The sequence below is a fragment of the Taudactylus pleione genome, unplaced genomic scaffold (assembly GCF_031769625.1).
Source record: "Taudactylus pleione unplaced genomic scaffold, aTauple2 ptg000473l, whole genome shotgun sequence".
In the NCBI taxonomy this organism is placed as follows: Eukaryota; Metazoa; Chordata; class Amphibia; order Anura; family Myobatrachidae; genus Taudactylus; species Taudactylus pleione.
This window is the reverse complement of record NW_028284875.1, coordinates 5,578,649-5,722,827: the sequence shown is the minus strand read 5'-3', so window position 1 is coordinate 5,722,827 and position 144,179 is coordinate 5,578,649. Positions and strand designations below refer to the sequence as shown.

General features: G+C 33.3%; 25 non-coding genes across 25 annotated transcripts; all 25 read right to left on the bottom strand.

The window, feature by feature from the left end:
* Positions 1-6,381: 6,381 nt before the first annotated feature.
* TRNAR-CCU (transfer RNA arginine (anticodon CCU)) lies at positions 6,382-6,454 on the bottom strand. The gene has a single exon. It is a non-coding gene; the product is annotated as a tRNA-Arg (tRNA).
* A 4,427-nt stretch (positions 6,455-10,881) lies between these two features.
* Positions 10,882-10,954, bottom strand: TRNAR-CCU (transfer RNA arginine (anticodon CCU)). The gene has a single exon. It is a non-coding gene; the product is annotated as a tRNA-Arg (tRNA).
* Positions 10,955-16,884: 5,930 nt separating this feature from the next.
* TRNAR-CCU (transfer RNA arginine (anticodon CCU)) lies at positions 16,885-16,957 on the bottom strand. The gene has a single exon. It is a non-coding gene; the product is annotated as a tRNA-Arg (tRNA).
* A 4,427-nt stretch (positions 16,958-21,384) lies between these two features.
* TRNAR-CCU (transfer RNA arginine (anticodon CCU)) lies at positions 21,385-21,457 on the bottom strand. The gene has a single exon. It is a non-coding gene; the product is annotated as a tRNA-Arg (tRNA).
* A 2,928-nt stretch (positions 21,458-24,385) lies between these two features.
* Positions 24,386-24,458, bottom strand: TRNAR-CCU (transfer RNA arginine (anticodon CCU)). Its single transcript has one exon. It is a non-coding gene; the product is annotated as a tRNA-Arg (tRNA).
* Positions 24,459-36,357: 11,899 nt separating this feature from the next.
* On the bottom strand, positions 36,358-36,430 carry TRNAR-CCU (transfer RNA arginine (anticodon CCU)). The gene has a single exon. It is a non-coding gene; the product is annotated as a tRNA-Arg (tRNA).
* A 16,393-nt stretch (positions 36,431-52,823) lies between these two features.
* Positions 52,824-52,896, bottom strand: TRNAR-CCU (transfer RNA arginine (anticodon CCU)). Its single transcript has one exon. It is a non-coding gene; the product is annotated as a tRNA-Arg (tRNA).
* Positions 52,897-55,824: 2,928 nt separating this feature from the next.
* TRNAR-CCU (transfer RNA arginine (anticodon CCU)) lies at positions 55,825-55,897 on the bottom strand. The gene has a single exon. It is a non-coding gene; the product is annotated as a tRNA-Arg (tRNA).
* A 2,928-nt stretch (positions 55,898-58,825) lies between these two features.
* On the bottom strand, positions 58,826-58,898 carry TRNAR-CCU (transfer RNA arginine (anticodon CCU)). Its single transcript has one exon. It is a non-coding gene; the product is annotated as a tRNA-Arg (tRNA).
* Positions 58,899-76,716: 17,818 nt separating this feature from the next.
* On the bottom strand, positions 76,717-76,789 carry TRNAR-CCU (transfer RNA arginine (anticodon CCU)). The gene has a single exon. It is a non-coding gene; the product is annotated as a tRNA-Arg (tRNA).
* Positions 76,790-81,192: 4,403 nt separating this feature from the next.
* On the bottom strand, positions 81,193-81,265 carry TRNAR-CCU (transfer RNA arginine (anticodon CCU)). The gene has a single exon. It is a non-coding gene; the product is annotated as a tRNA-Arg (tRNA).
* Positions 81,266-84,192: 2,927 nt separating this feature from the next.
* On the bottom strand, positions 84,193-84,265 carry TRNAR-CCU (transfer RNA arginine (anticodon CCU)). Its single transcript has one exon. It is a non-coding gene; the product is annotated as a tRNA-Arg (tRNA).
* A 4,429-nt stretch (positions 84,266-88,694) lies between these two features.
* TRNAR-CCU (transfer RNA arginine (anticodon CCU)) lies at positions 88,695-88,767 on the bottom strand. The gene has a single exon. It is a non-coding gene; the product is annotated as a tRNA-Arg (tRNA).
* Positions 88,768-104,024: 15,257 nt separating this feature from the next.
* Positions 104,025-104,117, bottom strand: TRNAI-UAU (transfer RNA isoleucine (anticodon UAU)). The gene is given in 2 exon segments: positions 104,025-104,060; positions 104,080-104,117. It is a non-coding gene; the product is annotated as a tRNA-Ile (tRNA).
* Positions 104,118-105,064: 947 nt separating this feature from the next.
* Positions 105,065-105,137, bottom strand: TRNAR-CCU (transfer RNA arginine (anticodon CCU)). Its single transcript has one exon. It is a non-coding gene; the product is annotated as a tRNA-Arg (tRNA).
* Positions 105,138-112,505: 7,368 nt separating this feature from the next.
* Positions 112,506-112,578, bottom strand: TRNAR-CCU (transfer RNA arginine (anticodon CCU)). Its single transcript has one exon. It is a non-coding gene; the product is annotated as a tRNA-Arg (tRNA).
* A 4,139-nt stretch (positions 112,579-116,717) lies between these two features.
* Positions 116,718-116,790, bottom strand: TRNAK-CUU (transfer RNA lysine (anticodon CUU)). Its single transcript has one exon. It is a non-coding gene; the product is annotated as a tRNA-Lys (tRNA).
* A 387-nt stretch (positions 116,791-117,177) lies between these two features.
* On the bottom strand, positions 117,178-117,270 carry TRNAI-UAU (transfer RNA isoleucine (anticodon UAU)). Its single transcript is given in 2 exon segments — positions 117,178-117,213; positions 117,233-117,270. It is a non-coding gene; the product is annotated as a tRNA-Ile (tRNA).
* Positions 117,271-119,737: 2,467 nt separating this feature from the next.
* On the bottom strand, positions 119,738-119,810 carry TRNAR-CCU (transfer RNA arginine (anticodon CCU)). Its single transcript has one exon. It is a non-coding gene; the product is annotated as a tRNA-Arg (tRNA).
* A 2,928-nt stretch (positions 119,811-122,738) lies between these two features.
* Positions 122,739-122,813, bottom strand: TRNAR-CCU (transfer RNA arginine (anticodon CCU)). Its single transcript has one exon. It is a non-coding gene; the product is annotated as a tRNA-Arg (tRNA).
* A 4,391-nt stretch (positions 122,814-127,204) lies between these two features.
* TRNAR-CCU (transfer RNA arginine (anticodon CCU)) lies at positions 127,205-127,277 on the bottom strand. Its single transcript has one exon. It is a non-coding gene; the product is annotated as a tRNA-Arg (tRNA).
* Positions 127,278-128,703: 1,426 nt separating this feature from the next.
* TRNAR-CCU (transfer RNA arginine (anticodon CCU)) lies at positions 128,704-128,776 on the bottom strand. Its single transcript has one exon. It is a non-coding gene; the product is annotated as a tRNA-Arg (tRNA).
* Positions 128,777-130,206: 1,430 nt separating this feature from the next.
* Positions 130,207-130,279, bottom strand: TRNAR-CCU (transfer RNA arginine (anticodon CCU)). The gene has a single exon. It is a non-coding gene; the product is annotated as a tRNA-Arg (tRNA).
* A 5,903-nt stretch (positions 130,280-136,182) lies between these two features.
* On the bottom strand, positions 136,183-136,255 carry TRNAR-CCU (transfer RNA arginine (anticodon CCU)). Its single transcript has one exon. It is a non-coding gene; the product is annotated as a tRNA-Arg (tRNA).
* A 5,921-nt stretch (positions 136,256-142,176) lies between these two features.
* On the bottom strand, positions 142,177-142,249 carry TRNAR-CCU (transfer RNA arginine (anticodon CCU)). Its single transcript has one exon. It is a non-coding gene; the product is annotated as a tRNA-Arg (tRNA).
* Between the last annotated feature and the right edge of the window lie 1,930 nt (positions 142,250-144,179).

The window sequence follows — 144,179 nt, the reverse complement described above, 5'->3', positions numbered from 1 at the left end:
TTCAAGAAACCCATCAGCAATTGCCATAGACATTGTTATTTTGTAGCCACTCTGATATTAAATTGCAATTAAAACTTAAAAGGTATGTTTTGGTATATATGGATTTCATGCAATACCATTAAGACAGTCACCTGCTTTGAAAAAAAGCATAACTTCTAAAATGAGAATGAGCAACAAAGGAACATGCATCCTAGATGGGACTTGAAGCCACTGTCCCAGGTGATAGTAAACTTATCTGGAAACTAATCCACAATGTCATTAGGATTAATGTCTGCTTTTAGATACTGGGCCATAATTTTGCAAGCTGAACAGTACCGGATTGTTAAGCAGATAAAAGTTTCTGGTGGAGCCATTTGTGCAGTATCAAGCAAGAATAAAAGGAACATCTCCAGTAATTATATGGATGAACTAAAGCCTATCACCCCAGAAAACTTGAAACCACAATCACCAGCTTAGGAGGCCAGTGCCTTATCCATTAGGCCACTGGGGCTTAGTAACATCTTTGTGTCAAACTGATTTTTTCATTAGTATAATCATTAATTTTTGCGATATAGGAAAGCCGTTTATTTGTGTTCTTTGCTTTACAAATCCAAGCATGAAATGTGATTGTACTAACCAGACCAAATAGTGTGGAACCTAATGTTACATTGCAGAAAAACAGATTGATGCAACTCTTTTACCAATAAAGAGGTAGTCTTTTGCATTCCATTTTGTTGACTAACTAAAGTAATGTTTACAGTGCATATGAACCAAAGCAGATGTGTGTACTGGTACCTTAAAAACAGTCATGTTTGTGTTTTTTTTCTGCCTTCATATCAGGATGTTCAGGTAGCAGATGATAATCATTAACTGATGACATTAGAAAAAAAATTACATTTCCTCCAGGCTTGAACTCACATCCTCGGCATTGCTCAACAGATACTGTCTTATAAGTACTGCATGCTGACCGATTGCGCCACAGGAGCACATGGTCAAAGCACATTATTTTTAATTGAGTGATTTTAGAATCGAGTTTACTAAGGAAATTAACTTTGTTTATTAATTTTAAATTATTTACTTTTAAATCCACTAAACTACTGCACCCAATACTAAAGTACATAATAAAATTAATATTCTAATCATAAGGTAATCAATTATATTGTGCATTTGTGTTATTGCCCAGTTTTATGTATCCATAGGTGTATATTGCAATGAATTCGTGCCATTTTTGTACAGTTCAATATTATCAAAATTGTAAAATAATTCCTGTTTATTTAACTTAAATAATATTTGCTATAGATATATGTAACTTTAATGTTGCATAGGGAAAATATACACTACAATACCAAAAAATGCAGTATCTAGAAATAAAAATAAGTTAAATCTCACATGTGCACTTTATTAAAAGGTAAACATTGTTTTTTTGGTCTGTAGCACCTAAATTGTCAGTAAAGTCAATGTCCAAAGAAATATAAAAAGCAAAAAATTACCCTTTTGATGATATGGATGAAAGGACTTCAAGAAACCCATCAGCAATTGCCATAGACATTGTTATTTTGTAGCCACTCTGATATTAAATTGCAATTAAAACTTAATAGGTATATTTTGGTATATATGGATTTCATGCAATACCATTAAGACAGTCATCTGCACTGAAAAAAAGCATAACTTCTAGAATGAGAATGAGCAACAAAGGAACATGCATCCTAAATGGGACTTGAAGCCACTGTCCCAGGTGACAGCAAACTTTTCAGGAAACTAACCCACAATGTCATTAGGATAAATGTCTGCTTTTAGATACTGGGCCATAATTTTGCAAGCTGTACAGTACCGGATTGTTAAGCAGATAAAAGTTTCTGGTGGAGCCATTTGTGCAGTATGAATCAAGAATAAAAGGAACATCTCCAAAATTATTTTTATGAAATAAAGCCTATCACCCCAGATTGGACTTGTACTCACAATCCCACTGGGGCTTAGTAACATCTTTGAGTATAACTGATTTTTTCATCAGTATAATCATTAATTGTTGCGATATAGGAAAGCCGTTTATTTGTGTTCTTTGCTTTACAAATCCCAGCATGAAATGTGATTGTACTATCCAGACCTAATAGTGTGGACCCTCATGTTACATTGCAGCAAAACAGATTGATGCAACTCTTTTACCAATAAAGAGGTAGTCTTTTGCATTCCATTTTGATGACTAACTAAAGTAATGTTTACAGTGCATATGAACCAAAGCAGCTGTGTGTACTGGTACTTAAAAACAGTCATGTTTGTGTTTTTTTTCTGCCTTCTTATCAGGATGTTCAGGAAGCAGATGATAATCATTAACTGATGACATTAGAAAAAATATTACATTTGCTCCAGGTGAGGCTTGAATTCACAATCTCAGAATTGTTCAACAGATACTGTCTTATAAGTACCAAGCACAGACCGATTGCGCCACAGGAGCACATGGACAAAGTACTTTATTTTTAGTTGAGTGATTTTAGCATCGAGTTGACTAAGTAAATTAACTTGGTTTATTAATTTTAAATTAGTTACTTTTTAAGTCCACTAAACTACTGCACCCAATACTAAAGTACCTAATAAAAGTAATATTCTAATCATAAGGTAATCAATTATATTGTGCATTTGTGTTATTGCCCAGTTTTATGTATCCATAGGTGTATATTGCAATGAATTCATGCCATTGTTGTACAGTTCAATATTATCCAAATTGTAAAATAATTCCTGTTTATTTATCTTAAATAATATTTGCTATAGATATATGTAACTTTAATGTTGCATATGGAAAATATACACTATAATATCACAAAATGCAGTATCTTTAAATAAAAATAAGTTAAATCTCACTTGTGCTCTATATTTAAAGGTAAACATTGTTTTTTTGGTCTGAAGCACCTAAATTGTCAGTAAAGTCAGTGTCCAAAGAAATATAAAAGGCAGAAAATTACCCTTTTGATGACATGGATGAAAGGACTTCAAGAAACCCATCAGCAATTGCAATAGAAATTGTTATTTTGTAGCCACTCTGATATTAAATTGCAATTAAAACTTAATAGGCATGTTTTGGTATATATGGATTTTCTGCAATACCATTAAGACAGTCACCTGAATTGAAAAAAAGCATAACTTCTAGAATGAGAATGAGCAACAAAGGAACATACATCCTAGATGGGACTTGAAGCCACTGTCCCAGGTGATAGTAAACTTTTCTGGAAACTATTCCACAATGTCATTAGAATAAATGTCTGCTTTTAGATACTGGGCCATAATTTTGCAAGCTGAACGGTACCAGATTGTTAAGTAGATTAAAGTTTCTGGTGGAGCCATTTCTGCAGTATGAAGCAAGAATAAAAGGAACATCTAAAACATTATTTTAATGAAATAAAGCCTATCACCCCAGATGGGACTTGAAAGCACAAACCCTGGCTTAGGAGGCCAGTGCCGTATCCATTAGGCCACTGGGGCTTTGTAACATCTTTGAGTGAAACTGATTTTTTCATTAGTATAATCATTAATTGTTGCGATATAGGAAAGTCGTTTATTTGTGTTCTTTGCTTTACAAATCCCAGCATGAAATGTGATTTTACTATCCAGACCTAATAGTGTGGACCCTCATGTTACATTGCAGCAAAACAGATTGATGCAACTCTTTTACCAATAAAGAGGTAGTCTTTTGCATTCCATTTTGATGACTAACTAAAGTAATGTTTACAGTGCATATGAACCAAAGCAGCTGTGTGTACTGGTACTTAAAAACAGTCATGTTTGTGTTTTTTTTCTGCCTTCAAATCAGGATGTTCAGGAAGCAGATGATAATCATTAACTGAAGACATTAGAAAAAAAATTACATTTGCTCCAGGTGAGGCTTGAATTCACAACCTCAGAATTGTTCAACAGATACTGTCTTATAAGTACCGCGCACAGACCGATTGCGCCACAGGAGCACATGGACAAAGTACTTTATTTTTAGTTGAGTGATTTTAGAATCGAGTTGACTTAGGAAATTAACTTGGTTTATTAATTTTATATTAGTTACTTTTTAAATCCACTAAACTACTGCACCCAATACTAAAGTACCTAATAAAAGTAATATTCTAATCATAAGGTAATCAATTATATTGTGCATTTGTGTTATTGCCCAGTTTTATGTATCCATAGGTGTATATTGCAATGAATTCATGCCATTGTTGTACAGTTCAATATTATCCAAATTGTAAAATAATTCCTGTTTATTTATCTTAAATAATATTTGCTATAGATATATGTAACTTTAATGTTGCATATGGAAAATATACACTATAATATCACAAAATGCAGTATCTTTAAATAAAAATAAGTTAAATCTCACTTGTGCTCTATATTTAAAGGTAAACATTGTTTTTTTGGTCTGAAGCACCTAAATTGTCAGTAAAGTCAGTGTCCAAAGAAATATAAAAGGCAGAAAATTACCCTTTTGATGACATGGATGAAAGGACTTCAAGAAACCCATCAGCAATTGCAATAGAAATTGTTATTTTGTAGCCACTCTGATATTAAATTGCAATTAAAACTTAATAGGCATGTTTTGGTATATATGGATTTTCTGCAATACCATTAAGACAGTCACCTGAATTGAAAAAAAGCATAACTTCTAGAATGAGAATGAGCAACAAAGGAACATACATCCTAGATGGGACTTGAAGCCACTGTCCCAGGTGATAGTAAACTTTTCTGGAAACTATTCCACAATGTCATTAGAATAAATGTCTGCTTTTAGATACTGGGCCATAATTTTGCAAGCTGAACGGTACCAGATTGTTAAGCAGATTAAAGTTTCTGGTGGAGCCATTTCTGCAGTATGAAGCAAGAATAAAAGGAACATCTAAAACATTATTTTAATGAAATAAAGCCTATCACCCCAGATGGGACTTGAAAGCACAAACCCTGGCTTAGGAGGCCAGTGCCGTATCCATTAGGCCACTGGGGCTTTGTAACATCTTTGAGTGAAACTGATTTTTTCATTAGTATAATCATTAATTGTTGCGATATAGGAAAGTCGTTTATTTGTGTTCTTTGCTTTACAAATCCCAGCATGAAATGTGATTTTACTATCCAGACCTAATAGTGTGGACCCTCATGTTACATTGCAGCAAAACAGATTGATGCAACTCTTTTACCAATAAAGAGGTAGTCTTTTGCATTCCATTTTGATGACTAACTAAAGTAATGTTTACAGTGCATATGAACCAAAGCAGCTGTGTGTACTGGTACTTAAAAACAGTCATGTTTGTGTTTTTTTTCTGCCTTCAAATCATGATGTTCAGGAAGCAGATGATAATCATTAACTGAAGACATTAGAAAAAAAATTACATTTGCTCCAGGTGAGGCTTGAATTCACAACCTCAGAATTGTTCAACAGATACTGTCTTATAAGTACCGCGCACAGACCGATTGCGCCACAGGAGCACATGGACAAAGTACTTTATTTTTAGTTGAGTGATTTTAGAATCGAGTTGACTTAGGAAATTAACTTGGTTTATTAATTTTATATTAGTTACTTTTTAAATCCACTAAACTACTGCACCCACTACTAAAGTACCTAATAAAAGTAATATTCTAATCATAAGGTAATCAATTATATTGTGCATTTGTGTTATTGCCCAGTTTTATGTATCCATAGGTGTATATTGCAATGAATTCATGCCATTGTTGTACAGTTCAATATTATCCAAATTGTAAAATAATTCCTGTTTATTTATCTTAAATAATATTTGCTATAGATATATGTAACTTTAATGTTGCATATGGAAAATATACACTATAATATCACAAAATGCAGTATCTTTAAATAAAAATAAGTTAAATCTTACTTGTGCTCTATATTTAAAGGTAAACATTGTTTTTTTGGTCTGAAGCACCTAAATTGTCAGTAAAGTCAGTGTCCAAAGAAATATAAAAGGCAGAAAATTACCCTTTTGATGACATGGATGAAAGGACTTCAAGAAACCCATCAGCAATTGCAATAGACATTGTTATTTTGTAGCCACTCTGATATTAAATTGCAATTAAAACTTAATAGGTATGTTTTGGTATATATGGATTTTCTGCAATACCATTAAGACAGTCACCTGCACTGAAAAAAAGCATAACTTCTAGAATGAGAATGAGCAACAAAGGAACATGCATCCTAGATGGGACTTGAAGCCACTGTCCCAGGTGATAGTAAACTTTTCAGAAAACTAATCCACAATGTCATTAGGATAAATGTCTGCTTTTAGATACTGGGCCATAATTTTGCAAGCTGAACAGTTCCGGATTGATAAGCAGATAAAAGTTTCTGGTGGAGCCATTTGTGCAGTATGAAGCAAGAATGAAAGGACATCTCCAAAATTATTTTAATGAAATAAAGCCTATCACCCCAGATGGGACTTGAACCCACAATCCCTGGCTTAGGAGGCCAGTGCCTTATCCATTAGGCCACTGGGGCTTAGTAACACCTTTGAGTGAAACTGATTTTTTCATTAGTATAATCATTAATTGTTGCGATATAGGAAAGCCGTTTATTTGTGTTCTTTGCTTTACAAATCCCAGCATGAAATGTGATTGTACTATCCAGACCTAATAGTGTGGACCCTCATGTTACATTGCAGCAAAACAGATTGATGCAACTCTTTTACCAATAAAGAGGTAGTCTTTTGCATTCCATTTTGTTGTCTAACTAAAGTAATGTTTACAGTGCATATGAACCAAAGCAGCTGTGTGTACTGGTACTTAAAAACAGTCATTTTTGTGTTTTTTTTCTGCCTTTATATCAGGATGTTCAGGAAGCAGATGATAATCATTAACTGATGACATTAGAAAAAAAATTACATTTGCTCCAGGTGAGGCTTGTACTCACAACCTCAGCATTGCTCAACAGATACTGCCTTATAAGTCCTGCGCACAGACTGATTGCGCCACAGGAGCACATGGTCAAAGTGCATTATTTTTAGTTGAGTGATTTTAGCATCGAGTTGACTAAGTAAATTAACTTGGTTTATTAATTTTAAATTAGTTACTTTTTAAATCCACTAAACTACTGCACCCAATACTAAAGTACCTAATAAAAGTAATATTCTAATCATAAGGTAATCAATTATATTGTGCATTTGTGTTATTGCCCAGTTTTATGTATCCATAGGTGTATATTGCAATGAATTCATGCCATTGTTGTACAGTTCAATATTATCAAAATTGTAAAATAATTCCTGTTTATTTATCTTAAATAATATTTGCTATAGATATATGTAACTTTAATGTTGCATAGGGAAAATATACACTATAATACCAAAAAATGCAGTATCTTTAAATAAAAATAAGTTAAATCTCACTTGTGCTCTATATTTAAAGGTAAACATTGTTTTTTTGGTCTGAAGCACCTAAATTGTCAGTAAAGTCAGTGTCCAAAGAAATATAAAAGGCAGAAAATTACCCTTTTGATGACATGGATGAAAGGACTTCAAGAAACCCATCAGCAATTGCAATAGAAATTGTTATTTTGTAGCCACTCTGATATTAAATTGCAATTAAAACTTAATAGGTATGTTTTGGTATATATTAATTTTCTGCAATACCATTAAGACAGTCACCTGAATTGAAAAAAAGCATAACTTCTAGAATGAGAATGAGCAACAAAGGAACATACATCCTAGATGGGACTTGAAGCCACTGTCCCAGGTGATAGTAAACTTTTCTGGAAACTATTCCACAATGTCATTAGAATAAATGTCTGCTTTTAGATACTGGGCCATAATTTAGCAAGCTGAACGGTACCAGATTGTTAAGCAGATTAAAGTTTCTGGTGGAGCCATTTCTGCAGTATGAAGCAAGAATAAAAGGAACATCTAAAACATTATTTTAATGAAATAAAGCCTATCACCCCAGATGGGACTTGAAAGCACAAACCCTGGCTTAGGAGGCCAGTGCCGTATCCATTAGGCCACTGGGGCTTTGTAACATCTTTGAGTGAAACTGATTTTTTCATTAGTATAATCATTAATTGTTGCGATATAGGAAAGTCGTTTATTTGTGTTCTTTGCTTTACAAATCCCAGCATGAAATGTGATTGTACTATCCAGACCTAATAGTGTGGACCCTCATGTTACATTGCAGCAAAACAGATTGATGCAACTCTTTTACCAATAAAGAGGTAGTCTTTTGCATTCCATTTTGATGACTAACTAAAGTAATGTTTATCGTCATATGAACCAAAGCAGCTGTGTGTACTGGTACTTAAAAACAGTCATGTTTGTGTTTTTTTTCTGCCTTCATATCAGGATGTTCAGGAAGCAGATGATAATCATTAACTGAAGACATTAGAAAAAAAATTACATTTGCTCTAGGTGAGGCTTGAATTCACAACCTCAGAATTGTTCAACAGATACTGTCTTATAAGTACCGCGCACAGACCGATTGCGCCACAGGAGCACATGGACAAAGTACTTTATTTTTAGTTGAGTGATTTTAGCATCGAGTTGACTAAGTAAATTAACTTGGTTTATTAATTTTAAATTAGTTACTTTTTAAGTCCACTAAACTACTGCACCCAATACTAAAGTACCTAATAAAAGTAATATTCTAATCATAAGGTAATCAATTATATTGTGCATTTGTGTTATTGCCCAGTTTTATGTATCCATAGGTGTATATTGCAATGAATTAATGCCATTGTTGTACAGTTCAATATTATCAAAATTGTAAAATAATTCCTGTTTATTTATCTTAAATAATATTTGCTATAGATATATGTAACTTTAATGTTGCATAGGGAAAATATACACTATAATACCAAAAAATGCAGTATCTTTAAATAAAAATAAGTTAAATCTCACTTGTGCTCTATATTTAAAGGTAAACATTGTTTTTTTGGTCTGAAGCACCTAAATTGTCAGTAAAGTCAGTGTCCAAAGAAATATAAAAGGCAGAAAATTACCCTTTTGATGACATGGATGAAAGGACTTCAAGAAACCCATCAGCAATTGCAATAGAAATTGTTATTTTGTAGCCACTCTGATATTAAATTGCAATTAAAACTTAATAGGCATGTTTTGGTATATATGGATTTTCTGCAATACCATTAAGACAGTCACCTGAATTGAAAAAAAGCATAACTTCTAGAATGAGAATGAGCAACAAAGGAACATACATCCTAGATGGGACTTGAAGCCGCTGTCCCAGGTGATAGTAAACTTTTCTGGAAACTATTCCACAATGTCATTAGAATAAATGTCTGCTTTTAGATACTGGGCCATAATTTTGCAAGCTGAACGGTACCAGATTGTTAAGTAGATTAAAGTTTCTGGTGGAGCCATTTCTGCAGTATGAAGCAAGAATAAAAGGAACATCTAAAACATTATTTTAATGAAATAAAGCCTATCACCCCAGATGGGACTTGAAAGCACAAACCCTGGCTTAGGAGGCCAGTGCCGTATCCATTAGGCCACTGGGGCTTTGTAACATCTTTGAGTGAAACTGATTTTTTCATTAGTATAATCATTAATTGTTGCGATATAGGAAAGTCGTTTATTTGTGTTCTTTGCTTTACAAATCCCAGCATGAAATGTGATTTTACTATCCAGACCTAATAGTGTGGACCCTCATGTTACATTGCAGCAAAACAGATTGATGCAACTCTTTTACCAATAAAGAGGTAGTCTTTTGCATTCCATTTTGATGACTAACTAAAGTAATGTTTACAGTGCATATGAACCAAAGCAGCTGTGTGTACTGGTACTTAAAAACAGTCATGTTTGTGTTTTTTTTCTGCCTTCATATCAGGATGTTCAGGAAGCAGATGATAATCATTAACTGAAGACATTAGAAAAAAAATTACATTTGCTCCAGGTGAGGCTTGAATTCACAACCTCAGAATTGTTCAACAGATACTGTCTTATAAGTACCGGGCACAGACCGATTGCGCCACAGGAGCACATGGACAAAGTACTTTATTTTTAGTTGAGTGATTTTAGAATCGAGTTGACTTAGGAAATTAACTTGGTTTATTAATTTTATATTAGTTACTTTTTAAATCCACTAAACTACTGCACCCAATACTAAAGTACCTAATAAAAGTAATATTCTAATCATAAGGTAATCAATTATATTGTGCATTTGTGTTATTGCCCAGTTTTATGTATCCATAGGTGTATATTTCAATGAATTCATGCCATTGTTGTACATTTCAATATTATCAAAATTGTAAAATAATTCCTGTTTATTTATCTTAAATAATATTTGCTATAGATATATGTAACTTTAATGTTGCATAGTGAAAATATACACTATAATACCAAAAAAGCAGTATCTTTAAATAAAAATAAGTTAAATCTCACATGTGCTCTATACTTAAAGGTAAACATTGTTTTTTTGGTCTGTAGCACATAAATTGTCAGTAAAGTCAGTGTCCAAAGAAATATAAAAAGCTGAAAATTACCCTTTTGATGACAAGGATGAAAGGACTTCAAGAAACCCATCAGCAATTGCCATAGAAATTGTTATTTTGTAGCCACTCTGATATTAAATTGCAATTAAAACTTAATAGGTATGTTTTGGTATATATGGATTTTCTGCAATACCATTAAGACAGTCACCTGCACTGAAAAAAAGCATAACTTCTAGAATGAGAATGAGCAACAAAGGAACATGCATCCTAGATGGGACTTGAAGCCACTGTCCCAGGTGATAGTAAACTTTTCAGAAAACTAATCCACAATGTCATTAGGATAAATGTCTGCTTTTAGAAACTGGGCCATAATTTTGCAAGCTGAACAGTTCCGGATTGATAAGCAGATAAAAGTTTCTGGTGGAGCCATTTGTGCAGTATGAAGCAAGAATGAAAGGACATCTCCAAAATTATTTTAATGAAATAAAGCCTATCACCCCAGATGGGACTTGAACCCACAATCCCTGGCTTAGGAGGCCAGTGCCTTATCCATTAGGCCACTGGGGCTTAGTAACACCTTTGAGTGAAACTGATTTTTTAATTAGTATAATCATTAATTGTTGCGATATAGGAAAGCCGTTTATTTGTGTTCTTTGCTTTACAAATCCCAGCATGAAATGTGATTGTACTATCCAGACCTAATAGTGTGGACCCTCATGTTACATTGCAGCAAAACAGATTGATGCAACTCTTTTACCAATAAAGAGGTAGTCTTTTGCATTCCATTTTGTTGACTAACTAAAGTAATGTTTACAGTGCATATGAACCAAAGCAGCTGTGTGTACTGGTACTTAAAAACAGTCATTTTTGTGTTTTTTTTCTGCCTTCATATCAGGATGTTCAGGAAGCAGATGATAATCATTAACTGATGACATTAGAAAAAAAATTACATTTGCTCCAGGTGAGGCTTGTACTCACAACTTCAGCATTGCTCAACAGATACTGCCTTATAAGTCCTGCGCACAGACTGATTGCGCCACAGGAGCACATGGTCAAAGTGCATTATTTTTAGTTGAGTGATTTTAGCATCGAGTTGACTAAGTAAATTAACTTGGTTTATTAATTTTAAATTAGTTACTTTTTAAATCCACTAAACTACTGCACCCAATACTAAAGTACCTAATAAAAGTAATATTCTAATCATAAGGTAATCAATTATATTGTGCATTTGTGTTATTGCCCAGTTTTATGTATCCATAGGTGTATATTGCAATGAATTCATGCCATTGTTGTACAGTTCAATATTATCAAAATTGTAAAATAATTCCTGTTTATTTATCTTAAATAATATTTGCTATAGATATATGTAACTTTAATGTTGCATAGGGAAAATATACACTATAATACCAAAAAATGCAGTATCTTTAAATAAAAATAAGTTAAATCTCACTTGTGCTCTATATTTAAAGGTAAACATTGTTTTTTTGGTCTGAAGCACCTAAATTGTCAGTAAAGTCAGTGTCCAAAGAAATATAAAAGGCAGAAAATTACCCTTTTGATGACATGGATGAAAGGACTTCAAGAAACCCATCAGCAATTGCAATAGAAATTGTTATTTTGTAGCCACTCTGATATTAAATTGCAATTAAAACTTAATAGGTATGTTTTGGTATATATGAATTTTCTGCAATACCATTAAGACAGTCACCTGAATTGAAAAAAAGCATAACTTCTAGAATGAGAATGAGCAACAAAGGAACATACATCCTAGATGGGACTTGAAGCCACTGTCCCAGGTGATAGTAAACTTTTCTGGAAACTATTCCACAATGTCATTAGAATAAATGTCTGCTTTTAGATACTGGGCCATAATTTAGCAAGCTGAACGGTACCAGATTGTTAAGCAGATTAAAGTTTCTGGTGGAGCCATTTCTGCAGTATGAAGCAAGAATAAAAGGAACATCTAAAACATTATTTTAATGAAATTACGCCTATCACCCCAGATGGGACATGAAAGCACAAACCCTGGCTTAGGAGGCCAGTGCCGTATCCATTAGGCCACTGGGGCTTTGTAACATCTTTGAGTGAAACTGATTTTTTCATTAGTATAATCATTAATTGTTGCGATATAGGAAAGTCGTTTATTTGTGTTCTTTGCTTTACAAATCCCAGCATGAAATGTGATTGTACTATCCAGACCTAATAGTGTGGACCCTCATGTTACATTGCAGCAAAACAGATTGATGCAACTCTTTTACCAATAAAGAGGTAGTCTTTTGCATTCCATTTTGATGACTAACTAAAGTAATGTTTACAGTGCATCTGAACCAAAGCAGCTGTGTGTACTGGTACTTAAAAACAGTCATGTTTGTGTTTTTTTTCTGCCTTCATATCAGGATGTTCAGGAAGCAGATGATAATCATTAACTGAAGACATTAGAAAAAAAATTACATTTGCTCCAGGTGAGGCTTGAATTCACAACCTCAGAATTGTTCAACAGATACTGTCTTATAAGTACCGCGCACAGACCGATTGCGCCACAGGAGCACATGGACAAAGTACTTTATTTTTAGTTGAGTGATTTTAGCATCGAGTTGACTAAGTAAATTAACTTGGTTTATTAATTTTAAATTAGTTACTTTTTAAGTCCACTAAACTACTGCACCCAATACTAAAGTACCTAATAAAAGTAATATTCTAATCATAAGGTAATCAATTATATTGTGCATTTGTGTTATTGCCCAGTTTTATGTATCCATAGGTGTATATTGCAATGAATTCATGCCATTGTTGTACAGTTCAATATTATCAAAATTGTAAAATAATTCCTGTTTATTTATCTTAAATAATATTTGCTATAGATATATGTAACTTTAATGTTGCATAGGGAAAATATACACTATAATACCAAAAAATGCAGTATCTTTAAATAAAAATAAGTTAAATCTCACTTGTGCTCTATATTTAAAGGTAAACATTGTTTTTTTGGTCTGAAGCACCTAAATTGTCAGTAAAGTCAGTGTCCAAAGAAATATAAAAGGCAGAAAATTACCCTTTTGATGACATGGATGAAAGGACTTCAAGAAACCCATCAGCAATTGCAATAGAAATTGTTATTTTGTAGCCACTCTGATATTAAATTGCAATTAAAACTTAATAGGTATGTTTTGGTATATATGAATTTTCTGCAATACCATTAAGACAGTCACCTGAATTGAAAAAAAGCATAACTTCTAGAATGAGAATGAGCAACAAAGGAACATACATCCTAGATGGGACTTGAAGCCACTGTCCCAGGTGATAGTAAACTTTTCTGGAAACTATTCCACAATGTCATTAGAATAAATGTCTGCTTTTAGATACTGGGCCATAATTTAGCAAGCTGAACGGTACCAGATTGTTAAGCAGATTAAAGTTTCTGGTGGAGCCATTTCTGCAGTATGAAGCAAGAATAAAAGGAACATCTAAAACATTATTTTAATGAAATTACGCCTATCACCCCAGATGGGACATGAAAGCACAAACCCTGGCTTAGGAGGCCAGTGCCGTATCCATTAGGCCACTGGGGCTTTGTAACATCTTTGAGTGAAACTGATTTTTTCATTAGTATAATCATTAATTGTTGCGATATAGGAAAGTCGTTTATTTGTGTTCTTTGCTTTACAAATCCCAGCATGAAATGTGATTGTACTATCCAGACCTAATAGTGTGGACCCTCATGTTACATTGCAGCAAAACAGATTGATGCAACTCTTTTACCAATAAAGAGGTAGTCTTTTGCATTCCATTTTGATGACTAACTAAAGTAATGTTTACAGTGCATCTGAACCAAAGCAGCTGTGTGTACTGGTACTTAAAAACAGTCATGTTTGTGTTTTTTTTCTGCCTTCATATCAGGATGTTCAGGAAGCAGATGATAATCATTAACTGAAGACATTAGAAAAAAAATTACATTTGCTCCAGGTGAGGCTTGAATTCACAACCTCAGAATTGTTCAACAGATACTGTCTTATAAGTACCGCGCACAGACCGATTGCGCCACAGGAGCACATGGACAAAGTACTTTATTTTTAGTTGAGTGATTTTAGCATCGAGTTGACTAAGTAAATTAACTTGGTTTATTAATTTTAAATTAGTTACTTTTTAAGTCCACTAAACTACTGCACCCAATACTAAAGTACCTAATAAAAGTAATATTCTAATCATAAGGTAATCAATTATATTGTGCATTTGTGTTATTGCCCAGTTTTATGTATCCATAGGTGTATATTGCAATGAATTCATGCCATTGTTGTACAGTTCAATATTATCAAAATTGTAAAATAATTCCTGTTTATTTATCTTAAATAATATTTGCTATAGATATATGTAACTTTAATGTTGCATAGGGAAAATATACACTATAATACCAAAAAATGCAGTATCTTTAAATAAAAATAAGTTAAATCTCACTTGTGCTCTATATTTAAAGGTAAACATTGTTTTTTTGGTCTGAAGCACCTAAATTGTCAGTAAAGTCAGTGTCCAAAGAAATATAAAAGGCAGAAAATTACCCTTTTGATGACATGGATGAAAGGACTTCAAGAAACCCATCAGCAATTGCAATAGAAATTGTTATTTTGTAGCCACTCTGATATTAAATTGCAATTAAAACTTAATAGGCATGTTTTGGTATATATGGATTTTCTGCAATACCATTAAGACAGTCACCTGAATTGAAAAAAAGCATAACTTCTAGAATGAGAATGAGCAACAAAGGAACATACATCCTAGATGGGACTTGAAGCCACTGTCCCAGGTGATAGTAAACTTTTCTGGAAACTATTCCACAATGTCATTAGAATAAATGTCTGCTTTTAGATACTGGGCCATAATTTTGCAAGCTGAACGGTACCAGATTGTTAAGCAGATTAAAGTTTCTGGTGGAGCCATTTCTGCAGTATGAAGCAAGAATAAAAGGAACATCTAAAACATTATTTTAATGAAATAAAGCCTATCACCCCAGATGGGACTTGAAAGCACAAACCCTGGCTTAGGAGGCCAGTGCCGTATCCATTAGGCCACTGGGGCTTTGTAACATCTTTGAGTGAAACTGATTTTTTCATTAGTATAATCATTAATTGTTGCGATATAGGAAAGTCGTTTATTTGTGTTCTTTGCTTTACAAATCCCAGCATGAAATGTGATTTTACTATCCAGACCTAATAGTGTGGACCCTCATGTTACATTGCAGCAAAACAGATTGATGCAACTCTTTTACCAATAAAGAGGTAGTCTTTTGCATTCCATTTTGATGACTAACTAAAGTAATGTTTACAGTGCATATGAACCAAAGCAGCTGTGTGTACTGGTACTTAAAAACATTCATGTTTGTGTTTTTTTTCTGCCTTTAAATCAGGATGTTCAGGAAGCAGATGATAATCATTAACTGAAGACATTAGAAAAAAAATTACATTTGCTCCAGGTGAGGCTTGAATTCACAACCTCAGAATTGTTCAACAGATACTGTCTTATAAGTACCGCACACAGACCGATTGCGCCACAGGAGCACATGAACAAAGTACTTTATTTTTAGTTGAGTGATTTTAGAATCGAGTTGACTTAGGAAATTAACTTGGTTTATTAATTTTATATTAGTTACTTTTTAAATCCACTAAACTACTGCACCCAATACTAAAGTACCTAATAAAAGTAATATTCTAATCATAAGGTAATCAATTATATTGTGCATTTGTGTTATTGCCCAGTTTTATGTATCCATAGGTGTATATTGCAATGAATTCATGCCATTGTTGTACAGTTCAATATTATCCAAATTGTAAAATAATTCCTGTTTATTTATCTTAAATAATATTTGCTATAGATATATGTAACTTTAATGTTGCATATGGAAAATATACACTATAATATCACAAAATGCAGTATCTTTAAATAAAAATAAGTTAAATCTCACTTGTGCTCTATATTTAAAGGTAAACATTGTTTTTTTGGTCTGAAGCACCTAAATTGTCAGTAAAGTCAGTGTCCAAAGAAATATAAAAGGCAGAAAATTACCCTTTTGATGACATTGATGAAAGGACTTCAAGAAACCCATCAGCAATTGCAATAGACATTGTTATTTTGTAGCCACTCTGATATTAAATTGCAATTAAAACTTAATAGGTATGTTTTGGTATATATGGATTTTCTGCAATACCATTAAGACAGTCACCTGCACTGAAAAAAAGCATAACTTCTAGAATGAGAATGAGCAACAAAGGAACATGCATCCTAGATGGGACTTGAAGCCACTGTCCCAGGTGATAGTAAACTTTTCAGAAAACTAATCCACAATGTCATTAGGATAAATGTCTGCTTTTAGATACTGGGCCATAATTTTGCAAGCTGAACAGTTCCGGATTGATAAGCAGATAAAAGTTTCTGGTGGAGCCATTTGTGCAGTATGAAGCAAGAATGAAAGGACATCTCCAAAATTATTTTAATGAAATAAAGCCTATCACCCCAGATGGGACTTGAACCCACAATCCCTGGCTTAGGAGGCCAGTGCCTTATCCATTAGGCCACTGGGGCTTAGTAACACCTTTGAGTGAAACTGATTTTTTCATTAGTATAATCATTAATTGTTGCGATATAGGAAAGCCGTTTATTTGTGTTCTTTGCTTTACAAATCCCAGCATGAAATGTGATTGTACTATCCAGACCTAATAGTGTGGACCCTCATGTTACATTGCAGCAAAACAGATTGATGCAACTCTTTTACCAATAAAGAGGTAGTCTTTTGCATTCCATTTTGTTGACTAACTAAAGTAATGTTTACAGTGCATATGAACCAAAGCAGCTGTGTGTACTGGTACTTAAAAACAGTCATTTTTGAGTTTTTTTTCTGCCTTCATATCAGGATGTTCAGGAAGCAGATGATAATCATTAACTGATGACATTAGAAAAAAAATTACATTTGCTCCAGGTGAGGCTTGTACTCACAACCTCAGCATTGCTCAACAGATACTGCCTTATAAGTCCTGCGCACAGACTGATTGCGCCACAGGAGCACATGGTCAAAGTGCATTATTTTTAGTTGAGTGATTTTAGCATCGAGTTGACTAAGTAAATTAACTTGGTTTATTAATTTTAAATTAGTTACTTTTTAAATCCACTAAACTACTGCACCCAATACTAAAGTACCTAATAAAAGTAATATTCTAATCATAAGGTAATCAATTATATTGTGCATTTGTGTTATTGCCCAGTTTTATGTATCCATAGGTGTATATTGCAATGAATTCATGCCATTGTTGTACAGTTCAATATTATCAAAATTGTAAAATAATTCCTGTTTATTTATCTTAAATAATATTTGCTATAGATATATGTAACTTTAATGTTGCATAGGGAAAATATACACTATAATACCAAAAAATGCAGTATCTTTAAATAAAAATAAGTTAAATCTCACTTGTGCTCTATATTTAAAGGTAAACATTGTTTTTTTGGTCTGAAGCACCTAAATTGTCAGTAAAGTCAGTGTCCAAAGAAATATAAAAGGCAGAAAATTACCCTTTTGATGACATGGATGAAAGGACTTCAAGAAACCCATCAGCAATTGCAATAGAAATTGTTATTTTGTAGCCACTCTGATATTAAATTGCAATTAAAACTTAATAGGTATGTTTTGGTATATATTAATTTTCTGCAATACCATTAAGACAGTCACCTGAATTGAAAAAAAGCATAACTTCTAGAATGAGAATGAGCAACAAAGGAACATACATCCTAGATGGGACTTGAAGCCACTGTCCCAGGTGATAGTAAACTTTTCTGGAAACTATTCCACAATGTCATTAGAATAAATGTCTGCTTTTAGATACTGGGCCATAATTTAGCAAGCTGAACGGTACCAGATTGTTAAGCAGATTAAAGTTTCTGGTGGAGCCATTTCTGCAGTATGAAGCAAGAATAAAAGGAACATCTAAAACATTATTTTAATGAAATAAAGCCTATCACCCCAGATGGGACTTGAAAGCACAAACCCTGGCTTAGGAGGCCAGTGCCGTATCCATTAGGCCACTGGGGCTTTGTAACATCTTTGAGTGAAACTGATTTTTTCATTAGTATAATCATTAATTGTTGCGATATAGGAAAGTCGTTTATTTGTGTTCTTTGCTTTACAAATCCCAGCATGAAATGTGATTGTACTATCCAGACCTAATAGTGTGGACCCTCATGTTACATTGCAGCAAAACAGATTGATGCAACTCTTTTACCAATAAAGAGGTAGTCTTTTGCATTCCATTTTGATGACTAACTAAAGTAATGTTTATCGTCATATGAACCAAAGCAGCTGTGTGTACTGGTACTTAAAAACAGTCATGTTTGTGTTTTTTTTCTGCCTTCATATCAGGATGTTCAGGAAGCAGATGATAATCATTAACTGAAGACATTAGAAAAAAAATTACATTTGCTCCAGGTGAGGCTTGAATTCACAACCTCAGAATTGTTCAACAGATACTGTCTTATAAGTACCGCGCACAGACCGATTGCGCCACAGGAGCACATGGACAAAGTACTTTATTTTTAGTTGAGTGATTTTAGCATCGAGTTGACTAAGTAAATTAACTTGGTTTATTAATTTTAAATTAGTTACTTTTTAAGTCCACTAAACTACTGCACCCAATACTAAAGTACCTAATAAAAGTAATATTCTAATCATAAGGTAATCAATTATATTGTGCATTTGTGTTATTGCCCAGTTTTATGTATCCATAGGTGTATATTGCAATGAATTAATGCCATTGTTGTACAGTTCAATATTATCAAAATTGTAAAATAATTCCTGTTTATTTATCTTAAATAATATTTGCTATAGATATATGTAACTTTAATGTTGCATAGGGAAAATATACACTATAATACCAAAAAATGCAGTATCTTTAAATAAAAATAAGTTAAATCTCACTTGTGCTCTATATTTAAAGGTAAACATTGTTTTTTTGGTCTGAAGCACCTAAATTGTCAGTAAAGTCAGTGTCCAAAGAAATATAAAAGGCAGAAAATTACCCTTTTGATGACATGGATGAAAGGACTTCAAGAAACCCATCAGCAATTGCAATAGAAATTGTTATTTTGTAGCCACTCTGATATTAAATTGCAATTAAAACTTAATAGGCATGTTTTGGTATATATGGATTTTCTGCAATACCATTAAGACAGTCACCTGAATTGAAAAAAAGCATAACTTCTAGAATGAGAATGAGCAACAAAGGAACATACATCCTAGATGGGACTTGAAGCCGCTGTCCCAGGTGATAGTAAACTTTTCTGGAAACTATTCCACAATGTCATTAGAATAAATGTCTGCTTTTAGATACTGGGCCATAATTTTGCAAGCTGAACGGTACCAGATTGTTAAGTAGATTAAAGTTTCTGGTGGAGCCATTTCTGCAGTATGAAGCAAGAATAAAAGGAACATCTAAAACATTATTTTAATGAAATAAAGCCTATCACCCCAGATGGGACTTGAAAGCACAAACCCTGGCTTAGGAGGCCAGTGCCGTATCCATTAGGCCACTGGGGCTTTGTAACATCTTTGAGTGAAACTGATTTTTTCATTAGTATAATCATTAATTGTTGCGATATAGGAAAGTCGTTTATTTGTGTTCTTTGCTTTACAAATCCCAGCATGAAATGTGATTTTACTATCCAGACCTAATAGTGTGGACCCTCATGTTACATTGCAGCAAAACAGATTGATGCAACTCTTTTACCAATAAAGAGGTAGTCTTTTGCATTCCATTTTGATGACTAACTAAAGTAATGTTTACAGTGCATATGAACCAAAGCAGCTGTGTGTACTGGTACTTAAAAACAGTCATGTTTGTGTTTTTTTTCTGCCTTCATATCAGGATGTTCAGGAAGCAGATGATAATCATTAACTGAAGACATTAGAAAAAAAATTACATTTGCTCCAGGTGAGGCTTGAATTCACAACCTCAGAATTGTTCAACAGATACTGTCTTATAAGTACCGGGCACAGACCGATTGCGCCACAGGAGCACATGGACAAATTACTTTATTTTTAGTTGAGTGATTTTAGAATCGAGTTGACTTAGGAAATTAACTTGGTTTATTAATTTTATATTAGTTACTTTTTAAATCCACTAAACTACTGCACCCAATACTAAAGTACCTAATAAAAGTAATATTCTAATCATAAGGTAATCAATTATATTGTGCATTTGTGTTATTGCCCAGTTTTATGTATCCATAGGTGTATATTTCAATGAATTCATGCCATTGTTGTACATTTCAATATTATCAAAATTGTAAAATAATTCCTGTTTATTTATCTTAAATAATATTTGCTATAGATATATGTAACTTTAATGTTGCATAGTGAAAATATACACTATAATACCAAAAAAGCAGTATCTTTAAATAAAAATAAGTTAAATCTCACATGTGCTCTATAATTAAAGGTAAACATTGTTTTTTTGGTCTGTAGCACATAAATTGTCAGTAAAGTCAGTGTCCAAAGAAATATAAAAAGCTGAAAATTACCCTTTTGATGACAAGGATGAAAGGACTTCAAGAAACCCATCAGCAATTGCCATAGAAATTGTTATTTTGTAGCCACTCTGATATTAAATTGCAATTAAAACTTAATAGGTATGTTTTGGTATATATGGATTTTCTGCAATACCATTAAGACAGTCACCTGCACTGAAAAAAAGCATAACTTCTAGAATGAGAATGAGCAACAAAGGAACATGCATCCTAGATGGGACTTGAAGCCACTGTCCCAGGTGATAGTAAACTTTTCAGAAAACTAATCCACAATGTCATTAGGATAAATGTCTGCTTTTAGATACTGGGCCATAATTTTGCAAGCTGAACAGTTCCGGATTGATAAGCAGATAAAAGTTTCTGGTGGAGCCATTTGTGCAGTATGAAGCAAGAATGAAAGGACATCTCCAAAATTATTTTAATGAAATAAAGCCTATCATCCCAGATGGGACTTGAACCCACAATCCCTGGCTTAGGAGGCCAGTGCCTTATCCATTAGGCCACTGGGGCTTAGTAACACCTTTGAGTGAAACTGATTTTTTCATTAGTATAATCATTAATTGTTGCGATATAGGAAAGCCGTTTATTTGTGTTCTTTGCTTTACAAATCCCAGCATGAAATGTGATTGTACTATCCAGACCTAATAGTGTGGACCCTCATGTTACATTGCAGCAAAACAGATTGATGCAACTCTTTTACCAATAAAGAGGTAGTCTTTTGCATTCCATTTTGTTGACTAACTAAAGTAATGTTTACAGTGCATATGAACCAAAGCAGCTGTGTGTACTGGTACTTAAAAACAGTCATTTTTGTGTTTTTTTTCTGCCTTCATATCAGGATGTTCAGGAAGCAGATGATAATCATTAACTGATGACATTAGAAAAAAAATTACATTTGCTCCAGGTGAGGCTTGTACTCACAACCTCAGCATTGCTCAACAGATACTGCCTTATAAGTCCTGCGCACAGACTGATTGCGCCACAGGAGCACATGGTCAAAGTGCATTATTTTTAGTTGAGTGATTTTAGCATCGAGTTGACTAAGTAAATTAACTTGGTTTATTAATTTTAAATTAGTTACTTTTTAAATCCACTAAACTACTGCACCCAATACTAAAGTACCTAATAAAAGTAATATTCTAATCATAAGGTAATCAATTATATTGTGCATTTGTGTTATTGCCCAGTTTTATGTATCCATAGGTGTATATTGCAATGAATTCATGCCATTGTTGTACAGTTCAATATTATCAAAATTGTAAAATAATTCCTGTTTATTTATCTTAAATAATATTTGCTATAGATATATGTAACTTTAATGTTGCATAGGGAAAATATACACTATAATACCAAAAAATGCAGTATCTTTAAATAAAAATAAGTTAAATCTCACTTGTGCTCTATATTTAAAGGTAAACATTGTTTTTTTGGTCTGAAGCACCTAAATTGTCAGTAAAGTCAGTGTCCAAAGAAATATAAAAGGCAGAAAATTACCCTTTTGATGACATGGATGAAAGGACTTCAAGAAACCCATCAGCAATTGCAATAGAAATTGTTATTTTGTAGCCACTCTGATATTAAATTGCAATTAAAACTTAATAGGTATGTTTTGGTATATATGAATTTTCTGCAATACCATTAAGACAGTCACCTGAATTGAAAAAAAGCATAACTTCTAGAATGAGAATGAGCAACAAAGGAACATACATCCTAGATGGGACTTGAAGCCACTGTCCCAGGTGATAGTAAACTTTTCTGGAAACTATTCCACAATGTCATTAGAATAAATGTCTGCTTTTAGATACTGGGCCATAATTTAGCAAGCTGAACGGTACCAGATTGTTAAGCAGATTAAAGTTTCTGGTGGAGCCATTTCTGCAGTATGAAGCAAGAATAAAAGGAACATCTAAAACATTATTTTAATGAAATTACGCCTATCACCCCAGATGGGACTTGAAAGCACAAACCCTGGCTTAGGAGGCCAGTGCCGTATCCATTAGGCCACTGGGGCTTTGTAACATCTTTGAGTGAAACTGATTTTTTCATTAGTATAATCATTAATTGTTGCGATATAGGAAAGTCGTTTATTTGTGTTCTTTGCTTTACAAATCCCAGCATGAAATGTGATTGTACTATCCAGACCTAATAGTGTGGACCCTCATGTTACATTGCAGCAAAACAGATTGATGCAACTCTTTTACCAATAAAGAGGTAGTCTTTTGCATTCCATTTTGATGACTAACTAAAGTAATGTTTACAGTGCATCTGAACCAAAGCAGCTGTGTGTACTGGTACTTAAAAACAGTCATGTTTGTGTTTTTTTTCTGCCTTCATATCAGGATGTTCAGGAAGCAGATGATAATCATTAACTGAAGACATTAGAAAAAAAATTACATTTGCTCCAGGTGAGGCTTGAATTCACAACCTCAGAATTGTTCAACAGATACTGTCTTATAAGTACCGCGCACAGACCGATTGCGCCACAGGAGCACATGGACAAAGTACTTTATTTTTAGTTGAGTGATTTTAGCATCGAGTTGACTAAGTAAATTAACTTGGTTTATTAATTTTAAATTAGTTACTTTTTAAGTCCACTAAACTACTGCACCCAATACTAAAGTACCTAATAAAAGTAATATTCTAATCATAAGGTAATCAATTATATTGTGCATTTGTGTTATTGCCCAGTTTTATGTATCCATAGGTGTATATTGCAATGAATTCATGCCATTGTTGTACAGTTCAATATTATCAAAATTGTAAAATAATTCCTGTTTATTTATCTTAAATAATATTTGCTATAGATATATGTAACTTTAATGTTGCATAGGGAAAATATACACTATAATACCAAAAAATGCAGTATCTTTAAATAAAAATAAGTTAAATCTCACTTGTGCTCTATATTTAAAGGTAAACATTGTTTTTTTGGTCTGAAGCACCTAAATTGTCAGTAAAGTCAGTGTCCAAAGAAATATAAAAGGCAGAAAATTACCCTTTTGATGACATGGATGAAAGGACTTCAAGAAACCCATCAGCAATTGCAATAGACATTGTTATTTTGTAGCCACTCTGATATTAAATTGCAATTAAAACTTAATAGGTATGTTTTGGTATATATGGATTTTCTGCAATACCATTAAGACAGTCACCTGCACTGAAAAAAAGCATAACTTCTAGAATGAGAATGAGCAACAAAGGAACATGCATCCTAGATGGGACTTGAAGCCACTGTCCCAGGTGATAGTAAACTTTTCAGAAAACTAATCCACAATGTCATTAGGATAAATGTCTGCTTTTAGATACTGGGCCATAATTTTGCAAGCTGAACAGTTCCGGATTGATAAGCAGATAAAAGTTTCTGGTGGAGCCATTTGTGCAGTATGAAGCAAGAATGAAAGGACATCTCCAAAATTATTTTAATGAAATAAAGCCTATCACCCCAGATGGGACTTGAACCCACAATCCCTGGCTTAGGAGGCCAGTGCCTTATCCATTAGGCCACTGGGGCTTAGTAACACCTTTGAGTGAAACTGATTTTTTCATTAGTATAATCATTAATTATTGCGATATAGGAAAGCCGTTTATTTGTGTTCTTTGCTTTACAAATCCCAGCATGAAATGTGATTGTACTATCCAGACCTAATAGTGTGGACCCTCATGTTACATTGCAGCAAAACAGATTGATGCAACTCTTTTACCAATAAAGAGGTAGTCTTTTGCATTCCATTTTGTTGACTAACTAAAGTAATGTTTACAGTGCATATGAACCAAAGCAGCTGTGTGTACTGGTACTTAAAAACAGTCATTTTTGTGTTTTTTTTCTGCCTTCATATCAGGATGTTCAGGAAGCAGATGATAATCATTAACTGATGACATTAGAAAAAAAATTACATTTGCTCCAGGTGAGGCTTGTACTCACAACCTCAGCATTGCTCAACAGATACTGCCTTATAAGTCCTGCGCACAGACTGATTGCGCCACAGGAGCACATGGTCAAAGTGCATTATTTTTAGTTGAGTGATTTTAGCATCGAGTTGACTAAGTAAATTAACTTGGTTTATTAATTTAAAATTAGTTACTTTTTAAATCCACTAAACTACTGCACCCAATACTAAAGTACCTAATAAAAGTAATATTCTAATCATAAGGTAATCAATTATATTGTGCATTTGTGTTATTGCCCAGTTTTATGTATCCATAGGTGTATATTGCAATGAATTCATGCCATTGTTGTACAGTTCAATATTATCAAAATTGTAAAATAATTCCTGTTTATTTATCTTAAATAATATTTGCTATAGATATATGTAACTTTAATGTTGCATAGGGAAAATATACACTATAATACCAAAAAATGCAGTATCTTTAAATAAAAATAAGTTAAATCTCACTTGTGCTCTATATTTAAAGGTAAACATTGTTTTTTTGGTCTGAAGCACCTAAATTGTCAGTAAAGTCAGTGTCCAAAGAAATATAAAAGGCAGAAAATTACCCTTTTGATGACATGGATGAAAGGACTTCAAGAAACCCATCAGCAATTGCAATAGAAATTGTTATTTTGTAGCCACTCTGATATTAAATTGCAATTAAAACTTAATAGGCATGTTTTGGTATATATGGATTTTCTGCAATACCATAAAGACAGTCACCTGAATTGAAAAAAAGCATAACTTCTAGAATGAGAATGAGCAACAAAGGAACATACATCCTAGATGGGACTTGAAGCCGCTGTCCCAGGTGATAGTAAACTTTTCTGGAAACTATTCCACAATGTCATTAGAATAAATGTCTGCTTTTAGATACTGGGCCATAATTTTGCAAGCTGAACGGTACCAGATTGTTAAGCAGATTAAAGTTTCTGGTGGAGCCATTTCTGCAGTATGAAGCAAGAATAAAAGGAACATCTAAAACATTATTTTAATGAAATAAAGCCTATCACCCCAGATGGGACTTGAAAGCACAAACCCTGGCTTAGGAGGCCAGTGCCGTATCCATTAGGCCAATGGAGCTCAGTAACATCTTTGAGTGGAACTGATTTTTTCATTAGTATAATCATTAATTGTTGTGATATAGGAAAGCCATTTATTTGTGTTCTTTGCTTTACAAATCCCAGCATGAAATGTGATTGTACTAACCAGACCTAATAGTGTGGAACCTCATGTTACATTGCATCAAAACAGATTGATGCAACTCTTTTACCAATAAAGAGGTAGTCTTTTGCATTCCATTTTGTTGACTAACTAGAGGAATGTTTACAGTGCATATGAACCAAAGCAGATGTGTGTACTGGTACCTTAAAAACAGTCATGTTTGTGTTTTTTTTTCTGCTTTCATATCAGGATGTTCAGGTAGCAAATGATAATCATTAACTGATGACATTAGAAAAAAAATTACATTTGCTCAAGGTGAGGCTTGAATTCGAAACATTGGCATTGCTCAACAGATACTGTCTTATAAGTACCGCGCGCTGACCGATTGTGCCACAGGAGAGCATGCTCAAAGGGCATTATTTTTAGTTGAGTGATTTTAGAATCGAGTTGACTAAGGAAATTAACTTGGTTTATTAATTTTAAATTAGTTACTTTTTAAATCCACTAAAATACTGCACCCAATACTAAAGTACCTAATAAAAGTAATATTCTAATCATAAGGTAATCAATTATATTGTGCATTTGTGTTATTGCCCAGTTTTATGTATCCATAGGTGTATATTGCAATGAATTCATGCCATTGTTGTACAGTTCAATATTATCAAAATTGTAAAATAATTCCTGTTTATTTATCTTAAATAATATTTGCTATAGATATATGTAACTTTAATGTTGCATAGGGAAAATATACACTATAATACCAAAAAGTGCAGTATCTAGAAATAAAAATAAGTTAAATCTCACATGTGCTCTATATTTAAAGGTAAACATTGTTTTTTTGGTCTGTAGCACCTAAATTGTCAGTAAAGTCAGTGTCCAAAGAAATATAAAAAGCAGAAAATTACCCTTTTGATGACAAGGATGAAAGGACTTCAAGAAATCCATCAGCAATTGCCATAGACATTGTTATTTTGTAGCCACTCTGATATTAAATTGCAATTAAAATTTAATAGGTATGTTTTGGTATATATGGATTTTCTGCAATACCATTAATACAGTCACCTGCATTGAAAAAAAGCATAACTTCTAGAATGAGAATTAGCAACAAAGGAACATGCATCCTAGATGGGACTTGAAGCCACTGTCCCAGGTGATAGTAAACTTTTCAGAAAACTAATCCACAATGTCATTAGGATAAATGTCTGCTTTTAGATACTGGGCCATAATTTTGCAAGCTGAACAGTTCCGGATTGATAAGCAGATAAAAGTTTCTGGTGGAGCCATTTGTGCAGTATGAAAGGACATCTCCAAAATTATTTTAATGAAATAAAGCCTATCACCCCAGATGGGACTTGAAAGCACAAACCCTGGCTTAGGAGGCCAGTGCCGTATCCATTAGGCCACTGGGGCTTTGTAACATCTTTGAGTGAAACTGATTTTTTCATTAGTATAATCATTAATTGTTGCGATATAGGAAAGCCGTTTATTTGTGTTCTTTGCTTTACAAATCCCAGCATGAAATGTGATTGTACTATCCAGACCTAATAGTGTGGACCCTCATGTTACATTGCAGCAAAACAGATTGATGCAACTCTTTTACCAATAAAGAGGTAGTCTTTTGCATTCCATTTTGTTGACTAACTAAAGTAATGTTTACAGTGCATATGAACCAAAGCAGCTGTGTGTACTGGTACTTAAAAACAGTCATTTTTGTGTTTTTTTTCTGCCTTCATATCAGGATGTTCAGGAAGCAGATGATAATCATTAACTGATGACATTAGAAAAAAAATTACATTTGCTCCAGGTGAGGCTTGTACTCACAACCTCAGCATTGCTCAACAGATACTGCCTTATAAGTCCTGCGCACAGACTGATTGCGCCACAGGAGCACATGGTCAAAGTGCATTATTTTTAGTTGAGTGATTTTAGCATCGAGTTGACTAAGTAAATTAACTTGGTTTATTAATTTTAAATTAGTTACTTTTTAAATCCACTAAACTACTGCACCCAATACTAAAGTACCTAATAAAAGTAATATTCTAATCATAAGGTAATCAATTATATTGTGCATTTGTGTTATTGCCCAGTTTTATGTATCGATAGGTGTATATTGCAATGAATTCATGCCATTGTTGTACAGTTCAATATTATCCAAATTGTAAAATAATTCCTGTTTATTTATCTTAAATAATATTTGCTATAGATATATGTAACTTTAATGTTGCATAGGGAAAATATACACTATAATACCAAAAAATGCAGTATCTTTAAATAAAAATAAGTTAAATCTCACTTGTGCTCTATATTTAAAGGTAAACATTGTTTTTTTGGTCTGAAGCACCTAAATTGTCAGTAAAGTCAGTGTCCAAAGAAATATAAAAGGCAGAAAATTACCCTTTTGATGACAAGGATGAAAGGACTTCAAGAAATCCATCAGCAATTGCCATAGACATTGTTATTTTGTAGCCACTCTGATATTAAATTGCAATTAAAATTTAATAGGTATGTTTTGGTATATATGGATTTTCTGCAATACCATTAATACAGTCACCTGCATTGAAAAAAAGCATAACTTCTAGAATGAGAATTAGCAACAAAGGAACATGCATCCTAGATGGGACTTGAAGCCACTGTCCCAGGTGATAGTAAACTTTTCAGAAAACTAATCCACAATGTCATTAGGATAAATGTCTGCTTTTAGATACTGGGCCATAATTTTGCAAGCTGAACAGTTCCGGATTGATAAACAGATAAAAGTTTCTGGTGGAGCCATTTGTGCAGTATGAAAGGACATCTCCAAAATTATTTTAATGAAATAAAGCCTATCACCCCAGATGGGACTTGAAAGCACAAACCCTGGCTTAGGAGGCCAGTGCCGTATCCATTAGGCCACTGGGGCTTTGTAACATCTTTGAGTGAAACTGATTTTTTCATTAGTATAATCATTAATTGTTGCGATATAGGAAAGCCGTTTATTTGTGTTCTTTGCTTTACAAATCCCAGCATGAAATGTGATTGTACTATCCAGACCTAATAGTGTGGACCCTCATGTTACATTGCAGCAAAACAGATTGATGCAACTCTTTTACCAATAAAGAGGTAGTCTTTTGCATTCCATTTTGTTGACTAACTAAAGTAATGTTTACAGTGCATATGAACCAAAGCAGCTGTGTGTACTGGTACTTAAAAACAGTCATTTTTGTGTTTTTTTTCTGCCTTCATATCAGGATGTTCAGGAAGCAGATGATAATCATTAACTGATGACATTAGAAAAAAAATTACATTTGCTCCAGGTGAGGCTTGTACTCACAACCTCAGCATTGCTCAACAGATACTGCCTTATAAGTCCTGCGCACAGACTGATTGCGCCACAGGAGCACATGGTCAAAGTGCATTATTTTTAGTTGAGTGATTTTAGCATCGAGTTGACTAAGTAAATTAACTTGGTTTATTAATTTTAAATTAGTTACTTTTTAAATCCACTAAACTACTGCACCCAATACTAAAGTACCTAATAAAAGTAATATTCTAATCATAAGGTAATCAATTATATTGTGCATTTGTGTTATTGCCCAGTTTTATGTATCGATAGGTGTATATTGCAATGAATTCATGCCATTGTTGTACAGTTCAATATTATCCAAATTGTAAAATAATTCCTGTTTATTTATCTTAAATAATATTTGCTATAGATATATGTAACTTTAATGTTGCATAGGGAAAATATACACTATAATACCAAAAAATGCAGTATCTTTAAATAAAAATAAGTTAAATCTCACTTGTGCTCTATATTTAAAGGTAAACATTGTTTTTTTGGTCTGAAGCACCTAAATTGTCAGTAAAGTCAGTGTCCAAAGAAATATAAAAGGCAGAAAATTACCCTTTTGATGACATGGATGAAAGGACTTCAAGAAACCCATCAGCAATTGCAATAGAAATTGTTATTTTGTAGCCACTCTGATATTAAATTGCAATTAAAACTTAATAGGTATGTTTTGGTATATATGAATTTTCTGCAATACCATTAAGACAGTCACCTGAATTGAAAAAAAGCATAACTTCTAGAATGAGAATGAGCAACAAAGGAACATACATCCTAGATGGGACTTGAAGCCACTGTCCCAGGTGATAGTAAACTTTTCTGAAAACTATTCCACAATGTCATTAGAATAAATGTCTGCTTTTAGATACTGGGCCATAATTTTGCAAGCTGAACGGTACCAGATTGTTAAGCAGATTAAAGTTTCTGGTGGAGCCATTTCTGCAGTATGAAGCAAGAATAAAAGGAACATCTAAAACATTATTTTAATGAAATAAAGCCTATCACCCCAGATGGGACTTGAAAACACAAACCCTGGCTTAGGAGGCCAGTGCCGTATCCATTAGGCCACTGGGGCTTTGTAACATCTTTGAGTGAAACTGATTTTTTCATTAGTATAATCATTAATTGTTGCGATATAGGAAAGTCGTTTATTTGTGTTCTTTGCTTTACAAATCCCAGCATGAAATGTGATTTTACTATCCAGACCTAATAGTGTGGACCCTCATGTTACATTGCAGCAAAACAGATTGATGCAACTCTTTTACCAATAAAGAGGTAGTCTTTTGCATTCCATTTTGATGACTAACTAAAGTAATGTTTACAGTGCATATGAACCAAAGCAGCTGTGTGTACTGGTACTTAAAAACAGTCATGTTTGTGTTTTTTTTCTGCCTTCATATCAGGATGTTCAGGAAGCAGATGATAATCATTAACTGAAGACATTAGAAAAAAAATTACATTTGCTCCAGGTGAGGCTTGAATTCACAACCTCAGAATTGTTCAACAGATACTGTCTTATAAGTACCGCGCACAGACCGATTGCGCCACAGGAGCACATGGACAAAGTACTTTATTTTTAGTTGAGTGATTTTAGAATCGAGTTGACTTAGGAAATTAACTTGGCTTATTAATTTTATATTAGTTACTTTTTAAATCCACTAAACTACTGCACCCAATACTAAAGTACCTAATAAAAGTAATATTCTAATCATAAGGTAATCAATTATATTGTGCATTTGTGTTATTGCCCAGTTTTATGTATCCATAGGTGTATATTTCAATGAATTCATGCCATTGTTGTACATTTCAATATTATCAAAATTGTAAAATAATTCCTGTTTATTTATCTTAAATAATATTTGCTATAGATATATGTAACTTTAATGTTGCATAGTGAAAATATACACTATAATAACAAAAAATGCAGTATCTTTAAATAAATATAAGTTAAATCTCACATGTGCTCTATAATTAAAGGTAAACATTGTTTTTTTGGTCTGTAGCACATAAATTGTCAGTAAAGTCAGTGTCCAAAGAAATATAAAAAGCTGAAAATTACCCTTTTGATGACAAGGATGAAAGGACTTCAAGAAACCCATCAGCAATTGCCATAGAAATTGTTATTTTGTAGCCACTCTGATATTAAATTGCAATTAAAACTTAATAGGTATGTTTTGGTACATATAGATTTCATGCAATACCATTAAGACAGTCACCTGCATTGAAAAAAAGCATAACTTCTAGAATGAGAATGAGCAACAAAGGAACATGCATCCTAGATGGGACTTGAAGCCACTGTCCCAGGTGATAGTAAACTTATCCGGAAACTAATCCACAATGACATTAGGATAAATGTCTGCTTTTAGATACTGGGCCATAATTTTGCAAGCTAAATAGTACCGGATTGCTAAGCAGATAAAAGTTTCTGGTGGAGCCATTTGTGCAGTATCAAAGGAACATCTCCAGTAATTAAATGGATGAAATAAAGCCTATCACCCCAGATAACTTGAAACCACAATCACCAGCTTAATAGGCCAGTGCCTTATCCATTAGGCCACTGGGGCTTGGTAACATCTTTGTGTGAAACTGATTTTTTCATTAGTATAATCATTAATTGTTGCGATATAGGAAAGCCGTTTATTTGTGTTCTTTGCTTTACAAATCCCAGCATGAAATGTGATTGTACTAACCAGACCTAATAGTGTGGAACCTCATGTTACATTGCAGCAAAACAGATTGATGCAACTCTTTTACCAATAAAGAGGTAGTCTTTTGCATTCCATTTTGTTGACTAACTAAAGTAATGTTTACAGGGCATATGAACCAAAGCAGATGTGTGTACTGGTACCTTAAAAACAGTCATGTTTGTTTTTTTTTCTGCCTTCATATCAGGATGTTCAGGTAGCAGATAATAATCATTAACTGATGACATTAGAAAAAAAATTACATTTGTTCTAGGTGAGGTTTGAACTCACAACCTCAGCATTACTCAACAGATACTATCTTATAAGTACCGCGCACTTACTGATTGTGCCACAGGAGTGCATGGTCAAAGTGCATTATTTTTAGTTGAGTGACTTTAGCATCGAGTTGACTAAGGAAATTAACTTGGTTTATTAATTTTAAATTAGTTACTTTTTAAATCCACTAAACTACTGCACCCAATACTAAAGTACCTAATAAAAGTAATATTCTAATCATAAGATAATCAATTATATGTGCATTTGTGTTATTGCCCAGTTTTATGTATCCACAGGTGTATATTGCAATGAATTCATGCCATTGTTGTACAGTTCAATATTATCAAAATTGTAAAATAATTCCTGTTTATTTATCTTAAATAATATTTGCTATAGATATATGTAACTTTAATGTTGCATAGGGAAAATATACACTATAATAACAAAAAATGCAGTATCTTTAAAAAAAAATAAGTTAAATCTCACATGTGCTCTATATTTAAAGGTAAACATTGTTTTTTTGGTCTGTAGCACCTAAATTGTCAGTAAAGTCAGTGTCCAAAGAAATATAAAAAGCAGAAAATTACCCTTTTGATGACATGGATGAAAGGACTTCAAGAAACCCATCAGCAATTGCAATAGAAATTGTTATTTTGTAGCCACTCTGATATTAAATTGCAATTAAAACTTAATAGGTATGTTTTGGTATATATGGATTTTCTGCAATACCATTAAGACAGTCACCTGAATTGAAAAAAAGCATAACTTCTAGAATGAGAATGAGCAACAAAGGAACATACATCCTAGATGGGACTTGAAGCCACTGTCCCAGGTGATAGTAAACTTTTCTGGAAACTATTCCACAATGTCATTAGAATAAATGTCTGCTTTTAGATACTGGGCCATAATTTTGCAAGCTGAACGGTACCAGATTGTTAAGCAGATTAAAGTTTCTGGTGGAGCCATTTCTGCAGTATGAAGCAAGAATAAAAGGAACATCTAAAACATTATTTTAATGAAATAAAGCCTATCACCCCAGATGGGACTTGAAAGCACAAACCCTGGCTTAAGAGGCCAGTGCCGTATCCATTAGGCCACTGGGGCTTTGTAACATCTTTGAGTGAAACTGATTTTTTCATTAGTATAATCATTAATTGTTGCGATATAGGAAAGTCGTTTATTTGTGTTCTTTGCTTTACAAATCCCAGCATGAAATGTGATTGTACTATCCAGACCTAATAGTGTGGACCCTCATGTTACATTGCAGCAAAACAGATTGATGCAACTCTTTTACCAATAAAGAGGTAGTCTTTTGCATTCCATTTTGATGACTAACTAAAGTAATGTTTACAGTGCATATGAACCAAAGCAGCTGTGTGTACTGGTACTTAAAAACAGTCATGTTTGTGTTTTTTTTCTGCCTTCTTATCAGGATATTCAGGAAGCAGATGATAATCATTAACTGATGACATTAGAAAAAAAATTACATTTGCTCCAGGTGAGGCTTGAATTCACAATCTCAGAATTGTTCAACAGATACTGTCTTATAAGTACCGTGCACCGACCGATTGCGCCACAGGAGCACATGGACAAAGTACTTTATTTTTAGTTGAGGGATTTTAGCTTCGAGTTGACTAAGTAAATTAACTTGGTTTATTAATTTTAAATTAGTTACTTTTTAAGTCCACTAAACTACTGCACCCAATACTAAAGTACCTAATAAAAGTAATATTCTAATCATAAGGTAATCAATTATATTGTGCATTTGTGTTATTGCCCAGTTTTATGTATCCATAGGTGTATATTGCAATGAATTCATGCCATTGTTGTACAGTTCAATATTATCAAAATTGTAAAATAATTCCTGTTTATTTATCTTAAATAATATTTGCTATAGATATATGTAACTTTAATGTTGCATAGGGAAAATATACACTATAATACCAAAAAATGCAGTATCTTTAAATAAAAATAAGTTAAATCTCACTTGTGCTCTATATTTAAAGGTAAACATTGTTTTTTTGGTCTGAAGCACCTAAATTGTCAGTAAAGTCAGTGTCCAAAGAAATTTAAAAGGCAGAAAATTACCCTTTTGATGACATGGATGAAAGGACTTCAAGAAACCCATCAGCAATTGCAATAGAAATTGTTATTTTGTAGCCACTCTGATATTAAATTGCAATTAAAACTTAATAGGTATGTTTTGGTATATATGGATTTTCTGCAATACCATTAAGACAGTCACCTGAATTGAAAAAAAGCATAACTTCTAGAATGAGAATGAGCAACAAAGGAACATACATCCAAGATGGGACTTGAAGCCACTGTCCCAAGTGATAGTAAACTTTTCTGGAAACTATTCCACAATGTCATTAGAATAAATGTCTGCTTTTAGATACTGGGCCATAATTTTGCAAGCTGAACGGTACCAGATTGTTAAGCAGATTAAAGTTTCTGGTGGAGCCATTTCTGCAGTATGAAGCAAGAATAAAAGGAACATCTAAAACATTATTTTAATGAAATTACGCCTATCACCCCAGATGGGACTTGAAAGCACAAACCCTGGCTTAGGAGGCCAGTGCCGTATCCATTAGGCCACTGGGGCTTTGTAACATCTTTGAGTGAAACTGATTTTTTCATTAGTATAATCATTAATTGTTGCGATATAGGAAAGTCGTTTATTTGTGTTCTTTGCTTTACAAATCCCAGCATGAAATGTGATTGTACTATCCAGACCTAATAGTGTGGACCCTCATGTTACATTGCAGCAAAACAGATTGATGCAACTCTTTTACCAATAAAGAGGTAGTCTTTTGCATTCCATTTTGATGACTAACTAAAGTAATGTTTACAGTGCATCTGAACCAAAGCAGCTGTGTGTACTGGTACTTAAAAACAGTCATGTTTGTGTTTTTTTTCTGCCTTCATATCAGGATGTTCAGGAAGCAGATGATAATCATTAACTGAAGACATTAGAAAAAAAATTACATTTGCTCCAGGTGAGGCTTGAATTCACAACCTCAGAATTGTTCAACAGATACTGTCTTATAAGTACCGCGCACAGACCGATTGCGCCACAGGAGCACATGGACAAAGTACTTTATTTTTAGTTGAGTGATTTTAGCATCGAGTTGACTAAGTAAATTAACTTGGTTTATTAATTTTAAATTAGTTACTTTTTAAGTCCACTAAACTACTGCACCCAATACTAAAGTACCTAATAAAAGTAATATTCTAATCATAAGGTAATCAATTATATTGTGCATTTGTGTTATTGCCCAGTTTTATGTATCCATAGGTGTATATTGCAATGAATTCATGCCATTGTTGTACAGTTCAATATTATCAAAATTGTAAAATAATTCCTGTTTATTTATCTTAAATAATATTTGCTATAGATATATGTAACTTTAATGTTGCATAGGGAAAATATACACTATAATACCAAAAAATGCAGTATCTTTAAATAAAAATAAGTTAAATCTCACTTGTGCTCTATATTTAAAGGTAAACATTGTTTTTTTGGTCTGAAGCACCTAAATTGTCAGTAAAGTCAGTGTCCAAAGAAATATAAAAGGCAGAAAATTACCCTTTTGATGACATGGATGAAAGGACTTCAAGAAACCCATCAGCAATTGCAATAGACATTGTTATTTTGTAGCCACTCTGATATTAAATTGCAATTAAAACTTAATAGGTATGTTTTGGTATATATGGATTTTCTGCAATACCATTAAGACAGTCACCTGCACTGAAAAAAAGCATAACTTCTAGAATGAGAATGAGCAACAAAGGAACATGCATCCTAGATGGGACTTGAAGCCACTGTCCCAGGTGATAGTAAACTTTTCAGAAAACTAATCCACAATGTCATTAGGATAAATGTCTGCTTTTAGATACTGGGCCATAATTTTGCAAGCTGAACAGTTCCGGATTGATAAGCAGATAAAAGTTTCTGGTGGAGCCATTTGTGCAGTATGAAGCAAGAATGAAAGGACATCTCCAAAATTATTTTAATGAAATAAAGCCTATCACCCCAGATGGGACTTGAACCCACAATCCCTGGCTTAGGAGGCCAGTGCCTTATCCATTAGGCCACTGGGGCTTAGTAACACCTTTGAGTGAAACTGTTTTTTTCATTAGTATAATCATTAATTATTGCGATATAGGAAAGCCGTTTATTTGTGTTCTTTGCTTTACAAATCCCAGCATGAAATGTGATTGTACTATCCAGACCTAATAGTGTGGACCCTCATGTTACATTGCAGCAAAACAGATTGATGCAACTCTTTTACCAATAAAGAGGTAGTCTTTTGCATTCCATTTTGTTGACTAACTAAAGTAATGTTTACAGTGCATATGAACCAAAGCAGCTGTGTGTACTGGTACTTAAAAACAGTCATTTTTGTGTTTTTTTTCTGCCTTCATATCAGGATGTTCAGGAAGCAGATGATAATCATTAACTGATGACATTAGAAAAAAAATTACATTTGCTCCAGGTGAGGCTTGTACTCACAACCTCAGCATTGCTCAACAGATACTGCCTTATAAGTCCTGCGCACAGACTGATTGCGCCACAGGAGCACATGGTCAAAGTGCATTATTTTTAGTTGAGTGATTTTAGCATCGAGTTGACTAAGTAAATTAACTTGGTTTATTAATTTTAAATTAGTTACTTTTTAAATCCACTAAACTACTGCACCCAATACTAAAGTACCTAATAAAAGTAATATTCTAATCATAAGGTAATCAATTATATTGTGCATTTGTGTTATTGCCCAGTTTTATGTATCCATAGGTGTATATTGCAATGAATTCATGCCATTGTTGTACAGTTCAATATTATCAAAATTGTAAAATAATTCCTGTTTATTTATCTTAAATAATATTTGCTATAGATATATGTAACTTTAATGTTGCATAGGGAAAATATACACTATAATACCAAAAAATGCAGTATCTTTAAATAAAAATAAGTTAAATCTCACTTGTGCTCTATATTTAAAGGTAAACATTGTTTTTTTGGTCTGAAGCACCTAAATTGTCAGTAAAGTCAGTGTCCAAAGAAATATAAAAGGCAGAAAATTACCCTTTTGATGACATGGATGAAAGGACTTCAAGAAACCCATCAGCAATTGCAATAGAAATTGTTATTTTGTAGCCACTCTGATATTAAATTGCAATTAAAACTTAATAGGCATGTTTTGGTATATATGGATTTTCTGCAATACCATAAAGACAGTCACCTGAATTGAAAAAAAGCATAACTTCTAGAATGAGAATGAGCAACAAAGGAACATACATCCTAGATGGGACTTGAAGCCGCTGTCCCAGGTGATAGTAAACTTTTCTGGAAACTATTCCACAATGTCATTAGAATAAATGTCTGCTTTTAGATACTGGGCCATAATTTTGCAAGCTGAACGGTACCAGATTGTTAAGCAGATTAAAGTTTCTGGTGGAGCCATTTCTGCAGTATGAAGCAAGAATAAAAGGAACATCTAAAACATTATTTTAATGAAATAAAGCCTATCACCCCAGATGGGACTTGAAAGCACAAACCCTGGCTTAGGAGGCCAGTGCCGTATCCATTAGGCCACTGGAGCTCAGTAACATCTTTGAGTGGAACTGATTTTTTCATTAGTATAATCATTAATTGTTGTGATATAGGAAAGCCATTTATTTGTGTTCTTTGCTTTACAAATCCCAGCATGAAATGTGATTGTACTAACCAGACCTAATAGTGTGGAACCTCATGTTACATTGCATCAAAACAGATTGATGCAACTCTTTTACCAATAAAGAGGTAGTCTTTTGCATTCCATTTTGTTGACTAACTAAAGGAATGTTTACAGTGCATATGAACCAAAGCAGATGTGTGTACTGGTACCTTAAAAACAGTCATGTTTGTGTTTTTTTTTCTGCTTTCATATCAGGATGTTCAGGTAGCAAATGATAATCATTAACTGATGACATTAGAAAAAAAATTACATTTGCTCAAGGTGAGGCTTGAATTCGAAACATTGGCATTGCTCAACAGATACTGTCTTATAAGTACCGCGCGCTGACCGATTGTGCCACAGGAGAGCATGCTCAAAGGGCATTATTTTTAGTTGAGTGATTTTAGAATCGAGTTGACTAAGGAAATTAACTTGGTTTATTAATTTTAAATTAGTTACTTTTTAAATCCACTAAACTACTGCACCCAATACTAAAGTACCTAATAAAAGTAATATTCTAATCATAAGGTAATCAATTATATTGTGCATTTGTGTTATTGCCCAGTTTTATGTATCCATAGGTGTATATTGCAATGAATTCATGCCATTGTTGTACAGTTCAATATTATCAAAATTGTAAAATAATTCCTGTTTATTTATCTTAAATAATATTTGCTATAGATATATGTAACTTTAATGTTGCATAGGGAAAATATACACTATAATACCAAAAAGTGCAGTATCTAGAAATAAAAATAAGTTAAATCTCACATGTGCTCTATATTTAAAGGTAAACATTGTTTTTTTGGTCTGTAGCACCTAAATTGTCAGTAAAGTCAGTGTCCAAAGAAATATAAAAAGCAGAAAATTACCCTTTTGATGACAAGGATGAAAGGACTTCAAGAAATCCATCAGCAATTGCCATAGACATTGTTATTTTGTAGCCACTCTGATATTAAATTGCAATTAAAATTTAATAGGTATGTTTTGGTATATATGGATTTTCTGCAATACCATTAATACAGTCACCTGCATTGAAAAAAAGCATAACTTCTAGAATGAGAATTAGCAACAAAGGAACATGCATCCTAGATGGGACTTGAAGCCACTGTCCCAGGTGATAGTAAACTTTTCAGAAAACTAATCCACAATGTCATTAGGATAAATGTCTGCTTTTAGATACTGGGCCATAATTTTGCAAGCTGAACAGTTCCGGATTGATAAGCAGATAAAAGTTTCTGGTGGAGCCATTTGTGCAGTATGAAAGGACATCTCCAAAATTATTTTAATGAAATAAAGCCTATCACCCCAGATGGGACTTGAAAGCACAAACCCTGGCTTAGGAGGCCAGTGCCGTATCCATTAGGCCACTGGGGCTTTGTAACATCTTTGAGTGAAACTGATTTTTTCATTAGTATAATCATTAATTGTTGCGATATAGGAAAGCCGTTTATTTGTGTTCTTTGCTTTACAAATCCCAGCATGAAATGTGATTGTACTATCCAGACCTAATAGTGTGGACCCTCATGTTACATTGCAGCAAAACAGATTGATGCAACTCTTTTACCAATAAAGAGGTAGTCTTTTGCATTCCATTTTGTTGACTAACTAAAGTAATGTTTACAGTGCATATGAACCAAAGCAGCTGTGTGTACTGGTACTTAAAAACAGTCATTTTTGTGTTTTTTTTCTGCCTTCATATCAGGATGTTCAGGAAGCAGATGATAATCATTAACTGATGACATTAGAAAAAAAATTACATTTGCTCCAGGTGAGGCTTGTACTCACAACCTCAGCATTGCTCAACAGATACTGCCTTATAAGTCCTGCGCACAGACTGATTGCGCCACAGGAGCACATGGTCAAAGTGCATTATTTTTAGTTGAGTGATTTTAGCATCGAGTTGACTAAGTAAATTAACTTGGTTTATTAATTTTAAATTAGTTACTTTTTAAATCCACTAAACTACTGCACCCAATACTAAAGTACCTAATAAAAGTAATATTCTAATCATAAGGTAATCAATTATATTGTGCATTTGTGTTATTGCCCAGTTTTATGTATCGATAGGTGTATATTGCAATGAATTCATGCCATTGTTGTACAGTTCAATATTATCCAAATTGTAAAATAATTCCTGTTTATTTATCTTAAATAATATTTGCTATAGATATATGTAACTTTAATGTTGCATAGGGAAAATATACACTATAATACCAAAAAATGCAGTATCTTTAAATAAAAATAAGTTAAATCTCACTTGTGCTCTATATTTAAAGGTAAACATTGTTTTTTTGGTCTGAAGCACCTAAATTGTCAGTAAAGTCAGTGTCCAAAGAAATATAAAAGGCAGAAAATTACCCTTTTGATGACAAGGATGAAAGGACTTCAAGAAATCCATCAGCAATTGCCATAGACATTGTTATTTTGTAGCCACTCTGATATTAAATTGCAATTAAAATTTAATAGGTATGTTTTGGTATATATGGATTTTCTGCAATACCATTAATACAGTCACCTGCATTGAAAAAAAGCATAACTTCTAGAATGAGAATTAGCAACAAAGGAACATGCATCCTAGATGGGACTTGAAGCCACTGTCCCAGGTGATAGTAAACTTTTCAGAAAACTAATCCACAATGTCATTAGGATAAATGTCTGCTTTTAGATACTGGGCCATAATTTTGCAAGCTGAACAGTTCCGGATTGATAAACAGATAAAAGTTTCTGGTGGAGCCATTTGTGCAGTATGAAAGGACATCTCCAAAATTATTTTAATGAAATAAAGCCTATCACCCCAGATGGGACTTGAAAGCACAAACCCTGGCTTAGGAGGCCAGTGCCGTATCCATTAGGCCACTGGGGCTTTGTAACATCTTTGAGTGAAACTGATTTTTTCATTAGTATAATCATTAATTGTTGCGATATAGGAAAGCCGTTTATTTGTGTTCTTTGCTTTACAAATCCCAGCATGAAATGTGATTGTACTATCCAGACCTAATAGTGTGGACCCTCATGTTACATTGCAGCAAAACAGATTGATGCAACTCTTTTACCAATAAAGAGGTAGTCTTTTGCATTCCATTTTGTTGACTAACTAAAGTAATGTTTACAGTGCATATGAACCAAAGCAGCTGTGTGTACTGGTACTTAAAAACAGTCATTTTTGTGTTTTTTTTCTGCCTTCATATCAGGATGTTCAGGAAGCAGATGATAATCATTAACTGATGACATTAGAAAAAAAATTACATTTGCTCCAGGTGAGGCTTGTACTCACAACCTCAGCATTGCTCAACAGATACTGCCTTATAAGTCCTGCGCACAGACTGATTGCGCCACAGGAGCACATGGTCAAAGTGCATTATTTTTAGTTGAGTGATTTTAGCATCGAGTTGACTAAGTAAATTAACTTGGTTTATTAATTTTAAATTAGTTACTTTTTAAATCCACTAAACTACTGCACCCAATACTAAAGTACCTAATAAAAGTAATATTCTAATCATAAGGTAATCAATTATATTGTGCATTTGTGTTATTGCCCAGTTTTATGTATCGATAGGTGTATATTGCAATGAATTCATGCCATTGTTGTACAGTTCAATATTATCCAAATTGTAAAATAATTCCTGTTTATTTATCTTAAATAATATTTGCTATAGATATATGTAACTTTAATGTTGCATAGGGAAAATATACACTATAATACCAAAAAATGCAGTATCTTTAAATAAAAATAAGTTAAATCTCACTTGTGCTCTATATTTAAAGGTAAACATTGTTTTTTTGGTCTGAAGCACCTAAATTGTCAGTAAAGTCAGTGTCCAAAGAAATATAAAAGGCAGAAAATTACCCTTTTGATGACATGGATGAAAGGACTTCAAGAAACCCATCAGCAATTGCAATAGAAATTGTTATTTTGTAGCCACTCTGATATTAAATTGCAATTAAAACTTAATAGGTATGTTTTGGTATATATGAATTTTCTGCAATACCATTAAGACAGTCACCTGAATTGAAAAAAAGCATAACTTCTAGAATGAGAATGAGCAACAAAGGAACATACATCCTAGATGGGACTTGAAGCCACTGTCCCAGGTGATAGTAAACTTTTCTGAAAACTATTCCACAATGTCATTAGAATAAATGTCTGCTTTTAGATACTGGGCCATAATTTTGCAAGCTGAACGGTACCAGATTGTTAAGCAGATTAAAGTTTCTGGTGGAGCCATTTCTGCAGTATGAAGCAAGAATAAAAGGAACATCTAAAACATTATTTTAATGAAATAAAGCCTATCACCCCAGATGGGACTTGAAAACACAAACCCTGGCTTAGGAGGCCAGTGCCGTATCCATTAGGCCACTGGGGCTTTGTAACATCTTTGAGTGAAACTGATTTTTTCATTAGTATAATCATTAATTGTTGCGATATAGGAAAGTCGTTTATTTGTGTTCTTTGCTTTACAAATCCCAGCATGAAATGTGATTTTACTATCCAGACCTAATAGTGTGGACCCTCATGTTACATTGCAGCAAAACAGATTGATGCAACTCTTTTACCAATAAAGAGGTAGTCTTTTGCATTCCATTTTGATGACTAACTAAAGTAATGTTTACAGTGCATATGAACCAAAGCAGCTGTGTGTACTGGTACTTAAAAACAGTCATGTTTGTGTTTTTTTTCTGCCTTCATATCAGGATGTTCAGGAAGCAGATGATAATCATTAACTGAAGACATTAGAAAAAAAATTACATTTGCTCCAGGTGAGGCTTGAATTCACAACCTCAGAATTGTTCAACAGATACTGTCTTATAAGTACCGCGCACAGACCGATTGCGCCACAGGAGCACATGGACAAAGTACTTTATTTTTAGTTGAGTGATTTTAGAATCGAGTTGACTTAGGAAATTAACTTGGCTTATTAATTTTATATTAGTTACTTTTTAAATCCACTAAACTACTGCACCCAATACTAAAGTACCTAATAAAAGTAATATTCTAATCATAAGGTAATCAATTATATTGTGCATTTGTGTTATTGCCCAGTTTTATGTATCCATAGGTGTATATTTCAATGAATTCATGCCATTGTTGTACATTTCAATATTATCAAAATTGTAAAATAATTCCTGTTTATTTATCTTAAATAATATTTGCTATAGATATATGTAACTTTAATGTTGCATAGTGAAAATATACACTATAATAACAAAAAATGCAGTATCTTTAAATAAATATAAGTTAAATCTCACATGTGCTCTATAATTAAAGGTAAACATTGTTTTTTTGGTCTGTAGCACATAAATTGTCAGTAAAGTCAGTGTCCAAAGAAATATAAAAAGCTGAAAATTACCCTTTTGATGACAAGGATGAAAGGACTTCAAGAAACCCATCAGCAATTGCCATAGAAATTGTTATTTTGTAGCCACTCTGATATTAAATTGCAATTAAAACTTAATAGGTATGTTTTGGTACATATAGATTTCATGCAATACCATTAAGACAGTCACCTGCATTGAAAAAAAGCATAACTTCTAGAATGAGAATGAGCAACAAAGGAACATGCATCCTAGATGGGACTTGAAGCCACTGTCCCAGGTGATAGTAAACTTATCCGGAAACTAATCCACAATGACATTAGGATAAATGTCTGCTTTTAGATACTGGGCCATAATTTTGCAAGCTAAATAGTACCGGATTGCTAAGCAGATAAAAGTTTCTGGTGGAGCCATTTGTGCAGTATCAAAGGAACATCTCCAGTAATTAAATGGATGAAATAAAGCCTATCACCCCAGATAACTTGAAACCACAATCACCAGCTTAATAGGCCAGTGCCTTATCCATTAGGCCACTGGGGCTTGGTAACATCTTTGTGTGAAACTGATTTTTTCATTAGTATAATCATTAATTGTTGCGATATAGGAAAGCCGTTTATTTGTGTTCTTTGCTTTACAAATCCCAGCATGAAATGTGATTGTACTAACCAGACCTAATAGTGTGGAACCTCATGTTACATTGCAGCAAAACAGATTGATGCAACTCTTTTACCAATAAAGAGGTAGTCTTTTGCATTCCATTTTGTTGACTAACTAAAGTAATGTTTACAGGGCATATGAACCAAAGCAGATGTGTGTACTGGTACCTTAAAAACAGTCATGTTTGTTTTTTTTTTCTGCCTTCATATCAGGATGTTCAGGTAGCAGATAATAATCATTAACTGATGACATTAGAAAAAAAATTACATTTGTTCTAGGTGAGGTTTGAACTCACAACCTCAGCATTACTCAACAGATACTATCTTATAAGTACCGCGCACTTACTGATTGTGCCACAGGAGTGCATGGTCAAAGTGCATTATTTTTAGTTGAGTGACTTTAGCATCGAGTTGACTAAGGAAATTAACTTGGTTTATTAATTTTAAATTAGTTACTTTTTAAATCCACTAAACTACTGCACCCAATACTAAAGTACCTAATAAAAGTAATATTCTAATCATAAGATAATCAATTATATGTGCATTTGTGTTATTGCCCAGTTTTATGTATCCACAGGTGTATATTGCAATGAATTCATGCCATTGTTGTACAGTTCAATATTATCAAAATTGTAAAATAATTCCTGTTTATTTATCTTAAATAATATTTGCTATAGATATATGTAACTTTAATGTTGCATAGGGAAAATATACACTATAATAACAAAAAATGCAGTATCTTTAAAAAAAAATAAGTTAAATCTCACATGTGCTCTATATTTAAAGGTAAACATTGTTTTTTTGGTCTGTAGCACCTAAATTGTCAGTAAAGTCAGTGTCCAAAGAAATATAAAAAGCAGAAAATTACCCTTTTGATGACATGGATGAAAGGACTTCAAGAAACCCATCAGCAATTGCAATAGAAATTGTTATTTTGTAGCCACTCTGATATTAAATTGCAATTAAAACTTAATAGGTATGTTTTGGTATATATGGATTTTCTGCAATACCATTAAGACAGTCACCTGAATTGAAAAAAAGCATAACTTCTAGAATGAGAATGAGCAACAAAGGAACATACATCCTAGATGGGACTTGAAGCCACTGTCCCAGGTGATAGTAAACTTTTCTGGAAACTATTCCACAATGTCATTAGAATAAATGTCTGCTTTTAGATACTGGGCCATAATTTTGCAAGCTGAACGGTACCAGATTGTTAAGCAGATTAAAGTTTCTGGTGGAGCCATTTCTGCAGTATGAAGCAAGAATAAAAGGAACATCTAAAACATTATTTTAATGAAATAAAGCCTATCACCCCAGATGGGACTTGAAAGCACAAACCCTGGCTTAAGAGGCCAGTGCCGTATCCATTAGGCCACTGGGGCTTTGTAACATCTTTGAGTGAAACTGATTTTTTCATTAGTATAATCATTAATTGTTGCGATATAGGAAAGTCGTTTATTTGTGTTCTTTGCTTTACAAATCCCAGCATGAAATGTGATTGTACTATCCAGACCTAATAGTGTGGACCCTCATGTTACATTGCAGCAAAACAGATTGATGCAACTCTTTTACCAATAAAGAGGTAGTCTTTTGCATTCCATTTTGATGACTAACTAAAGTAATGTTTACAGTGCATATGAACCAAAGCAGCTGTGTGTACTGGTACTTAAAAACAGTCATGTTTGTGTTTTTTTTCTGCCTTCTTATCAGGATATTCAGGAAGCAGATGATAATCATTAACTGATGACATTAGAAAAAAAATTACATTTGCTCCAGGTGAGGCTTGAATTCACAATCTCAGAATTGTTCAACAGATACTGTCTTATAAGTACCGTGCACCGACCGATTGCGCCACAGGAGCACATGGACAAAGTACTTTATTTTTAGTTGAGGGATTTTAGCTTCGAGTTGACTAAGTAAATTAACTTGGTTTATTAATTTTAAATTAGTTACTTTTTAAGTCCACTAAACTACTGCACCCAATACTAAAGTACCTAATAAAAGTAATATTCTAATCATAAGGTAATCAATTATATTGTGCATTTGTGTTATTGCCCAGTTTTATGTATCCATAGGTGTATATTGCAATGAATTCATGCCATTGTTGTACAGTTCAATATTATCAAAATTGTAAAATAATTCCTGTTTATTTATCTTAAATAATATTTGCTATAGATATATGTAACTTTAATGTTGCATAGGGAAAATATACACTATAATACCAAAAAATGCAGTATCTTTAAATAAAAATAAGTTAAATCTCACTTGTGCTCTATATTTAAAGGTAAACATTGTTTTTTTGGTCTGAAGCACCTAAATTGTCAGTAAAGTCAGTGTCCAAAGAAATTTAAAAGGCAGAAAATTACCCTTTTGATGACATGGATGAAAGGACTTCAAGAAACCCATCAGCAATTGCAATAGAAATTGTTATTTTGTAGCCACTCTGATATTAAATTGCAATTAAAACTTAATAGGTATGTTTTGGTATATATGGATTTTCTGCAATACCATTAAGACAGTCACCTGAATTGAAAAAAAGCATAACTTCTAGAATGAGAATGAGCAACAAAGGAACATACATCCAAGATGGGACTTGAAGCCACTGTCCCAGGTGATAGTAAACTTTTCTGGAAACTATTCCACAATGTCATTAGAATAAATGTCTGCTTTTAGATACTGGGCCATAATTTTGCAAGCTGAACGGTACCAGATTGTTAAGCAGATTAAAGTTTCTGGTGGAGCCATTTCTGCAGTATGAAGCAAGAATAAAAGGAACATCTAAAACATTATTTTAATGAAATAAAGCCTATCACCCCAGATGGGACTTGAAAGCACAAACCCTGGCTTAGGAGGCCAGTGCTGTATCCATTAGGCCACTGGGGCTTAGTAACATCTTTGAGTGAAACTGATTTTTTCATTAGTATAATCATTAATTGTTGCGATATAGGAAAGTCGTATATTTGTGTTCTTTGCTTTACAAATCCCAGCATGAAATGTGATTTTACTATCCAGACCTAATAGTGTGGACCCTCATGTTACATTGCAGCAAAACAGATTGATGCAACTCTTTTACCAATAAAGAGGTAGTCTTTTGCATTCCATTTTGATGACTAACTAAAGTAATGTTTACAGTGCATATGAACCAAAGCAGCTGTGTGTACTGGTACTTAAAAACAGTCATGTTTGTGTTTTTTTTCTGCCTTCATATCAGGATGTTCAGGAAGCAGATGATAATCATTAACTGAAGACATTAGAAAAAAAATTACATTTGCTCCAGGTTAGGCTTGAATTCACAACCTCAGAATTGCTCAACAGATACTGTCTTATAAGTACCGCGCACAGACCGATTGCGCCACAGGAGCACATGGACAAAGTACTTTATTTTTAGTTGAGTGATTTTAGAATCGAGTTGACTTAGGAAATTAACTTGGTTTATTAATTTTATATTAGTTACTTTTTAAATCCACTAAACTACTGCACCCAATACTAAAGTACCTAATAAAAGTAATATTCTAATCATAAGGTAATCAATTATATTGTGCATTTGTGTTATTGCCCAGTTTTATGTATCCATAGGTGTATATTTCAATGAATTCATGCCATTGTTGTACATTTCAATATTATCAAAATTGTAAAATAATTCCTGTTTATTTATCTTAAATAATATTTGCTATAGATATATGTAACTTTAATGTTGCATAGTGAAAATATACACTATAATACCAAAAAATGCAGTATCTTTAAATAAAAATAAGTTAAATCTCACATGTGCTCTATAATTAAAGGTAAACATTGTTTTTTTGGTCTGTAGCACATAAATTGTCAGTAAAGTCAGTGTCCAAAGAAATATAAAAAGCAGAAAATTACCCTTTTGATGACAAGGATGAAAGGACTTCAAGAAACCCATCAGCAATTGCCATAGAAATTGTTATTTTGTAGCCACTCTGATATTAAATTGCAATTAAAACTTAATAGGTATGTTTTGGTACATATAGATTTCATGCAATACCATTAAGACAGTCACCTGCATTGAAAAAAAGCATAACTTCTAGAATGAGAATGAGCAACAAAGGAACATGCATCCTAGATGGGACTTGAAGCCACTGTCCCAGGTGATAGTAAACTTATCCGGAAACTAATCCACAATGACATTAGGATAAATGTCTGCTTTTAGATACTGGGCCATAATTTTGCAAGCTAAACAGTACCGGATTGCTAAGCAGATAAAAGTTTCTGGTGGAGCCATTTGTGCAGTATCAAGCAAGAATAAAAGGAACATCTCCAAAATTATTTTAATGAAATAAAGCCTATCACCCCAGATGGGACTTGAACTCACAATCCCGGGCTTAGGAGGCCAGTGCCTTATCCATTAGGCCACTGGAGCTCAGTAACATCTTTAAGTGGAACTGATTTTTTCATTAGTATAATCATTAATTGTTGTGATATAGGAAAGCCATTTATTTGTGTTCTTTGCTTTACAAATCCCAGCATGAAATGTGATTGTACTAACCAGACCTAATAGTGTGGAACCTCATGTTACATTGCATCAAAACAGATTGATGCAACTCTTTTACCAATAAAGAGGTAGTCTTTTGCATTCCATTTTGTTGACTAACTAAAGGAATGTTTACAGTGCATATGAACCAAAGCAGATGTGTGTACTGGTACCTTAAAAACAGTCATGTTTGTGTTTTTTTTTCTGCCTTCATATCAGGATGTTCAGGTAGCAAATGATAATCATTAACTGATGACATTAGAAAAAAAATTACATTTGCTCAAGGTGAGGCTTGAATTCGAAACCTCGGCATTGCTCAACAGATACTGTCTTATAAGTACCGCACGCTGACCGATTGCGCCACAGGAGAGCACGCTCAAAGTGCATTATTTTTAGTTGAGTGATTTTAGAATCGAGTTGACTAAGGAAATTAACTTGGTTTATTAATTTTAAATTAGTTACTTTTTAAATCCACTAAATAACTGCACCCAATACTAAAGTACCTAATAAAAGTAATATTCTAATCATAAGGTAATCAATTATATTGTGCATTTGTGTTATTGCCCAGTTTTATGTATCCATAGGTGTATATTGCAATGAATTCATGCCATTGTTGTACAGTTCAATATTATCAAAATTGTAAAATAATTCCTGTTTATTTATCTTAAATAATATTTGCTATAGATATATGTAACTTTAATGTTGCATAGGGAAAATATACACTATAATACCAAAAAGTGCAGTATCTAGAAATAAAAATAAGTTAAATCTCACATGTGCTCTATATTTAAAGGTAAACATTGTTTTTTTGGTCTGTAGCACCTAAATTGTCAGTAAAGTCAGTGTCCAAAGAAATATAAAAAGCAGAAAATTACCCTTTTGATGACTTGGATGAAAGGACTTCAAGAAACCCATCAGCAATTGCCATAGACATTGTTATTTTGTAGCCACTCTGATATTAAATTGCAATTAAAATTTAATAGGTATGTTTTGGTATATATGGATTTTCTGCAATACCATTAATACAGTCACCTGCATTGAAAAAAAGCATAACTTCTAGAATGAGAATTAGCAACAAAGGAACATGCATCCTAGATGGGACTTGAAGCCACTGTCCCAGGTGATAGTAAACTTATCTGGAAACTAATCCACAATGTCATTAGGATAATTGTCTGCTTTTAGATACTGGGCCATAATTTTGCAAGCTAAACAGTACCGGATTGTTAAGCAGATAAAAGTTTCTGGTGGAGCCATTTGTGCAGTATCAAAGGAACATCTCCAGTAATTAAATGGATGAAATAAAGCCTATCACCCCAGATAACTTGAAACCACAATCACCAGCTTAATAGGCCAGTGCCTTATCCATTAGGCCACTGGGGCTTGGTAACATCTTTGTGTGAAACTGATTTTTTCATTAGTATAATCATTAATTGTTGCGATATAGGAAAGCCGTTTATTTGTGTTCTTTGCTTTACAAATCCCAGCATGAAATGTGATTGTACTAACCAGACCTAATAGTGTGGAACCTCATGTTACATTGCAGCAAAACAGATTGATGCAACTCTTTTACCAATAAAGAGGTAGTCTTTTGCATTCCATTTTGTTGACTAACTAAAGTAATGTTTACAGGGCATATGAACCAAAGCAGATGTGTGTACTGGTACCTTAAAAACAGTCATGTTTGTTTTTTTTTTCTGCCTTCATATCAGGATGTTCAGGTAGCAGATAATAATCATTAACTGATGACATTAGAAAAAAAATTACATTTGTTCTAGGTGAGGTTTGAACTCACAACCTCAGCATTACTCAACAGATACTATCTTATAAGTACCGCGCACTTACTGATTGTGCCACAGGAGTGCATGGTCAAAGAGGCTTATTTTTAGTTGAGTGACTTTAGCATCGAGTTGACTAAGGAAATTAACTTGGTTTATTAATTTTAAATTAGTTACTTTTTAAATCCACTAAACTACTGCACCCAATACTAAAGTACCTAATAAAAGTAATATTCTAATCATAAGATAATCAATTATATGTGCATTTGTGTTATTGCCCAGTTTTATGTATCCACAGGTGTATATTGCAATGAATTCATGCCATTGTTGTACAGTTCAATATTATCAAAATTGTAAAATAATTCCTGTTTATTTATCTTAAATAATAATTGCTATAGATTTATGTAACTTTAATGTTGCATAGGGAAAATATACACTATAATAACAAAAAATGCAGTATCTTTAAAAAAAAATAAGTTAAATCTCACATGTGCTCTATATTTAAAGGTAAACATTGTTTTTTTGGTCTGTAGCACCTAAATTGTCAGTAAAGTCAGTGTCCAAAGAAATATAAAAAGCAGAAAATTACCCTTTTGATGACATGGATGAATGGACTTCAAGAAACCCATCAGCAATTGCAATAGAAATTGTTATTTTGTAGCCACTCTGATATTAAATTGCAATTAAAACTTAATAGGTATGTTTTGGTATATATGGATTTTCTGCAATACCATTAAGACAGTCACCTGAATTGAAAAAAAGCATAACTTCTAGAATGAGAATGAGCAACAAAGGAACATACATCCTAGATGGGACTTGAAGCCACTGTCCCAGGTGATAGTAAACTTTTCTGGAAACTATTCCACAATGTCATTAGAATAAATGTCTGCTTTTAGATACTGGGCCATAATTTTGCAAGCTGAACGGTACCAGATTGTTAAGCAGATTAAAGTTTCTGGTGGAGCCATTTCTGCAGTATGAAGCAAGAATAAAAGGAACATCTAAAACATTATTTTAATGAAATAAAGCCTATCACCCCAGATGGGACTTGAAACCACAAACCCTGGCTTAAGAGGCCAGTGCCGTATCCATTAGGCCACTGGGGCTTTGTAACTTCTTTGAGTGAAACTGATTTTTTCATTAGTATAATCATTAATTGTTGCGATATAGGAAAGTCGTTTATTTGTGTTCTTTGCTTTACAAATCCCAGCATGAAATGTGATTGTACTATCCAGACCTAATAGTGTGGACCCTCATGTTACATTGCAGCAAAACAGATTGATGCAACACTTTTACCAATAAAGAGGTAGTCTTTTGCATTCCATTTTGATGACTAACTAAAGTAATGTTTACAGTGCATATGAACCAAAGCAGCTGTGTGTACTGGTACTTAAAAACAGTCATGTTTGTGTTTTTTTTCTGCCTTCTTATCAGGATGTTCAGGAAGCAGATGATAATCATTAACTGATGACATTAGAAAAAAAATTACGTTTGCTCCAGGTGAGGCTTGAATTCACAATCTCAGAATTGTTCAACAGATACTGTCTTATAAGTACCGCGCACAGACCGATTGCGCCACAGGAGCACATGGACAAAGTACTTTATTTTTAGTTGAGTGATTTTAGCATCGAGTTGACTAAGTAAATTAACTTGGTTTATTAATTTTAAATTAGTTACTTTTTAAGTCCACTAAACTACTGCACCCAATACTAAAGTACCTAATAAAAGTAATATTCTAATCATAAGGTAATCAATTATATTGTGCATTTGTGTTATTGCCCAGTTTTATGTATCCATAGGTGTATATTGCAATGAATTCATGCCATTGTTGTACAGTTCAATATTATCCAAATTGTAAAATAATTCCTGTTTATTTATCTTAAATAATATTTGCTATAGATATATGTAACTTTAATGTTGCATATGGAAAATATACACTATAATATCAAAAAATGCAGTATCTTTAAATAAAAATAAGTTAAATCTCACTTGTGCTCTATATTTAAAGGTAAACATTGTTTTTTTGGTCTGAAGCACCTAAATTGTCAGTAAAGTCAGTGTCCAAAGAAATATAAAAGGCAGAAAATTACCCTTTTGATGACATGGATGAAAGGACTTCAAGAAACCCATCAGCAATTGCAATAGACATTGTTATTTTGTAGCCACTCTGATATTAAATTGCAATTAAAACTTAATAGGTATGTTTTGGTATATATGGATTTTCTGCAATACCATTAAGACAGTCACCTGCACTGAAAAAAAGCATAACTTCTAGAATGAGAATGAGCAACAAAGGAACATGCATCCTAGATGGGACTTGAAGCCACTGTCCCAGGTGATAGTAAACTTTTCAGAAAACTAATCCACAATGTCATTAGGATAAATGTCTGCTTTTAGATACTGGGCCATAATTTTGCAAGCTGAACAGTTCCGGATTGATAAGCAGATAAAAGTTTCTGGTGGAGCCATTTGTGCAGTATGAAGCAAGAATGAAAGGACATCTCCAAAATTATTTTAATGAAATAAAGCCTATCACCCCAGATGGGACTTGAACCCACAATCCCTGGCTTAGGATGCCAGTGCCTTATCCATTAGGCCACTGGGGCTTAGTAACATCTTTGAGTGAAACTGATTTTTTCATTAGTATAATCATTAATTGTTGCGATATAGGAAAGCCGTTTATTTGTGTTCTTTGCTTTACAAATCCCAGCATGAAATGTGATTGTACTATCCAGACCTAATAGTGTGGACCCTCATGTTACATTGCAGCAAAACAGATTGATGCAACTCTTTTACCAATAAAGAGGTAGTCTTTTGCATTCCATTTTGTTGACTAACTAAAGTAATGTTTACAGTGCATATGAACCAAAGCAGCTGTGTGTACTGGTACTTAAAAACAGTCATTTTTGTGTTTTTTTTCTGCCTTCATATCAGGATGTTCAGGAAGCAGACGATAATCATTAACTGATGACATTAGAAAAAAAATTACATTTGCTCCAGGTGAGGCTTGTACTCACAACCTCAGCATTGCTCAACAGATACTGCCTTATAAGTCCTGCGCACAGACTGATTGCGCCACAGGAGCACATGGTCAAAGTGCATTATTTTTAGTTGAGTGATTTTAGCATCGAGTGGACTAAGTAAATTAACTTGGTTTATTAATTTTAAATTAGTTACTTTTTAAATCCACTAAACTACTGCACCCAATACTAAAGTACCTAATAAAAGTAATATTCTAATCATAAGGTAATCAATTATATTGTGCATTTGTGTTATTGCCCAGTTTTATGTATCCATAGGTGTATATTGCAATGAATTCATGCCATTGTTGTACAGTTCAATATTATCAAAATTGTAAAATAATTCCTGTTTATTTATCTTAAATAATATTTGCTATAGATATATGTAACTTTAATGTTGCATAGGGAAAATATACACTATAATACCAAAAAATGCAGTATCTTTAAATAAAAATAAGTTAAATCTCACTTGTGCTCTATATTTAAAGGTAAACATTGTTTTTTTGGTCTGAAGCACCTAAATTGTCAGTAAAGTCAGTGTCCAAAGAAATATAAAAGGCAGAAAATTACCCTTTTGATGACATGGATGAAAGGACTTCAAGAAACCCATCAGCAATTGCAATAGAAATTGTTATTTTGTAGCCACTCTGATATTAAATTGCAATTAAAACTTAATAGGTATGTTTTGGTATATATGAATTTTCTGCAATACCATTAAGACAGTCACCTGAATTGAAAAAAAGCATAACTTCTAGAATGAGAATGAGCAACAAAGGAACATACATCCTAGATGGGACTTGAAGCCACTGTCCCAGGTGATAGTAAACTTTTCTGGAAACTATTCCACAATGTCATTAGAATAAATGTCTGCTTTTAGATACTGGGCCATAATTTTGCAAGCTGAACGGTACCAGATTGTTAAGCAGAATAAAGTTTCTGGTGGAGCCATTTCTGCAGTATGAAGCAAGAATAAAAGGAACATCTAAAACATTATTTTAATGAAATAAAGCCTATCACCCCAGATGGGACTTGAAAGCACAAACCCTGGCTTAGGAGGCCAGTGCCGTATCCATTAGGCCACTGGGGCTTTGTAACATCTTTGAGTGAAACTGATTTTTTCATTAGTATAATCATTAATTGTTGCGATATAGGAAAGTCGTTTATTTGTGTTCTTTGCTTTACAAATCCCAGCATGAAATGTGATTGTACTATCCAGACCTAATAGTGTGGACCCTCATGTTACATTGCAGCAAAACAGATTGATGCAACTCTTTTACCAATAAAGAGGTAGTCTATTGCATTCCATTTTGATGACTAACTAAAGTAATGTTTACAGTGCATATGAACCAAAGCAGCTGTGTGTACTGGTACTTAAAAACAGTCATGTTTGTGTTTTTTTTCTGCCTTCATATCAGGATGTTCAGGAAGCAGATGATAATCATTAACTGATGACATTAGAAAAAAAATTACATTTGCTCCAGGTGAGGCTTGAATTCACAATCTCAGAATTGTTCAACAGATACTGTCTTATAAGTACCGCGCACAGACCGATTGCGCCACAGGAGCACATAGACAAAGTACTTTATTTTTAGTTGAGTGATTTTAGCATCGAGTTGACTAAGTAAATTAACTTGGTTTATTAATTTTAAATTAGTTACTTTTTAAGTCCACTAAACTACTGCACCCAATACTAAAGTACCTAATAAAAGTAATATTCTAATCATAAGGTAATCAATTATATTGTGCATTTGTGTTATTGCCCAGTTTTATGTATCCATAGGTCTATATTGCAATGAATTCATGCCATTGTTGTACAGTTCAATATTATCCAAATTGTAAAATAATTCCTGTTTATTTATCTTAAATAATATTTGCTATAGATATATGTAACTTTAATGTTGCATATGGAAAATATACACTATAATATCAAAAAATGCAGTATCTTTAAATAAAAATAAGTTAAATCTCACTTGTGCTCTATATTTAAAGGTAAACATTGTTTTTTTGGTCTGAAGCACCTAAATTGTCAGTAAAGTCAGTGTCCAAAGAAATATAAAAGGCAGAAAATTACCCTTTTGATGACATGGATGAAAGGACTTCAAGAAACCCATCAGCAATTGCAATAGACATTGTTATTTTGTAGCCACTCTGATATTAAATTGCAATTAAAACTTAATAGGTATGTTTTGGTATATATGGATTTTCTGCAATACCATTAAGACAGTCACCTGCACTGAAAAAAAGCATAACTTCTAGAATGAGAATGAGCAACAAAGGAACATGCATCCTAGATGGGACTTGAAGCCACTGTCCCAGGTGATAGTAAACTTTTCAGAAAACTAATCCACAATGTCATTAGGATAAATGTCTGCTTTTAGATACTGGGCCATAATTTTGCAAGCTGAACAGTTCCGGATTGATAAGCAGATAAAAGTTTCTGGTGGAGCCATTTGTGCAGTATGAAGCAAGAATGAAAGGACATCTCCAAAATTATTTTAATGAAATAAAGCCTATCACCCCAGATGGGACTTGAACACACAATCCCTGGCTTAGGAGGCCAGTGCCTTATCCATTAGGCCACTGGGGCTTTGTAACATCTTTGAGTGAAACTGATTTTTTCATTAGTATAATCATTAATTGTTGCGATATAGGAAAGCCGTTTATTTGTGTTCTTTGCTTTACAAATCCCAGCATGAAATGTGATTGTACTATCCAGACCTAATAGTGTGGACCCTCATGTTACATTGCAGCAAAACAGATTGATGCAACTCTTTTACCAATAAAGAGGTAGTCTTTTGCATTCCATTTTGTTGACTAACTAAAATAATGTTTACAGTGCATATGAACCAAAGCAGCTGTGTGTACTGGTACTTAAAAACAGTCATTTTTGTGTTTTTTTTCTGCCTTTATATCAGGATGTTCAGGAAGCAGACGATAATCATTAACTGATGACATTAGAAAAAAAATTACATTTGCTCCAGGTGAGGCTTGTACTCACAACCTCAGCATTGCTCAACAGATACTGCCTTATAAGTCCTGCGCACAGACTGATTGCACCACAGGAGCACATGGTCAAAGTGCATTATTTTTAGTTGAGTGATTTTAGCATCGAGTTGACTAAGTAAATTAACTTGGTTTATTAATTTTAAATTAGTTACTTTTTAAATCCACTAAACTACTGCACCAAATACTAAAGTACCTAATAAAAGTAATATTCTAATCATAAGGTAATCAATTATATTGTGCATTTGTGTTATTGCCCAGTTTTATGTATCCATAGGTGTATATTGCAATGAATTCATGCCATTGTTGTACAGTTCAATATTATCAAAATTGTAAAATAATTCCTGTTTATTTATCTTAAATAATATTTGCTATAGATATATGTAACTTTAATGTTGCATAGGGAAAATATACACTATAATACCAAAAAATGCAGTATCTTTAAATAAAAATAAGTTAAATCTCACTTGTGCTCTATATTTAAAGGTAAACATTGTTTTTTTGGTCTGAAGCACCTAAATTGTCAGTAAAGTCAGTGTCCAAAGAAATATAAAAGGCAGAAAATTACCCTTTTGATGACATGGATGAAAGGACTTCAAGAAACCCATCAGCAATTGCAATAGAAATTGTTATTTTGTAGCCACTCTGATATTAAATTGCAATTAAAACTTAATAGGTATGTTTTGGTATATATGAATTTTCTGCAATACCATTAAGACAGTCACCTGAATTGAAAAAAAGCATAACTTCTAGAATGAGAATGAGCAACAAAGGAACATACATCCTAGATGGGACTTGAAGCCACTGTCCCAGGTGATAGTAAACTTTTCTGGAAACTATTCCACAATGTCATTAGAATAAATGTCTGCTTTTAGATACTGGGCCATAATTTTGCAAGCTGAACGGTACCAGATTGTTAAGCAGAATAAAGTTTCTGGTGGAGCCATTTCTGCAGTATGAAGCAAGAATAAAAGGAACATCTAAAACATTATTTTAATGAAATAAAGCCTATCACCCCAGATGGGACTTGAAAGCACAAACCCTGGCTTAGGAGGCCAGTGCCGTATCCATTAGGCCACTGGGGCTTTGTAACATCTTTGAGTGAAACTGATTTTTTCATTAGTATAATCATTAATTGTTGCGATATAGGAAAGTCGTTTATTTGTGTTCTTTGCTTTACAAATCCCAGCATGAAATGTGATTGTACTATCCAGACCTAATAGTGTGGACCCTCATGTTACATTGCAGCAAAACAGATTGATGCAACTCTTTTACCAATAAAGAGGTAGTCTATTGCATTCCATTTTGATGACTAACTAAAGTAATGTTTACAGTGCATATGAACCAAAGCAGCTGTGTGTACTGGTACTTAAAAACAGTCATGTTTGTGTTTTTTTTCTGCCTTCATATCAGGATGTTCAGGAAGCAGATGATAATCATTAACTGATGACATTAGAAAAAAAATTACATTTGCTCCAGGTGAGGCTTGAATTCACAATCTCAGAATTGTTCAACAGATACTGTCTTATAAGTACCGCGCACAGACCGATTGCGCCACAGGAGCACATAGACAAAGTACTTTATTTTTAGTTGAGTGATTTTAGCATCGAGTTGACTAAGTAAATTAACTTGGTTTATTAATTTTAAATTAGTTACTTTTTAAGTCCACTAAACTACTGCACCCAATACTAAAGTACCTAATAAAAGTAATATTCTAATCATAAGGTAATCAATTATATTGTGCATTTGTGTTATTGCCCAGTTTTATGTATCCATAGGTCTATATTGCAATGAATTCATGCCATTGTTGTACAGTTCAATATTATCCAAATTGTAAAATAATTCCTGTTTATTTATCTTAAATAATATTTGCTATAGATATATGTAACTTTAATGTTGCATATGGAAAATATACACTATAATATCAAAAAATGCAGTATCTTTAAATAAAAATAAGTTAAATCTCACTTGTGCTCTATATTTAAAGGTAAACATTGTTTTTTTGGTCTGAAGCACCTAAATTGTCAGTAAAGTCAGTGTCCAAAGAAATATAAAAGGCAGAAAATTACCCTTTTGATGACATGGATGAAAGGACTTCAAGAAACCCATCAGCAATTGCAATAGACATTGTTATTTTGTAGCCACTCTGATATTAAATTGCAATTAAAACTTAATAGGTATGTTTTGGTATATATGGATTTTCTGCAATACCATTAAGACAGTCACCTGCACTGAAAAAAAGCATAACTTCTAGAATGAGAATGAGCAACAAAGGAACATGCATCCTAGATGGGACTTGAAGCCACTGTCCCAGGTGATAGTAAACTTTTCAGAAAACTAATCCACAATGTCATTAGGATAAATGTCTGCTTTTAGATACTGGGCCATAATTTTGCAAGCTGAACAGTTCCGGATTGATAAGCAGATAAAAGTTTCTGGTGGAGCCATTTGTGCAGTATGAAGCAAGAATGAAAGGACATCTCCAAAATTATTTTAATGAAATAAAGCCTATCACCCCAGATGGGACTTGAACACACAATCCCTGGCTTAGGAGGCCAGTGCCTTATCCATTAGGCCACTGGGGCTTTGTAACATCTTTGAGTGAAACTGATTTTTTCATTAGTATAATCATTAATTGTTGCGATATAGGAAAGCCGTTTATTTGTGTTCTTTGCTTTACAAATCCCAGCATGAAATGTGATTGTACTATCCAGACCTAATAGTGTGGACCCTCATGTTACATTGCAGCAAAACAGATTGATGCAACTCTTTTACCAATAAAGAGGTAGTCTTTTGCATTCCATTTTGTTGACTAACTAAAATAATGTTTACAGTGCATATGAACCAAAGCAGCTGTGTGTACTGGTACTTAAAAACAGTCATTTTTGTGTTTTTTTTCTGCCTTTATATCAGGATGTTCAGGAAGCAGACGATAATCATTAACTGATGACATTAGAAAAAAAATTACATTTGCTCCAGGTGAGGCTTGTACTCACAACCTCAGCATTGCTCAACAGATACTGCCTTATAAGTCCTGTGCACAGACTGATTGCGCCACAGGAGCACATGGTCAAAGTGCATTATTTTTAGTTGAGTGATTTTAGCATCAAGTTGACTAAGTAAATTAACTTGGTTTATTAATTTTAAATTAGTTACTTTTTAAATCCACTAAACTACTGCACCAAATACTAAAGTACCTAATAAAAGTAATATTCTAATCATAAGGTAATCAATTATATTGTGCATTTGTGTTATTGCCCAGTTTTATGTATCCATAGGTGTATATTGCAATGAATTCATGCCATTGTTGTACAGTTCAATATTATCAAAATTGTAAAATAATTCCTGTTTATTTATCTTAAATAATATTTGCTATAGATATATGTAACTTTAATGTTGCATAGGGAAAATATACACTATAATACCAAAAAATGCAGTATCTTTAAATAAAAATAAGTTAAATCTCACTTGTGCTCTATATTTAAAGGTAAACATTGTTTTTTTGGTCTGAAGCACCTAAATTGTCAGTAAAGTCAGTGTCCAAAGAAATATAAAAGGCAGAAAATTACCCTTTTGATGACATGGATGAAAGGACTTCAAGAAACCCATCAGCAATTGCAATAGAAATTGTTATTTTGTAGCCACTCTGATATTAAATTGCAATTAAAACTTAATAGGTATGTTTTGGTATATATGAATTTTCTGCAATACCATTAAGACAGTCACCTGAATTGAAAAAAAGCATAACTTCTAGAATGAGAATGAGCAACAAAGGAACATACATCCTAGATAGGACTTGAAGCCACTGTCCCAGGTGATAGTAAACTTTTCTGGAAACTATTCCACAATGTCATTAGAATAAATGTCTGCTTTTAGATACTGGGCCATAATTTTGCAAGCTGAACGGTACCAGATTGTTAAGCAGAATAAAGTTTCTGGTGGAGCCATTTCTGCAGTATGAAGCAAGAATAAAAGGAACATCTAAAACATTATTTTAATGAAATAAAGCCTATCACCCCAGATGGGACTTGAAAGCACAAACCCTGGCTTAGGAGGCCAGTGCCGTATCCATTAGGCCACTGGGGCTTTGTAACATCTTTGAGTGAAACTGATTTTTTCATTAGTATAATCATTAATTGTTGCGATATAGGAAAGTCGTTTATTTGTGTTCTTTGCTTTACAAATCCCAGCATGAAATGTGATTGTACTATCCAGACCTAATAGTGTGGACCCTCATGTTACATTGCAGCAAAACAGATTGATGCAACTCTTTTACCAATAAAGAGGTAGTCTTTTGCATTCCATTTTGATGACTAACTAAAGTAATGTTTACAGTGCATATGAACCAAAGCAGCTGTGTGTACTGGTACTTAAAAACAGTCATGTTTGTGTTTTTTTTCTGCCTTCATATCAGGATGTTCAGGAAGCAGATGATAATCATTAACTGAAGACATTAGAAAAAAAATTACATTTGCTCCAGGTGAGGCTTGAATTCACAACCTCAGAATTGTTCAACAAATACTGTCTTATAAGTACCGCGCACAGACCGATTGCGCCATAGGAGCACATGGGCAAAGTATTTTATTTTTAGTTGAGTGATTTTAGCATCGAGTTGACTAAGTAAATTAACTTGGTTTATTAATTTTAAATTAGTTACTTTTTAAGTCCACTAAACTACTGCACCCAATACTAAAGTACCAAATAAAAGTAATATTCTAATCATAAGGTAATCAATTATATTGTGCATTTGTGTTATTGCCCAGTTTTATGTATCCATAGGTGTATATTGCAATGAATTCATGCCATTGTTGTACAGTTCAATATTATCAAAATTGTAAAATAATTCCTGTTTATTTATCTTAAATAATATTTGCTATAGATATATGTAACTTTAATGTTGCATAGGGAAAATATACACTATAATACCAAAAAATGCAGTATCTTTAAATAAAAATAAGTTAAATCTCACTTGTGTTCTATATTTAAAGGTAAACATTGTTTTTTTGGTCTGAAGCACCTAAATTGTCAGTAAAGTCAGTGTCCAAAGAAATATAAAAGGCAGAAAATTACCCTTTTGATGACATGGATGAAAGGACTTCAAGAAACCCATCAGCAATTGCAATAGAAATTGTTATTTTGTAGCCACTCTGATATTAAATTGCAATTAAAACTTAATAGGTATGTTTTGGTATATATGGATTTTCTGCAATACCATTAAGACAGTCACTTGAATTGAAAAAAAGCATAACTTCTAGAATGAGAATGAGCAACAAAGGAACATACATCCTAGATGGGACTTGAAGCCACTGTCCCAGGTGATAGTAAACTTTTCTGGAAACTATTCCACAATGTCATTAGAATAAATGTCTGCTTTTAGATACTGGGCCATAATTTTGCAAGCTGAACGGTACCAGATTGTTAAGCAGATTAAAGTTTCTGGTGGAGCCATTTCTGCAGTATGAAGCAAGAATAAAAGGAACATCTAAAACATTATTTTAATGAAATAAAGCCTATCACCCGAGATGGGACTTGAAAGCACAAACCCTGGCTTAGGAGGCCAGTGCCGTATCCATTAGGCCACTGGGGCTTTGTAACATCTTTGAGTGAAACTGATTTTTTCATTAGTATAATCATTAATTGTTGCGATATAGGAAAGTCATTTATTTGTGTTCTTTGCTTTACAAATCCCAGCATGAAATGTGATTTTACTATCCAGACCTAATAGTGTGGACCCTCATGTTACATTGCAGCAAAACAGATTGATGCAACTCTTTTACCAATAAAGAGGTAGTCTTTTGCATTCCATTTTGATGACTAACTAAAGTAATGTTTACAGTGCATATGAACCAAAGCAGCTGTGTGTACTGGTACTTAAAAACAGTCATGTTTGTGTTTTTTTTCTGCCTTCATATCAGGATGTTCAGGAAGCAGATGATAATCATTAACTGAAGACATTAGAAAAAAAATTACATTTGCTCCAGGTGAGGCTTGAATTCACAACCTCAGAATTGTTCAACAGATACTGTCTTATAAGTACCGCGCACAGACCGAATGCGCCACGGGAGCACATGGACAAAGTACTTAGTTTTTGTTGAGTGATTTTAGCATCGAGTTGACTAAGTAAATTAACTTGGTTTATTAATTTTAAATTAGTTACTTTTTAAGTCCACTAAACTACTGCACCCAATACTAAAGTACCTAATAAAAGTAATATTCTAATCATAAGGTAATCAATTATATTGTGCATTTGTGTTATTGCCCAGTTTTATGTATCCATAGGTCTATATTGCAATGAATTCATGCCATTGTTGTACAGTAAAATTGTAAAATAATTCCTGTTTATTTATCTTAAATAATATTTGGTATAGATATATGTAACTTTAATGTTGCATAGGGAAAATATACACTATAATACCAAAAAATGCAGTATCTTTAAATAAAAATAAGTTAAATCTCACTTGTGCTCTATATTTAAAGGCAAACATTGTTTTTTTGGTCTGAAGCACCTAAATTGTCAGTAAAGTCAGTGTCCAAAGAAATATAAAAGGCAGAAAATTACCCTTTTGATGACATGGATGAAAGGACTTCAAGAAACCCATCAGCAATTGCAATAGAAATTGTTATTTTGTAGCCACTCTGATATTAAATTGCAATTAAAACTTAATAGGTATGTTTTGGTATATATGGATTTTCTGCAATACCATTAAGACAGTCACCTGAATTGAAAAAAAGCATAACTTCTAGAATGAGAATGAGCAACAAAGGAACATGCATCCTAGATGGGACTTGAAGCCACTGTCCCAGGTGATAGTAAACTTTTCAGAAAACTAATCCACAATGTCATTAGGATAAATGTCTGCTTTTAGATACTGGGCCATAATTTTGCAAGCTGAACAGTTCCAGATTGATAAGCAGATAAAAGTTTCTGGTGGAGCCATTTGTGCAGTATGAAGCAAGAATGAAAGGAACATCTCCAAAATTATTTTAATGAAATAAAGCCTATCACCCCAGATGGGACTTGAACCCACAATCCCTGGCTTAGGAAGCCAGGCCCTTATCCATTAGGCCACTGGGGCTTAGTAACATCTTTGAGTGAAACTGATTTTTTCATTAGTATAATCATTAATTGTTGCGATATAGGAAAGCCGTTTATTTGTGTTCTTTGCTTTACAAATCCCAGCATGAAATGTGATTGTACTTTCCAGCCCTAATAGTGTGGACCCTCATGTTACATTGCAGCAAAACAGATTGATGCAACTCTTTTACCAATAAAGAGGTAGTCTTTTGCATTACATTTTGTTGACTAACTAAAGTAATTTTTACAGTGCATATGAACCAAAGCAGCTGTGTGTACTGGTACCTTAAAAACAGTCATGTTTGTGTTTTTTTTCTGCCTTCATATCAGGATGTTCAGGAAGCAAATGATAATCATTAACTGAAGACATTAGAAAAAAAATTACATTTGCTCCAGATGAGGCTTGAATTCACAACCTCAGGATTGCTCAACAGATACTGTCTTATAAGTCCTGCGCACAGACCGATTGTGCCACAGGAGCACATGTACAAAGCGCTTTATTTTTAGTTGAGTGATTTTAGCATCGAGTTGACTAAGTAAATTAACTTGGTTTATTAATTTTAAATTAGTTACTTTTTAAATCCACTAAACTACTGCACCCAATACTAAAGTACCTAATAAAAGTAATATTCTAATCATAAGGTAATCAATTATATTGTGCATTTGTGTTATTGCCCAGTTTTATGTATCCATAGGTGTATATTGCAATGAATTCATGCCATTGTTGTACAGTTCAATATTATCAAAATTGTAAAATAATTCCTGTTTATTTATCTTAAATAATATTTGGTATAGATATATGTAACTTTAATGTTGCATAGGGAAAATATACACTATATTACCAAAAATGCAGTATCTTTAAATAAAAATAAGTTAAATCTCACTTGTGCTCTATATTTAAAGGTAAACATTGTTTTTTTGGTCTGTAGCACCTAAATTGTCAGTAAAGTCAGTGTCCAAAGAAATATAAAAAGCAGAAAATTACCCTTTTGATGACAAGGATGAAAGGACTTCAAGAAACCCATCAGCAATTGCAATAGACATTGTTATTTTGTAGCCACTCTGATATTAAATTGCAATTAAAACTTAATAGGTATGTTTTGGTACATATGGATTTTCTGCAATACCATTAAGACATTCACCTGCATTGAAAAAAAGCATAACTTCTAGAATGAGTATGAGCAACAAAGGAACATCCATCCTAGATGGGACTTGAAGCCACTGTCCCAGGTGATAGTAAACTTTTCAGGAAACTAATCCACAATGTCATTAGGATAAATGTCTGCTTTTAGATACTGGGCCATAATTTTGCAAGCTGAACAGTTCCAGATAGTTAAGCAGATTAAAGTTTCTGGTGGAGCCATTTGTGCAGTATGAAGCAAGAATGAAAGGAACATCTCCAATATTATTTTAATGAAATAAAGCCTATCACCCCAGATGGGACTTGAACCCACAATCCATTAGGCCACTGGGGCTTAGTAACATCTTTGAGTGAAACTGATTTTTTCATTAGTATAATCATTAATTGTTGCGATATAGGAAAGCCGTTTATTTGTGTTCTTTGCTTTACAAATCCCAGCATGAAATGTGATTGTACTATCCAGACCTAATAGTGTGGACCCTCATGTTACATTGCAGCAAAACAGATTGATGCAACTCTTTTACCAATAAACAGGTAGTCTTTTGCATTCCATTTTGTTGACTAACTAAAGTAATGTTTACAGTGCATATGAACCAAAGCAGCTGTGTGTACTGGTACTTAAAAACAGTCATGTTTGTGTTTTTTTTCTGCCTTCATATCAGGATGTTCAGGAAGCAGATGATAATCATTAACTGATGACATTAGAAAAAAAATTACATTTGCTCCAGGTGAGGCTTGAACTCACAACCTCAGCATTGCTCAACAGATACTGCCTTATAAGCCCTGCGCACAGACCGATTGCGCCACGGGAGCACATGGTCAAAGCGCATTATTTTTAGTTGAGTGATTTTAGCATCGAGTTGACTAAGTAAATTAACTTGGTTTATTAATTTTAAATTAGTTACTTTTTAAATCCACTAAACTACTGCACCCAATACTAAAGTACCTAATAAAAGTAATATTCTAATCATAAGGTAATCAATTATATTGTGCATTTGTGTTATTGCCCAGTTTTATGTATCCATAGGTGTATATTGCAATGAATTCATGCCATTGTTGTACAGTTCAATATTATCAAAATTGTAAAATAATTCCTGTTTATTTATCTTAAATAATATTTGGTATAGATATATGTAACTTTAATGTTGCATAGGGAAAATATACACTATATTACCAAAAATGCAGTATCTTTAAATAAAAATAAGTTAAATCTCACTTGTGCTCTATATTTAAAGGTAAACATTGTTTTTTTGGTCTGTAGCACCTAAATTGTCAGTAAAGTCAGTGTCCAAAGAAATATAAAAAGCAGAAAATTACCCTTTTGATGACAAGGATGAAAGGACTTCAAGAAACCCATCAGCAATTGCAATAGACATTGTTATTTTTAGCCACTCTGATATTAAATTGCAATTAAAACTTAATAGGTATGTTTTGGTACATATGGATTTTCTGCAATACCATTAAGACAGTCACTTGAATTGAAAAAAAGCATAACTTCTAGAATGAGAATGAGCAACAAAGGAACATACATCCTAGATGGGACTTGAAGCCACTGTCCCAGGTGATAGTAAACTTTTCTGGAAACTATTCCACAATGTCATTAGAATAAATGTCTGCTTTTAGATACTGGGCCATAATTTTGCAAGCTGAACGGTACCAGATTGTTAAGCAGATTAAAGTTTCTGGTGGAGCCATTTCTGCAGTATGAAGCAAGAATAAAAGGAACATCTAAAACATTATTTTAATGAAATAAAGCCTATCACCCGAGATGGGACTTGAAAGCACAAACCCTGGCTTAGGAGGCCAGTGCCGTATCCATTAGGCCACTGGGGCTTTGTAACATCTTTGAGTGAAACTGATTTTTTCATTAGTATAATCATTAATTGTTGCGATATAGGAAAGTCATTTATTTGTGTTCTTTGCTTTACAAATCCCAGCATGAAATGTGATTTTACTATCCAGACCTAATAGTGTGGACCCTCATGTTACATTGCAGCAAAACAGATTGATGCAACTCTTTTACCAATAAAGAGGTAGTCTTTTGCATTCCATTTTGATGACTAACTAAAGTAATGTTTACAGTGCATATGAACCAAAGCAGCTGTGTGTACTGGTACTTAAAAACAGTCATGTTTGTGTTTTTTTTCTGCCTTCATATCAGGATGTTCAGGAAGCAGATGATAATCATTAACTGAAGACATTAGAAAAAAAATTACATTTGCTCCAGGTGAGGCTTGAATTCACAACCTCAGAATTGTTCAACAGATACTGTCTTATAAGTACCGCGCACAGACCGAATGCGCCACGGGAGCACATGGACAAAGTACTTAGTTTTTGTTGAGTGATTTTAGCATCGAGTTGACTAAGTAAATTAACTTGGTTTATTAATTTTAAATTAGTTACTTTTTAAGTCCACTAAACTACTGCACCCAATACTAAAGTACCTAATAAAAGTAATATTCTAATCATAAGGTAATCAATTATATTGTGCATTTGTGTTATTGCCCAGTTTTATGTATCCATAGGTCTATATTGCAATGAATTCATGCCATTGTTGTACAGTAAAATTGTAAAATAATTCCTGTTTATTTATCTTAAATAATATTTGGTATAGATATATGTAACTTTAATGTTGCATAGGGAAAATATACACTATAATACCAAAAAATGCAGTATCTTTAAATAAAAATAAGTTAAATCTCACTTGTGCTCTATATTTAAAGGCAAACATTGTTTTTTTGGTCTGAAGCACCTAAATTGTCAGTAAAGTCAGTGTCCAAAGAAATATAAAAGGCAGAAAATTACCCTTTTGATGACATGGATGAAAGGACTTCAAGAAACCCATCAGCAATTGCAATAGAAATTGTTATTTTGTAGCCACTCTGATATTAAATTGCAATTAAAACTTAATAGGTATGTTTTGGTATATATGGATTTTCTGCAATACCATTAAGACAGTCACCTGAATTGAAAAAAAGCATAACTTCTAGAATGAGAATGAGCAACAAAGGAACATGCATCCTAGATGGGACTTGAAGCCACTGTCCCAGGTGATAGTAAACTTTTCAGAAAACTAATCCACAATGTCATTAGGATAAATGTCTGCTTTTAGATACTGGGCCATAATTTTGCAAGCTGAACAGTTCCAGATTGATAAGCAGATAAAAGTTTCTGGTGGAGCCATTTGTGCAGTATGAAGCAAGAATGAAAGGAACATCTCCAAAATTATTTTAATGAAATAAAGCCTATCACCCCAGATGGGACTTGAACCCACAATCCCTGGCTTAGGAAGCCAGGCCCTTATCCATTAGGCCACTGGGGCTTAGTAACATCTTTGAGTGAAACTGATTTTTTCATTAGTATAATCATTAATTGTTGCGATATAGGAAAGCCGTTTATTTGTGTTCTTTGCTTTACAAATCCCAGCATGAAATGTGATTGTACTTTCCAGCCCTAATAGTGTGGACCCTCATGTTACATTGCAGCAAAACAGATTGATGCAACTCTTTTACCAATAAAGAGGTAGTCTTTTGCATTACATTTTGTTGACTAACTAAAGTAATTTTTACAGTGCATATGAACCAAAGCAGCTGTGTGTACTGGTACCTTAAAAACAGTCATGTTTGTGTTTTTTTTCTGCCTTCATATCAGGATGTTCAGGAAGCAAATGATAATCATTAACTGAAGACATTAGAAAAAAAATTACATTTGCTCCAGATGAGGCTTGAATTCACAACCTCAGGATTGCTCAACAGATACTGTCTTATAAGTCCTGCGCACAGACCGATTGTGCCACAGGAGCACATGTACAAAGCGCTTTATTTTTAGTTGAGTGATTTTAGCATCGAGTTGACTAAGTAAATTAACTTGGTTTATTAATTTTAAATTAGTTACTTTTTAAATCCACTAAACTACTGCACCCAATACTAAAGTACCTAATAAAAGTAATATTCTAATCATAAGGTAATCAATTATATTGTGCATTTGTGTTATTGCCCAGTTTTATGTATCCATAGGTGTATATTGCAATGAATTCATGCCATTGTTGTACAGTTCAATATTATCAAAATTGTAAAATAATTCCTGTTTATTTATCTTAAATAATATTTGGTATAGATATATGTAACTTTAATGTTGCATAGGGAAAATATACACTATATTACCAAAAATGCAGTATCTTTAAATAAAAATAAGTTAAATCTCACTTGTGCTCTATATTTAAAGGTAAACATTGTTTTTTTGGTCTGTAGCACCTAAATTGTCAGTAAAGTCAGTGTCCAAAGAAATATAAAAAGCAGAAAATTACCCTTTTGATGACAAGGATGAAAGGACTTCAAGAAACCCATCAGCAATTGCAATAGACATTGTTATTTTGTAGCCACTCTGATATTAAATTGCAATTAAAACTTAATAGGTATGTTTTGGTACATATGGATTTTCTGCAATACCATTAAGACATTCACCTGCATTGAAAAAAAGCATAACTTCTAGAATGAGTATGAGCAACAAAGGAACATCCATCCTAGATGGGACTTGAAGCCACTGTCCCAGGTGATAGTAAACTTTTCAGGAAACTAATCCACAATGTCATTAGGATAAATGTCTGCTTTTAGATACTGGGCCATAATTTTGCAAGCTGAACAGTTCCAGATAGTTAAGCAGATTAAAGTTTCTGGTGGAGCCATTTGTGCAGTATGAAGCAAGAATGAAAGGAACATCTCCAATATTATTTTAATGAAATAAAGCCTATCACCCGAGATGGGACTTGAAAGCACAAACCCTGGCTTAGGAGGCCAGTGCCGTATCCATTAGGCCACTGGGGCTTTGTAACATCTTTGAGTGAAACTGATTTTTTCATTAGTATAATCATTAATTGTTGCGATATAGGAAAGTCATTTATTTGTGTTCTTTGCTTTACAAATCCCAGCATGAAATGTGATTTTACTATCCAGACCTAATAGTGTGGACCCTCATGTTACATTGCAGCAAAACAGATTGATGCAACTCTTTTACCAATAAAGAGGTAGTCTTTTGCATTCCATTTTGATGACTAACTAAAGTAATGTTTACAGTGCATATGAACCAAAGCAGCTGTGTGTACTGGTACTTAAAAACAGTCATGTTTGTGTTTTTTTTCTGCCTTCATATCAGGATGTTCAGGAAGCAGATGATAATCATTAACTGAAGACATTAGAAAAAAAATTACATTTGCTCCAGGTGAGGCTTGAATTCACAACCTCAGAATTGTTCAACAGATACTGTCTTATAAGTACCACGCACAGACCGAATGCGCCACGGGAGCACATGGACAAAGTACTTAGTTTTTGTTGAGTGATTTTAGCATCGAGTTGACTAAGTAAATTAACTTGGTTTATTAATTTTAAATTAGTTACTTTTTAAGTCCACTAAACTACTGCACCCAATACTAAAGTACCTAATAAAAGTAATATTCTAATCATAAGGTAATCAATTATATTGTGCATTTGTGTTATTGCCCAGTTTTATGTATCCATAGGTGTATATTGCAATGAATTCATGCCATTGTTGTACAGTAAAATTGTAAAATAATTCCTGTTTATTTATCTTAAATAATATTTGGTATAGATATATGTAACTTTAATGTTGCATAGGGAAAATATACACTATAATACCAAAAAATGCAGTATCTTTAAATAAAAATAAGTTAAATCTCACTTGTGCTCTATATTTAAAGGCAAACATTGTTTTTTTGGTCTGAAGCACCTAAATTGTCAGTAAAGTCAGTGTCCAAAGAAATATAAAAGGCAGAAAATTACCCTTTTGATGACATGGATGAAAGGACTTCAAGAAACCCATCAGCAATTGCAATAGAAATTGTTATTTTGTAGCCACTCTGATATTAAATTGCAATTAAAACTTAATAGGTATGTTTTGGTATATATGGATTTTCTGCAATACCATTAAGACAGTCACCTGAATTGAAAAAAAGCATAACTTCTAGAATGAGAATGAGCAACAAAGGAACATGCATCCTAGATGGGACTTGAAGCCACTGTCCCAGGTGATAGTAAACTTTTCAGAAAACTAATCCACAATGTCATTAGGATAAATGTCTGCTTTTAGATACTGGGCCATAATTTTGCAAGCTGAACAGTTCCAGATTGATAAGCAGATAAAAGTTTCTGGTGGAGCCATTTGTGCAGTATGAAGCAAGAATGAAAGGAACATCTCCAAAATTATTTTAATGAAATAAAGCCTATCACCCCAGATGGGACTTGAACCCACAATCCCTGGCTTAGGAAGCCAGGCCCTTATCCATTAGGCCACTGGGGCTTAGTAACATCTTTGAGTGAAACTGATTTTTTCATTAGTATAATCATTAATTGTTGCGATATAGGAAAGCCGTTTATTTGTGTTCTTTGCTTTACAAATCCCAGCATGAAATGTGATTGTACTTTCCAGCCCTAATAGTGTGGACCCTCATGTTACATTGCAGCAAAACAGATTGATGCAACTCTTTTACCAATAAAGAGGTAGTCTTTTGCATTACATTTTGTTGACTAACTAAAGTAATTTTTACAGTGCATATGAACCAAAGCAGCTGTGTGTACTGGTACCTTAAAAACAGTCATGTTTGTGTTTTTTTTCTGCCTTCATATCAGGATGTTCAGGAAGCAGATGATAATCATTAACTGATGACATTAGAAAAAAAATTACATTTGCTCCAGGTGAGGCTTGAACTCACAACCTCAGCATTGCTCAACAGATACTGCCTTATAAGCCCTGCGCACAGACCGATTGCGCCACGGGAGCACATGGTCAAAGCGCATTATTTTTAGTTGAGTGATTTTAGCATCGAGTTGACTAAGTAAATTAACTTGGTTTATTAATTTTAAATTAGTTACTTTTTAAATCCACTAAACTACTGCACCCAATACTAAAGTACCTAATAAAAGTAATATTCTAATCATAAGGTAATCAATTATATTGTGCATTTGTGTTATTGCCCAGTTTTATGTATCCATAGGTGTATATTGCAATGAATTCATGCCATTGTTGTACAGTTCAATATTATCAAAATTGTAAAATAATTCCTGTTTATTTATCTTAAATAATATTTGGTATAGATATATGTAACTTTAATGTTGCATAGGGAAAATATACACTATATTACCAAAAATGCAGTATCTTTAAATAAAAATAAGTTAAATCTCACTTGTGCTCTATATTTAAAGGTAAACATTGTTTTTTTGGTCTGTAGCACCTAAATTGTCAGTAAAGTCAGTGTCCAAAGAAATATAAAAAGCAGAAAATTACCCTTTTGATGACAAGGATGAAAGGACTTCAAGAAACCCATCAGCAATTGCAATAGACATTGTTATTTTTAGCCACTCTGATATTAAATTGCAATTAAAACTTAATAGGTATGTTTTGGTACATATGGATTTTCTGTAATACCATTAAGACAGTCACCTGCATTGAAAAAAAGCATAACTTCTAGAATGAGTATGAGCAACAAAGGAACATGCATCCTAGATGGGACTTGAAGCCACTGTCCCAGGTGATATTAAACTTTTCAGGAAACTAATCCACAATGTCATTAGGATAAATGTCTGCTTTTAGATACTGGGCCATAATTTTGCAAGCTGAACAGTTCCAGATAGTTAAGCAGATTAAAGTTTCTGGTGGAGCCATTTGTGCAGTATGAAGCAAGAATGAAAGGAACATCTCCAATATTATTTTAATGAAATAAAGCCTATCACCCCAGATGGGACTTGAACCCACAATCCATTAGGCCACTGGGGCTTAGTAACATCTTTGAGTGAAACTGATTTTTTCATTAGTATAATCATTAATTGTTGCGATATAGGAAAGCCGTTTATTTGTGTTCTTTGCTTTACAAATCCCAGCATGAAATGTGATTGTACTATCCAGACCTAATAGTGTGGACCCTCATGTTACATTGCAGCAAAACAGATTGATGCAACTCTTTTACCAAGAAAGATGTAGTCTTTTGCATTCAATTTTGTTGACTAACTAAAGTAATTTTTACAGTGCATATGAACCAAAGCAGCTGTTTGTACTGGTACTTAAAAACAGTCATGTTTGTGTTTTTTTTCTGCCTTCATATCAGGATGTTTAGGAAGCAGATGATAATCATTAACTGATGACATTAGAAAAAAAATTACATTTGCTTCAGGTGAGGCTTGAATTCACAACCTCAGGATTTCTCAACAGATACTGTCTTATAAGTACCGCGCACATACCGATTGCGCCACAGGAGCACATGGTCAAAGTGCATTATTTTTAGTTGAGTGATTTTAGCATCGAGTTGACTAAGAAAATTAACTTGGTTTATTAATTTAAATTAGTTACTTTTTAAATCCACTAAACTACTGCACCCAATACTAAAGTACCTAATAAAAGTAATATTCTAATCATAAGGTAATCAATTATATTGTGCATTTGTGTTATTGCCCAGTTTTATGTATCCATAGGTGTATATTACAATGAATTAATGCCACTGTTGTACAGTACAATATTATCAAAATTGTAAAATAATTCCTGTTTATTTATCTTAAATAATATTTGGTATAGATATATGTAACTTTAATGTTGCATATGGAAAATATACACTATAATACCAAAAAATGCAGTATCTTTAAATAAAAATAAGTTAAATCTCACTTGTGCTCTATATTTAAAGGTAAACATTGTTTTTTTGGTCTGAAGCACCTAAATTGTCAGTAAAGTCAGTGTCCAAAGAAATATAAAAGGCAGAAAATTACCCTTTTGATGACATGGATGAAAGGACTTCAAGAAACCCATCAGCAATTGCAATAGAAATTGTTATTTTGTAGCCACTCTGATATTAAATTGCAATTAAAACTTAATAGGTATGTTTTGGTATATATGGATTTTCTGCAATACCATTAAGACAGTCACCTGAATTGAAAAAAAGCATAACTTCTAGAATGAGAATGAGCAACAAAGGAACATGCATCCTAGATGGGACTTGAAGCCACTGTCCCAGGTGATAGTAAACTTTTCAGAAAACTAATCCACAATGTCATTAGGATAAATGTCTGCTTTTAGATACTGGGCCATAATTTTGCAAGCTGAACAGTTCCGGATTGATAAGCTGATAAAAGTTTCTGGTGGAGCCATTTGTGCAGTATGAAGCAAGAATGAATGGAACATCTCCAAAATTATTTTAATGAAATAAAGCCTATCACCCCAGATGGGACTTGAACCCACAATCCATGGGGCTTAGGAGGCCAGTGCCTTATCCATTAGGCCACTGGGGCTTAGTAACATCTTTGAGTGAAACTGATTTTTTCATTAGTATAATCATTAATTGTTGCGATATAGGAAAGCCGTTTATTTGTGTTCTTTGCTTTACAAATCCCAGCATGAAATGTGATTGTACTATCCAGACCTAATAGTGTGGACCCTCATGTTACATTGCAGCAAAACCGATTGATGCAACTCTTTTACCAATAAAGAGGTAGTCTTTTGCATTCCATTTTGTTGACTAACTAAAGTAATGTTTACAGTGCATATGAACCAAAGCAGCTGTGTGTACTGGTACTTAAAAACAATCATGTTTGTGTTTTTTTTCTGCCTTCATATCAGGATTTTCAGGGAGCAGATGATAATCATTAACTGATGACATTAGAAAAAAATTACATTTGCTCCAGGTGAGGCTTGAACTCACAACCTCAGCATTGCTCAACAGATACTGTATTATAAGTCCTGCGCACAGACCGATTGTGCCACAGGAGCACATGGTCAAAGCGCATTATTTTTAGTTGAGTGATTTTAGCATCGAGTTGACTAAGTAAATTAACTTGGTTTATTAATTTTAAATTAGTTACTTTTTAAATCCACTAAACTACTGCACCCAATACTAAAGTACCTAATAAAAGTAATATTCTAATCATAAGGTGATCAATTATATTGTGCATTTGTGTTATTGCCCAGTTTTATGTATCCATAGGTGTATATTGCAATGAATTCATGCCATTGTTGTACAGTTCAATATTATCAAAATTGTAAAATAATTCCTGTTTATTTATCTTAACTAATATTTGGTATAGATATATGTAACTTTAATGTTGCATATGGAAAATATACACTATATTACCAAAAATGCAGTATCTTTAAATAAAAATAAGTTAAATCTCACTTGTGCTCTATATTTAAAGGTAAACATTGTTTTTTTGGTCTGAAGCACCTAAATTGTCAGTAAAGTCAGTGTCCAAAGAAATATAAAAAGCAGAAAATTACCCTTTTGATGACAAGGATGAAAGGACTTCAAGAATCCCATCAGCAATTCCAATAGACATTGTTATTTTGTAGCCACTCTGATATTAAATTGCAATTAAAACTTAATAGGTATGTTTTGGTACATATGGATTTTCTGCAATACCATTAAGACAGACACCTGCATTGAAAAAAAGCATAACTTCTAGAATGAGTATGAGCAACAAAGGAACATGCATCCTAGATGGGACTTGAAGCCACTGTCCCAGGTGATAGTAAACTTTTCAGGAAACTAATCCACAATGTCATTAGGATAAATGTCTGCTTTTAGATACTGGGCCATAATTTTGCAAGCTGAACAGTTCCAGATTGTTAAGCAGATTAAAGTTTCTGGTGGAGCCATTTGTGCAGTATGAAGCAAGAATGAAAGGAACATCTCCAATATTATTTTAATGAAATAAAGCCTATCACCCCAGATGGGACTTGAACCCACAATCCATTAGGCCACTGGGGCTTAGTAACATCTTTGAGTGAAACTGATTTTTTCATTAGTATAATCATTAATTGTTGCGATATAGGAAAGCCGTTTATTTGTGTTCTTTGCTTTACAAATCCCAGCATGAAATGTGATGGTACTATCCAGACCTAATAGTGTGGACCCTCATGTTACATTGCAGCAAAACAGATTGATGCAACTCTTTTACCAAGAAAGATGTAGTCTTTTGCATTCCATTTTGTTGACTAACTAAAGTAATTTTTACAGTGCATATGAACCAAAGCAGCTGTGTGTACTGGTACTTAAAAACAGTCATGTTTGTGTTTTTTTTCTGCCTTCATATCAGGATGTTCAGGAAGCAGATGATAATCATTTACTGATGACATTAGAAAAAAAATTACATTTGCTCCAGGTGAGGCTTGAATTCACAACCTCAGGATTTCTCAACAGATACTGTCTTATGATTACCGCGCACATACCGATTGTGGCACAGGAGCACATGGACAAAGCGCTTTATTTTTAGTTGAGTGATTTTAGCATCGAGTTGACTAAGAAAATTAACTTGGTTTATTAATTTAAAATTAGTTACTTTTTAAATCCACTAAACTACTGCACCCAATACTAAAGTACCTAATAAAAGTAATATTCTAATCATAAGGTAATCAATTATATTGTGCATTTGTGTTATTGCCCAGTTTTATGTATCCATAGGTGTATATTGCAATGAATTCATGCCATTGTTGTACAGTTCAATATTATCAAAATTGTAAAATAATTCCTGTTTATTTATCTTAAATAATATTTGCTATAGATATATGTAACTTTAATGTTGCATAGGGAAAATATACACTATAATACCAAAAAATGCAGTATCTTTAAATAAAAATAAGTTAAATCTCACTTGTGCTCTATATTTAAAGGTAAACATTGTTTTTTTGGTCTGAAGCACCTAAATTGTCAGTAAAGTCAGTGTCCAAAGAAATATAAAAGGCAGAAAATTTCACTTTTGATGACATGGATGAAAGGACTTCAAGAAACCCATCAGCAATTGCAATAGAAATTGTTATTTTGTAGCCACTCTGATATTAAATTGCAATTAAAACTTGATAGGTATGTTTTGGTATATATGGATTTTCTGCAATACCATTAAGACAGTCACCTGAATTGAAAAAAAGCATAACTTCTAGAATGAGAATGAGCAACAAAGGAACATGCATCCTAGATGGGACTTGAAGCCACTGTCCCAGGTGATAGTAAACTTTTCAGAAAACTAATCGACAATGTCATTAGGATAAATGTCTGCTTTTAGATACTGGGCCATAATTTTGCAAGCTGAACAGTTCCGGATTGATAAGCAGATAAAAGTTTCTGGTGGAACCATTTGTGCAGTATGAAGCAAGAATGAAAGGAACATCTCCAAAATTATTTTAATGAAATAAAGCCTATCACCCCAGATGGGACTTGAACCCACAATCCCTGGCTTAGGAGGCCAGTGCCTTATCCATTAGGCCAATGGGGCTTAGTAACATATTTGAGTGAAACTGATTTTTTCATTAGTATAATCATTAATTGTTGCGATATAGGAAAGCCGTTTATTTGTGTTCTTTGCTTTACAAATCCCAGCATGAAATGTGATTGTACTATCCAGACCTAATAGTGTGGACCCTCATGTTACATTGCAGCAAAACAGATTGATGCAACTCTTTTACCAATAAAGAGGTAGTCTTTTGCATTCCATTTTGATGACTAACTAAAGTAATGTTTACAGTGCATATGAACCAAAGCAGCTGTGTGTACTGGTACTTAAAAACAGTCATATTTGTGTTTTTTTTCTGCCTTCATATCAGGATGTTCAGGAAGCAGATGATAATCATTTACTGATGACATTAGAAAAAAAATTACATTTGCTCCAGGTGAGGCTTGAATTCACAACCTCAGGATTTCTCAACAGATACTGTCTTATAAGTACCGCGCACATACCGAATGTGGCACAGGAACACATGGACAAAGCGCTTTATTTTTAGTTGAGTGATTTTAGCATCGAGTTGACTAAGAAAATTAACATGGTTTATTAATTTAAAATTAGTTACTTTTTAAATCCACTAAACTACTGCACCCAATACTAAAGTACCTAATAAAAGTAATATTCTAATCATAAGGTAATCAATTATATTGTGCATTTGTGTTATTGCCCAATTTTATGTATCCATAGGTGTATATTGCAATGAATTCATGCCATTGTTGTACAGTTCAATATTATCCAAATTGTAAAATAATTCCTGTTTATTTATCTTAAATAATATTTGCTATAGATATATGTAACTTTAATGTTGCATATGGAAAATATACACTATAATATCAAAAAATGCAGTATCTTTAAATAAAAATAAGTTAAATCTCACTTGTGCTCTATATTTAAAGGTAAACATTGTTTTTTTGGTCTGAAGCACCTAAATTGTCAGTAAAGTCAGTGTCCAAAGAAATATAAAAGGCAGAAAATTACCCTTTTGATGACATGGATGAAAGGACTTCAAGAAACCCATCAGCAATTGCAATAGACATTGTTATTTTGTAGCCACTCTGATATTAAATTGCAATTAAAACTTAATAGGTATGTTTTGGTATATATGGATTTTCTGCAATACCATTAAGACAGTCACCTGAATTGAAAAAAAGCATAACTTCTAGAATGAGAATGAGCAACAAAGGAACATGCATCCTAGATGGGACTTGAAGCCACTGTCCCAGGTGATAGTAAACTTTTCAGAAAACTAATCCACAATGTCATTAGGATAAATGTCTGCTTTTAGATACTGGGCCATAATTTTGCAAGCTGAACAGTTCCGGATTGATAAGCTGATAAAAGTTTCTGGTGGAGCCATTTGTGCAGTATGAAGCAAGAATGAATGGAACATCTCTAAAATTATTTTAATGAAATAAAGCCTATCACCCCAGATGGGACTTGAACCCACAATCCATGGGGCTTAGGAGGCCAGTGCCTTATCCATTAGGCCACTGGGGCTTAGTAACATCTTTGAGTGAAACTGATTTTTTCATTAGTATAATCATTAATTGTTGCGATATAGGAAAGCCGTTTATTTGTGTTCTTTGCTTTACAAATCCCAGCATGAAATGTGATTGTACTATCCAGACCTAATAGTGTGGACCCTCATGTTACATTGCAGCAAAACCGATTGATGCAACTCTTTTACCAATAAAGAGGTAGTCTTTTGCATTCCATTTTGTTGACTAACTAAAGTAATGTTTACAGTGCATATGAACCAAAGCAGCTGTGTGTACTGGTACTTAAAAACAATCATGTTTGTGTTTTTTTTCTGCCTTCATATCAGGATTTTCAGGGAGCAGATGATAATCATTAACTGATGACATTAGAAAAAAATTACATTTGCTCCAGGTGAGGCTTGAACTCACAACCTCAGCATTGCTCAACAGATACTGTATTATAAGTCCTGCGCACAGACCGATTGTGCCACAGGAGCACATGGTCAAAGCGCATTATTTTTAGTTGAGTGATTTTAGCATCGAGTTGACTAAGTAAATTAACTTGGTTTATTAATTTTAAATTAGTTACTTTTTAAATCCACTAAACTACTGCACCCAATACTAAAGTACCTAATAAAAGTAATATTCTAATCATAAGGTGATCAATTATATTGTGCATTTGTGTTATTGCCCAGTTTTATGTATCCATAGGTGTATATTGCAATGAATTCATGCCATTGTTGTACAGTTCAATATTATCAAAATTGTAAAATAATTCCTGTTTATTTATCTTAAATAATATTTGCTATAGATATATGTAACTTTAATGTTGCATAGGGAAAATATACACTATATTACCAAAAATGCAGTATCTTTAAATAAAAATAAGTTAAATCTCACTTGTGCTCTATATTTAAAGGTAAACATTGTTTTTTTGGTCTGAAGCACCTAAATTGTCAGTAAAGTCAGTGTCCAAAGAAATATAAAAAGCAGAAAATTACCCTTTTGATGACAAGGATGAAAGGACTTCAAGAATCCCATCAGCAATTCCAATAGACATTGTTATTTTGTAGCCACTCTGATATTAAATTGCAATTAAAACTTAATAGGTATGTTTTGGTACATATGGATTTTCTGCAATACCATTAAGACAGTCACCTGCATTGAAAAAAAGCATAACTTCTAGAATGAGTATGAGCAACAAAGGAACATGCATCCTAGATGGGACTTGAAGCCACTGTCCCAGGTGATAGTAAACTTTTCAGGAAACTAATCCACAATGTCATTAGGATAAATGTCTGCTTTTAGATACTGGGCCATAATTTTGCAAGCTGAACAGTTCCAGATTGTTAAGCAGATTAAAGTTTCTGGTGGAGCCATTTGTGCAGTATGAAGCAAGAATGAAAGGAACATCTCCAATATTATTTTAATGAAATAAAGCCTATCACCCCAGATGGGACTTGAACCCACAATCCATTAGGCCACTGGGGCTTAGTAACATCTTTGAGTGAAACTGATTTTTTCATTAGTATAATCATTAATTGTTGCGATATAGGAAAGCCGTTTATTTGTGTTCTTTGCTTTACAAATCCCAGCATGAAATGTGATGGTACTATCCAGACCTAATAGTGTGGACCCTCATGTTACATTGCAGCAAAACAGATTGATGCAACTCTTTTACCAAGAAAGATGTAGTCTTTTGCATTCCATTTTGTTGACTAACTAAAGTAATTTTTACAGTGCATATGAACCAAAGCAGCTGTGTGTACTGGTACTTAAAAACAGTCATGTTTGTGTTTTTTTTCTGCCTTCATATCAGGATGTTCAGGAAGCAGATGATAATCATTTACTGATGACATTAGAAAAAAAATTACATTTGCTCCAGGTGAGGCTTGAATTCACAACCTCAGGATTTCTCAACAGATACTGTCTTATGATTACCGCGCACATACCGATTGTGGCACAGGAGCACATGGACAAAGCGCTTTATTTTTAGTTGAGTGATTTTAGCATCGAGTTGACTAAGAAAATTAACTTGGTTTATTAATTTAAAATTAGTTACTTTTTAAATCCACTAAACTACTGCACCCAATACTAAAGTACCTAATAAAAGTAATATTCTAATCATAAGGTAATCAATTATATTGTGCATTTGTGTTACTGCCCAGTTTTATGTATCCATAGGTGTATATTGCAATGAATTCATGCCATTGTTGTACAGTTCAATATTATCAAAATTGTAAAATAATTCCTGTTTATTTATCTTAAATAATATTTGCTATAGATATATGTAACTTTAATGTTGCATAGGGAAAATATACACTATAATACCAAAAAATGCAGTATCTTTAAATAAAAATAAGTTAAATCTCACTTGTGCTCTATATTTAAAGGTAAACATTGTTTTTTTGGTCTGAAGCACCTAAATTGTCAGTAAAGTCAGTGTCCAAAGAAATATAAAAGGCAGAAAATTTCACTTTTGATGACATGGATGAAAGGACTTCAAGAAACCCATCAGCAATTGCAATAGAAATTGTTATTTTGTAGCCACTCTGATATTAAATTGCAATTAAAACTTAATAGGTATGTTTTGGTATATATGGATTTTCTGCAATACCATTAAGACAGTCACCTGAATTGAAAAAAAGCATAACTTCTAGAATGAGAATGAGCAACAAAGGAACATGCATCCTAGATGGGACTTGAAGCCACTGTCCCAGGTGATAGTAAACTTTTCAGAAAACTAATCGACAATGTCATTAGGATAAATGTCTGCTTTTAGATACTGGGCCATAATTTTGCAAGCTGAACAGTTCCGGATTGATAAGCAGATAAAAGTTTCTGGTGGAACCATTTGTGCAGTATGAAGCAAGAATGAAAGGAACATCTCCAAAATTATTTTAATGAAATAAAGCCTATCACCCCAGATGGGACTTGAACCCACAATCCCTGGCTTAGGAGGCCAGTGCCTTATCCATTAGGCCAATGGGGCTTAGTAACATATTTGAGTGAAACTGATTTTTTCATTAGTATAATCATTAATTGTTGCGATATAGGAAAGCCGTTTATTTGTGTTCTTTGCTTTACAAATCCCAGCATGAAATGTGATTGTACTATCCAGACCTAATAGTGTGGACCCTCATGTTACATTGCAGCAAAACAGATTGATGCAACTCTTTTACCAATAAAGAGGTAGTCTTTTGCATTCCATTTTGATGACTAACTAAAGTAATGTTTACAGTGCATATGAACCAAAGCAGCTGTGTGTACTGGTACTTAAAAACAGTCATATTTGTGTTTTTTTTCTGCCTTCATATCAGGATGTTCAGGAAGCAGATGATAATCATTTACTGATGACATTAGAAAAAAAATTACATTTGCTCCAGGTGAGGCTTGAATTCACAACCTCAGGATTTCTCAACAGATACTGTCTTATAAGTACCGCGCACATACCGAATGTGGCACAGGAGCACATGGACAAAGCGCTTTATTTTTAGTTGAGTGATTTTAGCATCGAGTTGACTAAGAAAATTAACTTGGTTTATTAATTTTAAATTAGTTACTTTTTAAGTCCACTAAACTACTGCACCCAATACTAAAGTACCTAATAAAAGTAATATTCTAATCATAAGGTAATCAATTATATTGTGCATTTGTGTTATTGCCCAGTTTTATGTATCCATAGGTGTATATTGCAATGAATTCATGCCATTGTTGTACAGTTCAATATTATCAAAATTGTAAAATAATTCCTGTTTATTTATCTTAAATAATATTTGCTATAGATATATGTAACTTTAATGTTGCATAGGGAAAATATACACTATAATACCAAAAAATGCAGTATCTTTAAATAAAAATAAGTTAAATCTCACTTGTGCTCTATATTTAAAGGTAAACATTGTTTTTTTGGTCTGAAGCACCTAAATTGTCAGTAAAGTCAGTGTCCAAAGAAATATAAAAGGCAGAAAATTACCCTTTTGATGACATGGATGAAAGGACTTCAAGAAACCCATCAGCAATTGCAATAGAAATTGTTATTTTGTAGCCACTCTGATATTAAATTGCAATTAAAACTTAATAGGTATGTTTTGGTATATATGGATTTTCTGCAATACCATTAAGACAGTCACCTGAATTGAAAAAAAGCATAACTTCTAGAATGAGAATGAGCAACAAAGGAACATACATCCTAGATGGGACTTGAAGCCACTGTCCCAGGTGATAGTAAACTTTTCTGGAAACTATTCCACAATGTCATTAGAATAAATGTCTGCTTTTAGATACTGGGCCATAATTTTGCAAGCTGAACGGTACCAGATTGTTAAGCAGATTAAAGTTTCTGGTGGAGCCATTTCTGCAGTATGAAGCAAGAAAAAAAGGAACATCTAAAACATTATTTTAATGAAATAAAGCCTATCACCCCAGATGGGACTTGAAAGCACAAACCCTGGCTTAGGAGGCCAGTGCCGTTTCCATTAGGCCACTGGGGCTTTGTAACATCTTTGAGTGAAACTGATTTTTTCATTAGTATAATCATTAATTGTTGCGATATAGGAAAGTCATTTATTTGTGTTCTTTGCTTTACAAATCCCAGCATGAAATGTGATTTTACTATCCAGACCTAATAGTGTGGACCCTCATGTTACATTGCAGCAAAACAGATTGATGCAACTCTTTTACCAATAAAGAGGTAGTCTTTTGCATTCCATTTTGATGACTAACTAAAGTAATGTTTACAGTGCATATGAACCAAAGCAGCTGTGTGTACTGGTACTTAAAAACAGTCATGTTTGTGTTTTTTTTCTGCCTTCATATCAGGATGTTCAGGAAGCAAATGATAATCATTAACTGAAGACATTAGAAAAAAAATTACATTTGCTCCAGATGAGGCTTGAATTCACAACCTCAGGATTGCTCAACAGATACTGTCTTATAAGTCTTGCGCACAGACCGATTGCGCCACAGGAGCACATGTACAAAGCGCTTTATTTTTAGTTGAGTGATTTTAGCATCGAGTTGACTAAGTAAATTAACTTGGTTTATTAATTTTAAATTAGTTACTTTTTAAATCCACTAAACTACTGCACCCAATACTAAAGTACCTAATAAAAGTAATATTCTAATCATAAGGTAATCAATTATATTGTGCATTTGTGTTATTGCCCAGTTTTATGTATCCATAGGTGTATATTGCAATGAATTCATGCCATTGTTGTACAGTTCAATATTATCAAAATTGTAAAATAATTCCTGTTTATTTATCTTAAATAATATTTGGTATAGATATATGTAACTTTAATGTTGCATAGGGAAAATATACACTATATTACCAAAAATGCAGTATCTTTAAATAAAAATAAGTTAAATCTCACTTGTGCTCTATATTTAAAGGTAAACATTGTTTTTTTGGTCTGTAGCACCTAAATTGTCAGTAAAGTCAGTGTCCAAAGAAATATAAAAAGCAGAAAATTACCCTTTTGATGACAAGGATGAAAGGACTTCAAGAAACCCATCAGCAATTGCAATAGACATTGTTATTTTGTAGCCACTCTGATATTAAATTGCAATTAAAACTTAATAGGTATGTTTTGGTATATATGGATTTTCTGCAATACCATTAAGACAGTCACCTGCACTGAAAAAAAGCATAACTTCTAGAATGAGAATGAGCAACAAAGGAACATGCATCCTAGATGGGACTTGAAGCCACTGTCCCAGGTGATAGTAAACTTTTCAGAAAACTAATCCACAATGTCATTAGGATAAATGTCTGCTTTTAGATACTGGGCCATAATTTTGCAAGCTGAACAGTTCCGGATTGATAAGCAGATAAAAGTTTCTGGTGGAGCCATTTGTGTAGTATGAAGCAAGAATGAAAGGACATCTCCAAAATTATTTTAATGAAATAAAGCCTATCACCCCAGATGGGACTTGAACCCACAATCCCTGGCTTAGGAGGCCAGTGCCTTATCCATTAGGCCAGTGGGGCTTAGTAACATCTTTGAGTGAAACTGATTTTTTCATTAGTATAATCATTAATTGTTGCGATATAGGAAAGCCGTTTATTTGTGTTCTTTGCTTTACAAATCCCAGCATGAAATGTGATTGTACTATCCAGACCTAATAGTGTGGACCCTCATGTTACATTGCAGCAAAACAGATTGATGCAACTCTTTTACCAATAAAGAGGTAGTCTTTTGCATTCCATTTTGTTGACTAACTAAAGTAATGTTTACAGTGCATATGAACCAAAGCAGCTGTGTGTACTGGTACTTAAAAACAGTCATTTTTGTGTTTTTTTTCTGCCTTCATATCAGGATGTTCAGGAAGCAGATTATAATCATTAACTGATGACATTAGAAAAAAAATTACATTTGCTCCAGGTGAGGCTTGTACTCACAACCTCAGCATTGCTCAACAGATACTGCCTTATAAGTCCTGCGCACAGACTGATTGCGCCACAGGAGCACATGGTCAAAGTGCATTATTTTTAGTTGAGTGATTTTAGCATCGTGTTGACTAAGTAAATTAACTTGGTTTATTAATTTTAAATTAGTTACTTTTTAAGTCCACTAAACTACTGCACCCAATACTAAAGTACCTAATAAAAGTAATATTCTAATCATAAGGTAATCAATTATATTGTGCATTTGTGTTATTGCCCAGTTTTATGTATCCATAGGTGTATATTGCAATGAATTCATGCCATTGTTGTACAGTTCAATATTATCAAAATTGTAAAATAATTCCTGTTTATTTATCTTAAATAATATTTGCTATAGATATATGTAACTTTAATGTTGCATAGGGAAAATATACACTATAATACCAAAAAATGCAGTATCTTTAAATAAAAATAAGTTAAATCTCACTTGTGCTCTATATTTAAAGGTAAACATTGTTTTTTTGGTCTGAAGCACCTAAATTGTCAGTAAAGTCAGTGTCCAAAGAAATATAAAAGGCAGAAAATTACCCTTTTGATGACATGGATGAAAGGACTTCAAGAAACCCATCAGCAATTGCAATAGAAATTGTTATTTTGTAGCCACTCTGATATTAAATTGCAATTAAAACTTAATAGGTATGTTTTGGTATATATGGATTTTCTGCAATACTATTAAGACAGTCACCTGAATTGAAAAAAAGCATAACTTCTAGAATGAGAATGAGCAACAAAGGAACATACATCCTAGATGGGACTTGAAGCCACTGTCCCAGGTGATAGTAAACTTTTCTGGAAACTATTCCACAATGTCATTAGAATAAATGTCTGCTTTTAGATACTGGGCCATAATTTTGCAAGCTGAACGGTACCAGATTGTTAAGCAGATTAAAGTTTCTGGTGGAGCCATTTCTGCAGTATGAAGCAAGAAAAAAAGGAACATCTAAAACATTATTTTAATGAAATAAAGCCTATCACCCCAGATGGGACTTGAAAGCACAAACCCTGGCTTAAGAGGCCAGTGCCGTATCCATTAGGCCACTGGGGCTTTGTAACATCTTTGAGTGAAACTGATTTTTTCATTAGTATAATAATTAATTGTTGCGATATAGGAAAGTCATTTATTTGTGTTCTTTGCTTTACAAATCCCAGCATGAAATGTGATTTTACTATCCAGACCTAATAGTGTGGACCCTCATGTTACATTGCAGCAAAACAGATTGATGCAACTCTTTTACCAATAAAGAGGTAGTCTTTTGCATTCCATTTTGATGACTAACTAAAGTAATGTTTACAGTGCATATGAACCAAAGCAGCTGTGTGTACTGGTACTTAAAAACAGTCATGTTTGTGTTTTTTTTCTGCCTTCATATCAGGATGTTCAGGAAGCAGATGATAATCATTAACTGAAGACATTAGAAAAAAAATTACATTTGCTCCAGGTGAGGCTTGAATTCACAACCTCAGAATTGTTCAACAGATACTGTCTTATAAGTACCGCGCACAGACCGATTGCGCCACAGGAGCACATGGACAAAGTACTTTATTTTTAGTTGAGTGATTTTAGCATCGAGTTGACTAAGTAAATTAACTTGGTTTATTAATTTTAAATTAGTTACTTTTTAAGTCCACTAAACTACTGCACCCAATACTAAAGTACCTAATAAAAGTAATATTCTAATCATAAGGTAATCAATTATATTGTGCATTTGTGTTATTGCCCAGTTTTATGTATCCATAGGTGTATATTGCAATGAATTCATGCCATTGTTGTACAGTACAATATTATCAAAATTGTAAAATAATTCCTGTTTATTTATCTTAAATAATATTTTGTATAGATATATGTAACTTTAATGTTGCATAGGGAAAATATACACTATAATACCAAAAAATGCAGTATCTTTAAATAAAAATAAGTTAAATCTCACTTGTGCTCTATATTTAAAGGTAAACATTGTTTTTTTGGTCTGAAGCACCTAAATTGTCAGTAAAGTCAGTGTCCAAAGAAATATAAAAGGCAGAAAATTACCCTTTTGATGACATGGATGAAAGGACTTCAAGAAACCCATCAGCAATTGCAATAGAAATTGTTATTTTGTAGCCACTCTGATATTAAATTGCAATTAAAACTTAATAGGTATGTTTTGGTATATATGGATTTTCTGCAATACCATTAAGACAGTCACCTGAATTGAAAAAAAGCATAACTTCTAAAATGAGAATGAGCAACAAAGGAACATGCATCCTAGATGGGACTTGAAGCCACTGTCCCAGGTGATAGTAAACTTTTCAGAAAACTAATCCACAATGTCATTAGGATAAATGTCTGCTTTTAGATACTGGGCCATAATTTTGCAAGCTGAACAGTTCCAGATTGATAAGCAGATAAAAGTTTCTGGTGGAGCCATTTGTGCAGTATGAAGCAAGAATGAAAGGAACATCTCCAAAATTATTTTAATGAAATAAAGCCTATCACCCCAGATGGGACTTGAACCCACAATCCCTGGCTTAGGAAGCCAGGCCTTTATCCATTAGGCCACTGGGGCTTAGTAACATCTTTGAGTGAAACTGATTTTTTCATTAGTATAATCATTAATTGTTGCGATATAGGAAAGCCGTTTATTTGTGTTCTTTGCTTTACAAATCCCAGCATGACATGTGATTGTACTTTCCAGCCCTAATAGTGTGGACCCTCATGTTACATTGCAGCAAAACAGATTGATGCAACTCTTTTACCAATAAAGAGGTAGTCTTTTGCATTCCATTTTGTTGACTAACTAAAGTAATTTTTACAGTGCATATGAACCAAAGCAGCTGTGTGTACTGGTACCTTAAAAACAGTCATGTTTGTGTTTTTTTTCTGCCTTCATATCAGGATGTTCAGGAAGCAAATGATAATCATTAACTGAAGACATTAGAAAAAAAATTACATTTGCTCCAGATGAGGCTTGAATTCACAACCTCAGGATTGCTCAACAGATACTGTCTTATAAGTCCTGCGCACAGACCGATTGCGCCACAGGAGCACATGTACAACGCGCTTTATTTTTAGTTGAGTGATTTTAGCATCGAGTTGACTAAGTAAATTAACTTGGTTTATTAATTTTAAATTAGTTACTTTTTAAATCCACTAAACTACTGCACCCAATACTAAAGTACCTAATAAAAGTAATATTCTAATCATAAGGTAATCAATTATATTGTGCATTTGTGTTATTGCCCAGTTTTATGTATCCATAGGTGTATATTGCAATGAATTCATGCCATTGTTGTACAGTTCAATATTATCAAAATTGTAAAATAATTCCTGTTTATTTATCTTAAATAATATTTGGTATAGATATATGTAACTTTAATGTTGCATAGGGAAAATATACACTATATTACCAAAAATGCAGTATCTTTAAATAAAAATAAGTTAAATCTCACTTGTGCTCTATATTTAAAGGTAAACATTGTTTTTTTGGTCTGTAGCACCTAAATTGTCAGTAAAGTCAGTGTCCAAAGAAATATAAAAAGCAGAAAATTACCCTTTTGATGACAAGGATGAAAGGACTTCAAGAAACCCATCAGCAATTGCAATAGACATTGTTATTTTGTAGCCACTCTGATATTAAATTGCAATTAAAACTTAATAGGTATGTTTTGGTACATATGGATTTTCTGCAATACCATTAAGACAGTCACCTGCATTGAAAAAAAGCATAACTTCTAGAATGAGTATGAGCAACAAAGGAACATCCATCCTAGATGGGACTTGAAGCCACTGTCCCAGGTGATAGTAAACTTTTCAGGAAACTAATCCACAATGTCATTAGGATAAATGTCTGCTTTTAGATACTGGGCCATAATTTTGCAAGCTGAACAGTTCCAGATAGTTAAGCAGATTAAAGTTTCTGGTGGAGCCATTTGTGCAGTATGAAGCAAGAATGAAAGGAAATCTCCAAAATTATTTTAATGAAATAAAGCCTATCACCCCAGATGGGACTTGAACCCACAAACCCTGGCTTAGGAGGCCAGTGCCTTATCCATTTTGCCACTGGGGCTTTGTAACATCTTTGAGTGAAACTGATTTTTTCATTAGTATAATCATTAATTGTTGCGATATAGGAAAGCCGTTTATTTGTGTTCTTTGCTTTACAAATCCCAGCATGAAATGTGATTGTACTATCCAGACCTAATAGTGTGGACCCTCATGTTACATTGCAGCAAAACAGATTGATGCAACTCTTTTACCAATAAAGAGGTAGTCTTTCGCATTCCATTTTGTTGACTAACTAAAGTAATGTTTACAGTGCATATGAACCAAAGCAGCTGTGTGTACTGGTACTTAAAAACAGTCATGTTTGTGTTTTTTTTCTGCCTTCATATCAGGATGTTCAGGAAGCAGATGATAATCATTAACTGATGACATTAGAAAAAAAATTACATTTGCTCCAGGTGAGGCTTGAACTCACAACCTCAGCATTGCTCAACAGATACTGCCTTATAAGTCCTGCGCACAGACCGATTGCGCCACGGGAGCACATGGTCAAAGCGCATTATTTTTAGTTGAGTGATTTTAGCATCGAGTTGACTAAGTAAATTAACTTGGTTTATTAATTTTAAATTAGTTACTTTTTAAATCCACTAAACTACTGCACCCAATACTAAAGTACCTAATAAAAGTAATATTCTAATCATAAGGTAATCAATTATATTGTGCATTTGTGTTATTGCCCAGTTTTATGTATCCATAGGTGTATATTGCAATGAATTCATGCCATTGTTGTACAGTTCAATATTATCAAAATTGTAAAATAATTCCTGTTTATTTATCTTAAATAATATTTGGTATAGATATATGTAACTTTAATGTTGCATAGGGAAAATATACACTATATTACCAAAAATGCAGTATCTTTAAATAAAAATAAGTTAAATCTCACTTGTGCTCTATATTTAAAGGTAAACATTGTTTTTTTGGTCTGTAGCACCTAAATTGTCAGTAAAGTCAGTGTCCAAAGAAATATAAAAAGCAGAAAATTACCCTTTTGATGACAAGGATGAAAGGACTTCAAGAAACCCATCAGCAATTGCAATAGACATTGTTATTTTGTAGCCACTCTGATATTAAATTGCAATTAAAACTTAATAGGTATGTTTTGGTACATATGGATTTTCTGTAATACCATTAAGACAGTCACCTGCATTGAAAAAAAGCATAACTTCTAGAATGAGTATGAGCAACAAAGGAACATGCATCCTAGATGGGACTTGAAGCCACTGTCCCAGGTGATAGTAAACTTTTCAGGAAACTAATCCACAATGTCATTAGGATAAATGTCTGCTTTTAGATACTGGGCCATAATTTTGCAAGCTGAACAGTTCCAGATAGTTAAGCAGATTAAAGTTTCTGGTGGAGCCATTTGTGCAGTATGAAGCAAGAATGAAAGGAACATCTCCAATATTATTTTAATGAAATAAAGCCTATCACCCCAGATGGGACTTGAACCCACAATCCATTAGGCCACTGGGGCTTAGTAACATCTTTGAGTGAAACTGATTTTTTCATTAGTATAATCATTAATTGTTGCGATATAGGAAAGCCGTTTATTTGTGTTCTTTGCTTTACAAATCCCAGCATGAAATGTGATTGTACTATCCAGACCTAATAGTGTGGACCCTCATGTTACATTGCAGCAAAACAGATTGATGCAACTCTTTTACCAATAAAGAGGTAGTCTTTTGCATTCCATTTTGTTGACTAACTAAAGTAATGTTTACAGTGCATATGAACCAAAGCAGCTGTGTGTACTGGTACTTAAAAACAATCATGTTTGTGTTTTTTTTCTGCCTTCATATCAGGATTTTCAGGAAGCAGATGATAATCATTAACTGATGACATTAGAAAAAAATTACATTTGCTCCAGGTGAGGCTTGAACTCACAACCTCAGCATTGCTCAACAGATACTGTCTTATAAGTCCTGCGCACAGACCGATTGTGCCACAGGAGCACATGGTCAAAGCGCATTATTTTTAGTTGAGTGATTTTAGCATCGAGTTGACTAAGTAAATTAACTTGGTTTATTAATTTTAAATTAGTTACTTTTTAAATCCACTAAACTACTGCACCCAATACTAAAGTACCTAATAAAAGTAATATTCTAATCATAAGGTAATCAATTATATTGTGCATTTGTGTTATTGCCCAGTTTTTATGTATCCATAGGTGTATATTGCAATGAATTCATGCCATTTTTGTACAGTACAATATTCTCAAAATTGTAAAATAATTCCTGTTTATTTATCTTAAATAATATTTGCTATAGATATATGTAACTTTAATGTTGCATAGGGAAAATATACACTATAATACCAAAAAATGCAGTATCTTTAAATAAAAATAAGTTAAATCTCAATTGTGCTCTATATTTAAAGGTAAACATTGTTTTTTTGGTCTGAAGCACCCAAATTGTCAGTAAAGTCAGTGTCCAAAGAAATATAAAAGGCAGAAAATTACCCTTTTGATGACATGGATGAAAGGACTTCAAGAAACCCATCAGCAATTGCAATAGAAATTGTTATTTTGTAGCCACTCTGATATTAAATTGCAATTAAAACTTAATAGGTATGTTTTGGTACATATGGATTTTCTGCAATACCATTAAGACAGTCACCTGAATTGAAAAAAAGCATAACTTCTAGAATGAGAATGAGCAACAAAGGAACATGCATCCTAGATGGGACTTGAAGCCACTGTCCCAGGTGATAGTAAACTTTTCAGAAAACTAATCCACAATGTCATTAGGATAAATGTCTGCTTTTAGATACTGGGCCATAATTTTGCAAGCTGAACAGTTCCGGATTGATAAGCAGATAAAAGTTTCTGGTGGAACCATTTGTGCAGTATGAAGCAAGAATGAAAGGAACATCTCCAATATTATTTTAATGAAATAAAGCCTATCACCCCAGATGGGACTTGAACCCACAATCCATTAGGCCACTGGGGCTTAGTAACATCTTTGAGTGAAACTGATTTTTTCATTAGTATAATCATTAATTGTTGCGATATAGGAAAGCCGTTTATTTGTGTTCTTTGCTTTACAAATCCCAGCATGAAATGTGATTGTACTATCCAGACCTAATAGTGTGGACCCTCATGTTACATTGCAGCAAAACAGATTGATGCAACTCTTTTACCAAGAAAGATGTAGTCTTTTGCATTCAATTTTGTTGACTAACTAAAGTAATTTTTACAGTGCATATGAACCAAAGCAGCTGTGTGTACTGGTACTTAAAAACAGTCATGTTTGTGTTTTTTTTCTGCCTTCATATCAGGATGTTTAGGAAGCAGATGATAATCATTAACTGATGACATTAGAAAAAAAATTACATTTGCTCCAGGTGAGCCTTGAATTCACAACCTCAGGATTTCTCAACAGATACTGTCTTATAAGTACCGCGCACATACCGATTGCGCCACAGGAGCACAAGGACAAACCGCTTTATTTTTAGTTGAGTGATTTTAGCATCGAGTTGACTAAGAAAATTAACTTGGTTTATTAATTTAAAATTAGTTACTTTTTAAATCCACTAAACTACTGCACCCAATACTAAAGTACCTAATAAAAGTAATATTCTAATCATAAGGTAATCAATTATATTGTGCATTTGTGTTATTGCCCAGTTTTATGTATCCATAGGTGTATATTGCAATGAATTCATGCCACTGTTGTACAGTACAATATTATCAAAATTGTAAAATAATTCCTGTTTATTTATCTTAAATAATATTTGGTATAGATATATGTAACTTTAATGTTGCATAGGGAAAATATACACTATAATACCAAAAAATGCAGTATCTTTAAATAAAAATAAGTTAAATCTCACTTGTGCTCTATATTTAAAGGTAAACATTGTTTTTTTGGTCTGAAGCACCTAAATTGTCAGTAAAGTCAGTGTCCAAAGAAATATAAAAGGCAGAAAATTACCCTTTTGATGAGATGGATGAAAGGACTTCAAGAAACCCATCAGCAATTGCAATAGAAATTGTTATTTTGTAGCCACTCTGATATTAAATTGCAATTAAAAATTAATAGGTATGTTTTGGTACATATGGATTTTCTGCAATACCATTAAGACAGTCACCTGAATTAAAAAAAAGCATAACTTCTAGAATGAGAATGAGCAACAAAGGAACATGCATCCTAGATGGGACTTGAAGCCACTGCCCCAGGTGATAGTAAACTTTTCAGAAAACTAATCCACAATGTCATTAGGATAAATGTCTGCTTTTAGATACTGGGCCATAATTTTGCAAGCTGAACAGTTCCGGATTGATAAGCAGATAAAAGTTTCTGGTGGAACCATTTGTGCAGTATGAAGCAAGAATGAAAGGAATATCTCCAAAATTATTTTAATGAAATAAAGCCTATCACCCCAGATGGGACTTGAACCCACAATCCCTGGCTTAGGAGACAAGTGCCTTATCCATTAGGCCACTGGGGCTTAGTAACATCTTTGAGTGAAACTGATTTTTTCATTAGTATAATCATTAATTGTTGCGATATAGGAAAGCCGTTTATTTGTGTTCTTTGCTTTACAAATCCCAGCATGAAACGTGATTGTACTATCCAGACCTAATAGTGTGGACCCTCATGTTACATTGCAGCAAAACAGATTGATGCAACTCTTTTACCAATAAAGAGGTAGTCTTTTGCATTCCATTTTGATGACTAACTAAAGTAATGTTTACAGTGCATATGAACCAAAACAGCTGTGTGTACTGGTACTTAAAAACAGTCATGTTTGTGTTTTTTTTCTGCCTTCATATCAGGATGTTCAGGAAGCAGATGATAATCATTAACTGATGACATTAGAAAAAAAATTACATTTGCTCCAGGTGAGGCTTGAACTCACAACCTCAGCATTGCTCAACAGATACTGCCTTATAAGTCCTGCGCACAGACCGATTGCGCCACGGGAGCACATGGTCAAAGCGCATTATTTTTAGTTGAGTGATTTTAGCATCGAGTTGACTAAGTAAATTAACTTGGTTTATTAATTTTAAATTAGTTACTTTTTAAATCCACTAAACTACTGCACCCAATACTAAAGTACCTAATAAAAGTAATATTCTAATCATAAGGTAATCAATTATATTGTGCATTTGTGTTATTGCCCAGTTTTATGTATCCATAGGTGTATATTGCAATGAATTCATGCCATTGTTGTACAGTTCAATATTATCAAAATTGTAAAATAATTCCTGTTTATTTATCTTAAATAATATTTGCTATAGATATATGTAACTTTAATGTTGCATAGGGAAAATATACACTATATTACCAAAAATGCAGTATCTTTAAATAAAAATAAGTTAAATCTCACTTGTGCTCTATATTTAAAGGTAAACATTGTTTTTTTGGTCTGTAGCTCCTAAATTGTCAGTAAAGTCAGTGTCCAAAGAAATATAAAAAGCAGAAAATTACCCTTTTGATGACAAGGATGAAAGGACTTCAAGAAACCCATCAGCAATTGCAATAGACATTGTTATTTTGTAGCCACTCTGATATTAAATTGCAATTAAAACTTAATAGGTATGTTTTGGTACATATGGATTTTCTGCAATACCATTAAGACAGTCACCTGCATTGAAAAAAAGCATAACTTCTAGAATGAGTATGAGCAACAAAGGAACATGCATCCTAGATGGGACTTGAAGCCACTGTCCCAGGTGATAGTAAACTTTTCAGGAAACTAATCCACAATGTCATTAGGATAAATGTCTGCTTTTAGATACTGGGCCATAATTTTGCAAGCTGAACAGTTCCAGATAGTTAAGCAGATTAAAGTTTCTGGTGGAGCCATTTGTGCAGTATGAAGCAAGAATGAAAGGAACATCTCCAATATTATTTTAATGAAATAAAGCCTATCACCCCAGATGGGACTTGAACCCACAATCCATTAGGCCACTGGGGCTTAGTAACATCTTTGAGTGAAACTGATTTTTTCATTAGTATAATCATTAATTGTTGCGATATAGGAAAGCCGTTTATTTGTGTTCTTTGCTTTACAAATCCCAGCATGAAATGTGATTGTACTATCCAGACCTAATAGTGTGGACCCTCATGTTACATTGCAGCAAAACAGATTGATGCAACTCTTTTACCAAGAAAGATGTAGTCTTTTGCATTCAATTTTGTTGACTAACTAAAGTAATTTTTACAGTGCATATGAACCAAAGCAGCTGTGTGTACTGGTACTTAAAAACAGTCATGTTTGTGTTTTTTTTCTGCCTTCATATCAGGATGTTTAGGAAGCAGATGATAATCATTAACTGATGACATTAGAAAAAAAATTACATTTGCTCCAGGTGAGCCTTGAATTCACAACCTCAGGATTTCTCAACAGATACTGTCTTATAAGTACCGCGCACATACCGATTGCGCCACAGGAGCACAAGGACAAACCGCTTTATTTTTAGTTGAGTGATTTTAGCATCGAGTTGACTAAGAAAATTAACTTGGTTTATTAATTTAAAATTAGTTACTTTTTAAATCCACTAAACTACTGCACCCAATACTAAAGTACCTAATAAAAGTAATATTCTAATCATAAGGTAATCAATTATATTGTGCATTTGTGTTATTGCCCAGTTTTATGTATCCATAGGTGTATATTGCAATGAATTCATGCCACTGTTGTACAGTACAATATTATCAAAATTGTAAAATAATTCCTGTTTATTTATCTTAAATAATATTTGGTATAGATATATGTAACTTTAATGTTGCATAGGGAAAATATACACTATAATACCAAAAAATGCAGTATCTTTAAATAAAAATAAGTTAAATCTCACTTGTGCTCTATATTTAAAGGTAAACATTGTTTTTTTGGTCTGAAGCACCTAAATTGTCAGTAAAGTCAGTGTCCAAAGAAATATAAAAGGCAGAAAATTACCCTTTTGATGAGATGGATGAAAGGACTTCAAGAAACCCATCAGCAATTGCAATAGAAATTGTTATTTTGTAGCCACTCTGATATTAAATTGCAATTAAAACTTAATAGGTATGTTTTGGTACATATGGATTTTCTGCAATACCATTAAGACAGTCACCTGAATTGAAAAAAAGCATAACTTCTAGAATGAGAATGAGCAACAAAGGAACATGCATCCTAGATGGGACTTGAAGCCACTGCCCCAGGTGATAGTAAACTTTTCAGAAAACTAATCCACAATGTCATTAGGATAAATGTCTGCTTTTAGATACTGGGCCATAATTTTGCAAGCTGAACAGTTCCGGATTGATAAGCAGATAAAAGTTTCTGGTGGAACCATTTGTGCAGTATGAAGCAAGAATGAAAGGAATATCTCCAAAATTATTTTAATGAAATAAAGCCTATCACCCCAGATGGGACTTGAACCCACAATCCCTGGCTTAGGAGACAAGTGCCTTATCCATTAGGCCACTGGGGCTTAGTAACATCTTTGAGTGAAACTGATTTTTTCATTAGTATAATCATTAATTGTTGCGATATAGGAAAGCCGTTTATTTGTGTTCTTTGCTTTACAAATCCCAGCATGAAATGTGATTGTACTATCCAGACCTAATAGTGTGGACCCTCATGTTACATTGCAGCAAAACAGATTGATGCAACTCTTTTACCAAGAAAGATGTAGTCTTTTGCATTCAATTTTGTTGACTAACTAAAGTAATTTTTACAGTGCATATGAACCAAAGCAGCTGTGTGTACTGGTACTTAAAAACAGTCATGTTTGTGTTTTTTTTCTGCCTTCATATCAGGATGTTTAGGAAGCAGATGATAATCATTAACTGATGACATTAGAAAAAAAATTACATTTGCTCCAGGTGAGCCTTGAATTCACAACCTCAGGATTTCTCAACAGATACTGTCTTATAAGTACCGCGCACATACCGATTGCGCCCCAGGAGCACAAGGACAAACCGCTTTATTTTTAGTTGAGTGATTTTAGCATCGAGTTGACTAAGAAAATTAACTTGGTTTATTAATTTAAAATTAGTTACTTTTTAAATCCACTAAACTACTGCACCCAGTACTAAAGTACCTAATAAAAGTAATATTCTAATCATAAGGTAATCAATTATATTGTGCATTTGTGTTATTGCCCAGTTTTATGTATCCATAGGTGTATATTGCAATGAATTCATGCCACTGTTGTACAGTACAATATTATCAAAATTGTAAAATAATTCCTGTTTATTTATCTTAAATAATATTTGGTATAGATATATGTAACTTTAATGTTGCATAGGGAAAATATACACTATAATACCAAAAAATGCAGTATCTTTAAATAAAAATAAGTTAAATCTCACTTGTGCTCTATATTTAAAGGTAAACATTGTTTTTTTGGTCTGAAGCACCTAAATTGTCAGTAAAGTCAGTGTCCAAAGAAATATAAAAGGCAGAAAATTACCCTTTTGATGAGATGGATGAAAGGACTTCAAGAAACCCATCAGCAATTGCAATAGAAATTGTTATTTTGTAGCCACTCTGATATTAAATTGCAATTAAAACTTAATAGGTATGTTTTGGTACATATGGATTTTCTGCAATACCATTAAGACAGTCACCTGAATTGAAAAAAAGCATAACTTCTAGAATGAGAATGAGCAACAAAGGAACATGCATCCTAGATGGGACTTGAAGCCACTGCCCCAGGTGATAGTAAACTTTTCAGAAAACTAATCCACAATGTCATTAGGATAAATGTCTGCTTTTAGATACTGGGCCATAATTTTGCAAGCTGAACAGTTCCGGATTGATAAGCAGATAAAAGTTTCTGGTGGAACCATTTGTGCAGTATGAAGCAAGAATGAAAGGAATATCTCCAAAATTATTTTAATGAAATAAAGCCTATCACCCCAGATGGGACTTGAACCCACAATCCCTGGCTTAGGAGACAAGTGCCTTATCCATTAGGCCACTGGGGCTTAGTAACATCTTTGAGTGAAACTGATTTTTTCATTAGTATAATCATTAATTGTTGCGATATAGGAAAGCCGTTTATTTGTGTTCTTTGCTTTACAAATCCCAGCATGAAACGTGATTGTACTATCCAGACCTAATAGTGTGGACCCTCATGTTACATTGCAGCAAAACAGATTGATGCAACTCTTTTACCAATAAAGAGGTAGTCTTTTGCATTCCATTTTGATGACTAACTAAAGTAATGTTTACAGTGCATATGAACCAAAGCAGCTGTGTGTACTGGTACTTAAAAACAGTCATGTTTGTGTTTTTTTTCTGCCTTCATATCAGGATGTTCAGGAAGCAGATGATAATCATTAACTGATGACATTAGAAAAAAAATTACATTTGCTCCAGGTGAGGCTTGAACTCACAACCTCAGCATTGCTCAACAGATACTGCCTTATAAGTCCTGCGCACAGACCGATTGCGCCACGGGAGCACATGGTCAAAGCGCATTATTTTTAGTTGAGTTATTTTAGCATCGAGTTGACTAAGTAAATTAACTTGGTTTATTAATTTTAAATTAGTTACTTTTTAAATCCACTAAACTACTGCACCCAATACTAAAGTACCTAATAAAAGTAATATTCTAATCATAAGGTAATCAATTATATTGTGCATTTGTGTTATTGCCCAGTTTTATGTATCCATAGGTGTATATTGCAATGAATTCATGCCATTGTTGTACAGTTCAATATTATCAAAATTGTAAAATAATTCCTGTTTATTTATCTTAAATAATATTTGCTATAGATATATGTAACTTTAATGTTGCATAGGGAAAATATACACTATATTACCAAAAATGCAGTATCTTTAAATAAAAATAAGTTAAATCTCACTTGTGCTCTATATTTAAAGGTAAACATTGTTTTTTTGGTCTGTAGCACCTAAATTGTCAGTAAAGTCAGTGTCCAAAGAAATATAAAAAGCAGAAAATTACCCTTTTGATGACAAGGATGAAAGGACTTCAAGAAACCCATCAGCAATTGCAATAGACATTGTTATTTTGTAGCCACTCTGATATTAAATTGCAATTAAAACTTAATAGGTATGTTTTGGTACATATGGATTTTCTGCAATACCATTAAGACAGTCACCTGCATTGAAAAAAAGAATAACTTCTAGAATGAGTATGAGCAACAAAGGAACATGCATCCTAGATGGGACTTGAAGCCACTGTCCCAGGTGATAGTAAACTTTTCAGGAAACTAATCCACAATGTCATTAGGATAAATGTCTGCTTTTAGATACTGGGCCATAATTTTGCAAGCTGAACAGTTCCAGATTGTTAAGCAGATTAAAGTTTCTGGTGGAGCCATTTGTGCAGTATGAAGCAAGAATGAAAGGAACATCTCCAATATTATTTTAATGAAATAAAGCCTATCACCCCAGATGGGACTTGAACCCACAATCCATTAGGCCACTGGGGCTTAGTAACATCTTTGAGTGAAACTGATTTTTTCATTAGTATAATCATTAATTGTTGCGATATAGGAAAGCCGTTTATTTGTGTTCTTTGCTTTACAAATCCCAGCATGAAATGTGATTGTACTATCCAGACCTAATAGTGTGGACCCTCATGTTACATTGCAGCAAAACAGATTGATGCAACTCTTTTACCAAGAAAGATGTAGTCTTTTGCATTCAATTTTGTTGACTAACTAAAGTAATTTTTACAGTGCATATGAACCAAAGCAGCTGTGTGTACTGGTACTTAAAAACAGTCATGTTTGTGTTTTTTTTCTGCCTTCATATCAGGATGTTTAGGAAGCAGATGATAATCATTAACTGATGACATTAGAAAAAAAATTACATTTGCTCCAGGTGAGCCTTGAATTCACAACCTCAGGATTTCTCAACAGATACTGTCTTATAAGTACCGCGCACATACCGATTGCGCCACAGGAGCACAAGGACAAACCGCTTTATTTTTAGTTGAGTGATTTTAGCATCGAGTTGACTAAGAAAATTAACTTGGTTTATTAATTTAAAATTAGTTACTTTTTAAATCCACTAAACTACTGCACCCAATACTAAAGTACCTAATAAAAGTAATATTCTAATCATAAGGTAATCAATTATATTGTGCATTTGTGTTATTGCCCAGTTTTATGTATCCATAGGTGTATATTGCAATGAATTCATGCCACTGTTGTACAGTACAATATTATCAAAATTGTAAAATAATTCCTGTTTATTTATCTTAAATAATATTTGGTATAGATATGTGTAACTTTAATGTTGCATAGGGAAAATATACACTATAATACCAAAAAATGCAGTATCTTTAAATAAAAATAAGTTAAATCTCACTTGTGCTCTATATTTAAAGGTAAACATTGTTTTTTTGGTCTGAAGCACCTAAATTGTCAGTAAAGTCAGTGTCCAAAGAAATATAAAAGGCAGAAAATTACCCTTTTGATGAGATGGATGAAAGGACTTCAAGAAACCCATCAGCAATTGCAATAGAAATTGTTATTTTGTAGCCACTCTGATATTAAATTGCAATTAAAACTTAATAGGTATGTTTTGGTACATATGGATTTTCTGCAATACCATTAAGACAGTCACCTGAATTGAAAAAAAGCATAACTTCTAGAATGAGAATGAGCAACAAAGGAACATGCATCCTAGATGGGACTTGAAGCCACTGCCCCAGGTGATAGTAAACTTTTCAGAAAACTAATCCACAATGTCATTAGGATAAATGTCTGCTTTTAGATACTGGCCCATAATTTTGCAAGCTGAACAGTTCCGGATTGATAAGCAGATAAAAGTTTCTGGTGGAACCATTTGTGCAGTATGAAGCAAGAATGAAAGTAATATCTCCAAAATTATTTTAATGAAATAAAGCCTATCACCCCAGATGGGACTTGAACCCACAATCCCTGGCTTAGGAGACAAGTGCCTTATCCATTAGGCCACTGGGGCTTAGTAACATCTTTGAGTGAAACTGATTTTTTCATTAGTATAATCATTAATTGTTGCGATATAGGAAAGCCGTTTATTTGTGTTCTTTGCTTTACAAATCCCAGCATGAAATGTGATTGTACTATCCAGACCTAATAGTGTGGACCCTCATGTTACATTGCAGCAAAACAGATTGATGCAACTCTTTTACCAATAAAGAGGTAGTCTTTTGCATTCCATTTTGATGACTAACTAAAGTAATGTTTACAGTGCATATGAACCAAAGCAGCTGTGTGTACTGGTACTTAAAAACAGTCATGTTTGTGTTTTTTTTCTGCCTTCATATCAGGATGTTCAGGAAGCAGATGATAATCATTAACTGATGACATTAGAAAAAAAATTACATTTGCTCCAGGTGAGGCTTGAACTCACAACCTCAGCATTGCTCAACAGATACTGCCTTATAAGTCCTGCGCACAGACCGATTGCGCCACGGGAGCACATTGTCAAAGCGCATTATTTTTAGTTGAGTGATTTTAGCATCGAGTTGACTAAGTAAATTAACTTGGTTTATTAATTTTAAATTAGTTACTTTTTAAATCCACTAAACTACTGCACCCAATACTAAAGTACCTAATAAAAGTAATATTCTAATCATAAGGTAATCAATTATATTGTGCATTTGTGTTATTGCCCAGTTTTATGTATCCATAGGTGTATATTGCAATGAATTCATGCCATTGTTGTACAGTTCAATATTATCAAAATTGTAAAATAATTCCTGTTTATTTATCTTAAATAATATTTGCTATAGATATATGTAACTTTAATGTTGCATAGGGAAAATATACACTATAATACCAAAAAATGCAGTATCTTTAAATAAAAATAAGTTAAATCTCACTTGTGCTCTATATTTAAAGGTAAACATTGTTTTTTTGGTCTGAAGCACCTAAATTGTCAGTAAAGTCAGTGTCCAAAGAAATATAAAAGGCAGAAAATTACCCTTTTGATGACATGGATGAAAGGACTTCAAGAAACCCATCAGCAATTGCAATAGAAATTGTTATTTTGTAGCCACTCTGATATTAAATTGCAATTAAAACTTAATAGGTATGTTTTGGTATATATGGATTTTCTGCAATACCATTAAGACAGTCACCTGAATTGAAAAAAAGCATAACTTCTAGAATGAGAATGAGCAACAAAGGAACATGCATCCTAGATGGGACTTGAAGCCACTGTCCCAGGTGATAGTAAACTTTTCAGAAAACTAATCCACAATGTCATTAGGATAAATGTCTGCTTTTAGATACTGGGCCATAATTTTGCAAGCTGAACAGTTCCAGATTGATAAGCAGATAAAAGTTTCTGGTGGAGCCATTTGTGCAGTATGAAGCAAGAATGAAAGGAACATCTCCAAAATTATTTTAATGAAATAAAGCCTATCACCCCAGATGGGACTTGAACCCACAATTCCTGGCTTAGGAAGCCAGGCCCTTATCCATTAGGCCACTGGGGCTTAGTAACATCTTTGAGTGAAACTGATTTTTTCATTAGTATAATCATTAATTGTTGCGATATAGGAAAGCCGTTTATTTGTGTTCTTTGCTTTACAAATCCCAGCATGAAATGTGATTGTACTTTCCAGCCCTAATAGTGTGGACCCTCATGTTACATTGCAGCAAAACAGATTGATGCAACTCTTTTACCAATAAAGAGGTAGTCTTTTGCATTCCATTTTGTTGACTAACTAAAGTAATTTTTACAGTGCATATGAACCAAAGCAGCTGTGTGTACTGGTACCTTAAAAACAGTCATGTTTGTGTTTTTTTTCTGCCTTCATATCAGGATGTTCAGGAAGCAAATGATAATCATTAACTGAAGACATTAGAAAAAAAATTACATTTGCTCCAGATGAGGCTTGAATTCACAACCTCAGGATTGCTCAACAGATACTGTCTTATAAGTCCTGCGCACAGACCGATTGCGCCACAGGAGCACATGTACAAAGCGCTTTATTTTTAGCTGAGTGATTTTAGCATCGAGTTGACTAAGTAAATTAACTTGGTTTATTAATTTTAAATTAGTTACTTTTTAAATCCACTAAACTACTGCACCCAATACTAAAGTACCTAATAAAAGTAATATTCTAATCATAAGGTAATCAATTATATTGTGCATTTGTGTTATTGCCCAGTTTTATGTATCCATAGGTGTATATTGCAATGAATTCATGCCATTGTTGTACAGTTCAATATTATCAAAATTGTAAAATAATTCCTGTTTATTTATCTTAAATAATATTTGCTATAGATATATGTAACTTTAATGTTGCATAGGGAAAATATACACTATATTACCAAAAATGCAGTATCTTTAAATAAAAATAAGTTAAATCTCACTTGTGCTCTATATTTAAAGGTAAACATTGTTTTTTTGGTCTGTAGCACCTAAATTGTCAGTAAAGTCAGTGTCCAAAGAAATATAAAAAGCAGAAAATTACCCTTTTGATGACAAGGATGAAAGGACTTCAAGAAACCCATCAGCAATTGCAATAGACATTGTTATTTTGTAGCCACTCTGATATTAAATTGCAATTAAAACTTAATAGGTATGTTTTGGTACATATGGATTTTCTGCAATACCATTAAGACAGTCACCTGCATTGAAAAAAAGCATAACTTCTAGAATGAGTATGAGCAACAAAGGAAAATGCATCCTAGATGGGACTTGAAGCCACTGTCCCAGGTGATAGTAAACTTTTCAGGAAACTAATCCACAATGTCATTAGGATAAATGTCTGCTTTTAGATACTGGGCCATAATTTTGCAAGCTGAACAGTTCCAGATAGTTAAGCAGATTAAAGTTTCTGGTGGAGCCATTTGTGCAGTATGAAGCAAGAATGAAAGGAACATCTCCAATATTATTTTAATGAAATAAAGCCTATCACCCCAGATGGGACTTGAACCCACAATCCATTAGGCCACTGGGGCTTAGTAACATCTTTGAGTGAAACTGATTTTTTCATTAGTATAATCATTAATTGTTGCGATATAGGAAAGCCGTTTATTTGTGTTCTTTGCTTTACAAATCCCAGCATGAAATGTGATTGTACTATCCAGACCTAATAGTGTGGACCCTCATGTTACATTGCAGCAAAACAGATTGATGCAACTCTTTTACCAATAAAGAGGTAGTCTTTTGCATTCCATTTTGTTGACTAACTAAAGTAATGTTTACAGTGCATATGAACCAAAGCAGCTGTGTGTACTGGTACTTAAAAACAATCATGTTTGTGTTTTTTTTCTGCCTTCATATCAGGATTTTCAGGAAGCAGATGATAATCATTAACTGATGACATTAGAAAAAAATTACATTTGCTCCAGGTGAGGCTTGAACTCACAACCTCAGCATTGCTCAACAGATACTGTCTTATAAGTCCTGCGCACAGACCAATTGTGCCACAGGAGCACATGATCAAAGCGCATTATTTTTAGTTGAGTGATTTTAGCATCGAGTTGACTAAGTAAATTAACTTGGTTTATTAATTTTAAATTAGTTACTTTTTAAATCCACTAAACTACTGCACCCAATACTAAAGTACCTAATAAAAGTAATATTCTAATCATAAGGTGATCAATTATATTGTGCATTTGTGTTATTGCCCAGTTTTATGTATCCATAGGTGTATATTGCAATGAATTCATGCCATTGTTGTACAGTTCAATATTATCAAAATTGTAAAATAATTCCTGTTTATTTATCTTAACTAATATTTGGTATAGATATATGTAACTTTAATGTTGCATAGGGAAAATATACACTATATTACCAAAAATGCAGTATCTTTAAATAAAAATAAGTTAAATCTCACTTGTGCTCTATATTTAAAGGTAAACATTGTTTTTTTGGTCTGAAGCACCCAAATTGTCAGTAAAGTCAGTGTCCAAAGAAATATAAAAAGCAGAAAATTACCCTTTTGATGACAAGGATGAAAGGACTTCAAGAATCCCATCAGCAATTCCAATAGACATTGTTATTTTGTAGCCACTCTGATATTAAATTGCAATTAAAACTTAATAGGTATGTTTTGGTACATATGGATTTCTGCAATACCATTAAGACAGACACCTGAATTGAAAAAAAGCATAACTTCTAGAATGAGAATGAGCAACAAAGGAACATGCATCCTAGATGGGACTTGAAGCCACTGTCCCAGGTGATAGTAAACTTTTCAGAAAACTAATCGACAATGTCATTAGGATAAATGTCTGCTTTTAGATACTGGGCCATAATTTTGCAAGCTGAACAGTTCCGGATTGATAAGCAGATAAAAGTTTCTGGTGGAACCATTTGTGCAGTATGAAGCAAGAATGAAAGGAACATCTCCAAAATTATTTTAATGAAATAAAGCCTATCACCCCAGATGGGACTTGAACCCACAATCCCTGGCTTAGGAGGCCAGTGCCTTATCCATTAGGCCACTGGGGCTTAGTAACATCTTTGAGTGAAACTGATTTTTTCATTAGTATAATCATTAATTGTTGCGATATAGGAAAGCCGTTTATTTGTGTTCTTTGCTTTACAAATCCCAGCATGAAATGTGATTGTACTATCCAGACCTAATAGTGTGGACCCTCATGTTACATTGCAGCAAAACAGATTGATGCAACTCTTTTACCAATAAAGAGGTAGTCTTTTGCATTCCATTTTGATGGCTAACTAAAGTAATGTTTACAGTGCATATGAACCAAAGCAGCTGTGTGTACTGGTACTTAAAAACAGTCATGTTTGTGTTTTTTTTCTGCCTTCATATCAGGATGTTCAGGAAGCAGATGATAATCATTTACTGATGACATTAGAAAAAAAATTACATTTGCTCCAGGTGAGGCTTGAATTCACAACCTCAGGATTGCTCAACAGATACTGTCTTATAAGTACCGCGCACAGACCGATTGCGCCACAGGAGCACATTGTCAAGCCACATTATTTTTAGTTGAGTGATTTTAGCATCGAGTTGACTAAGTAAATTAACTTGGTTTATTAATTTTAAACTAGTTACTTTTTAAATCCACTAAACTACTGCACCCAATACTAAAGTACCTAATAAAAGTAATATTCTAATCATAAGGTAATCAATTATATTGTTCATTTGTGTTATTGCCCAGTTTTTATGTATCCATAGGTGTATATTGCAATGAATTCATGCCATTTTTGTACAGTACAATATTATCAAAATTGTAAAATAATTCCTGTTTATTTATCTTAAATAATATTTGCTATAGATATATGTAACTTTAATGTTGCATAGGGAAAATATACACTATATTACCAAAAATGCAGTATCTTTAAATAAAAATAAGTTAAATCTCACTTGTGCTCTATATTTAAAGGTAAACATTGTTTTTTTGGTCTGTAGCACCTAAATTGTCAGTAAAGTCAGTGTCCAAAGAAATATAAAAAGCAGAAAATTACCCTTTTGATGACAAGGATGAAAGGACTTCAAGAAACCCATCAGCAATTGCAATAGACATTGTTATTTTGTAGCCACTCTGATATTAAATTGCAATTAAAACTTAATAGGTATGTTTTGGTACATATGGATTTTCTGCAATACCATTAAGACAGTCACCTGCATTGAAAAAAAGCATAACTTCTAGAATGAGTATGAGCAACAAAGGAACATGCATCCTAGATGGGACTTGAAGCCACTGTCCCAGGTGATAGTAAACTTTTCAGGAAACTAATCCACAATGTCATTAGGATAAATGTCTGCTTTTAGATACTGGGCCATAATTTTGCAAGCTGAACAGTTCCAGATAGTTAAGCAGATTAAAGTTTCTGGTGGAGCCATTTGTGCAGTATGAAGCAAGAATGAAAGGAACATCTCCAAAATTATTTTAATGAAATAAAGCCTATCACCCCAGATGGGACTTGAACCCACAATCCCTGGCTTAGGAAGCCAGGCCCTTATCCATTAGGCCACTGGGGCTTAGTAACATCTTTGAGTGAAACTGAATTTTTCATTAGTATAATCATTAATTGTTGCGATATAGGAAAGCCGTTTATTTGTGTTCTTTGCTTTACAAATCCCAGCATGAAATGTGATTGTACTTTCCAGCCCTAATAGTGTGGACCCTCATGTTACATTGCAGCAAAACAGATTGATGCAACTCTTTTACCAATAAAGAGGTAGTCTTTTGCATTCCATTTTGTTGACTAACTAAAGTAATTTTTACAGTGCATATGAACCAAAGCAGCTGTGTGTACTGGTACCTTAAAAACAGTCATGTTTGTGTTTTTTTTCTGCCTTCATATCAGGATGTTCAGGAAGCAAATGATAATCATTAACTGAAGACATTAGAAAAAAAATTACATTTGCTCCAGATGAGGCTTGAATTCACAACCTCAGGATTGCTCAACAGATACTGTCTTATAAGTCCTGCGCACAGACCGATTGCGCCACAGGAGCACATGTACAAAGCGCTTTATTTTTAGTTGAGTGATTTTAGCATCGAGTTGACTAAGTAAATTAACTTGGTTTATTAATTTTAAATTAGTTACTTTTTAAATCCACTAAACTACTGCACCCAATACTAAAGTACCTAATAAAAGTAATATTCTAATCATAAGGTAATCAATTATATTGTGCATTTGTGTTATTGCCCAGTTTTATGTATCCATAGGTGTATATTGCAATGAATTCATGCCATTGTTGTACAGTTCAATATTATCAAAATTGTAAAATAATTCCTGTTTATTTATCTTAAATAATATTTGCTATAGATATATGTAACTTTAATGTTGCATAGGGAAAATATACACTATATTACCAAAAATGCAGTATCTTTAAATAAAAATAAGTTAAATCTCACTTGTGCTCTATATTTAAAGGTAAACATTGTTTTTTTGGTCTGTAGCACCTAAATTGTCAGTAAAGTCAGTGTCCAAAGAAATATAAAAAGCAGAAAATTACCCTTTTGATGACAAGGATGAAAGGACTTCAAGAAACCCATCAGCAATTGCAATAGACATTGTTATTTTGTAGCCACTCTGATATTAAATTGCAATTAAAACTTAATAGGTATGTTTTGGTACATATGGATTTTCTGCAATACCATTAAGACAGTCACCTGCATTGAAAAAAAGCATAACTTCTAGAATGAGTATGAGCAACAAAGGAACATCCATCCTAGATGGGACTTGAAGCCACTGTCCCAGGTGATAGTAAACTTTTCAGGAAACTAATCCACAATGTCATTAGGATAAATGTCTGCTTTTAGATACTGGGCCATAATTTTGCAAGCTGAACAGTTCCAGATAGTTAAGCAGATTAAAGTTTCTGGTGGAGCCATTTGTGCAGTATGAAGCAAGAATGAAAGGAACATCTCCAATATTATTTTAATGAAATAAAGCCTATCACCCCAGATGGGACTTGAACCCACAATCCATTAGGCCACTGGGGCTTAGTAACATCTTTGAGTGAAACTGATTTTTTCATTAGTATAATCATTAATTGTTGCGATATAGGAAAGCCGTTTATTTGTGTTCTTTGCTTTACAAATCCCAGCATGAAATGTGATTGTACTATCCAGACCTAATAGTGTGGACCCTCATGTTACATTGCAGCAAAACAGATTGATGCAACTCTTTTACCAATAAAGAGATAGTCTTTTGCATTCCATTTTGATGGCTAACTAAAGTAATGTTTACAGTGCATATGAACCAAAGCAGCTGTGTGTACTGGTACTTAAAAACAGTCATGTTTGTGTTTTTTTTCTGCCTTCATATCAGGATGTTCAGGAAGCAGATGATAATCATTTACTGATGACATTAGAAAAAAAATTACATTTGCTCCAGGTGAGGCTTGAATTCACAACCTCAGGATTGCTCAACAGATACTGTCTTATAAGTACCGCGCACAGACCGATTGCGCCACAGGAGCACATTGTCAAACCACATTATTTTTAGTTGAGTGATTTTAGCATCGAGTTGACTAAGTAAATTAACTTGGTTTATTAATTTTAAACTAGTTACTTTTTAAATCCACTAAACTACTGCACCCAATACTAAAGTACCTAATAAAAGTAATATTCTAATCATAAGGTAATCAATTATATTGTGCATTTGTGTTATTGCCCAGTTTTTATGTATCCATAGGTGTATATTGCAATGAATTCATGCCATTTTTGTACAGTACAATATTATCAAAATTGTAAAATAATTCCTGTTTATTTATCTTAAATAATATTTGCTATAGATATATGTAACTTTAATGTTGCATAGGGAAAATATACACTATAATACCAAAAAATGCAGTATCTTTAAAAAAAAATAAGTTAAATCTCAATTGTGCTCTATATTTAAAGGTAAACATTGTTTTTTGGGTCTGAAGCACCCAAATTGTCAGTAAAGTCAGTGTCCAAAGAAATATAAAAGGCAGAAAATTACCCTTTTGATGACATGGATGAAAGGACTTCAAGAAACCCATCAGCAATTGCAATAGAAATTGTTATTTTGTAGCCACTCTGATATTAAATTGCAATTAAAACTTAATAGGTATGTTTTGGTACATATGGATTTTCTGCAATACCATTAAGACAGTCACCTGAATTGAAAAAAAGCATAACTTCTAGAATGAGAATGAGCAACAAAGGAACATGCATCCTAGATGGGACTTGAAGCCACTGTCCCAGGTGATAGTAAACTTTTCAGAAAACTAATCCACAATGTCATTAGGATAAATGTCTGCTTTTAGATACTGGGCCATAATTTTGCAAGCTGAACAGTTCCGGATTGATAAGCAGATAAAAGTTTCTGGTGGAACCATTTGTGCAGTATGAAGCAAGAATGAAAGGAACATCTCCAAAATTATTTTAATGAAATAAAGCCTATCACCCCAGATGGGACTTGAACCCACAATCCCTGGCTTAGGAGGCCAGTGCCTTATCCATTAGGCTTAGTAACATCTTTGAGTGAAACTAATTTTTTCATTAGTATAATCATTAATTGTTGCGATATAGGAAAGCCGTTTATTTGTGTTCTTTGCTTTACAAATCCCAGCATGAAATGTGATTGTACTATCCAGACCTAATAGTGTGGACCCTCATGTTACATTGCAGCAAAACAGATTGATGCAACTCTTTTACCAATAAAGAGGTAGTCTTTTGCATTCCATTTTGATGACTAACTAAAGTAATGTTTACAGTGCATATGAACCAAAGCAGCTGTGTGTACTGGTACTTAAAAACAGTCATGTTTGTGTTTTTTTTCTGCCTTCATATCAGGATGTTCAGGAAGCAGATGATAATCATTAACTGATGACATTAGAAAAAAATTACATTTGCTCCAGGTGAGGCTTGAACTCACAACCTCAGCATTGCTCAACAGATACTGCCTTATAAGTCCTGCGTACAGACCGATTGCGCCATGGGAGCACATGGTCTAAGCGCATTATTTTTAGTTGAGTGATTTTAGCATCGAGTTGACTAAGTAAATTAACTTGGTTTATTAATTTTAAATTAGTTACTTTTTAAATCCACTAAACTACTGCACCCAATACTAAAGTACCTAATAAAAGTAATATTCTAATCATAAGGTAATCAATTATATTGTGCATTTGTGTTATTGCCCAGTTTTATGTATCCATAGGTGTATATTGCAATGAATTCATGCCATTGTTGTACAGTTCAATATTATCAAAATTGTAAAATAATTCCTGTTTATTTATCTTAAATAATATTTGGTATAGATATATGTAACTTTAATGTTGCATAGGGAAAATATACACTATATTACCAAAAATGCAGTATCTTTAAATAAAAATAAGTTAAATCTCACTTGTGCTCTATATTTAAAGGTAAACATTGTTTTTTTGGTCTGTAGCACCTAAATTGTCATTAAAGTCAGTGTCCAAAGAAATATAAAAAGCAGAAAATTACCCTTTTGATGACAAGGATGAAAGGACTTCAAGAAACCCATCAGCAATTGCAATAGACATTGTTATTTTGTAGCCACTCTGATATTAAATTGCAATTAAAACTTAATAGGTATGTTTTGGTACATATGGATTTTCTGCAATACCATTAAGACAGTCACCTGCATTGATAAAAAGCATAACTTCTAGAATGAGTATGAGCAACAAAGGAACATGCATCCTAGATGGGACTTGAAGCCACTGTCCCAGGTGATAGTAAACTTTTCAGGAAACTAATCCACAATGTCATTAGGATAAATGTCTGCTTTTAGATACTGGGCCATAATTTTGCAAGCTGAACAGTTCCAGATAGTTAAGCAGATTAAAGTTTCTGGTGGAGCCATTTGTGCAGTATGAAGCAAGAATGAAAGGAACATCTCCAATATTATTTTAATGAAATAAAGCCTATCACCCCAGATGGGACTTGAACCCACAATCCATTAGGCCACTGGGGCTTAGTAACATCTTTGAGTGAAACTGATTTTTTCATTAGTATAATCATTAATTGTTGCGATATAGGAAAGCCGTTTATTTGTGTTCTTTGCTTTACAAATCCCAGCATGAAATGTGATTGTACTATCCAGACCTAATAGTGTGGACCCTCATGTTACATTGCAGCAAAACAGATTGATGCAACTCTTTTACCAAGAAAGATGTAGTCTTTTGCATTCAATTTTGTTGACTAACTAAAGTAATTTTTACAGTGCATATGAACCAAAGCAGCTGTGTGTACTGGTACTTAAAAACAGTCATGTTTGTGTTTTTTTTCTGCCTTCATATCAGGATGTTTAGGAAGCAGATGATAATCATTAACTGATGACATTAGAAAAAAAATTACATTTGCTTCAGGTGAGCCTTGAATTCACAACCTCAGGATTTCTCAACAGATACTGTCTTATAAGTACCGCGCACATACCGATTGCGCCACAGGAGCACAAGGACAAACCGCTTTATTTTTAGTTGAGTGATTTTAGCATCGAGTTGACTAAGAAAATTAACTTGGTTTATTAATTTAAAATTAGTTACTTTTTAAATCCACTAAACTACTGCACCCAATACTAAAGTACCTAATAAAAGTAATATTCTAATCATAAGGTAATCAATTATATTGTGCATTTGTGTTATTGCCCAGTTTTATGTATCCATAGGTGTATATTGCAATGAATTCATGCCACTGTTGTACTGTACAATATTATCAAAATTGTAAAATAATTCCTGTTTATTTATCTTAAATAATATTTGGTATAGATATATGTAACTTTAATGTTGCATAGGGAAAATATACACTATAATACCAAAAAATGCAGTATCTTTAAATAAAAATAAGTTAAATCTCACTTGTGCTCTATATTTAAAGGTAAACATTGTTTTTTTGGTCTGAAGCACCTAAATTGTCAGTAAAGTCAGTGTCCAAAGAAATATAAAAGGCAGAAAATTACCCTTTTGATGACATGGATGAAAGGACTTCAAGAAACCCATCAGCAATTGCAATAGAAATTGTTATTTTGTAGCCACTCTGATATTAAATTGCAATTAAAACTTAATAGGTATGTTTTGGTACATATGGATTTTCTGCAATACCATTAAGACAGTCACCTGAATTGAAAAAAAGCATAACTTCTAGAATGAGAATGAGCAACAAAGGAACATGCATCCTAGATGGGACTTGAAGCCACTGTCCCAGGTGATAGTAAACTTTTCAGAAAACTAATCCACAATGTCATTAGGATAAATGTCTGCTTTTAGATACTGGGCCATAATTTTGCAAGCTGAACAGTTCCGGATTGAGAAGCAGATAAAAGTTTCTGGTGGAACCATTTGTGCAGTATGAAGCAAGAATGAAAGGAACATCTCCAAAATTATTTTAATGAAATAAAGCCTATCACCCCAGATGGGACTTGAACCCACAATCCCTGGCTTAGGAGGCCAGTGCCTTATCCATTAGGCCACTGGGGCTTAGTAACATCTTTGAGTGAAACTGATTTTTTCATTAGTATAATCATTAATTGTTGCGATATAGGAAAGCCGTTTATTTGTGTTCTTTGCTTTACAAATCCCAGCATGAAATGTGATTGTACTATCCAGACCTAATAGTGTGGACCCTCATGTTACATTGCAGCAAAACAGATTGATGCAACTCTTTTACCAAGAAAGATGTAGTCTTTTGCATTCAATTTTGTTGACTAACTAAAGTAATTTTTACAGTGCATATGAACCAAAGCAGCTGTGTGTACTGGTACTTAAAAACAGTCATGTTTGTGTTTTTTTTCTGCCTTCATATCAGGATGTTAAGGAAGCAGATGATAATCATTAACTGATGACATTAGAAAAAAAATTACATTTGCTCCAGGTGAGGCTTGAATTCACAACCTCAGGATTTCTCAACAGATACTGTCTTATAAGTACCGCGCACATACCGATTGCGCCACAGGAGCACATGGACAAACCGCTTTATTTTTAGTTGAGTGATTTTAGCATCGAGTTGACTAAGAAAATTAACTTGGTTTATTAATTTAAAATTAGTTACTTTTTAAATCCACTAAACTACTGCACCCAATACTAAAGTACCTAATAAAAGTAATATTCTAATCATAAGGTAATCAATTATATTGTGCATTTGTGTTATTGCCCAGTTTTATGTATCCATAGGTGTATATTGCAATGAATTCATGCCACTGTTTTACAGTACAATATTATCAAAATTGTAAAATAATTCCTGTTTATTTATCTTAAATAATATTTGGTATAGATATATGTAACTTTAATGTTGCATAGGGAAAATATACACTATAATACCAAAAAATGCAGTATCTTTAAATAAAAATAAGTTAAATCTCACTTGTGCTCTATATTTAAAGGTAAACATTGTTTTTTTGGTCTGAAGCACCTAAATTGTCAGTAAAGTCAGTGTCCAAAAAAATATAAAAGGCAGAAAATTACCCTTTTGATGACATGGATGAAAGGACTTCAAGAAACCCATCAGCAATTGCAATAGAAATTGTTATTTTGTAGCCACTCTGATATTAAATTGCAATTAAAACTTAATAGGTATGTTTTGGTATATATGGATTTTCTGCAATACCATTAAGACAGTCACCTGAATTGAAAAAAAGCATAACTTCTAGAATGAGAATGAGCAACAAAGGAACATGCATCCTAGATGGGACTTGAAGCCACTGTCCCAGGTGATAGTAAACTTTTCAGAAAACTAATCCACAATGTCATTAGGATAAATGTCTGCTTTTAGATACTGGGCCATAATTTTGCAAGCTGAACAGTTCCGGATTGATAAGCTGATAAAAGTTTCTGGTGGAGCCATTTGTGCAGTATGAAGCAAGAATGAATGGAACATCTCCAAAATTATTTTAATGAAATAAAGCCTATCACCCCAGATGGGACTTGAACCCACAATCTTTGGGGCTTAGGAGGCCAGTGCCTTATCCATTAGGCCACTGGGGCTTAGTAACATCTTTGAGTGAAACTGATTTTTTCATTAGTATAATCATTAATTGTTGCGATATAGGAAAGCCGTTTATTTGTGTTCTTTGCTTTACAAATCCCAGCATGAAATGTGATTGTACTATCCAGACCTAATAGTGTGGACCCTCATGTTACATTGCAGCAAAACAGATTGATGCAACTCTTTTACCAAGAAAGAGGTAGTCTTTTGCATTCCATTTTGTTGACGAACTAAAGTAATGTTTACAGTGCATATGAACCAAAGCAGCTGTGTGTACTGGTACTTAAAAACAATCATGTTTGTGTTTTTTTTCTGCCTTCATATCAGGATTTTCAGGAAGCAGATGATAATCATTAACTGATGACATTAGAAAAAAATTACATTTGCTCCAGGTGAGGCTTGAACTCACAACCTCAGCATTGCTCAACAGATACTGTCTTATAAGTCCTGCGCACAGACCGATTGTGCCACAGGAGCACATGGTCAAAGCGCATTATTTTTAGTTGAGTGATTTTAGCATCGAGTTGACTAAGTAAATTAACTTGGTTTATTAATTTTAAATTAGTTACTTTTTAAATCCACTAAACTACTGCACCCAATACTAAAGTACCTAATAAAAGTAATATTCTAATCATAAGGTGATCAATTATATTGTGCATTTGTGTTATTGCCCAGTTTTATGTATCCATAGGTGTATATTGCAATGAATTCATGCCATTGTTGTACAGTTCAATATTATCAAAATTGTAAAATAATTCCTGTTTATTTATCTTAACTAATATTTGGTATAGATATATGTAACTTTAATGTTGCATAGGGAAAATATACACTATATTACCAAAAATGCAGTATCTTTAAATAAAAATAAGTTAAATCTCACTTGTGCTCTATATTTAAAGGTAAACATTGTTTTTTTGGTCTGAAGCACCTAAATTGTCAGTAAAGTCAGTGTCCAAAGAAATATAAAAGGCAGAAAATTACACTTTTGATGACATGGATGAAAGGACTTCAAGAAACCCATCAGCAATTGCAATAGACATTGTTATTTTGTAGCCACTCTGATATTAAATTGCAATTAAAACTTAATAGGTATGTTTTGGTACATATGGATTTTCTGCAATACCATTAAGACAGTCACCTGCATTGAAAAAAAGCATAACTTCTAGAATGAGTATGAGCAACAAAGGAACATGCATCCTAGATGGGACTTGAAGCCACTGTCCCAGGTGATAGTAAACTTTTCAGGAAACTAATCCACAATGTCATTAGGATAAATGTCTGCTTTTAGATACTGGGCCATAATTTTGCAAGCTGAACAGTTCCAGATAGTTAAGCAGATTAAAGTTTCTGGTGGAGCCATTTGTGCAGTATGAAGCAAGAATGAAAGGAACATCTCCAATATTATTTTAATGAAATAAAGCCTATCACCCCAGATGGGACTTGAACCCACAATCCATTAGGCCACTGGGGCTTAGTAACATCTTTGAGTGAAACTGATTTTTTCATTAGTATAATCATTAATTTTTGCGATATAGGAAAGCCATTTATTTGTGTTCTTTGCTTTACAAATCCCAGCATGAAATGTGATTGTACTATCCAGACCTAATAGTGTGGACCCTCATGTTACATTGCAGCAAAACAGATTGATGCAACTCTTTTACCAAGAAAGATGTAGTCTTTTGCATTCAATTTTGTTGACTAACTAAAGTAATTTTTACAGTGCATATGAACCAAAGCAGCTGTGTGTACTGGTACTTAAAAACAGTCATGTTTGTGTTTTTTTTCTGCCTTCATATCAGGATGTTTAGGAAGCAGATGATAATCATTAACTGATGACATTAGAAAAAAAATTACATTTGCTCCAGGTGAGCCTTGAATTCACAACCTCAGGATTTCTTAACAGATACTGTCTTATAAGTACCGCGCACATACCGATTGCACCACAGGAGCACAAGGACAAACCGCTTTATTTTTAGTTGAGTGATTTTAGCATCGAGTTGACTAAGAAAATTAACTTGGTTTATTAATTTAAAATTAGTTACTTTTTAAATCCACTAAACTACTGCACCCAATACTAAAGTACCTAATAAAAGTAATATTCTAATCATAAGGTAATCAATTATATTGTGCATTTGTGTTATTGCCCAGTTTTATGTATCCATAGGTGTATATTGCAATGAATTCATGCCACTGTTGTACAGTACAATATTATCAAAATTGTAAAATAATTCCTGTTTATTTATCTTAAATAATATTTGCTATAGATATATGTAACTTTAATGTTGCATAGGGAAAATATACACTATAATACCAAAAAATGCAGTATCTTTAAATAAAAATAAGTTAAATCTCACTTGTGCTCTATATAACTTCTAGAATGAGAATGAGCAACAAAGGAACATGCATCCTAGATGGGACTTAAAGCCACTGTCCCAGGTGATAGTAAACTTTTCTGGAAACTATTCCACAATGTCATTAGAATAAATGTCTGCTTTTAGATACTGGGCCATAATTTTGCAAGCTGAACAGTACCGGATTGTTAAGCAGATAAAAGTTTCTGGTGGAGCCATTTCTGCAGTATGAAGCAAGAATAAAAGGAACATCTAAAACATTATTTTAATGAAATAAAGCCTATCACCCCAGATGGGACTTGAATCCACAAACCCTGGCTTAAGAGGCCAGTGCCTTATCCATTAGGCCACTGGGGCTATATAACATCTTTGAGTGAAACTGATTTTTTCATTAGTATAATCATTAATTGTTGCGATATAGGAAAGCCGTTTATTTGTGTTCTTTGCTTTTCAAATCCCAGCATGAAATGTGATTGTACTATCCATCCCTAATATTGTAGACCCTCAAGTTAGATTGCAGCAAAACAGATTGATGCAACTCTTTTACCAATAAAGAGGTAATCTTTTGCATTCCATTTTGTTGACTAACTAAAGTAATTTTTACAGTGCATATGAACCAAAGCAGATGTGTGTACTGGTACCTTAAAAACAGTCATGTTTGTGATTTTTTTCTGCCTTCATATCAGGATGTTCAGCTAGCAGATGATAATCATTAACTGATGACATTAGAAAAAAAATTACATTTGCTCCAGGTGAGGGTTGAACTCACAACCTCGGCATTGCTCAACAGATACTGTCTTATAAGTACCACGCGCTGACCGATTGCGCCACAGGAGCACATGGTCAAACTGTATTATTTTTAGTTGAGTGATTTTAGCATCGAGTTGACTAAGTAAATTAACTTGGTTTATTAATTTTAAATTAGTTACTTTTTAAATCCACTAAACTACTGCACCCAATACTAAAGTACCTAATAAAAGTAATATTCTAATCATAAGTTAATCAATTATATTGCGCATTTGTGTTATTGCCCAGTTTTATGTATCCTTAGGTGTATATTGCAATGAATTCATGCCATTGCTGTACAGTTCAATTTTATCAAAATTGTAAAATAATTCCTGTTTATAAATAATTCCTGTTTATTTATCTTAAATAATATTTGGTATAGATATATGTAACTTTAATGTTGCATAGGGAAAATATACACTATAATACCAAAAAATGCAGTATCTTTAAATAAAAATAAGTTAAATCTAACTTGTGCTCTATATTTAAAGGTAAACATTGTTTTTTTGGTCTGAAGCACCTAAATTGTCAGTAAAGTCAGTGTCCAAAGAAATATAAAAGGCAGAAAATTACCCTTTTGATGACATGGATGAAAGGACTTCAAGAAACCCATCAGCAATTGCAATAGAAATTGTTATTTTGTAGCCACTCTGATATTAAATTGCAATTAAAACTTAATAGGTATGTTTTGGTATATATGGATTTTCTGCGATACCATTAAGACAATCACCTGAATTGAAAAAAAGCATAACTTCTAGAATGAGAATGAGCAACAAAGGAACATGCATCCTAGATGGGACTTGAAGCCACTGTCCCAGGTGATAGTAAACTTTTCAGGAAACTAATCCACAATGTCATTAGGATAAATGTCTGCTTTTAGATACTGGGCCATAATTTTGCAAGCTGAACAGTTCCGGATTGATAAGCAGATAAAAGTTTCTGGTGGAGCCATTTGTGCAGTATGAAGCAAGAATAAAAGGAACATCTCCAAAATTATTTTAATGAAATAAAGACTATCACCCCAGATGGGACTTGAACCCACAAGCCCGGGCTTAGGAGGCTAGTGCTTTATCCATTAGGCCACTGGGGCTTAATAACATCTTTGAGTGAAACTGAATTTTTCATTAGTATAATCATTAATTGTTGCGATATAGGAAAGCCGTTTATTTGTGTTCTTTGCTTTACAAATCCCAGCATGAAATGTGATGGTACTATCCAGTCCTAATAGTGTGGACCCTCATGTTACATTGCAGCAAAACAGATTGATGCAACTCTTTTACCAAGAAAGATGTAGTCTTTTGCATTCCATTTTGTTGACTAACTAAAGTAATTTTTACAGTGCATATGAACCAAAGCAGCTGTGTGTACTGGTACTTAAAAACAGTCATGTTTGTGTTTTTTTTCTGCCTTCATATCAGGATGTTCAGGAAGCAGATGATAATCATTAACTGATGACATTAGAAAAAAAATTACATTTGCTCCAGGTGAGGCTTGAATTCACAACCTCAGGATTTCTCAACAGATACTGTCTTATAAGTCCTGCGCATATACCGATTGCGGCACAGGAGCACATGGACAAAGCGCTTTATTTTTAGTTGAGTGATTTTAGCATCGAGTTGACTAAGAAAATTAACTTGGTTTATTAATTTAAAATTAGTTACTTTTTAAATCCACTAAACTACTGCACCCAATACTAAAGTACCTAATAAAAGTAATATTCTAATCATAAGGTAATCAATTATATTGTGCATTTGTGTTATTGCCCAGTTTTATGTATCCATAGGTGTATATTGCAATGAATTCATGCCATTGTTGTACAGTTCAATATTATCAAAATTGTAAAATAATTCCTGTTTATTTATCTTAAATAATATTTGCTATAGATATATGTAACTTTAATGTTGCATAGGGAAAATATACACTATAATACCAAAAAATGCAGTATCTTTAAATAAAAATAAGTTAAATCTCACTTGTGCTCTATATTTAAAGGTAAACATTGTTTTTTTGGTCTGAAGCACCTAAATTGTCAGTAAAGTCAGTGTCCAAAGAAATATAAAAGGCAGAAAATTTCACTTTTGATGACATGGATGAAAGGACTTCAAGAAACCCATCAGCAATTGCAATAGAAATTGTTATTTTGTAGCCACTCTGATATTAAATTGCAATTAAAACTTAATAGGTATGTTTTGGTATATATGGATTTTCTGCAATACCATTAAGACAGTCACCTGAATTGAAAAAAAGCATAACTTCTAGAATGAGAATGAGCAACAAAGGAACATGCATCCTAGATGGGACTTGAAGCCACTGTCCCAGGTGATAGTAAACTTTTCAGAAAACTAATCGACAATGTCATTAGGATAAATGTCTGCTTTTAGATACTGGGCCATAATTTTGCAAGCTGAACAGTTCCGGATTGATAAGCAGATAAAAGTTTCTGGTGGAGCCATTTGTGCAGTATGAAGCAAGAATGAAAGGAACATCTCCAAAATTATTTTAATGAAATAAAGCCTATCACCCCAGATGGGACTTGAACCCACAATCCCTGGCTTAGGAGGCCAGTGCCTTATCCATTAGGCCACTGGGGCTTAGTAACATCTTTGTGTGAAACTGATTTTTTCATTAGTATAATCATTAATTGTTGCGATATAGGAAAGCCGTTTATTTGTGTTCTTTGCTTTACAAATCCCAGCATGAAATGTGATTGTACTATCCAGACCTAATAGTGTGGACCCTCATGTTACATTTCAGCAAAACAGATTGATGCAACTCTTTTACCAAGAAAGATGTAGTCTTTTGCATTCCATTTTGTTGACTAACTAAAGTAATTTTTACAGTGCATATGAACCAAAGCAGCTGTGTGTACTGGTACTTAAAACCAGTCATGTTTGTGTTTTTTTTCAGCCTTCATATCAGGATGTTCAGGAAGCAGATGATAATCATTAACTGATGACATTAGAAAAAAAATTGCATTTGCTCCAGGTGAGCCTTGAATTCACAACCTCAGGATTTCTCAACAGATACTGTCTTATAAGTACCGCGCACATACCGATTGCACCACAGGAGCACAAGGACAAACCGCTTTATTTTTAGTTGAGTGATTTTAGCATCGAGTTGACTAAGAAAATTAACTTGGTTTATTAATTTAAAATTAGTTACTTTTTAAATCCACTAAACTACTGCACCCAATACTAAAGTACCTAATAAAAGTAATATTCTAATCATAAGGTAATCAATTATATTGTGCATTTGTGTTATTGCCCAGTTTTATGTATCCATAGGTGTATATTGCAATGAATTCATGCCACTGTTTTACAGTACAATATTATCAAAATTGTAAAATAATTCCTGTTTATTTATCTTAAATAATATTTGGTATAGATATATGTAACTTTAATGTTGCATAGGGAAAATATACACTATAATACCAAAAAATGCAGTATCTTTAAATAAAAATAAGTAAAATCTCACTTGTGCTCTATATTTAAAGGTAAACATTGTTTTTTTGGTCTGAAGCACCTAAATTGTCAGTAAAGTCAGTGTCCAAAGAAATATAAAAGGCAGAAAATTACCCTTTTGATGACATGGATGAAAGGACTTCAAGAAACCCATCAGCAATTGCAATAGAAATTGTTATTTTGTAGCCACTCTGATATTAAATTGCAATTAAAACTTAATAGGTATGTTTTGATATATATGGATTTTCTGCAATACCATTAAGACAGTCACCTGAATTGAAAAAAAGCATAACTTCTAGAATGAGAATGAGCAACAAAGGAACATGCATCCTAGATGGGACTTGAAGCCACTGTCCCAGGTGATAGTAAACTTTTCAGGAAACTAATCCACAATGTCATTAGGATAAATTTCTGCTTTTAGATACTGGGCCATAATTTTGCAAGCTGAACAGTTCCGGATTGATAAGCAGATAAAAGTTTCTGGTGGAGCCATTTGTGCAGTATGAAGCAAGAATGAAAGGAACATCTCCAAAATTATTTTAATGAAATAAAGCCTTTCACCCAAGATGGGACTTGAACCCACAATCCCTGGCTTAGGAGGCTAGTGCCTTATCCATTAGGCCACTGGGGCTTAGTAACATCTGTGAGTGAAACTGATTTTTTCATTAGTATAATCATTAATTGTTGCGATATAGGAAAGCCGTTTATTTGTGTTCTTTGCTTTACAAATCCCAGCATGAAATGTGATTGTACTATCCAGACCTAATAGTGTGGACCCTCATGTTACATTGCAGCAAAACAGATTGATGCAACTCTTTTACCAATAAAGAGGTAGTCTTTTGCATTCCATTTTGTTGACTAACTAAAGTAATGTTTACAGTGCATATGAACCAAAGCAGCTGTGTGTACTGGTACTTAAAAACAGTCATGTTTGTGTTTTTTTTCTGCCTTCATATCAGGATGTTCAGGAAGCAGATGATAATCATTAACTGATGACATTAGAAAAAAAATTACATTTGCTCCAGGTGAGGCTTGAACTCACAACCTCAGCATTGCTCAACAGATACTGCCTTATAAGTCCTGTGCACAGACCGATTGCGCCACGGGAGCACATGGTCAATGCGCATTATTTTTAGTTGAGTGATTTTAGCATCGAGTTGACTAAGTAAATTAACTTGGTTTATTAATTTTAAATTAGTTACTTTTTAAATCCACTAAACTACTGCACCCAATACTAAAGTACCTAATAAAAGTAATATTCTAATCATAAGGTAATCAATTATATTGTGCATTTGTGTTATTGCCCAGTTTTATGTATCCATAGGTGTATATTGCAATGAATTCATGCCATTGTTGTACAGTTCAATATTATCAAAATTGTTAAATAATTCCTGTTTATTTATCTTAAATAATATTTGGTATAGATATATGTAACTTTAATGTTGCATAGGGAAAATATACACTATATTACCAAAAATGCAGTATCTTTAAATAAAAATAAGTTAAATCTCACTTGTGCTCTATATTTAAAGGTAAACATTGTTTTTTTGGTCTGTAGCACCTAAATTGTCAGTAAAGTCAGTGTCCAAAGAAATATAAAAAGCAGAAAATTACCCTTTTGAAGACAAGGATGAAAGGACTTCAAGAAACCCATCAGCAATTGCAATAGAAATTGTTATTTTGTAGCCACTCTGATATTAAATTGCAATTAAAAATTAATAGGTATGTTTTGGTATATATGGATTTTCTGCAATACCATTAAGACAGTCACCTGAATTGAAAAAAAGCATAACTTCTTGAATGAGAATGAGCAACAAAGGAACATGCATCCTAGATGGGACTTGAAGCCACTGTCCCAGGTGATAGTAAACTTTTCAGAAAACTAATCCACAATGTCATTAGGATAAATGTCTGCTTTTAGATACTGGGCCATAATTTTGCAAGCTGAACAGTTCCGGATTGATAAGCAGATAAAAGTTTCTGGTGGAGCCATTTGTGCAGTATGAAGCAAGAATGAATGGAACATCTCCAAAATTATTTTAATGAAATAAAGCCTATCACCCCAGATGGGACTTGAACCCACAATCCCTGGGGCTTAGGAGGCCAGTGCCTTATCCATTAGGCCACTGGGGCTTAGTAAAATCTTTGAGTGAAACTGATTTTTTCATTAGTATAATCAATAATTGTTGCGATATAGGAAAGCCGTTTATTTGTGTTCTTTGCTTTACAAATCCCGGCATGAAATGTGATTGTACTATCCAGACCTAATAGTGTGGACCCTCATGTTACATTGCAGCAAAACAGATTGATGCAACTCTTTTACCAATAAAGAGGTAGTCTTTTGCATTCCATTTTGTTGACTAACTAAAGTAATGTTTACAGTGCATATGAACCAAAGCAGCTGTGTGTACTGGTACTTAAAAACAGTCATGTTTGTGTTTTTTTTCTGCCTTCATATCAGGATTTTCAGGAAGCAGATGATAATCATTAACTGATGACATTAGAAAAAAATTACATTTGCTCCAGGTGAGGCTTGAACTCAAAATCTCAGCATTGCTCAACAGATACTGTCTTATAAGTCCTGCGCACAGACCGATTGTGCCACAGGAGCACATGGTCAAAGCGCATTATTTTTAGTTCAGTGATTTTAGCATCGAGTTGACTAAGTAAATTAACTTGGTTTATTAATTTTAAATTAGTTACTTTTTAAATCCACTAAACTACTGCACCCAATACTAAAGTACCTAATAAAAGTAATATTGTAATCATAAGGTAATCAATTATATTGTGCATTTGTGTTATTGCCCAGTTTTATGTATCCATAGGTGTATATTGCAATGAATTCATGCCATTGTTGTACAGTTCAATATTATCAAAATTGTAAAATAATTCCTGTTTATTTATCTTAACTAATATTTGGTATAGATATATGTAACTTTAATGTTGCATAGGGAAAATATACACTATAATACCAAAAATGCAGTATCTTTAAATAAAAATAAGTTAAATCTCACTTGTGCTCTATATTTAAAGGTAAACATTGTTTTTTTGGTCTGAAGCACCTAAATTGTCAGTAAAGTCAGTGTCCAAAGAAATATAAAAAGCAGAAAATTACCCTTTTGATGACAAGGATGAAAGGACTTCAAGAAACCCATCAGCAATTCCAATAGACATTGTTATTTTGTAGCCACTCTGATATTAAATTGCAATTAAAACTTAATAGGTATGTTTTGGTACATATGGATTTTCTGCAATACCATTAAGACAGACACCTGCATTGAAAAAAAGCATAACTTCTAGAATGAGTATGAGCAACAAAGGAACATGCATCCTAGATGGGACTTGAAGCCACTGTCCCAGGTGATAGTAAACTTTTCAGGAAACTAATCCACAATGTCATTAGGATAAATGTCTGCTTTTAGATACTGGGCCATAATTTTGCAAGCTGAACAGTTCCAGATTGTTAAGCAGATTAAAGTTTCTGGTGGAGCCATTTGTGCAGTATGAAGCAAGAATGAAAGGAACATCTCCAATATTATTTTAATGAAATAAAGCCTATCACCCCAGATGGGACTTGAACCCACAATCCATTAGGCCACTGGGGCTTAGTAACATCTTTGAGTGAAACTGATTTTTTCATTAGTATAATCATTAATTGTTGCGATATAGGAAAGCTGTTTATTTGTGTTCTTTGCTTTACAAATCCCAGCATGAAATGTGATGGTACTATCCAGTCCTAATAGTGTGGACCCTCATGTTACATTGCAGCAAAACAGATTGATGCAACTCTTTTACCAAGAAAGATGTAGTCTTTTGCATTCCATTTTGTTGACTAACTAAAGTAATTTTTACAGTGCATATGAACCAAAGCAGCTGTGTGTACTGGTACTTAAAAACAGTCAGGTTTGTGTTTTTTTTCTGCCTTCATATCAGGATGTTCAGGAAGCAGATGATAATCATTAACTGATGACATTAGAAAAAAAATTACATTTGCTCCAGGTGAGGCTTGAATTCACAACCTCAGGATTTCTCAACAGATACTGTCTTATAAGTCCTGCGCATATACCGATTGCGGCACAGGAGCACATGGACAAAGCGCTTTATTTTTAGTTGAGTGATTTTAGCATCGAGTTGACTAAGAAAATTAACTTGGTTTATTAATTTAAAATTAGTTACTTTTTAAATCCACTAAACTACTGCACCCAATACTAAAGTACCTAATAAAAGTAATATTCTAATCATAAGGTAATCAATTATATTGTGCATTTGTGTTATTGCCCAGTTTTATGTATCCATAGGTGTATATTGCAATGAATTCATGCCATTGTTGTACAGTTCAATATTATCAAAATTGTAAAATAATTCCTGTTTATTTATCTTAAATAATATTTGCTATAGATATATGTAACTTTAATGTTGCATAGGGAAAATATACACTATAATACCAAAAAATGCAGTATCTTTAAATAAAAATAAGTTAAATCTCACTTGTGCTCTATATTTAAAGGTAAACATTGTTTTTTTGGTCTGAAGCACCTAAATTGTCAGTAAAGTCAGTGTCCAAAGAAATATAAAAGGCAGAAAATTTCACTTTTCATGACATGGATGAAAGGACTTCAAGAAACCCATCAGCAATTGCAATAGAAATTGTTATTTTGTAGCCACTCTGATATTAAATTGCAATTAAAACTTAATAGGTATGTTTTGGTATATATGGATTTTCTGCAATACCATTAAGACAGTCACCTGAATTGAAAAAAAGCATAACTTCTAGAATGAGAATGAGCAACAAAGGAACATGCATCCTAGATGGGACTTGAAGCCACTGTCCCAGGTGATAGTAAACTTTTCAGAAAACTAATCGACAATGTCATTAGGATAAATGTCTGCTTTTAGATACTGGGCCATAATTTTGCAAGCTGAACAGTTCCGGATTGATAAGCAGATAAAAGTTTCTGGTGGAGCCATTTGTGCAGTATGAAGCAAGAATGAAAGGAACATCTCCAAAATTATTTTAATGAAATAAAGCCTATCACCCCAGATGGGACTTGAACCCACAATCCCTGGCTTAGGAGGCCAGTGCCTTATCCATTAGGCTTAGTAACATCTTTGAGTGAAACTAATTTTTTCATTAGTATAATCATTAATTGTTGCGATATAGGAAAGCCGTTTATTTGTGTTCTTTGCTTTACAAATCCCAGCATGAAATGTGATTGTACTATCCAGACCTAATAGTGTGGACCCTCATGTTACATTGCAGCAAAACAGATTGATGCAACTCTTTTACCAATAAAGAGGTAGTCTTTTGCATTCCATTTTGATGACTAACTAAAGTAATGTTTACAGTGCATATGAACCAAAGCAGCTGTGTGTACTGGTACTTAAAAACAGTCATGTTTGTGTTTTTTTTCTGCCTTCATATCAGGATGTTCAGGAAGCAGATGATAATCATTAACTGATGACATTAGAAAAAAATTACATTTGCTCCAGGTGAGGCTTGAACTCACAACCTCAGCATTGCTCAACAGATACTGCCTTATAAGTCCTGCGTACAGACCGATTGCGCCATGGGAGCACATGGTCTAAGCGCATTATTTTTAGTTGAGTGATTTTAGCATCGAGTTGACTAAGTAAATTAACTTGGTTTATTAATTTTAAACTAGTTACTTTTTAAATCCACTAAACTACTGCACCCAATACTAAAGTACCTAATAAAAGTAATATTCTAATCATAAGGTAATCAATTATATTGTGCATTTGTGTTATTGCCCAGTTTTATGTATCCATAGGTGTATATTGCAATGAATTCATGCCACTGTTGTACAGTACAATATTATCAAAATTGTAAAATAATTCCTGTTTATTTATCTTAAATAATATTTGGTATAGATATATGTAACTTTAATGTTGCATAGGGAAAATATACACTATAATACCAAAAAATGCAGTATCTTTAAATAAAAATAAGTTAAATCTCACTTGTGCTCTATATTTAAAGGTAAACATTGTTTTTTTGGTCTGAAGCACCTAAATTGTCAGTAAAGTCAGTGTCCAAAGAAATATAAAAGGCAGAAAATTACCATTTTGATGACATGGATGAGAGGACTTCAAGAAACCCATCAACAATTGCAATAGAAATTGTTATTTTGTAGCCACTCTGATATTAAATTGCAATTAAAACTTAATAGGTATGTTTTGGTATATATGGATTTTCTGCAATACCATTAAGACAGTCACCTGAATTGAAAAAAAGCATAACTTCTAGAATGAGAATGAGCAACAAAGGAACATGCATCCTAGATGGGACTTGAAGCCACTGTCCCAGGTGATAGTAAACTTTTCAGAAAACTAATCCACAATGTCATTAGGATAAATGTCTGCTTTTAGATACTGGGCCATAATTTTGCAAGCTGAACAGTTCCGGATTGATAAGCAGATAAAAGTTTCTGGTGGAGCCATTTGTGCAGTATGAAGCAAGAATGAAAGGAATATCTCCAAAATTATTTTAATGAAATAAAGCCTACCACCCCAGATGGGACTTGAACCCACAATCCCTGGCTTAGGAGGCCAGTGCCTTATCCATTAGGCCACTGGGGCTTAGTAACATCTTTGAGTGAAACTGAATTTTTCATTAGTATAATCATTAATTGTTGCGATATAGGAAAGCCATTTATTTGTGTTCTTTGCTTTACAAATCCCAGCATGAAATGTGATTGTACTATCCAGACCTAATAGTGTGGACCCTCATGTTACATTGCAGCAAAACAGATTGATGCATCTCTTTTACCAATAAAGAGGTAGTCTTTTGCATTCCATTTTGTTGACTAACTAAAGTAATGTTTACAGTGCATATGAACCAAAGCAGCTGTGTGTACTGGTACCTTAAAAACAGTCATGTTTGAGTTTTTTTTTCTGCCTTCATATCAGGATGTTCAGGTAGCAGATGATAATCATTAACTGATGACATTAGAAAAAAAATTACATTTGCTCCAGGTGAGGCTTGAACTCACAACCTCAGCATTGCTCAACAGATACTGTCTTATAAGTACCGCACACAGACCGATTGGGCCACAGGAGTAAATGGACAAAGCGTATTATTTTTAGTTGAGTGATTTTAGCATCGAGTTGACTAAGTAAATTAACTTGGTTTATTAATTTTAAATGAGTTACTTTTTAAATCCACTAAACTACTGCACCCAATACTAAAGTACCAAATAAAAGTAATATTCTAATTATAAGGTAATCAATTATATTGTGCATTTGTGTTATTGCCCAGATTTATGTATCCATATCCATTGCAATGAATTCATGCCACTGTTGTACAGTACAATATTATCAAAATTGTAAAATAATTCCTGTTTATTTATCTTAAATAATATTTGCTATAGATATATGTAACTTTAATGTTGCATAGGGAAAATATACACTATAATACCAAAAAATGCAGTATCTTTAAATAAAAATAAGTTAAATCTCACTTGTGCTCTATATTTAAAGGTAAACATTGTTTTTTTGGTCTGAAGCACCTAAATTGTCAGTAAAGTCAGTGTCCAAAGAAATATAAAAGGCAGAAAATTACCATTTTGATGACATGGATGAAAGGACTTCAAGAAACCCATCAGCAATTGCAATAGAAATTGTTATTTTGTAGCCACTCTGATATTAAATTGCAATTAAAACTTAATAGGTATGTTTTGGTATATATGGATTTTCTGCAATACCATTAAGACAGTCACCTGAATTGAAAAAAAGCATAACTTCTAGAATGAGAATGAGCAACAAAGGAACATGCATCCTAGATGGGACTTGAAGCCACTGTCCCAGGTGATAGTAAACTTTTCAGAAAACTAATCCACAGTGTCATTAGGATAAATGTCTGCTTTTAGATACTGGGCCATAATTTTGCAAGCTGAACAGTTCTGGATTGATAAGCAGATAAAAGTTTCTGGTGGAGCCATTTGTGCAGTATGAAGCAAGAATGAAAGGAACATCTCCAAAATTATTTTAATGAAATAAAGCCTATCACCCCAAATGGGACTTGAACCCACAATCCCTGGCTTAGGAGGCCAGTGCCTTATCCATTAGGCCACTGAGGCTTAGTAACATCTTTGAGTGAAACTGAATTTTTCATTAGTATAATCATTAATTGTTGCGATATAGGAAAGCCGTTTATTTGTGTTCCTTGCTTTATAAATCCCAGCATGAAATGTGATTGTACTATCCAGACCTAATAGTGTGGACCCTCATGTTACATTGCAGCAAAACAGATTGATGCAACTCTTTTACCAATAAAGAGGTAGTCTTTTGCATTCCATTTTGTTGACTAACTAAAGTAATGTTTACAGTGCATATGAACCAAAGCAGCTGTGTGTACTGGTACCTTAAAAACAGTCATGTTTGAGGTTTTTTTTCTGCCTTCATATCAGGATGTTCAGGTAGCAGATGATAATCATTAACTGATGACATTAGAAAAAAAATTACATTTGCTCCAGGTGAGGCTTGAACTCACAACCTCAGCATTGCTCAACAGATACTGTCTTATAAGTACCGCACACAGACCGATTGGGCCACAGGAGTACATGGACAAAGCGCATTATTTTTAGTTGAGTGATTTTAGCATCGAGTTGACTAAGTAACTTAACTTGGTTTATTAATTTTAAATCAGTTACTTTTTAAATCCACTAAACTACTGCACCCAATACTAAAGTACCTAATAAAAGTAATATTCTAATTATAAGGTAATCAATTATATTGTGCATTTGTGTTATTGCCCAGTTTTATGTATCCATAGGTGTATATTGCAATGAATTCATGCCATTGTTGTACAGTACAATATTGTCAAAATTGTAAAATAATTCCTGTTTATTTATCTTAAATAATATTTGCTATAGATATATGTAATTTTAATGTTGCATAGGGAAAATATACACTATAATACCAAAAAATGCAGTATATTTAAATAAAAATAAGTTAAATCTCACTTGTGCTCTATATTTAAAGGTAAACATTGTTTTTTTGGTCTGAAGCACCTAAATTGTCAGTAAAGTCAGTGTCCAAAGAAATATAAAAAGCAGAAAATTACCCTTTTGATGACATGGATGAATTGACTTCAAGAAACCCATCAGCAATTGCAATAGAAATTGTTATTTTGTAGCCACTCTGATATTAAATTGCAATTAAAACTTAATAGGTATGTTTTGGTATATATGGATTTTCTGCAATACCATTAAGACAGTCACCTGAATTGAAAAAAAGCATAACTTCTAGAATGAGAATGAGCAACAAAGGAACATGCATCCTAGATGGGACTTGAAGCCACTGTCCCAGGTGATAGTAAACTTTTCAGGAAACTAATCCACAATGTCATTAGGATAAATGTCTGCTTTTAGATACTTGGCCATAATTTTGCAAGCTGAACAGTTCCGGATTGATAAGCAGATAAAAGTTTCTGGTGGAGCCATTTGTGCAGTATGAAGCAAGAATGAAAGGAACATCTCCAAAATTATTTTAAAGAAATAAAGCCTATCACCCCAGATGGGACTTGAACCCACAATCCCTGGCTTAGGAGGCCAGTGCCTTATCCATTAGGCCACTGGGGCTTAGTAACATCTTTGAGTGAAACTGATTTTTTCATTAGTATAATCATTAATTGTTGCAATATAGGAAAGCCATTTATTTGTGTTCTTTGCTTTACAAATCCCAGCATGAAATGTGATTGTACTATCCAGACCTAATAGTGTGGACCCTCATGTTACATTGCAGCAAAACAGATTGATGCATCTCTTTTACCAATAAAGAGGTAGTCTTTTGCATTCCATTTTGTTGACTAACTAAAGTAATTTTTACAGTGCATATGAACCAAAGCAGCTGTGTGTACTGGTACTTAAAAACAGTCATGTTTGTGTTTTTTTTCTGCCTTCATATCAGGATGTTCAGGAAGCAGATGATAATCATTAACTGATGAAATTAGAAAAAAAATTACATTTGCTTCAGGTGAGGCTTGAATTCACAACCTCAGGATTGCTCAACAGATACTGTCTTATAAGTACGGCGCACAGACCGATTGCGCCACAGGAGCACATGGACAAAGCACTTTATTTTTAGTTGAGGGATTTTAGCATCGAGTTGACTAAGTAAATTAACTTGGTTTATTAATTTTAAATTAGTTACTTTTTAAATCCACTAAACTACTGCACCCAATACTAAAGTACCTAATAAAAGTAATATTCTAATCATAAGGTAATCAATTATATTGTGCATTTGTGTTATTGCCCAGTTTTATGTATCCATAGGTGTATATTGCAATGAATTCATGCCATTGTTGTACAGTTCAATATTATCAAAATTGTAAAATAATTCCTGTTTATTTATCTTAAATAATATTTGCTATAGATATATGTAACTTTAATGTTGCATAGGGAAAATATACACTATAATACCAAAAAATGCAGTATCTTTAAATAAAAATAAGTTAAATCTCACTTGTGCTCTATATTTAAAGGTAAACATTGTTTTTTTGGTCTGAAGCACCTAAATTGTCAGTAAAGTCAGTGTCCAAAGAAATATAAAAGGCAGAAAATTACCCTTTTGATGACATGGATGAAAGGACTTCAAGAAACCCATCAGCAATTGCAATAGAAATTGTTATTTTGTAGCCACTCTGATATTAAATTGCAATTAAAACTTAATAGGTATGTTTTGGTATATATGGATTTTCTGCAATACCATTAAGACAGTCACCTGAATTGAAAAAAAGCATAACTTCTAGAATGAGAATGAGCAACAAAGGAACATGCATCCTAGATGGGACTTGAAGCCACTGTCCCAGGTGATAGTAAACTTTTCAGAAAACTAATCCACAATGTCATTAGGATAAATGTCTGCTTTTAGATACTGGGCCATAATTTTGCAAGCTGAACAGTTCCAGATTGATAAGCAGATAAAAGTTTCTGGTGGAGCCATTTGTGCAGTATGAAGCAAGAATGAAAGGAACATCTCCAAAATTATTTTAATGAAATAAAGCCTATCACCCCAGATGGGACTTGAACCCACAATCCCTGGCTTAGGAAGCCAGGCCCTTATCCATTAGGCCACTGGGGCTTAGTAACATCTTTGAGTGAAACTGATTTTTTCATTAGTATAATCATTAATTGTTGCGATATAGGAAAGCCGTTTATTTGTGTTCTTTGCTTTACAAATCCCAGCATGAAATGTGATTGTACTTTCCAGCCCTAATAGTGTGGACCCTCATGTTACATTGCAGCAAAACAGATTGATGCAACTCTTTTACCAATAAAGAGGTAGTCTTTTGCATTACATTTTGTTGACTAACTAAAGTAATTTTTACAGTGCATATGAACCAAAGCAGCTGTGTGTACTGGTACCTTAAAAACAGTCATGTTTGTGTTTTTTTTCTGCCTTCATATCAGGATGTTCAGGAAGCAAATGATAATCATTAACTGAAGACATTAGAAAAAAAATTACATTTGCTCCAGATGAGGCTTGAATTCACAACCTCAGGATTGCTCAACAGATACTGTCTTATAAGTCCTGCGCACAGACCGATTGTGCCACAGGAGCACATGTACAAAGCGCTTTATTTTTAGTTGAGTGATTTTAGCATCGAGTTGACTAAGTAAATTAACTTGGTTTATTAATTTTAAATTAGTTACTTTTTAAATCCACTAAACTACTGCACCCAATACTAAAGTACCTAATAAAAGTAATATTCTAATCATAAGGTAATCAATTATATTGTGCATTTGTGTTATTGCCCAGTTTTATGTATCCATAGGTGTATATTGCAATGAATTCATGCCATTGTTGTACAGTTCAATATTATCAAAATTGTAAAATAATTCCTGTTTATTTATCTTAAATAATATTTGGTATAGATATATGTAACTTTAATGTTGCATAGGGAAAATATACACTATATTACCAAAAATGCAGTATCTTTAAATAAAAATAAGTTAAATCTCACTTGTGCTCTATATTTAAAGGTAAACATTGTTTTTTTGGTCTGTAGCACCTAAATTGTCAGTAAAGTCAGTGTCCAAAGAAATATAAAAAGCAGAAAATTACCCTTTTGATGACAAGGATGAAAGGACTTCAAGAAACCCATCAGCAATTGCAATAGACATTGTTATTTTGTAGCCACTCTGATATTAAATTGCAATTAAAACTTAATAGGTATGTTTTGGTACATATGGATTTTCTGCAATACCATTAAGACAGTCACCTGCATTGAAAAAAAGCATAACTTCTAGAATGAGTATGAGCAACAAAGGAACATCCATCCTAGATGGGACTTGAAGCCACTGTCCCAGGTGATAGTAAACTTTTCAGGAAACTAATCCACAATGTCATTAGGATAAATGTCTGCTTTTAGATACTGGGCCATAATTTTGCAAGCTGAACAGTTCCAGATAGTTAAGCAGATTAAAGTTTCTGGTGGAGCCATTTGTGCAGTATGAAGCAAGAATGAAAGGAACATCTCCAATATTATTTTAATGAAATAAAGCCTATCACCCCAGATGGGACTTGAACCCACAATCCATTAGGCCACTGGGGCTTAGTAACATCTTTGAGTGAAACTGATTTTTTCATTAGTATAATCATTAATTGTTGCGATATAGGAAAGCCGTTTATTTGTGTTCTTTGCTTTACAAATCCCAGCATGAAATGTGATTGTACTATCCAGACCTAATAGTGTGGACCCTCATGTTACATTGCAGCAAAACAGATTGATGCAACTCTTTTACCAAGAAAGATGTAGTCTTTTGCATTCAATTTTGTTGACTAACTAAAGTAATTTTTACAGTGCATATGAACCAAAGCAGCTGTGTGTACTGGTACTTAAAAACAGTCATGTTTGTGTTTTTTTTCTGCCTTCATATCAGGATGTTCAGGAAGCAGATGATAATCATTAACTGATGACATTAGAAAAAAAATTACATTTGCTCCAGGTGAGGCTTGAATTCACAACCTCAGGATTTCTCAACAGATACTGTCTTATGATTACCGCGCACATACCGATTGTGGCACAGGAGCACATGGACAAAGTGCTTTATTTTTAGTTGAGTGATTTTAGCATCGAGTTGACTAAGAAAATTAACTTGGTTTATTAATTTAAAATTAGTTACTTTTTAAATCCACTAAACTACTGCACCCAATACTAAAGTACCTAATAAAAGTAATATTCTAATCATAAGGTAATCAATTATATTGTGCATTTGTGTTATTGCCCAGTTTTATGTATCCATAGGTGTATATTGCAATGAATTCATGCCATTGTTGTACAGTTCAATATTATCAAAATTTTAAAATAATTCCTGTTTATTTATCTTAAATAATATTTGCTATAGATATATGTAACTTTAATGTTGCATAGGGAAAATATACACTATAATACCAAAAAATGCAGTATCTTTAAATAAAAATAAGTTAAATCTCACTTGTGCTCTATATTTAAAGGTAAACATTGTTTTTTTGGTCTGAAGCACCTAAATTGTCAGTAAAGTCAGTGTCCAAAGAAATATAAAAGGCAGAAAATTTCACTTTTGATGACATGGATGAAAGGACTTCAAGAAACCCATCAGCAATTGCAATAGAAATTGTTATTTTGTAGCCACTCTGATATTAAATTGCAATTAAAACTTAATAGGTATGTTTTGGTATATATGGATTTTCTGCAATACCATTAAGACAGTCACCTGAATTGAAAAAAAGCATAACTTCTAGAATGAGAATGAGCAACAAAGGAACATGCATCCTAGATGGGACTTGAAGCCACTGTCCCAGGTGATAGTAAACTTTTCAGAAAACTAATCGACAATGTCATTAGGAGAAATGTCTGCTTTTAGATACTGGGCCATAATTTTGCAAGCTGAACAGTGTCGGATTGATAAGCAGATAAAAGTTTCTGGTGGAACCATTTGTGCAGTATGAAGCAAGAATGAAAGGAACATCTCCAAAATTATTTTAATGAAATAAAGCCTATCACCCCAGATGGGACTTGAACCCACAATCCCTCGCTTAGGAGGCCAGTGCCTTATCCATTAGGCCAATGGGGCTTAGTAACATATTTGAGTGAAACTGATTTTTTCATTAGTATAATCATTAATTGTTGCGATATAGGAAAGCCGTTTATTTGTGTTCTTTGCTTTACAAATCCCAGCATGAAATGTGATTGTACTATCCAGACCTAATAGTGTGGACCCTCATGTTACATTGCAGCAAAACAGATTGATGCAACTCTTTTACCAATAAAGAGGTAGTCTTTTGCATTCCATTTTGATGACTAACTAAAGTAATGTTTACAGTGCATATGAACCAAAGCAGCTGTGTGTACTGGTACTTAAAAACAGTCATATTTGTGTTTTTTTTCTGCCTTCATATCAGGATGTTCAGGAAGCAGATGATAATCATTTACTGATGACATTAGAAAAAAAATTACATTTGCTCCAGGTGAGGCTTGAATTCACAACCTCAGGATTTCTCAACAGATACTGTCTTATAAGTACCGCGCACATACCGAATGTGGCACAGGAGCACATGGACAAAGCGCTTTATTTTTAGTTGAGTGATTTTAGCATCGAGTTGACTAAGAAAATTAACATGGTTTATTAATTTAAAATTAGTTACTTTTTAAATCCACTAAACTACTGCACCCAATACTAAAGTACCTAATAAAAGTAATATTCTAATCATAAGGTAATCAATTATATTGTGCATTTGTGTTATTGCCCAGTTTTATGTATCCATAGGTGTATATTGCAATGAATTCATGCCATTGTTGTACAGTTCAATATTATCCAAATTGTAAAATAATTCCTGTTTATTTATCTTAAATAATATTTGCTATAGATATATGTAACTTTAATGTTGCATATGGAAAATATACACTATAATATCAAAAAATGCAGTATTTTTAAATAAAAATAAGTTAAATCTCACTTGTGCTCTATATTTAAAGGTAACCATTGTTTTTTTGGTCTGAAGCACCTAAATTGTCAGTAAAGTCAGTGTCCAAAGAAATATAAAAGGCAGAAAATTACCCTTTTGATGACATGGATGAAAGGACTTCAAGAAACCCATCAGCAATTGCAATAGACATTGTTATTTTGTAGCCACTCTGATATTAAATTGCAATTAAAACTTAATAGGTATGTTTTGGTATATATGGATTTTCTGCAATACCATTAAGACAGTCACCTGCACTGAAAAAAAGCATAACTTCTAGAATGAGAATGAGCAACAAAGGAACATGCATCCTAGATGGGACTTGAAGCCACTGTCCCAGGTGATAGTAAACTTTTCAGAAAACTAATCCACAATGTCATTAGGATAAATGTCTGCTTTTAGATACTGGGCCATAATTTTGCAAGCTGAACAGTTCCGGATTGATAAGCAGATAAAAGTTTCTGGTGGAGCCATTTGTGCAGTATGAAGCAAGAATGAAAGGACATCTCCAAAATTATTTTAATGAAATAAAGCCTATCACCCCAGATGGGACTTGAACCCTCAATCCCTGGCTTAGGAGGCCAGTGCCTTATCCATTAGGCCACTGGGGCTTAGTAACACCTTTGAGTGAAACTGATTTTTTCATTAGTATAATCATTAATTGTTGCGATATAGGAAAGCCGTTTATTTGTGTTCTTTGCTTTACAAATCCCAGCATGAAATGTGATTGTACTATCCAGACCTATCAGTGTGGACCCTCATGTTACATTGCAGCAAAACAGATTGATGCAACTCTTTTACCAATAAAGAGGTAGTCTTTTGCATTCCATTTTGTTGACTAACTAAAGTAATGTTTACAGTACATATGAACCAAAGCAGCTGTGTGTACTGGTACTTAAAAACAGACATTTTTGTGTTTTTTTTCTGCCTTCATATCAGGATGTTCAGGAAGCAGATGATAATCATTAACTGATGACATTAGAAAAAAAATTACATTTGCTCCAGGTGAGGCTTGTACTCACAACCTCAGCATTGCTCAACAGATACTGCCTTATAAGTCCTGCGCACAGACTGATTGCGCCACAGGAGCACATGGTCAAAGTGCATTATTTTTAGTTGAGTGATTTTAGCATCGAGTTGACTAAGTAAATTAACTTGGTTTATTAATTTTAAATTAGTTACTTTTTAAATCCACTAAACTACTGCACCCAATACTAAAGTACCTAATAAAAGTAATATTCTAATCATAAGGTAATCAATTATATTGTGCATTTGTGTTATTGCCCAGTTTTATGTATCCATAGGTGTATATTTCAATGAATTCATGCCATTGTTGTACATTTCAATATTATCAATATTGTAAAATAATTCCTGTTTATTTATCTTAAATAATATTTGCTATAGATATATGTAACTTTAATGTTGCATAGTGAAAATATACACTATAATACCAAAAAATGCAGTATCTTTAAATAAAAATAAGTTAAATCTCACATGTGCTCTATAATTAAAGGTAAACATTGTTTTTTTGGTCTGTAGCACATAAATTGTCAGTAAAGTCAGTGTCCAAAGAAATATAAAAAGCAGAAAATTACCCTTTTGATGACAAGGATGAAAGGACTTCAAGAAACCCATCAGCAATTGCCATAGAAATTGTTATTTTGTAGCCACTCTGATATTAAATTGCAATTAAAACTTAATAGGTATGTTTTGGTACATATAGATTTCATGCAATACCATTAAGACAGTCACCTGCATTGAAAAAAAGCATAACTTCTAGAATGAGAATGAGCAACAAAGGAACATGCATCCTAGATGGGACTTGAAGCCACTGTCCCAGGTGATAGTAAACTTATCCGGAAACTAATCCACAATGACATTAGGATAAATGTCTGCTTTTAGATACTGGGCCATAATTTTGCAAGCTAAACAGTACCGGATTGCAAAGCAGATAAAAGTTTCTGGTGGAGCCATTTGTGCAGTATCAAGCAAGAATAAAAGGAACATCTCCAAAATTATTTTAATGAAATAAAGCCTATCACCCCAGATGGGACTTGAATTCACAATCCCGGGCTTAGGAGGCCAGTGCCTTATCCATTAGGCCACTGGAGCTCAGTAACATCTTTGAGTGGAACTGATTTTTTCATTAGTATAATCATTAATTGTTGTGATATAGGAAAGCCATTTATTTGTGTTCTTTGCTTTACAAATCCCAGCATGAAATGTGATTGTACTAACCAGACCTAATAGTGTGGAACCTCATGTTACATTGCATCAAAACAGATTGATGCAACTCTTTTACCAATAAAGAGGTAGTCTTTTGCATTCCATTTTGTTGACTAACTAAAGGAATGTTTACAGTGCATATGAACCAAAGCAGATGTGTGTACTGGTACCTTAAAAACAGTCATGTTTGTGTTTTTTTTTCTGTCTTCATATCAGGATGTTCAGGTAGCAAATGATAATCATTAACTGATGACATTAGAAAAAAAATTACATTTGCTCAAGGTGAGGCTTGAATTCGAAACCTCGGCATTGCTCAACAGATACTGTCTTATAAGTACCGCGCGCTGACCGATTGCGCCACAGGAGAGCATGCTCAAAGTGCATTATTTTTAGTTGAGTGATTTTAGAATCGAGTTGACTAAGGAAATTAACTTGGTTTATTAATTTTAAATTAGTTACTTTTTAAATCCACTAAACTACTGCACCCAATACTAAAGTACCTAATAAAAGTAATATTCTAATCATAAGGTAATCAATTATATTGTGCATTTGTGTTATTGCCCAGTTTTATGTATCCATAGGTGTATATTGCAATGAATTCATGCCATTGTTGTACAGTTCAATATTATCAAAATTGTAAAATAATTCCTGTTTATTTATCTTAAATAATATTTGCTATAGATATATGTAACTTTAATGTTGCATAGGGAAAATATACACTATAATACCAAAAAGTGCAGTATCTAGAAATAAAAATAAGTTAAATCTCACATGTGCTCTATATTTAAAGGTAAACATTGTTTTTTTGGTCTGTAGCACCTAAATTGTCAGTAAAGTCAGTGTCCAAAGAAATATAAAAAGCAGAAAATTACCCTTTTGATGACAAGGATGAAAGGACTTCAAGAAACCCATCAGCAATTGCCATAGACATTGTTATTTTGTAGCCACTCTGATATTAAATTGCAATTAAAATTTAATAGGTATGTTTTGGTATATATGGATTTTCTGCAATACCATTAATACAGTCACCTGCATTGAAAAAAAGCATAACTTCTAGAATGAGAATTAGCAACAAAGGAACATGCATCCTAGATGGGACTTGAAGCCACTGTCCCAGGTGATAGTAACCTTATCTGGAAACTAATCCACAATGTCATTAGGATAATTGTCTGCTTTTAGATACTAGGCCATAATTTTGCAAGCTAAACAGTACCGGATTGTTAAGCAGATAAAAGTTTCTGGTGGAGCCATTTGTGCAGTATCAAAGGAACATCTCCAGTAATTAAATGGATGAAATAAAGCCTATCACCCCAGATAACTTGAAACAACAATCACCAGCTTAATAGGCCAGTGCCTTATCCATTAGGCCACTGGGGCTTGGTAACATCTTTGTGTGAAACTGATTTTTTCATTAGTATAATCATTAATTGTTGCGATATAGGAAAGCCGTTTATTTGTGTTCTTTGCTTTACAAATCCCAGCATGAAATGTGATTGTACTAACCAGACCTAATAGTGTGGAACCTCATGTTACATTGCAGCAAAACAGATTGATGCAACTCTTTTACCAATAAAGAGGTAGTCTTTTGCATTCCATTTTGTTGACTAACTAAAGTAATGTTTACAGGGCATATGAACCAAAGCAGATGTGTGTACTGGTACCTTAAAAACAGTCATGTTTGTTTTTTTTTTCTGCCTTCATATCAGGATGTTCAGGTAGCAGATAATAATCATTAACTGATGACATTAGAAAAAAAATTACATTTGTTCTAGGTGAGGTTTGAACTCACAACCTCAGCATTACTCAACAGATACTATCTTATAAGTACCGCGCACTTACTGATTGTGCCACAGGAGTGCATGGTCAAAGTGCATTATTTTTAGTTGAGTGACTTTAGCATCGAGTTGACTAAGGAAATTAACTTGGTTTATTAATTTTAAATTAGTTACTTTTTAAATCCACTAAACTACTGCACCCAATACTAAAGTACCTAATAAAAGTAATATTCTAATCATAAGATAATCAATTATATGTGCATTTGTGTTATTGCCCAGTTTTATGTATCCACAGGTGTATATTGCAATGAATTCATGCCATTGTTGTACAGTTCAATATTATCAAAATTGTAAAATAATTCCTGTTTATTTATCTTAAATAATATTTGCTATAGATATATGTAACTTTAATGTTGCATAGGGAAAATATACACTATAATAACAAAAAATGCAGTATCTTTAAAAAAAAAATAAGTTAAATCTCACATGTGCTCTATATTTAAAGGTAAACATTGTTTTTTTGGTCTGTAGCACCTAAATTGTCAGTAAAGTCAGTGTCCAAAGAAATATAAAAAGCAGAAAATTACCCTTTTGATGACATGGATGAAAGGACTTCAAGAAACCCATCAGCAATTGCAATAGAAATTGTTATTTTGTAGCCACTCTGATATTAAATTGCAATTAAAACTTAATAGGTATGTTTTGGTATATATGGATTTTCTGCAATACCATTAAGACAGTCACCTGAATTGAAAAAAAGCATAACTTCTAGAATGAGAATGAGCAACAAAGGAACATACATCCTAGATGGGACTTGAAGCCACTGTCCCAGGTGATAGTAAACTTTTCTGGAAACTATTCCACAATGTCATTAGAATAAATGTCTGCTTTTAGATACTGGGCCATAATTTTGCAAGCTGAACGGTACCAGATTGTTAAGCAGATTAAAGTTTCTGGTGGAGCCATTTCTGCAGTATGAAGCAAGAATAAAAGGAACATCTAAAACATTATTTTAATGAAATAAAGCCTATCACCCCAGATGGGACTTGAAACCACAAACCCTGGCTTAAGAGGCCAGTGCCGTATCCATTAGGCCACTGGGGCTTTGTAACATCTTTGAGTGAAACTGATTTTTTCATTAGTATAATCATTAATTGTTGCGATATAGGAAAGTCGTTTATTTGTGTTCTTTGCTTTACAAATCCCAGCATGAAATGTGATTGTACTATCCAGACCTAATAGTGTGGACCCTCATGTTACATTGCAGCAAAACAGATTGATGCAACTCTTTTACCAATAAAGAGGTAGTCTTTTGCATTCCATTTTGATGACTAACTAAAGTAATGTTTACAGTGCATATGAACCAAAGCAGCTGTGTGTACTGGTACTTAAAAACAGTCATGTTTGTGTTTTTTTTCTGCCTTCTTATCAGGATGTTCAGGAAGCAGATGATAATCATTAACTGATGACATTAGAAAAAAAACTACATTTGCTCCAGGTGAGGCTTGAATTCACAATCTCAGAATTGTTCAACAGATACTGTCTTATAAGTACCGCGCACAGACCGATTGCGCCACAGGAGCACATGGACAAAGTACTTTATTTTTAGTTGAGTGATTTTAGCATCGAGTTGACTAAGTAAATTAACTTGGTTTATTAATTTTAAATTAGTTACTTTTTAAGTCCACTAAACTACTGCACCCAATACTAAAGTACCTAATAAAAGTAATATTCTAATCATAAGGTAATCAATTATATTGTGCATTTGTGTTATTGCCCAATTTTATGTATCCATAGGTGTATATTGCAATGAATTCATGCCATTGTTGTACAGTTCAATATTATCCAAATTGTAAAATAATTCCTGTTTATTTATCTTAAATAATATTTGCTATAGATATATGTAACTTTAATGTTGCATATGGAAAATATACACTATAATATCAAAAAATGCAGTATCTTTAAATAAAAATAAGTTAAATCTCACTTGTGCTCTATATTTAAAGGTAAACATTGTTTTTTTGGTCTGAAGCACCTAAATTGTCAGTAAAGTCAGTGTCCAAAGAAATATAAAAGGCAGAAAATTACCCTTTTGATGACATGGATGAAAGGACTTCAAGAAACCCATCAGCAATTGCAATAGACATTGTTATTTTGTAGCCACTCTGATATTAAATTGCAATTAAAACTTAATAGGTATGTTTTGGTATATATGGATTTTCTGCAATACCATTAAGACAGTCACCTGCACTGAAAAAAAGCATAACTTCTAGAATGAGAATGAGCAACAAAGGAACATGCATCCTAGATGGGACTTGAAGCCACTGTCCCAGGTGATAGTAAACTTTTCAGAAAACTAATCCACAATGTCATTAGGATAAATGTCTGCTTTTAGATACTGGGCCATAATTTTGCAAGCTGAACAGTTCCGGATTGATAAGCAGATAAAAGTTTCTGGTGGAGCCATTTGTGCAGTATGAAGCAAGAATGAAAGGACATCTCCAAAATTATTTTAATGAAATAAAGCCTATCACCCCAGATGGGACTTGAACCCACAATCCCTGGCTTAGGAGGCCAGTGCCTTATCCATTAGGCCACTGGGGCTTAGTAACATCTTTGAGTGAAACTGATTTTTTCATTAGTATAATCATTAATTGTTGCGATATAGGAAAGCCATTTATTTGTGTTCTTTGCTTTACAAATCCCAGCATGAAATGTGATTGTACTAACCAGACCTAATAGTGTGGAACCTCATGTTACATTGCATCAAAACAGATTGATGCAACTCTTTTACCAATAAAGAGGTAGTCTTTTGCATTCCATTTTGTTGACTAACTAAAGGAATGTTTACAGTGCATATGAACCAAAGCAGATGTGTGTACTGGTACCTTAAAAACAGTCATGTTTGTGTTTTTTTTTCTGTCTTCATATCAGGATGTTCAGGTAGCAAATGATAATCATTAACTGATGACATTAGAAAAAAAATTACATTTGCTCAAGGTGAGGCTTGAATTCGAAACCTCGGCATTGCTCAACAGATACTGTCTTATAAGTACCGCGCGCTGACCGATTGCGCCACAGGAGAGCATGCTCAAAGTGCATTATTTTTAGTTGAGTGATTTTAGAATCGAGTTGACTAAGGAAATTAACTTGGTTTATTAATTTTAAATTAGTTACTTTTTAAATCCACTAAACTACTGCACCCAATACTAAAGTACCTAATAAAAGTAATATTCTAATCATAAGGTAATCAATTATATTGTGCATTTGTGTTATTGCCCAGTTTTATGTATCCATAGGTGTATATTGCAATGAATTCATGCCATTGTTGTACAGTTCAATATTATCAAAATTGTAAAATAATTCCTGTTTATTTATCTTAAATAATATTTGCTATAGATATATGTAACTTTAATGTTGCATAGGGAAAATATACACTATAATACCAAAAAGTGCAGTATCTAGAAATAAAAATAAGTTAAATCTCACATGTGCTCTATATTTAAAGGTAAACATTGTTTTTTTGGTCTGTAGCACCTAAATTGTCAGTAAAGTCAGTGTCCAAAGAAATATAAAAAGCAGAAAATTACCCTTTTGATGACAAGGATGAAAGGACTTCAAGAAACCCATCAGCAATTGCCATAGACATTGTTATTTTGTAGCCACTCTGATATTAAATTGCAATTAAAATTTAATAGGTATGTTTTGGTATATATGGATTTTCTGCAATACCATTAATACAGTCACCTGCATTGAAAAAAAGCATAACTTCTAGAATGAGAATTAGCAACAAAGGAACATGCATCCTAGATGGGACTTGAAGCCACTGTCCCAGGTGATAGTAACCTTATCTGGAAACTAATCCACAATGTCATTAGGATAATTGTCTGCTTTTAGATACTAGGCCATAATTTTGCAAGCTAAACAGTACCGGATTGTTAAGCAGATAAAAGTTTCTGGTGGAGCCATTTGTGCAGTATCAAAGGAACATCTCCAGTAATTAAATGGATGAAATAAAGCCTATCACCCCAGATAACTTGAAACAACAATCACCAGCTTAATAGGCCAGTGCCTTATCCATTAGGCCACTGGGGCTTGGTAACATCTTTGTGTGAAACTGATTTTTTCATTAGTATAATCATTAATTGTTGCGATATAGGAAAGCCGTTTATTTGTGTTCTTTGCTTTACAAATCCCAGCATGAAATGTGATTGTACTAACCAGACCTAATAGTGTGGAACCTCATGTTACATTGCAGCAAAACAGATTGATGCAACTCTTTTACCAATAAAGAGGTAGTCTTTTGCATTCCATTTTGTTGACTAACTAAAGTAATGTTTACAGGGCATATGAACCAAAGCAGATGTGTGTACTGGTACCTTAAAAACAGTCATGTTTGTTTTTTTTTTCTGCCTTCATATCAGGATGTTCAGGTAGCAGATAATAATCATTAACTGATGACATTAGAAAAAAAATTACATTTGTTCTAGGTGAGGTTTGAACTCACAACCTCAGCATTACTCAACAGATACTA